Below are 144,179 nucleotides of genomic sequence, written 5' to 3'. Positions count from 1 at the left end.
CAGCTTTTAATTGGGAATTGTTCAAAATTTGATTGAAGAAATTCCCAAATACTCCTTTCCTTTAACGTACCTGAAGGTACAGGCTACGACCTGGTGCTAGGCAGGTCTCAAGACAGCTGAACCCTCAATGCTGAGCGAGGAGGAAAGGGTGATCCGGAAATATATAGCCCCACACAAAGACACACCAGAAGGACAAGCAAAGCACAGAGGGAACAGGACAGAGTAGGAGCAGGAAAAATTCTAGCAGTAGAGGGTGTGACAATAATGGGGCTTTAGTTTTGGACAGTGTGGCAAAAACCCCTTTAAGTCAAAGCAGCCTTTGCCTCCATGGCAACAGGTTTTACAGCCTGGGTGGAAATAAATAAAAAAAACTCACCAGTAGTTTTTAATGTGGCTAATGTGACGTGGCTAATGTGACGAAGTGTCATAGTTTAAATTGTACCTGTTAATTTTTAAAAGGGAGTAAAGATGTCCTAAATTATAACTAAAACATTGCAAATACTGTAGCTGTTTACTGTACAGTATACACTGTTCACCAACTAATTAAGGTTCAAACCTATTGTACATACAGTAGGGGTTTCCTCCACAGTATGTCGTGCTTCATTTCAAGCTTGCACAACTGATGATATACAGTACATATCCTCATACCATCAAATAGAAAGAAAAGTATGGATGTTTATTTGGTTTTCTCTGAAAATTCTAACATATTTGAAAAACGGCATTTTAAATATGCTGAGCAAGGGGTTTTTAATACTGCAGAAATATTCTGCAGGACTTGGGTTACGTCAGTAATACGTAGCACAGCTAAATGACAAGGCATGAATTGAAGTGTAATTAGGATTCCTCTTTAACAAAGCCTAGCAAAAGTAAATCCCAAAGGGATACATACTGTACATACTGGTGCATATTTTACCGCGTCACATAAATACAGACAAAAAGGCCGGAGTCATGTTATGGCATACAGCGTTTTCTCAAATGGAAAAAGCACTGTACAGCTGTGCACCAGTACAAAAATGTTGCACCTCCCACTTGGAGTTCTCAGTGATTTTGTAAACTATCCTGGAAAGTCATCTCATTGAAACTTTTTATGCTTAAATATTATTAACTGCATTCAAGAGAATAAAAAATAAATCGAGGTGCAATTTGACATAACTTTGCCTAAGAAAAAAAAATTGAAGCTCTAGATAAATCTCTTTCTCTTCCTTTCTTAACAAGCCTGAACTTAAAGGGAGATTCTGCTCCTCGCAGCTCCTCAAGGTAGAGCTATAATCACTTAAAAAGATCTTTCATTTTTCTTTTTTTGTAAAGCAGTGCATTCTCTCATTAATAAACCAAGGGGGGAAAAACATGCAGTTTTAATTAGAAAAGAAAATCTATTATCTGCTCTTCTGGATAATTTGTTCCTACTGCGCAAGCCATTAGGAGATCAGGGGTGTGGGGTTCGAACGTGGTTACCTACAAAGGGAGCCTGGATTTTAATTAGCTGTTGTCTTAACAATCAGGGAATCGGTGTGTTTTGTTATTTTTTTTTATCAAAATCATTTCTCTTTAATTTTGCTCCCCCCTGTAAGCATGAACAAAACTAACAGTGGAAGGGCTGTGTTAAAATAGAGCTGTTTCATTTGAATGAGATTACCAGGTAATTAAAGGATTTTCTTTTTAAAAAAAAGGTAGAGGGAATAAAAAGCAGCGTTATTGTGGAGTTGAGTGTAATGAAGACAATTTGTGAGGGAACAGATGGCTGGTGTTGATTTGCTTGTTGACAGGTAGCATGTTGTCAGCGATTCATGTTGTTATCATACAGAGAACAGCAGCTTTGAGTCTTAATTGGGACCCAGAAGGATTTACTTCAGAGCCAGAGAGAGGACAGACAGGGGAACAGCTAGCACTGGGAAGTATTAAAGGAAAACGCACTTCAAAACGGGCCAGTCTGCTGCCACTTTTCCTAAAAAGAGAAAAGCAGTGGAAGTGTATTCATTTCTTTTTTTTTTGCTTTGGTCAGATTGTGTGTACACAATCAAGAGCCAAATAAGCATTTGTCTGAATGCTTTTAAAAAATACTTTTGTTTCATACAGTACACAACTACTGGCATGTCAAAAGGCTTTCCAGCACATGCACAGCAGTTAATTAAAAAAAAACTACTCTTCTTCTTCCCGAATAAGGTTTTAGGTGACCTTAATAAGGCTGTAAACAAGTGAACTCTCTATTCTAAGGTTGTCAAAACCCAGGAGAAATTTGATATGATTTCAGTTTTAGTCAGACCTTGACTAGTGGAATTATTTTCCTTGATAGTGTTGTACGCAGTTAAGCATAGAATCTGCATGCTTCAAAGTCCTGTAACTGAAATCTGTTATTCTGAAACACCTAATGGTAATAATACATTTGCACATGGGTGGGGTGAGGGGAAGGGACAAGAGGAAGACTGACACTTCATTATGGAAATGGCATAGCAGGAATTCTGGGAAGAACTGAATAACTTCAGTGCTTTGGCTTGTTTCTACAAATCACTGCTTCCACTTGGCTCCTTTTTCTCTGCTGGCTGCAATAAATCTCAGAAACAAACATCCCTTCCCCTGTACAGTCAACTTTTATTATAGAGTTAAGGACACAGATAATGCTGGCTTCCTTTTCCAATCCAACCCCTGGCTGGATACAAGCCTGGCAGTGTGTCTGTTGTTTTAGACAGGCAAGCTAACTTTGCAGAGTTGAAGTTTAGGCTGCACGTTTTTGATGTCTATTCCTACAAATCCAGCTTACTTTTCAACGTCTCCTGAGCCAGCTCCTTAAAAAGAACAGAATAAATCAATGTATAATGACATGGTCTTTAGGGAGGGTTTCTTTTCATCCTTGCAAATGATACAAGGAAAAAATCATCTCGCTGACTAGTTTTCTGCTGTAATAGGTTCATTGCACCATTTTCCCCAATTGTACTCTTTATTAATGTACATAGAATTCATTGTTTTAGAATATGTTTTTTTTTACATTTTCTTTGTTAAGTGTAGATTTTTTGGGCGGTGGCATGGTGGTACAGTAATTAGCATCACTGCCTCATAGCCCTTGGTTCAATTCCTGACCTGGGGTGCTATCTGTGTGGAGTTTGTATGTTCTCCCCATGATTACATGACTTTTCACCAGGTGTTCTGGTTTCCTCCCATAGTCCAAAGACATACTGGTTGGTTCATTGACCTCTGTTAAAACTGTGCCTCATATGAGTGTGTGTGTCTGTGTCTGTGTGTGCCCTGTGATGGACTGGTTTGAGCCCATTACTTAACTGTGACCCTGCTACACTGAATTGGAAGAAGCATTAGAAAATGGATGGATGAATGGATGGAAGAGTCAGTTTTTTGCATACAAAGCAGTATGGTTTATATAGGACATATTTGGTTAAATAAAACAATTGATATTTATTACCATTGAATATTCTTCATTGAATTAGAAATGTTACAATGCGACTTTGGCTTCATAGAAAACTGAGACTAAAATCTATCAACTATGGTCATACTTCAAATGATGTGAGTAATGAGGACCACCTGACAATAAGTCAATCATTATAAATGCAAAAGGTTATTTACTACAATACTTTATATTAGTTGCTCATGTTTGTATCACCTTGAGTTGTCATCCATTCGTCTTCAATAACTGCTTAGTCCAATGCAGGGTCACAGTGAGATGAGGACTAACCCAGCAGAGAATGGGAATGATATACAGTACTGAACACTAGATGGGATGCCAGTTCATCAGAGTGAAAACACCTACAAGGGACAATATGGAGATGCCAAGTCATCTTGATGCCATGTCGTTGAACTTTGGGAGGAAACCCTAAGTGCCATAGGGTGAGCACACAAAATCCACACAAAAGTTGGACAATGCCAGAATTGAATCCACAGCTCAATCGAACCCACTGCCCAAGTGCCACACCGATGTTCCACCCTTAGTGGAATCAAGTTTTTGAACATTGTCATCAAAGTGAGTTACAGATTGTTAAATGACAAGCTTGGTCTCCTCTCACCCAAAGTAGTTGGGGTTTAAGTTTGCTGATACAGCAATGTTAACTCCTAATTGTCTTGGGCTTTTGTACAGCACTATACAAACATCCATTTGCTGAATGCTTTTTCCAATATAGGACCACGGGAGATCTTGAGCCCATCCTGCCAAGCAACATGCACAAGGAGGTGTACACCCTGGACAGGACACCAGACCAAGACAGGGCACACTCTCCATCACACCAGGATGGATTTACCCAGAAGCCAATTAACCTACAAGTATATCTTTAATACTGTCGGAGGAAACTGGAGCACCCAGAAGAAATCCATTGGAACTCAAGGAGAAACTACACAGAGACAGCAGGCCAGGTCTGGTCCTAGCCTTTGGTTGTCTAACCAAGCGGTTAGAAAATGGATGAATCAATGGAAGAGTACATTTTATGCGTGAAAAGCCATATGCTTCCTATAGCACATGTTTGACTTCATAGAACACTTGATACTTTTTGTCATTGAATGTCCTTTATTTAATTAGGAAATGACAATGCTAACTTTGGCTTTAAAGGGAAGTGAGTTAGACCAAAAACTATAATCATACTTCAGATACAGTTTTTTTGTATGAGTATTATTTTATTAACCATTGTGATTTTTTATTTTCCAACTCTGGAATATATATAGTATATGTATAATATATGTACTGTACATCCCTTTATTGAAACTTTTTATCCTTTGCTCTCCAGAACAGCTCCTCTAACCACTGCATCAGCATGCCACCCAGCAGTGTACAGACAGAACATACTGTATTATACCTAAATCTGTTTGCAAAATGGTATGGATGTCTTCTAATTTGTTAACACTGATACTGTATTGCTACAGGTTTTGTGTTCTGAAAATTCCTTGATTCATTAGATTAAATGAATCTGTGTTGTTGTTTTGCCTTTAGCAAAATGGCATCCTTAAGGGAAAACTCTTTCCTGTTGATTCACGCCTGCATTTTTCACAGTGAAATGTGATATTACACACAATATGTTTCATTTAATTTGATCTGTAAAGATATCCACTGATAATGTTGAAAATAGTTTTCTTCCACAGCAAACAATTACTATATATTGGCTATGGAGTTTCTTCATATCAAGCTTTTACAAAGTAGTATGGATGACAAAGAAATGAAGATCAATCAGATGCTTTGTCACTTTGTTGTGGGTTATCTTAATAATTAGGAGTCTGACTACGTTTTATTCTCATAGTTTGGTCATAGTGATTTAAAAGAAAGTCTTTAATGAGACCTACACCTCTTTTCACGGGAAGAAGTTTCTGTTTAGTGAAAATGGTTAATGAAACTATGTAAATCTAGATTTCAAATCTTTCAGTGAAAGCACAAGAGGAACCTTGAAGTGCTTTATGTTTCATTCTTCTTAGTGGATGATTATTTCGCTTTTGATTATAGAGCTGACATTTAAAAAATGGTTCCCATGTTACTGTATATCAGGAGCAAGAACAATTGTATTTTATGCACAGTTAACAAAATTCAAGTTGGATTTAGCTTGTGTGGAGAACTGGAAGAAGTCAATCAATATAGAATTTGATTACTTTTTTACATGTACCATCATTTGGTTATTTTTGAATATTTTTGATGAATCCAAGTACAATTGCCAGCTATTGTACATGGGAACAAATGCTGTCAACCTGTAGAATCTGACCTTCTGCAAAAGCTTTTAACCTGCAGGTTACATGCCAGTCAGGCTCTGATGTTGTTGTTTCTCAGACTGATGGTTTGGTATACTTTGTGTGCACTGATTTCCAGCTGGCTGTATTTCTTTTATTTCACCAGAACCAAGCTGATCTTTAAAACTGGCTTGTGCTTACCAGACGGAAGTCAACATTGGTACTGTATGATCCAGACTCATTTGAAGTCTGTGTCCCTTCTCTCCTCAGGACATCATTTCAGGACCAAGAGAGGCAATCGCACAATTGCTCTGAAGTCATGTTTCTGATTGTACAGATTTGCTGTGCATTATTAATGAAGTCTTAATTAGCACTTGTTTAATGAAATTAAATTGCTCTTCAATTACATTATGTCTGTTCCAAGAAATCTTTATTAGCTGCTTTGGCAATACATTTTTAGACTTGGGAGAACCCACTGGCTTCATTAGGGTCAACGTGAGAATTTTTTTTAAAATAGGGTTTCTTCTCACAAGAATGGAGGAAAAAAATAGCAAGTAGTTTTTGTAATCTTGGAATTGTATTGAGGCAACACTCTCTCACTTTCAGTAACTGGTTATCCAATTCAAGCTCTGGGTGGCCCGAACCCTATCCCAGTAAGCACTGGGTACACAATGGGATACCAGTCCATTGCATACACAGACACAAACATGCAAATACCCATACCGGGGCCAATTTCACAGAAGCCAATGAACCTGCCAGAATGTCTTTAAACTGTGGGAGCACCTGCAGAACATGCAAACTCCATACAGATAGCACCTCATGAATTGCGCTGTGGGCTCCAGCACTGCAAAACACCAATGGTAACCTCAGTGCCATTGTGCTGTCCATTGAACCAACATCTCAGTTTAAATATTAAATCGAAGGATGATGGAAGAGATTTATTACACATCAATGCTAGTTATGTAGTTATGCAGTTAGCCACCTCAATTTGAATGTGTCTGCCATAAACAGAACAAATGCTGCATATTACTATTAGTATCAACATTGTTAACCTGTAATGCAATAATAAACTGTGACGTGAGACAGCAATGTTAAGACACACCTTTGGACTAAATGTTTCTCTATTCAAAGAAGTGTGGAACAAGCTACAGAGCTATACTGCTGTAGATGCTCTTGAAAAGTTTCTATAAATGCCACTAATTTATAAATTATCACACCATTTTTTTCCCTCACTTTTAGAGGACCTATCAGCAGATCAGGCAGCCTCTGACAAATGTGAGCACTTGGTGATCATGTGGTTGTGTTTCCAATTCACCAATTGCTCAGTACAGCTTTATTCTTTATCATCTTCTTGTTGTGGTTTGGAAAGTGTGATACGCCTTGCAATAATTATAATAATTAATAATTGGTTACACTTATATAGCGCTTTTCTGAACACTCCCTTTCAGGACTCCCCTCCACCACCACCACCACCACCATATAGCATCCACCTGGATGATACGGCGGCAGCTATAGTGCGCCAGAACGCTCACCACACACCAGCTATCAGTGGGGAGGAGAACAGAGTAATGAAGCCAGTTCATACATGGGGATAATTAGGAGGCCAATGTGAAATATGGCCAGGACGCCGGGGTTACACTCCTACTTTTTTCGTGAAATGCCCTGGGATTTTTAATGACCACAAAGAGTCAGGACCTCGGTTTTACATCTCCTCCGAAAGACGACGCCTGTTTACAGTATAGTGTCCCCATCACTATACTGGGGCATTAGGACCCACATGGACTGCAGGGTGAGCACCCCCTGCTGGCCCCACTAACACCTCTTCCAACAGCAACCTTAGTTGTTCCCAGGAGGTCTCCCATCCAGGTACGGACCAGGCTCACACCTGCTGAGCTTCAGTGGGCTGCCAGTTGTGAGTTGCAGTGATATCGCTGCTGAACTCAGTAGTTCCTGAGTTGTGTTCCATAACCCACAAAGGCTGCAGTGAAGTGGGATTTGTGTGGGGTGTTTCTTGGCCTGCTTTCATGTGAGTTGATGGTCACACAAAATCAGACTTAAATCACACTAAAATATGGGAAATCTGAAATCTATCTACATGTACTATGACAGCTACTGATTCATTTCCAGTTGTTTTCCCAAGATGTCTCTGAAAATCATTGAGCTTTCCTGCACAGTTTTCTGATCTCTGTTTCATGTGAGAGTGTTTGTATCTTATATAAAAATTTATTGTTTTCATGTGTGACAGAATATAGGGTAAAGATATAGGGGGAATCTACTGTGGGCCTAGGGCACTAAGAGCATAGACTCAACCCCCTGTAGCTTTTCCTCATTTCGTGTTGAAAAAAATGCTGATCAGAGTTAATTAGAATTGTCCTGAGTTAATTAAGCACAGCTGTTGTCAATGGAAGTCCTGTGTTGAGGATTTATAATGATGTGGCTGAGGGACATGAGTGGTCTTTTGTAATATTGGGTATTGTGCTTGAAAGTGTTTTTTTTTTTTTAAGGTCAAACTAGAAATATTAAGAAATGAGCAGATTCTGGAAGAACCAGAGGTGTTTTCCTTCTTTGACAAATATGTAAACAAAAGAAGAACATTTTGTACTTCCATGTCAAGGAAAGGCCCAGCTGTTGTGACCAGCAAAACTGCAAGGTCTTCCACATGAATGAAAAGAATGTGTTCAAGTTCTGCAACAAAGTAGTGCTGAGGATTTTGGATATGAGTGCCAAGTGAAAATATGACCTTAATCTATGTTCTAGAAACATTTGCTGTTGATATTTCATGTCATGAGCTATGCAATCATTTAATCTTTTTTTTAACTGTTAATGAAAAAGGAATTCCAGATCTTTTTATTAAATCAATTTGGAAAGCTATTGTCTTCTTGTTAAAGCTTCTATAATTAGAAGGCAAATAAGAAAAGCTAATTTCTATTCTGGCTGTGTGGGGGCTGAAGGGTGGTGGTTCCTTGTGATTTCACAGTGAGTCAGGGAAGCCTACTGCATAATTACAATGAGTTGTTTTGTCAGCTAGGTAGAAACACTGTTTAATTAGAGCTGTATATATTTTATACTGTGTTAAATGTATTCTGATAACATTTTAGCTGCAGATTTCAGGAGTGAATATAGCTCTTGAGAACACTAAGGTTTGGTTTGGCACAGAAATTATAAAATGTTTTGTATGGAAGTTATACATCTATTACCATTCTGCCTGCATTCATGTGTCTATTTAATGAGGCCTCCATACTTGCAGCATTTAAGGAGGTGTATTCATTTTATTTTAGGGGACCATCACATATTTTGTTTCGGCATTAATCTTTCTGCTTGCAGTTTGACAGATTAAACAGGTGTTCCTGAGAGGGAGATCTCCTGAGAAGCTGTGTACAGTAGGAAAGGAAGAATTAAATAACCTGTGCACAGATATTAAAATATCATTAACTGTCTAAACCTGGATCATGCCCTGTAGACTGTGCCACCTGTACAACATTGATAGACAGCCATTACTGATGGTTTTTAGTTTTTAATGCGGTGTACCACTTAAAATCTCCTTTCATATTTCTCTTGATGCAACTTTGCACAGATATTAAGTCAGATATCAAGCTGAATTATACACTTAAATTGGTGATTTACAATAAACACTAGGAGAACATTGATGACATACAAACAGTATGAGTGTGTTTGATTGTTGTTGTGGTACTAGGTGGAAATCTTAACAGCATTTCATCCAGTTTAATGACTTGAGTGATGCAATAAGTTATGTGGGGGAGAATCCAGCACTATACACGAATTAGAAATGAAAACTTTGCCATATTGCACTAATATTTATCCCAGTCATTGAGACCCTACCCAAGCCATCATTCCAACAGTCACAGACAAGTTGTGCCGAAGTATTTTGTACTGGAAGTCCATTATCTGTGGAAAACACAGGCTGTTTCTTTTATCTAGGTGAGAAGGTTCAGCCTTGAAGGTTGTTAAGGACAGTCATCTACATCATGTGAAATGCTGGAGTTGCAAAAATAACAATAAGATACATAACATAAACGTTATTTCGTGCACACGAATTAAAACGAGGGAACGATTTAGTAATTTTAGTAATCGTTCCCTCGATATAACTTTTTTTTTCTTACTGATGTCCCCTCTCGGGCTCTGTAGTGTATAATTCTACTCTGAAAACCAAATAACAAAGCGCTTTTAAGAGAAAGGACTGAGAACAAAATAAAAACTACTTGTTAAATCAGTCTTTGGATTTTAGATGAAGGGACTGACACATTCACATTGCATTCTGGAAGCTAGATGTGTTTTTCTGGAGTGTCTTCCAGTAGAAGCAAAAATATTAATGCTGAGAATGAAATTAATTCCTGGTGCTTATATTATGTTGAAAGGATAGTGTATTACAGGCTTGAGAAACCTATTGAAAAGGTGCTCAAATAAATTGCAATGAGATATTTCATTTTCCTAATCAGGAAAATAACATCAGGACAAATATCTTGTTATAAGCGGAAACGTAGCTGACAGTCTTCTCTCCGAAATGGTGTTTTCGAGAGGCATAGTTATCTGTGACTAAAAGGATGAAACACCCATATGAGTACCTCCAGGAACATGCTGTAGCTGGAGTCAATGTAGTTTGTAGAGATGCTGTCAGTTTCAGTTTCTTTGAGCATTACTCAAAAGAGAATGAGAGAAGAGTACGTATACCTGAAAAATGGAACATTTAGTGACATGAAACATTTTCTTACTGACATCTACATGTCAAAGCCCGCACAACTTTTTTTTTAAAACTCCAACTCAGTTTTAAGGTTCTGAGATGCTAGTCTTCAACCAATTCACAGTACCTACTCAAAGAAGAAACGAAATGCAGGTGTCAGTCTGGACTCAGAGCAGGAATAACATAAGTAAAAAAAATATTAACTGATGTTATTAAAACGAAATCCAATGTTACCGTTCCTGTACTGTTTAATACACCAGACTTGCTTTTTTGTATTACTTATTACATAGAGTGCAATGACGTTCGTATTCCAATCTTTTAATTGTGCACAAAACAAATTTAAACGTAGTGGTTTGAAGACGTCTGATGCAAGGAAACTCAGAAAAAGATGTACTGTACTTATCGTTCTAGAATGTTTTTTTTGTGTTGCATTTTACATTAGAATAGCATATTGCATGTATGTAATACTGAGACCAGAAATTTGAAGTCCACTTTTCTATCCATCCATTTTCTGACCTCTTCATCCAATGCAGGGTCACAGGACAGCCGGAGCCTATCCCAGCAAGCAGTAGGTGAAAGGCAGTACACACCCTGGAGTTTTACAAATTCAGATTTTTTTCATAGCTGAACATTCTTCGGCACCTGACAGTTCCTAGAAATAAAATGTAGAAGAATAAATGATGAAGCTCAGTTCAACATACAGACAGTCCTGGGTCTTCACAGATAAAAGCACAGTGCGCTTTGGGAACTCCATCTCTGAGTACAGAAGCTCCTCTGCCCTGCATATTCGGTCCTCCCTTTCAATGAAGTGTGCCCGGCCGGCTGCTTTTCATGCTAGATTAGCCCTCCTGTGGTCAATTTGCTCTTCCTAATGTCAGGGCCCTCTGGTGCTGGATCATCTGTCGCCTAGCAACTGGCGCTGCAGCAGGCAAGACCAGCCATGCATGCAGAATTCCACCTGGTGGTGGACAGGGCACAAGTGTGAGCAATTTCCAAATTATCCAGGCTCCCCGCAGGTAGAGGAGGTGCCGAACCATTGCTGGCAAAGATTTCTTCAACACCCCTCACCCCCCCCAACGCGTGTACTAATCTGCATTCTCTAATGAGGTGCTTTTTTTTTTTAATTACACAGGCTTGTGTGCAGGAGCACAGCGCTGGCGTGTCCTCGTTTTGAGTTGCGGAAGTTCTGGCGAGGCCCCCGTGTTGGAAGTTGATGAATGAGAAGGGGGAAAACCCAGGCAGGTCCATCTGTGATGGAAGAAGGGGTGCCAAAGCCGATAGAGATGTCTATTTAATATTTGTTCATCAAAGAGACTGAACCTTTCCGTGTCCAAGGTTGTGGTGAAGAATGTGCTTGTTTGCCGGTGGACTGACTTACAGATATTCATTATTTTTCTAGGATTTTGATGTTTAATCTTAATTGAGTATATAGCTGATGATATAGAAAGTTTGATGAAGGAAGAATGCAATTCTATATTTAGGAAAACATACTGAAATATGATTATGTTTTTGCAGTTAACACTGCTGTCTAGGGTTTTGGATCTACTTCTGGGTTGTGGATGTCCAATAACTACAATGTCCGTCTTCATGTATCCTTAGCAGCATGACTGCCCTTACTCTGCATCTGAGCAATGCACTGTTCTAGGCAGGAAGCAGCATATATTAATCGGTGTTTTCTGTACTGTACTGTACAAGCAAAATGGGATGCCTAAAAAAATAAGGGAACTGGATTGTACAGTACATAATGATATACATTTCAGGGGGTAGTACAGGGAATTTCTGTGCTTTCAGTTACACATCTTTAAGCCTTCTGCGAATTGGCATGGTGTTGAAATATGATCCCAGCAGACTCTGGCATGTTTATTTCAGACTAACTCCCTACTTATTATGGGGAACTGCAGATTGTTTATGGCATGCATCATAACATACTACAGATCTGTCACATGGTTGTACTCAACAGAGTTGAAGTATTATATATAGCACATAATGCTATGTATCACCGTGCTATGTAATTTTCTCTCAAGCTAGTTATTTTCACACTTTTTTCCCTGTTTCAGATGGTAGGTTATGTGTTAAAGACACTACTTTACTTTCAACACTTGCCTCTTTCAAACTAAATGCATGCAAAGGGTAGAATATTTTAAATTCTATAACATTTGCAGTTTTAATTTTTGTTGAGTGGGTGTTTTTTTCTCTCTTTTCCTTCTTTGACTAAAACTTTAGCTTTTTTGTTAGTTTCTGGTGTTAAAAGGCTGTGTGACTTTGAAATCCTCTCACCTTTGGTCTACAGGGATATTTGTCTAGGCTTACAAAATATGATGCAATTGTGTGGCAAATCAAAAGCATTTTTAAAGATAAGCATAGATGCATTTTGATTCAAGAATATTTGCATCTCTTTTGTTTCCCTTAATCTTTTTTTGTAAACCAAACAGTTATAGAAGAAGCCTCTATGTTGGTAGTATACTGTACATCTGCGCCTCTGGCTGGAAGGTTGCCAGTTTGTATCCCGCGTACAGCAGAGGAATCCTGAGCACTTTTAATAACATCACTTTATTAACCCTTTGCAATTTCTTGCATTAGGAATTATCTTTTCACATACCCCAGCTTGCTCTCCACGAGACACATGGATAGGGAGAGAGCCTGGGGTCAGAGTGCAGGGTCTGCCATTGTACAGCACCCCTGGAGCAGGTGGAGTTAAGGGCCTTGCTCAGGGGCCCAATGGAGTAGGATTCCTGTGCCAGCTGCGGGATTTGAACCGGCAACCTTCTAGCCACAGGTCCAGTGGTGCCATATAAATGGCACGTCCTATGCCCTGATCCCAAGCTTCTCTCCCTGTCTGTGTGTCTCATGGAGAGCAAGCTGGGGTATGCGAAAAGACAAATTCCTAATACAAGAAATTGTTTATGGCCAATAAAGTGATCTTATCTTACATTCGTTCTTAATGTATCACAAACAATATGAAAGTGGTCCAGAATGTTTGAGGTTCATCCAAAATTTGTAAAAAAGTGCATTTATTTATGCATAGTTTGGCTTTGTATTTTTTCTTTAGACTCATTTGGGTTCTGTTCCTAGAACACAGATGTGATTCTTGCAGTGTAACAGGGCTCATTTGATGTGACCTTGTTATGGTGAAGTAACCCATGAGACTTGGCATTGTGGAATTCCCCGCTCCTTGGAGTAGCAGTGTTGACACTCAGGGTGTGCCAGAAATACAACAATTGAATCCCTGACAGGGATGAGCAAGGGAACACATAGGAAAGGAGGTCCTGAACACTGTTCCTTCCAGTACAAGTGAAAAGGACACTCAATCCCATCCAGTTACACCTTCAGCCAGGATGGCTTTCTTTTGGAAATTAGAAGAGGGCTTATTGAGCATTACCACTATATTGTACTTAACACGGCTTGATACAAATTAGGGCTCAAGCCAATGTGTGCCTCTGAGCTCTGGAGTAAACGCACGAATAAAAAATAATTCTTGAGAAATTGACAATTTGCAGTTCTTTTAACACTGAATGCAAAATTAGACGGAGGTGTTAGTTCATTTAAGCAAGCTCTTCTAGATAATGTCTTATCCTTTTCCTACATTATGCTATGTTGTCCAAATCTGCTCTTTTGAAAGAGTGGATTAAAAAAGGCTACTATATAATATCTCAGGTAGAGAGTAAATCATGAGTTTGTTTTGTAAAGGGCTTTTTTGTATTTTAATTCCAAGTAAGCCCTGCTATTTTGGTTAATTTGGAAAGTTTAAGAAGATCTACAGTATGTCTGGAGCATACAGAAGGCTGGTGATCAATGACATGAGACCAGCCATACACTAGTCTTGGTAACCACAGGAGATGATTTCCTTAAATGTTCTGAAATCATTCACTTACTCGCACTTCACCTTGAAGCAATATGGGGAGCACAAAAAGTCATTTGCTCATATTCAGTTCTTTTCAGCGGTCAATTTCATTGGTGTAGATTTGGAAGTGTCTTCGTTGAAATCCTCCATATTTTTGATAGTGCTGTGTAGACTGTTAGACATTGATAATTGCTAAGGCTATTTAGGCTCAAAGGTTTGAGTTGGCTTTACTGTGCATTAGCTCCAGTCTCTGATTTTAATTTTTCTAAACCAAGTAGCTAGACATTCTATTCCTGCCAATCCGTGGAGAAATTCCGCTCTCTGGTATTTCAAAAGAAAGTCCTCACTGGTTATTTTCTTGTCCGATGCCGATTGGGGCCCAGGAAACACTTGTCTGCTATAAGGTTCATTCACCTGTGACCAATAATTGACATGGATTTAAGGATTTCAACCACTGTAAGGAGGCTGAACAGAACATTGCAAATTGAAGTTTAACATATAAAAAGTGATATTTCATCTAAGCTACAGTACATTGAGACTAAGAACTGCATGCCAATACATCCTTTCAATAGTGTGGTAACCAGTTTAAACCTCTTACAAGCTGGTTGGACAGCACAATAAATTATAATTGCTTGCATTTGTATAAATCTCTTAATTCAAAAGTATCTCAATTTGGGATGCGAATCACTTCACATATAAGATAAGGCCAATATCCTACGCCATTGAATTGCCCCATTTTTTATATTTGGCAGTTATTATGTGCCAGGAACCCTGCCATCAAGTAGAGTAGAAATGACATTACCAATTAAATTAAGAAGAACATTAGAAAAGCCATATTGTGCAAGCCAAAAGTGGAATTCAGTCAAGAATTGGTTTAATGTTTCATCTAAAACATTATATACTACAGTATACAGTACACTCTTATAGCTCAGTGTCCCCCATTACCATTGTGAAAAATTGCTTTGGAAATTCTGGTTCAGAGGGAAGCAAACCACGTACTCGTCCACCAAACAGCAGCAGTCTGATTTCTCTGTCCCATCTCAGTACCGACCAGGCCCAGCATTGAAGACTAGATGGTGAAATTGCTGCTGCCACCATATCTCTGAGCCTGGGAAGCACTATTTTAGAAGGAAATTTTTTTAGTGCTATAATTATAACAAATTTGATGTAATGAGGAAGTTTTATTTTTAACTGAGCACAACATTGTGTGACATGCCTCCTGTCGGCCATTTTTATTTTTAACTGAGCACGACATTGTGTGACATGCCTCCTGTCGGCCATATAACCAGTTGTGCAACAGAACATCTGGTTTAGCTGTACTAAACAAGTGTTCATTTAAAGTAATGGTCACAGTGCTGACTTTCTTAACAGCTCTACAGTACATGAGAGCGTAACTTGTGATTTTATTTATTGTTTTATTTTACAAATATGTTGATGAAAAAGCAAATGTGAAAATGCTAGGCAAGACTTATCCATTGTTTTCTCACACAAAGAATGAAACACTGGAATCCGTGAAGAGAAGTAATATTCCTTGGAGACTCATTTAAAGTGATGCAATATAATCACAACAGATACAGCCACTTTCATGCTGATGTCAATACAGAGTCTTTTTGGAAATGTTCCTCTGTTTGCAAAGAACCAGAGCTAAGACAGGTGAGATCCAAACAATCTCACAGTCTTTAATAAGTTCTGTACTTCTCTGTGTGACAAAAGCAGTTTCTGTCATCTTCTAAAAGCTAAAAATATATGCTATTCATCCCAGGCAAAAACTGCCTATGCCTACTGGAGTTGCTATTCAATATTAGGGAAGTGGCATGTCTTCCCAGACCTAATTATATAATCTTATTATTGATTGTGATTTCCAGGAGGAGTTTGCTAATGTCCTGTTCGGGAACACTATCTTGCATTACCCCTGATGCATAACACAGAGGTTTAACAAAGCCCACTAACAGCGATTCAATCTTAACCCTTAACTCTAACATCTTTATCTTGTTGGGATGAGAATTTATCTATGGAATATCTATGTAATATAGAAATAAGGATTAGCATTGTACACGTGTCAATAACTTTTTAAATTTTCAAGCAGAAAGGAAAGAGGGATGTCAGGGATGTGAAGATGGTAGAGAATTCTTTTTTCTTCTGCGATGTTCTTGAACCTGATAGCTTATGACTTTTCTCAGACTTGTGTAATATTAGCAGATATTCAGATGAGATGAGATGGTAACTTGTCCAGTACAGTTGATTGAAATTCACATGTTATAAGAAGGTGAGTGCCTTGGTAAATGGAGATAATTATTGCTGATTGTAAAAACTTCACCCTGAAAGTAGTTCACATTTATTAATTCTTCGCCCAGTCTTGACTATTAGAGGATGTAAATCAGTGTACAGAGTAAGTGATCAATGGAAACACTACTCACAGAAGTGTGCTTCTCATAAAGAGAGTATCAGTGACACTGGGCAATGTTTCTGCTGTTTTAAGCCATTCAAGTATGCAATTCACTTTCCAGTTAGTATTATTCAAATGCTCTTTAAACAGAATGTTCTCCTCTCCTGGAGATTAAAAAATTAAATATGTTTGAACTAAGAGACTCTCACTTGATTTCAACATGCTCCTTGTGGTTCTTGTTTTTTATCGTTGGGTGGCTGAAGAAAAAAAAACTATTTTACTGCTAAAGCTTTAGTGGCCCAAATCTGAGAGAAGACAGTACAATAGTCCACGTTTGGTCCATGTTTTGCTCTGAAGTACTGTATGCCAAAGTTCTGGGAAATGTATTTAAGTCTTAATTAAAACTCCATCAATTGAACAGAGGTTGAAGTGGTTATAATCTAAAATGGAAGTGAAGCATTCAGTGCAGAAAGTCATGGCTTTGAGACAGCTTTCTATTAGCCAATAGTGTGGAAAGAGTTCTAGACTCTCCAGTGGTTTATAGTGATTTGAACAAAGTCAATGCTGCCCACTGTAAAATGCAGTTTAGTTTTATAGAGTCACCTGATTATTCAAATGCTCTGCTTAATCATAAGTAGCACTGTATTCTATTGTTTGGCTTCTTTGTGTATTCATTGTTAAGTGCTATTCCAACTTGCACGAAAACCATCGTAAATCCGAGTCTGAAGCAACGTAGAGCTTGTACAGCAGGCTCACGCAGAGGTCTGGCCCCTAACAGCTGCCTTCTTCTCTCGCTGGGTGAGTGCAGAAAGGACCCAGCTGGCACAGCTCCTGAACTCTGCCAAGGGGCGCTGCTTTCTCACCCAAACACCAGCCTGTCTGTCTGTGTTTCACACATGGATGCACTTGGGCATGTCTGAGCGGCCTCTCCTCCACTTCTCACAGTTATAACCATCTTTAACTTCAGCCCCGCATTATTCATGGGATCAGTGCTGCCCATCTTGGTTGTTTTTTTGTTATCAAAAACTAATGCCTTACATACAGTATAGTGGATAGTCTGATTTTTTCCCCTTTCTGTGGTTTGGATTTACAAGGTGCAAGGGTTAGTTTTGTGATTGCAAGTACTTGTTCGATCTTATATACTGTATATATATTTATAAAAGCTGGAATGAAGTATGTGACTCGCAATAATACTGTTGCAAACAGAAGCAGGGCATGAGCTTTCCAGTCATGGGAATATTGATTGACACCAGACCCTTCAACATTCACAACATTGTATAAAACTGTGTCCCTCAAATCTGGACCAACAGGGTTTTGTCTTTAAACTGTTCCCTGCTATGGACCTTTGTAATAAGTAAAATTTGTTCAATTAAGTAAATTAGCTTAATAACCAGTTTAAGAGGTCAGCTGGAAGGAAAGCTAAAATGCTCAGTGGTTCTAGAGGTCCACAGCTGAGTAACAGTGGGTTGAAGGATTCAGTGCTTATTGGTTTTATGTGCATTTTAAATTAAGGAGCCAAGAATTTAAACTAATTAATCAGTCACAATTGCCGTCTTCCCTAACTGATGAGGTAGAGACTCATAAAACCAAAGGCTCTGGCAGCCTGGTTTACAGCATTGCAGAGATTTCTAAACAGAGATCCACATAAAATTAGTCGTTAAATTCTCATATGATCTCTCGTAGGGGTCAAAAAGGCAAGTTATTCACCGAGTGGGGAACTAAGCTGTCAGAGGGGTAACTGCATTTATCTTGCATGTCTCATGTCTTGGATTTCTCTATTCTCCTCTGCTTCTAAGTATGGCGTATCAGTGACAGGCTCTACCTGTAGAACATCTGCATGCATTTTTAAATAACTGACATGTTCTGGCGTATGTGAGCTCCAGTTCACTGTGTTACAATTGCTATGCCCGCCCCTGCTGTACCTTAGCTGTACATTACAGTTGTAGAGGTTGGCGGCTGAGTCTGTGTTCTTTAATGGTCACCAAGGAGAGAGGAGAGAGCAACTGTCTGTAGTGAGTAGTCTCCTGGCAGCAGGCGCTCTGTGGCTTTTCAAACCCTGATTAGTCTCTCCTCAGTGATCCGGCATTGACTTTCACATCACTGCACTCCTGAGCCACCTTCCGGAGCCCGCGAGCACTGGCTGTGGCTGTGCTGTCCAGAGGCTGCCGGCTGCTGAGTGCAGAAGAGAGGCCGGGACCCTGCTCCGGGAACCAGACAGCACAAGCCTCTCTCGGCTTGGTCTCTGGTGTGCCTTAGACATCCTCCGACAGCACGTAATTTCATTCAGTCCTGCATTGGCGTTCCCCCTGGATGAACACCCCGACTGGGAGTACCCTGTCATGTCCACATGTGAGACCCCTCAGCCCTGCACTACTCTCTAGAGTGAAGCACAGCTCCGGACCCTGGTGACTGCAGATCCTGTACCTGCTTCCCCTGCACTCCTTCCCTGCATTCCAGTCACTTAGTGCGGACTGATCTTTTACCTGGATGACCAATTCCAGGAGCCTGGCCATGGTAATCTCTGGACTGTTTTGCTCTAGGCTGACTATGCGCCTAAGGTACAGCAAGCTGGCCACTCACCCTGGACTGTGACACGCTAGCTCTTGGGTCTGTTACATCATTGGGTGTCCTCTCCAGTTCCCTATGAGGAGACACCTGGTTGTAACACGATTTATACCTAAACACAACAACCACTTTGTGGTTCATTACCACTTTTCTGTGGTTCATTAAAAAATCTTCAACATCCATCCATTGAAACACTGAAAACTCCTTGTCGGTGGTATCAAATCTGTCTGTTTAATAAGAAAAGAAAACATCAGACCACAACATTGGAAATTCTGAAATCTGACAAAATTCTGATGCCACTTCTTGTGCATGCAATGTTCCAAAAATTCTTGGAAATAGGTGAAAGTTGAAGTGTCACTATCGCAACAAAAAATTGCAGGTTTTGCAAGAAATACCTTTATCATTTAAAAAGTTCAATTACTGTTTGATCTACCCCCACTGATGGAGGTTGAGTTCATTCATGTCTGTGATGATATTGGCTAGAAGCAACCCATTTTTCATTGAGCAGTTGGGGATAGTTTTGACTTTTTTCTGACAAAAAGATCTTGATTACATCAAGACAGTCTGCAAAGTTTGACAAAACCTTCCCACAGCTTTACAATGTTTGAATTAACATTTAAGTGTGGAAAATGTCCTCAATGGCATGGATTGCGAGCTTTCCTGTAAGAACAATTGGCTAGCCCCGCTGAAAATAATGTAGTAAATAAACCAATGAATCTTATTTTTTCCCTGCCACAGAGCTTTCACTGAGTAGCATGTTGTAAAGAATTACAGCGTTTTTTACTTTAATTTCTTTATGGCTTAGACTACTGTATTGTTGCAGATGCCATTAAAAATCCCTTTGCATGCCAATAATGACACTCTTGCTGTAGGTCACCGACCACTGTTGTTAATGGCTGAGAAGGCAGAAAAAAGTCATAGCATAAAGTCACTGGTTTGGAATTGGATAGTCCTGCATATCTAGATTCAGTACAGCCAAGTCCCTGTCCTGACTTGTTTTTAAGAGATGGTATCTTCTAAATCAATAGAGATGTTTAACATATTGGAGGTGACTTTTGTTCTGATCATTTTCCTGATCCTTAAAACAAGGTTTCTTCTTTATTGGACAGACCTTGTTAGATCAAGTTAGCCTTCGTTTTGATTTGCCTTGACTGTGCTACAGCTGTCCAGACAAAGTACAAGGTGTAAAGGCCAGGCTGAAGTGTTCTTCCTTCTTGGATAAGGACCTTCTGTAAGTACATGTAGCATCAGGTAATGAAAGGTTAAAAGTGGAACTGCAGCTAAAAGAACAGTTCATTCACAGTTAAAGGAGTTGGGCAATCCATTGTGGCAGTTTCTAAAGGTTAGTCAATTTTTTATACTCCATGTGTATACAGCAGAATTAAGAGTGTTTGCTTAGTCTTAGGTTAGATGGCTAGAGGCAGCAGAAAAACACTCCAGAGACAGAGCAAAATATTTTACATCCCTCAGAAGGTGAAGCTGATTTATCTTTTGTGTTTAATTTGTTTATTGGATTTTCAGGAAAAACAAAAGAATATTACATGGTACTATATATACTAAGGAACAAAGGTGAACAATCATTGTGGTATGGCAGACTTGGTAGCTTAGTATCTTTTTTAAGCAGCACACCAGATGACTAAAGATGTCATGTCCAGCTTGGGAATAGACCTATAATACATAATGCAACAAAAATATTACAGTATGAGCCTGAAGAAGACTGAAAGTCAACTAGGTTATACCAAATGTTACTGAAAACTATTATTGACTACTGCTGTGTCAGAAGCAGGAAAATATCATGAGTCCCTGACCAAACAGGATCAGCCAACTAATATAGGGTTTAACAACTGGTAAATTGGAACAGGCAGGCTTGAGGACCAAACCATAGAGGGAAGGGTTAAACACAGGATTAGTCTGACCTCAGACGATTAATTATATTATGGTTATTGGAAGTGGTTATTGAAGTGTTTTAAGAATTTAGAGACAATAATCAACACCTGGCTAGCGTCCACACTTACAGTTCTCAATGATTTTCAAAGCAAGCAACTGGGGTGTTTACAGAATTGTATTAGGTCTAAAGACACACTGAACAAAGGGATAGTCTGGTATACCATGGTTAATTCAGTTCTAGGTAAGTGAATAAGAAATCAACAGTTGCGGAACTGGGGATACAACAGACAGGTACAGAGAAAGGAACAGAGAGACGAGAAGGAGGAAAAGGAGAAGAAAGAAGAAGTAAGAAGGGGACACAGAGAGAAAGAGGCAGAGAGGAGAAAGGAGGGTGCAGAGAAAGAAGAAAGTGCTATGCAAAAGCACCTTGTCCAGATAATCCATAAAGAACAGATTTATTTGAAACCTTCTAAAAGAGTTTACCATTTGTTGTTTTTATGAAACTGATTTAAGTGAGAAATTTTTCTATTTGCCTGTGTAGGTTACATAGGTGTTACATAGGATTTGAATATTTCGTAGTTGTTTACTGTTTTTTGGTTAGGATATAGGCCTCTGGGACACCTTGTTTGTACATTTGTATATAGCATAACATGTATGTTGTATGTTTATGTTGTGAGTTGTTCAGTGTGTGCTATTGTCATTGTAAATATATTACTATTTTCTACAAAGCTATGCCAGAGAACAAAGAAATCAGGTGCCTCTAATTCTATAGTCCACTATAATACCCACTCGGATATATTCTTGGCAAAATCTTTACAATTTGGGGGTTATTATTAGTTATTTATTATTTGGAATCTCGATCATAGTTTTAAAACCCTATTTGGAACAATAATTTACCTGATTTCTAGGTAAAACACAGCTGTACAGTATGTGTATAGGTTTCTCAAACCACACTACTGAAATAGGACAATTGGCTATGTAGTGGTTTGATGGGTTTACTGAGACAATTATTAATTGTAGCAGTAATCACGAGGTTGTTCGTTGGGGCTTTTAGAAAATCAATCGTCAGAACAACTAACAACGCACACACACGGGTTCAATACACGGGATACATTTATTAATATAAACTGTGCACCAAACATATACTAGTCTGCCTGGATACGAGCAGCAGACCTTACTGTGAGGGTTATCAATATACAAGGTATATAATTTCGAAGAGATGCAAACACAAAGAGATACACAACAGAGAATATATGTCAATATATATCGTTCGGTTACCAAATCGCTAATCAGTGTTATTACCCACTGTTACTCTAAGCTCGGAAGTAAATACAATACTCATGAATTAAATTGATAACAACTTGTGTTGAGGTACAATTGAATTCTCGAGACGCAATGTAGAACATGGGGTTTACTTATCCACTGTGTATGGATTTGGAATTTCCCGGCACGAACACCAAACCAGCTGACAGGCTCTGTTGCAGCCTCTGTTCCAGCGGTTGTCCAATGGGCGTTGTGTCGGCATCCTCTGGCTACTGGCCAACCAGTCGAGGTGCAGCTCTGAGTAGGACGGGGGGAGGAATCTGACTGCGGATCGCAGGGCAGTAGTTGCTCCGAGGGCATCTACCAGCAGTCCGGCTGGCTAGTAGAAAGTCTCTATGCACAGAGTGTGACCGCGAGTCCTCACAAGTCACTCTTTTGCCTGGGAAGAAGCTGGTTCGTTCCCAGTCCAGCGCTGCTTCTGAATAAGCTATTCAGGTTGTCGACGAGGGTCCAACTGTAGGCTGCCGTTGATCAAGCGGAGCATTCACGTTGGTAGAATTCTGAGTACGTACGGGATCCTCGGCCTCGCGCTTAGAACAAAGTCCAAGTCCTTTTGCAGACAACAGCAGTTGTCACATGATTGTCTCTGAGGATCCGCGAAAGTGGCCAAGGAGAGCTCAGAACTGAGCTTGTGCTCCCTTTTTGATCAAGACCCAGATGTGTGCTGATTGGTTGAGAGTTTGGCGGGCATTGGAGACCAACGTGGTATTACCACGCCCTGCCAGTCCCTGATTGGTTGGTCAAGGTGAGATATAAGTCACTTACTCTTGACACTTAGGAATGCAGTCCAGATGTCCATTCGGCACTCCCTAGACTGATAGGCGCCAATGGATGACCATTGATCATGATAGCCAGGCTTAGCTAATTGCATCCCCGTCTGGGAGCTTGTTTCTTATCAAAAGAAAACATCTTAAATCAGCCTGCATGAATTCTTTCTCTGTGGCTGCACCACAGAGATGGAGGGTGAGATGGGGCCTCCTTTAGGAGCATACCAACGCTTAATTCCGTCTTATTAACAAGCATTGCCGCTACAGCTACAATTATAAAAATGTAAAGAGCAATTTCTTTAATCATCTGTTGCAGAGGAAAATTAAGATTGTTGTCATACAGTTAAAATCTCTTGCTTTCATTGTAATATTAGAACATTAATTTACATTAAATATTAAGTAGTTTAATTTTAAAAACTGCAAATCTTTTTTTTTTTAACAAAACCTCAATAGGCTTCAGTGATTTTCATATAAAGTTTAGTGCATCCTATATATTCCGTGTAGGCCCCCAACATCTGCTTTGCAATTTAAAGTAGGAACATTTGAACAAAACATGCAACACTGACACTATACTTTCATGAGCTTTTCAGAAAAATGGCAATAAAAAGAAGAAACTTGTTCCATTTTCTTAAATGCATTCTGTTTTTAGTGACTAGCTTGTAATTTAGCAAACAATGCCATATAATTTGCACTTTATCTCTTGTGGTTGAGGTTTCATGTAGGCTGCAATGAATCCTGGCTTTTCTCTTGTGCGTGTCTGAGCCTCATTTGGGCAGTGCGCAGTCACTTTATACTTCATACCCCACGAAGACAAGATAATCCAGGCTTTGAGGCAATTTCTGTATGAGTCTGAAAGGAACCATAAATCCAGGGTCTTGTTTGAGTTGGCGAGTGGCAGGCCGTGCTCTGGTGTGGCGCTGTGGCAGCAGCCAGGCCTGTGAGCGTTCCCTCTGCGAGCCCGCCTCTGCGCTCCATTGGCCAGATTGCTGCCATCTTGTTCGGAGTGCAGGCGAGGACCCTGGAGCTCTCAGAGCACTGCTTGCGCTTGGCACATTGCGAACCAGCGCGACAGATGGCAGCGAGTGGGCGTTGCGCTTCAGTATTCGTAACAGATTCGGGGATCCTGAAGAAGTTAATTAGCCAACATCATGTCTTGAATTAAGAAAAGGGCAAGAGGGGGAGGGTACGAAAAACAGACATTGTCAGGGCCACTCCACTGTGATAAATCAGCAAAGGAATGTTTGATTTTTAAATGAGCATGCGGGCTAAACCTGTCTAAGGGTTTCAAAGGAAAATGCATAAGAGCTTATGTTGCTCAAGCATGCTAAAGAATGGAGTTGGTTAACACATATTTATAAAGCATTTTTAAGATTTTGCACTGCAGAAAAATGATTAGTAGCTTCTCACAGCGGTCCTGTTGTCATTGAAGGCATGGATAAGCTGGTAAATCATTATGAAGAGATAACTAAACTCCCTGTATTTGCTTCATCAAACACATTTCTGGTCACTTCCTGATAATTTAATTGTATAATACTGTGGGGAATACATCCAATAAATAAAACAATAGGCAAACTTTTTACGGATGATAAAAAATAGGCAACAGCTGAAGGTTGTTTAGCCTTGGCTTATTGCTGAACACAAGTACACTCAGTCTTCCAAAAAGGAGACTTTGAAGTATTTTTTAATACCTTGTAGTGCTGAAAGCATTCTCTGCTGTCTTGGCTTATAAGACAATATGTTGTGCAAAACCCATTGCATCACTAGTTGTTTGAAAAAAAAAACAGTAGAAGAAGTCTTTAGTGCTCTGGCCTGTGATGTGCTGGGCTGATCGGTCTGTCTCTGTTTAAACATGGCACCTCAGATGGCTCTGCTCCCTGCCAGGCTCATTCAGCAAAAGCTGCCACAGCCAGGGCTGGGCTGTTGCTGGCATCTCTCTGTCATGGTGAAAGCAGATAATTATGTTTCTCATATTTCTTAGCACGAGAGCCACTGAGAGAGGGGAAAGTCTGCTGCCTTAGGAGGTGAGATAGAAGCTCTGTGGTAGGCAGATGAGGTCTCCATATGGTTGGGTAGCAAAACAGCAAACAGAGTATGACAAAGTCACATCCCTGTTAGGCAGGAAGCAAGACTCTTGCTGTATGTTTTGATGCTAGCATTGCTGTAGTGGTTAGGAATTTAATCCTAAGGGCGCTATTTCTTTAACCTCTCTGTGCTAAGTGTGCAACACATTTGTCTCCCTTCTTCTGAAATGGATTTGATCTGTTGCTGATGTTGCAAAATGAAAAAGAAAACGATGTTCAAGATGGTCGTGGGAGCTCCTAAAGAACCATTCTGTGCAGTTTTTCTTATCCTATCCTATAGAAAATTTTTCTGAGGTAAAACAAAGCTAAACATTTACAAATTAATGTTAAATGTTTGATGAATGTGGGTCAACCTATTTTCGTTTACATACCTGCCTTGTCTGCAAAAGTGAATGCCCCAGCATTTTTCCAGGCCAACTAGTGTTTTGTTTGCACGGCATACAATTTATTCTTATAACCAAGGCACTGCAGGCAGATTCTTCTATTCAACTTATTAATCTTTTCTACAATACAACCATTCATCACTGCTGAGCTTGATAGGACCCACTGGGTCCATAAACTGAGTATCACAAATTAAACCTCCGTGTTCGTGTTTTACAAAATGAAATGTGCTCTAATGTGATTTGGCTGTCACAGGACCTCACTGTGTTTCTAAAGAGACTTTGAGGGGAGAGAGAAAAAACATTTTCACTACAGAAGAAAATGCAGGAATGATATGAATAAGGGTGCAGTGAGAGCTTTTATCATTAGGAGGCTTCTGGATTGGAGGTGATGGAAGAGAATGTTTCCATTGTATGCTCAGATGCAGTGTGAGAATAAAACTATGGTAAGGTGACTACCTGTGTAACCTATGAAAAAGGAAAAGAGTGCTCTAAACATTACAGAACAGGGCAAGTGTGACGCTATTAGAAAGACTGGAGCTTCTTGTGGGTCCTGATTGCAGTCTACGCTCTAAAAAAATCAATTGTGCAGCTCAGTTACACAAACAAAATAAATACTACTTCAAATTAACAGACCTTTCAAACTTCTGTTTCAGGACTTTGTCACAGAAATCTCTTTATTGCACTGTGAAACAGTAATTTGTCGGTAGGACTCCCTTTGCTTTAAAGTAGTTAAGTTGAAACAATTACGACATTTCTCTTTCAATCTCATTGGGTTGATCTTTCCAGTGCCTTTAAGGATTTTGAATACTCAAATCAAATCCTCTATGACAGTCTCTGATTAGTCTTTTCTGGACTGATTCCTTAACAGCTATATCGTTTTGGCAACATGGTGAAAAAAAATTGTACATGTTATAAATGAGGTTTTACTTTCGGATTCTCCAATTTTAACGTGCCTTTATTTAAACTCTGCTGTTTTAACTATACTGTATATTCTCTAATTTATATTGCTTCTCCACATTGTCAAGAAAATTGAAATATGTCAACATAGACATCATTTTCTGAGGTCATTTCTTCAGGCTCAGCGTTTTTACATGTACAGTATTTTAATTGTATGTTTTTCTACCAATATTTAACACTTTTGAGTTGTCTTCTTTAAATGTCATCTTCCAGGCATTTGAACGGTCTTGGGTTTATTCCTAAATCTTTTTGATTCTACAGTGTTTACTTTTGTTATTATCTGTGAACTTGACTAATTTACTAACTATTCTAGAATCTAGATTATTCATTATAATTTATGGTACTTTGTGATAGTTAACTGATTGTCACCCTAAATTAAGCATTACAGTTTCTATCCAATAAGCAGGTATCAATCCAAAAACAAGCATTACCTTGAGTGCTTACTGCCTGCAGTCTGAGAATTAATTTTTTATGAGGAAAGTTATGAAAACCCTCCAACAAATACAAAAATACCATATCATATGTTCAATTTGCAACCCTTACTGCTGTTGCTTTCAGAAGGAAAAATTGGCCTACCTAGTGTTAAGATCTTTTTATTGAAGTTGGTAAGCACTGAGCATAGCTTAATCTTGAGGGGAGTGTTTAAAAATACAACAATCTCTAGAGGAAAAGAATGCTTTCAAAAAGAATGTTGAGAAAATAAACTAGATTTGAAAAAAATATTATTTCTATTTGCATGACAGTAACATGTTTAGAAATGAAAGTATAATAGTTTTATTGTTTTTAGATTATATTTTAAAGAATGTATCTTAAATTTTAAATTTAGGACCTATTTACTTTTGTAACTCCATTAAAGTGAGCCATTGGGTGCCTTTTTTTTTCGTTCAGAGCAGCTGGCAGCGGACTTCCTGATATCTTGTTTTCCACATATTTAAATACCTCAGAATAACAGACTGTCAAATTCTCGAAAGTGAGAACTGCAAGAGTGGAAACATTTTTCTTTTTTAAAAATTGCACTAGCCTCCCTTCACACCAGTCTGAACGGGAGGTGGGAGTAATTACATCACTGTGTGTTGAAGCAGCAAATTTCAAAATATGTGGAAATCGGATGATATTGGAGACATTGCTCATCTACAGTTTACCACCACTTAAAGAATGACCAAGCTTGCAAATGTTTTCCATTTGTCAAGATGACATTCAGAAATGTCATTTCAATGGCTGACAGAACAGCACTGAAGTTATTTTTTTCTTCATTTTTAGATAATGTCATATTCCCTGACTTCCCTGATGCAAAACATCTTTATATATAGCACCCAAATGAAATCTGACTTCAGAACTCTTACAGATGACATACAGTACTGACTGCCATGTCTAAGGTCCTGCAGTACCAATGTCAGGTCAGAAAACCAACCAATCACAGTGTGATATATTTTATTGCTACCTGAACTTTCTAAAAAACTTAAAATGGCACCACGAACAAGACAAGTCTCAGCTTACATGTTGGTTTGTTTTTAAATAGCAGCAGAGCATTTCTTTGTCAGTTTGAGACTTAAAGTGTTTTTTTTCAACAGTTCTGTTGTATTTTTATCCAACCCAACACAACATGGCCATGCTAAGTGGTCCCACTTTCCTGTGTGAATTCTAAAATAAGGCATTGCTAGTGACAGGACAATTCCGTCTTTTTTCCCAGACTTACTTTGCCCTGCTTATCTGTATAACAGACCTGTAAAAGTGATATGTATGCAGCAGTACTTTCTATGACATGCTTGTATGTTTAAGAAATATACAGAAGGATTTCTTGTCTCATTAAAAGTCCAATGAATCACATATATTAATCAAAAAGAGCAAAATTCGAAAAAAAACCTTATACCTATCTCTTGTTTAAATGACACCAAGTCGTCACAGAAAGAAAAAATATTGGGACTTAAAATCATAAGCAGGTTCAGAGGTTGCTACTTATGTCATGTCTGTGGTTGCTGTCGTATTGACGACTTGATTGCTGATGTGCAACACAGATGTGATCAGACTGATAGTCTCAATATGAGACAGATCTATAAGAATTTGTAGTTGGAGAATAAGTAAGTGCATAAGACTCGATATTTAACAATACATTCAAGTAAGTAAAGAATTCCTACATGTTGCTCTATATACTGTACAATTCAAACATACTCTATACTGTGTTTTTCTTAATGGGGAAATTAATTACACTGTGTACTTAGGTTAAATTGTGCTGGGGTTATCAAGGCAGGAAAATCTGCTCATTACAGCGATGGAACTTGGTATGTCACAGACCCGAAGACTCATTATTGCCTAGCTCGCTTTTGCATGTCCATCTGTGTTGTGATTCCATTATGCTTCTCGCAAGCTGACTCATTTTGCTTGTAAACAGTTCTGATTAATTTCATCTTCACTTTTATATAAACAGACCTTCCATGTGCAGCCTTTTAAACAATCTTCCCCAGTCTTCCTTGTTCAGGTGTGTGAGGTGGCATGGTGGTGGTTACTGTCTCACACCTTACAGCTCCAGAGGCCTGGGTTCAAATTCCAAGCCATGGTCTGTAGGTTTTGCAGGTTCTCATCCTGCTTATATGTTGTTGTTTTTTTGCAGGGTGCTTCAGTTTTCCCACAACAAGCAAGTTTCTTTTGATTGTTGATTTGATTTTGATATAAATTGTCACTTTTTGGGGTAGGGAATGAGCATTAAAAGACAATTTCTGGGTGGAGGTGGGGGTTACCACTACAACCACTACTGTGCAAGTAGAAAGAACTGTAGAATTAGCAGAATGCTATATGCATTTATATTATTTTTGGGTATGTTTGTTTTTAATTTTGGATCACTAAACTATTAGAAATTACTTTAAAGACTGTCTTCTGTTAAATCATATATACAGTGGCCTAAAATTTCAATAAGAAATGTCAACAGAAGACTTCAATAGGAATGTTGTAAAAGTGAGAATTCACTGGTACATCTTGTTGTTAATTCACTGTGAATATATACTGTACAGTACTTTTTAATTTTTTAAAGTAAATGTACTTTGAGGTCACTCTGATATAATAAGTCAACTCTTTGCTAATTTGCTTCCACAGTCATTTTTAATGTAGAGGATAATATTGTACATTTATGGATTTCTATTACTGGCACTTCCTCTGTAGATGGGCAAGTATCCTGTCCCGTGTAAATGCCACACCAGACTATGCCATCACATGCCTTGCACTGACAGGTACCAGACATCCTCATTTAATTACTTCTCATCTGGACTTTTTAAAACGTGTATCGTACTTAAACTCTGCCATAGTAAACTAAGCAAAAAAGAGCCATTTCACAGACAGTAATTGATCTAAGGCACCAAAACTGTGCTAGGAAAGGATTTAAGGAAAGAATTAAAGACCAAGCTGGGACCAGGACTGACCCTTTTTGTGCCAAGTGAAGCACTGAAAAGCAGCAGAAGAAAATTAACAAAAAATGTAACTTTCACCACTGTGTTTGGTATGCCATGATTTGATTTGAAAATGTCTCTCTTTGGCAGGAACTTCTAAAAACTGCAGTTGAGCTAACCTGAGACCTTGCTAAGGAACACTGTTGGAGATACAGGTGTCCCTTTAACAGCACTGTGCTCCCAAACAATGTTGAGTTGGCAGCTGGCCTGGCGTAGATCAGTGTTATTGATGGAATTTGACTGGGCTTACATTTCTCTGACAAAAGTTTCCCTCAGCGTGTGCTGCCAGCACTTGGGAGGGGGAGCGAGGGCAGTGAGGTTGATGGCGCTCCCTCAGCTGTTCATTTAATTTCCGTTGAACTTTCCAGATATTAAATTGTACTTTCGAAATCAAATCTAATATTGCTAGACAGGAAGGCGCAGTGCCGTAATTCCATTGTTGTGGGCAGCCCTATTACTGTTCCTGGTCTTCATGAACAGATAAAAACATTGGCACCAGCGTAAAATTGGTTGATGTGAGAGATTTACAGAACAATGGTTTGTCCTATGTTTTTTTATAAAGTCTACTTCAACAAATGAGGTTTTTACTCCAGACACTAAAGGGGGTATTCTACGTATGACTATATAATCACTTGTGAAGACTAAATGAACTGGGGTGTGGTTATTAGTGTCCATTTCAGTATGCATGCATTTATATTTCTATACACTTTATGGTTTCAGATTGAATCATTGCTGGGTGAGTGCATACTATACAAAAACAGCTATTAATTCAAGGAATAGAAAGACACTTAAGAAATAAGGAGTATTTTCATATAAGACTCTTTTGGTATCGGGTCTTTCCATCTACAATTAACTCATGTATGCAAGCAGCTTTATAGATAAATACACAGGGAAGGAACTGATTTCTAGTGAGAAGTAGAATACATATTCCTTTCCCCTTGTCACAATAACAATACCCACAATAACAGACTACAACAACTCTCAACACCTCATTTTATTGTCCCAACATTCAAAAGTACAAATAATTCAAACACAACAGTTTTATGAAAAAAACATTTACAGCAAGTTATTTTTTCACTTTTGTTTCCAGTTTCAGAAATGATCTAAACTAGCAAGGATAACATGAAGTCATTCATCGCAGTAATTAGATTAATAAGAGTAAATTAAGTTGGATGGACCGGCGTGGTCCAGTGAAAGTTTTTTTCTTTTTTTTTAAAAGTTATTTTACTTTATAGATTCTCAGATAAACAAACACATTTCAGAATAAAATGAAAATGACAAGAGCCTTTTTCCCCCCTCTACCTTCCCTCCCACACTACGGTGTAGGTGATAATTTGTTCTGTCAGCAGGTGGCACTGTTTGTCTCTGCAGTTTTAACTGGGAGGAAAGAGTGCGGAATGGGACTGGCTGAACTTTCAGAGCTCCCTTTCTGTGGCAAATCAGTATTTAATGCCCCACTTTACCGATTTAAAATCAGAGCCCACACATGCATGTCAGAGGATAAATTCCTCCACATATGCTGCTGAGCAAGCATGAAGTTGAAACACAACAACGTAAGAAAGGTGGAAAAACAGTGTAGGCCATTGGGCTCATCTTGTTTGCTTGGTTTCTTTGATTGTAATGAGGGTCTTATCTGCTCATTTCCTGTGGACTCCAGCTAATCTCTTTCAACAAGATGATTCTAGTTTTAATTCCCAACAAATATATGAAACGGGGCGATATTACATGTAATCATACATGGTAAACCTTACATTCAACGGTTCTTTGTGAGTCCAAAAAAATGAAACGTTCAAATTAAGTTGCGATGTCAATCATATAAGAGTCCTGCAGAAATTACCACAGCAGACTGTTACAGATCCTGTCCCCTAGGGAGAATCAGGGTCAATAGGAGGGATCGGGGGATTACTATACAAAGCAGACTTGAGGTTTCTTTAGGTTTTTAAATGTAATTGGCAAAGCACGAGAACATTGAAGATCTTTTACGACTGTATCAACACTGTTCTGAAAGATTAAGTGGTCTGCTTTGTAAAAAGAAGCCGATGTTTACAGCAGCTAATGTTGACACCCAGCACTGACACACATCCATCTCCGTGTGTGAAAATACACATATTGTGTATTTGTATGTGGGGTTGCAAAGACTTTGCCTCTGACAAACCCTGTATTCAGCTGCTGATTAATCATTAATCACAAATAACTGACAATTTCACATCAAATTGGACAAAGCAGTTGGATAAAGTCTTTGTAACTAGAACAATAAGTATTGCTTGAGTGACAAAAGTATTTTTTTTCACACATCTAATGTGATAGCAGTTTCTGAACTGTGTCCTGTATACTTCACAGCATCTATATTATGCGACAAAAAGGCTTAACTTGATCGCAGTACCCCACAAATAACTTTTTAAAGAAACTGGTTTTAAGCAGCATTGTGAGTTTGCAATTCATAATGGACTGCAGAGCCTTACAGGTAGCATAAATTGGATATCATTTTGAATGCCAAGAACATATTTTTGTGAACAATTATCTATTTGCATAAAAGTTTGTTTTCAAGCTCTCTGTAGTGTGGTAGGGAGGTGTGGAGTGGCTTGCAAAACTACACAAACTTATCACAGGTTATATTGAACCAGAACAACTGTTAACATTCTAGTAAGACTAAACTTTATTGAAAAAGATTTAAAGATTTTTTTAACAAGACAAGAAAAAAGCAATAGCAAATTTAACTATCAACTAGGTTATGCATAGCGAGTAACTGTTTCTAGTAATTAGGGAAGAGTGTCACCAACCCTTTTGACTTATTTTTTTGTTTTAATCTTTTTTTTACTTTTTAATTTTGATATATTGGTACAAAGCACAAATGTACTAAAAGTTTTCAGTGCACTGGACTATTGGAAGAGCCTCTCCCTTAGTCATTTTGTTCCCTTTAGCTCATAAACATCCCCCCATACCAGAATCACGCATAAACACCAACAACATAAAAATAAATAAATAGATAAATAAATAAATTCATGAAACAATCAATAAATAAATACAGTTATCTAAGCTTTGCTCGGTTTCTTTCCGCAGCGGTAAGGAAAATAAACCCAAAACATTTCCACAAGCGACGTGACAACATATTAAACAAGATTTTCTCACGAGTTTTCTAAGTAACTGAATAATCACTTTATAAAGTTGTCATATGATAAAGACGAGCTTGAACAGAAAAAACAGTGACAACTTATATATATAGGAGAACAAAAGTAGACTATATATTATTTATTAGCACACAACAAATAAAGACACAGTTGTACCTTTTCTAATAGCTCTTTTGAAGAAACAAATACCTAGACTAACAAAACTAGCTAATTTTTATTTGATTCTGACCAAATGCATCACACGCAGCAAGTAACCTAAAAAAGTCTGCAAGCCAAAGAAAACTCGTTAAGTGATTCTAACGAGCCCCCTATTTGGTCATCCGGCTTTCCCGAAATATTATGAAAAGCCGATACCGGAGGGGGGGGCGACAATTGAAATGAACCAAAACGGCAGCCCAATTCATTGCGAACATCAAAGATTTCTCTAAACAACACATAGAACAACAAACTTGGATATTTAAGATATGTAAATCATGTTATATAGCACCTACCGCTGATCACTAAAGGAAGTTTATTTCAAACTTTATTTTTAAGGAATTAAAACAAACCGTTTTTTTCTAAATTTATTTATTACTGATATCCCATAGACTGATGACTCAAAGAAAATGAGCTGACAATGCATCTCCTTGCTTCAGGGCTCTGGGCTGTGAGGGTCTGGTAGGTCTAGGAAGACCTCTATCCCTCCCTTTTTTCCTTTGTAGAACGTCTTTGTATAATTACGTGCTATGAAAAGTTATGAAGATCACCTGCCTACATCTGTTTCTCTTGATAAAACCTTCCGTTTACAAAACAATCGCCGATCCAGTTTTCCAAAAAACACACAACCTCGATCCTAAAAAGTACCACGGCAGAACGAACAAGACAAGGTGGCAATATTATTTTCCCCTAAATTAGCCAGTCAAAATATTTTTCTCTTTTTTCAAATCCAGATTCTTGTAAAAATTCTTCAATAATTATTTTTATTATTTATAAAAATAGATTTTTTTCTCTTTTCTTTTTTTCGAAACCCATTTTCAAGCAAAGAGATTTTCTCTTTGGCAACAGTGTTTTTTTTAATTGTTTACGTATGTCATCAGGAAAAGTGAAACCAACCCTCCCCCATCTTTTCCCAACCCCGTGTAAGGATAGACATGTAATTTTGCTTGCAATACAAAACAAAAATGTAAATTGTTTTCTTTCAATCAAAGCTAAAGAAAAACAAGACTTGTGTCATCCCTTTGACTTAAAGTGGGGTTTTCAATTTACACCGGACTTTTTTTTTAAATAAGGAAATTAATGAATGATAAACTGCATTATAAAGAGCCCCCTCCCTCCCCCTTTCAGAGAGGCAGTTATTCTAAAGACAGTGGATCCGGGTTAGAAAAATTCCCAAGTTCCCAACAAATCAGATCTTAAGAAAAGGACATTCTCATGGTTGAAATAAGGGGACCGACTTTGCTACTGTGTACACAGGGGGGAAAAAAAGACGACAAAAATCCTGCAACATCACAGGGTTTCCAAATTATGATTATTTTTTCTTTTTTATGGTAATACTTAGGCAACGTTGGCTTATAGGTCCAAGGTTATAATATAAGCCATTTCCAGTCCTGTTTTGCGTTTTTCCTGTTTTGGAGTTGCTGTGTGGCAGCTTTTGGGGTTCACGACTTGTGGGTCTTGTTGGTTTTGAAGGAGACTTGCAGGACACGGTCGCCCAACCGGTAGCCGTTGAGACTGGCGATGGCCATGGCCGCCTCGTCGTAGTTCGTCATGGTAACGAAGCCGAAACCTTTGCATTTGTTGGTGTTGAAGTCGCGGATCACCTTGACGTTGTTGACCGCTCCGAAGGGCCCGAAGAGCTGCCACAGCACACTCTCGTCTGAATCTGGAGACAAGTTGTACACAAAGATGCACCAGCCCGTGCCTGTGTGTCCAGGAATATTCATTCCCACTAGGCTGGTCATGCTGTCAATGGTGATGGGAGAGAACCTACACAGAGAAAAGGAAAAATGGTAATAAGGTAATGACTTCACCAGACAAAACCTCAGCTTTAAGAGGTCTTTGGTTTTATGGTCTTGTTGATCAGTACATTTGGGCCACATTAAGTCAGCTATCACATTTCCAATAGCTTTTATAAAATATTGCTATAATGGTAGCAGTACCTCTTGATTTAATGGAGACCTTAGTTAAGGCAACACTCTCATTTTACAGCCTGCAAAGCTACCAGGGAAACTAAATCATCCCTAAGCCTCAACACAAAGACAAGTCAAGGTTTTCAGGTCATAACTACTACCATTCTCAACAAGGGACAATTCTTGTAAGTACTGATCACATCTCAAGTTCAAAACCGACATGCTGATAAAACTAACCTCCTTGCTGCCTTGAAATGTTCAGAAGACCATTCTCTGTTATACTTTAATTTTTGGAAAGGAAAGTGCTAGCCTTGCAGCTACACCTACAGTGTACTGAGTAAAGTCACAATTCTTGATGGGTAAAAAGGAAAATGTATGCTTAGTTTTGTTGGTGTTGGTTAAAAACAAGGTTTTCGGTAATCATAGAAATAGAAATAATCTGTAATATAATAAAAAAATCTGTAATAATCGGTAATCTGAGAGAGCACTGGATTTCCGGAAGGTGAAGGAGAAACAAGGCAAATGTCAGAGCAGCTGGTTTTACTACAAACCCCCATGAGGGAGAAGATTCAATGGGGACTGGGGACAGACATTGCTATACACAATCAGGACTGATATAAGAAGTTGGATTCAAGAAGCAGTTTTACTGCCTGTAGATTGTATACTTTTGCCCACTCCTGTCAGACCAGCTAAAGTGTTATGTCTTGTGAGTAAAATATCAGTTTTTTAAAAAGAGGCCTGATGTTTACTGCCTGGATTCTCACTTTTTCCACTTCTTAGTTGTTAATGGTGGTGTCTTCTGTCAAAACATTTGCATGTGTTTTTGGGAAAGAAGCTACGATGTAACCCTCTGTCTGATTCGAGAGCTAGTAGCTTTAGTTTCTTTGCAGAACGTCGGTAGTGAATTCAGTTAGAAGTGAAAAGAAGACTCCAACAGGAATCTTGAAGTGTGCAAGACATCTTGTCACAGTAATGGGAAGTCTGTTTCCAATCTGTCAGAGGTTTATAAAAGGTGAAAGCACACCAAACGGATTGCTCTTTCAATGGGCTAAATTGACGCCTCTAATTCTGAACCTTTTTCTTTTTATCTCCAATCAAAAAGACATGACGATGAGGTTGTTACTGATTCTTTAACATCCTTAACATTCAATAAATAAGCAGATCAAGAGCAATGTACTTTTAATAAAGATGATACTTTAACTTTTGATAATGAATTCCATTATTAGTGGGGATTTGCAGAGATTTCTATTTAATACCAATTACACCTATTTTAGATTACAGAAGCTGTGAATGACACTGATTATTGTCAAAAAGTGACATGTGAAAATGCCTTCAAAATAGGATAACATGATCGAAAATCCTGTTGTGTTGTCTTGTGTAATGTCAAGTACATTAAACTGCTACACGGTGGGAGTCAAATTTCTTAACCTGGGGTTGTACCATCTCAAACACCTGCCTGCCATTATTTCAATACCTCTACTGTATTTTGTAGGTATACTGTGAGTATAGCAGCTCTTCATGACAGCTGCTACAGTAGTGATAAGGCTCTTCACAAGGGCTGACTCCAAAGTGCTTAGTGCAAAATACTGCCTGCAGCTTTGAGTCACACTAACGAAAGCTTGGGTTTTCTTCTAATATACAGTATGTTTATGGAACCGAAATTACAGGAACTCGCTGAAACAAGGCTTTCACTCCTTAAAAAATCCAATTCTTTGCAAACTGAGCATATGCCAGATATCTCCGAAAGCCCAGTTGACTCCAGTTAATTGCCTTCTGATGAAAGGAAATTTCCACTTTAAATAAAAAGGTAGATTGTGCCAGTGGTTCATTTCCTATGCCACCATGTTAAAATTACTGTAGGCATTACAGGGATTCCTTTAAACAAAATTTCCTCTTTATTGCAGATGTCTCTGAAGTACTCTTTCCTATTTATGTAAGGGTGTAAAAGTCAGGGTGATGTACACTTTACAATTCTGCAGTGTTGCCCATGGAGGATTCCACCCACTCCCTGCATTCATCCTTAATACAGCGTGTGCAGCTAATCAATAGCACAATTCTGTGGAATACTCTTGTGGTTATTGGTTTGATTACTCAAAACATCAGCGTTTGTGATAGAAATGCCCTCTGTAGAGTTCAGGGAGAAAACCTGGCACCAGCTCAACTCCAGACACAAGTGGAGTGTGGACAGGCCATTGCACAGCTGACTGACATCTTGGAGTTTTGACAGGAAATTAAGATAAAGCTTGCCATTCTTGGACTTATCGGCAAAAATCTGTTTCGCCATCATCATGGCTTGAACAGTTTCGTCTGTGCACTTAGTTTATATTAGACTTGATGTAAGGAATGACATGAAATGTCAACTACTGAATGGAAAAATTAACTACTGACACTTCTACAGTATGTGAAGTTCGTGGTTTGTCCTTCACAGTTTTTTATAAACTGTGAAAGATATGTAGGCTTTCTAAGTGTGTAAATACTGTAAATACACTTGAATCCAGAACTACTGTTCCGCACCAGTGGCTCTGTGGCTAAGGATCTGCACCTGTGGCTGGAAGGTTGCCCTTCGTATCCTGTGGCTGGCAGAGGAATCCTACTCTGTTGGGCACCTGAGCAAGGCCCTTAACCCCAACTGCTCCAGGGTTGCTATATAAATGACTGACCTGTGCTCTGATCCCAAACTTCTCTCCCTGTCTGTGTGTCTCATGGAGAGCAAGCTGGGGTATGTGAAAAGAGAAATTTCTAATACAAGAAATTGTATAGTGTATGGCCAATAAAGTGATCTATCTTATCTCTCTTTAAAGACATCACTACTGAGAGAAACAACAGTAAGGACACTGAAAATTAATATTGTATTTTTTTCATTTCTTTCTTTTTCACATGATGGTAATTTGTTTTTATGTTAATGTTTTTTTTTCTTGTAGTCTGTATTGTTTTCCAAATCTACAATCTAAAATAACCTGCATATGAAAGGAGTTTTAAAAACATTATGTAATTATTATAAATGGAAATACCACAGACACTTAACACAGACTGTAGCTTTCTGGTTTTTAATTTTATATTATGCTTACAATTGATCAAAGTACCCTAGAATTTAAAGGATTTTTTTTTAAGTTCAGCATTACTGTAGTGGCTTTTTCAGATTTCAAATGTAAGCTTTCATTACAACAGTGTATTGCATTCTCTGCCAGGCCAGAACCAGGCCTTTATTTTGATCTATTGACTTGAAAGGTAGGAAAAGTGTTGCATAGCAACCAGTGTGGTGACCTACAGCATAGCCATTCTCTTCCCCGCATACGTAAAGCATATATTTGTAACCTGTTTTTGTTAATTCATTTTGTCTTGACTGGATGTTCATCAAATGAAAATGAGATAGGTCTTCCTTTCTTGCCTTGTTCTTTCACTTTATGCTTACAGACTATGATGAGCAGAGTATTCGTGCATTATTCTCTGTTGTTTCAATACAACATTGTTTTTAATTATTTAGAAACGTTTGTGTATTTCTTATCTTATTATTTATTTGAAACAGCATTAACAAACTTATATGCATTAGCATTAACAAACTTATATGATGGAGAGATTTTTGCCATCATGCTAAATTAACACTTTGTGATTATGAGAAGAAATTCTTATAAGAAGAATACACAAACAATTCAGAAAAATATATTTTCACAGGTTAGTAGTTTTGTATTTGAAAAATCGCAATTACCTATATGGCCCTAAGAGTTTATAAAAATTGTCATCATTGTGTGAGAGCTCCACATTACAGTATTAACTGATTGTGGACAGTAGTGATCCTTGTTAATCATTATGAAAACTGATTTTCTCTATTTGTTATTTTATAAAACATAAAACCTGTTATTTTAAATGTAACATGTAATAAAGGAAAACGAAATACAGCTGTTTCTACAGCTTAATTAAAATACTACCATCCAATATGAAGTAGAGTGCTAAGGCAAAAAAATGCAAAAAGCAGTCATATTTAAAAACAGAGCAGTTTTTCTGAGCTTCAGTTAATAACATTAGCAACAGCAAAATATGAGGGAAACCAAGTGATCAGAGTACACAAAACTGCAGAGAAGCCAAAATTTCCTGCAGGGATCCAGGTACACTCAGGTGCCACTCTCAGTGCTCCCTACTATGAGTACTGTATATGTGAGCTGACCAAGACTGAGAAATGGGCAAAAAGCTTGTGCCAAGTCAATTAACAGTGCCCAACAATGACACATAACATTTCAGGCTATTTGATAAAAGTGCATTGGCACTCAGTAAGTACAAAATTAACTTCAGTTCTTGGAGTATAACATGCTGAAATGTGAAAGACTGTGTTAACTTTCACGATTAAAGTGGAACTCATTACAGTAGCAGACTAAAAGCAAAATGTAATAATTCAATTTAAATAGGTTGGAGTTTAGAGTACAGAAAATTATCTTTGCCAATTTTTTTTTGAAAACCCTAACAGAAATATCAGAGGAGGTCCTGTGGTTCAACTGCCTCCAGAATATCTGACTCCTGCCAGCCCAGACTACTGGACTTTATGGGAGTTCCTCCATTCTTTTCAGATCTTTCTGCCTACTGTTCAGAGCTGAGGTTATATCTTCTGTCTGTGAACACTTAGGCATGGTATGCTCTAAGCTGGAGAATTGAACTGCAAAAAGTGTGAGTTCACACTGTGGGACACTGACAGGGGGTATTTTTTTTCACTTGCAATCACACAGCAATTTAGGCTCCATATGAAAATTGAAATCCAACTTGAGCTGGGCCATAGCATGACAGTCAGATGCATTGTATTACAGAAGACACAGGATCAAACTTGGTGTTTCCTTTGTTCTTTGTTCTCCAGTAAGATATCTAAATTAAAGTAATCCGTACTCTTTCTTGCACTTTACTGAAATGCCTTCGATCAAGGCATTTAACTGTTTCGAAGAGGTCACTATCCAATGTATTAGGTTTGTACTTAAAGATATTAGTAATTTCCGCACAACTGAGTTTAAGAGGATTTCCTTATTTTTCTTTTAAATAGCTTCTTTTAAGTAGCTTTTCTCAGTACAGTGGTACTACCTCAGCACTGTAGAAATCTTAACTTTTTATCAAGTTTTTTTTTCTTCTCCTTTGCATCTGTAATACAATTATTATTGTTGTTAAAAGCGGAACATGGATTTGCTAAAAAGCTGTGTGACTTTATGGAAGACCTACATCAATGGCTTCCCTGGGGCACCTGAATCCATTGGGGGACACCTGAAAATAAGAGCTACACACAGGAAATAAATCATATATACAGAAAACAGAAACGAGGTGAATTAAAAAATAAAAATTCACTGTGTGACTAAATTAAGCAACTCAAAGACGGTAAAATTTGAAAACAAGTTTTTCTTTTGTTGTTGGTGGGGGTGTTTAAAAACAGGTTGGGGGGGTGAAAAACAGATATGAACTTAAACAAATGCAAGTGACTTTTAACATAAATGAAAAAAGGAGAAGAATAATTTTGGCGACATGGACATCTGGCAGTTGGTGAAGTTTTAATTACCTCTTTACGCCATAGGCCATATTAAGCAAATTGTCCAGCCTGCGAAGAGAAGGAGGGTTCTGGGGTTAATGTCTCGCAGATGGTAGACTCACTCAATGGAACTAATGCTACATCTTTGCCTCAGTCAAGAAGATAAAAAACATTTAAAAATGGGCCATTACACCGAGCACCACCAGCAGACCGAGATCGTTCAGGGGTTGAAGTCACACTTGCAAAAACAGCAAAGCAGCACTGAATACAGAAGTTCACTGCATGTCTTCATGGACACTGTACCAGCCTTAGTTTTAGTTTGCTGCATTTTGCAAGTGTATTACAAAGTTGGTTTCCAGCACATGTTTTACGAGATTAAGAGAGACGAACCACTTCATCTACAGACTTAACCCTCATGATCAGTTTTAACAGGGTTAAACATGTAGAAATGAGGAGTCATTTTCCTGAAAATGGGCAAGAGAATATGGACTATGGATTGTGAACATGCATGCATGTACACAGTGTCTTTAGGAGTCAGAAATAAACTGGGGATTTGAAAACAAAAAGAAAGCTGATATATTGTACAAAAGTAGAAGGCTTTGGGATTATCATAAATCCCATAATCATCAACCATATCATAATCATAAATCTGAAGTCTTTAATTTTTTGTCCATTGAGACCCACTGTATCTATGCAAGGGTTATCAGAAAGACTTAAAATACTGTAGATGATGGTGGCATGCCAGTTTTCAACTTTGGGGGAAAAAAGCAATTCTAGTGCAAATATAGTGCAGTATCAACCTGAATGTTTTTATCAATTTCCCTTCGGGATCAATAAAGTCTTATCTTATCTTATCTTAATGTCAACTGTACTATATCAATGCAGTTCTGTGTAAACAGACTTTTATTAATTCCTTATTTACTTGGCTGCCACTTTTATCCAAAGCAACTTACTTTTGTATCCATTTATACAGCTGGGTATTTTATTGGAACAATTCATGTGAAGCATCTTGCACAAGTGTACAAAAGCAGTGTCTTCCCTCGGATTTCAACCCACAACCTTGAAGTTACTATACACGTCCAGAAACCTACTTCAGATTTGCTGTTAAAGCTCCAACTGTGCAAAACCACCAGTGCTCAGCCTTTGTGTTTAATCTGGATTGTTTAGCCTCTAAATGGCCTTCATTTCTCAAGAAACCTCAGGCTGTCTTAAGTCATGTAATTTTGTTCGTCTGTGAATGGCATCGTGTGGAGCGGAAGAGTCCCTGTTTCCGCGCGCAAGGATCTCGGGTCAACAGTTGGGAAAAACACAACTGCGAAGTTGGAAACGGAGAATCATTAAGGTGGAAATGACCCCCTTTAAATTGGCAAATCTGCTTTCTGGGTAAAACAGATAATTGGAGTTCAGCTGAAGTGCTGCTCCAGGCAACTTTTTGCAGGAAGACATGTTTGCTGCACCAAAGCTAGCTCGGTCTCCAGCATTCGGTTTACTTTAATTCTCTCTAAATGGGTTTGCATCCTTTCATTTGATGCTTGATTTTTAAAGCAATTAGGTGGAAAAATGTGAAAACATTAAAAATATCAGATATGGCTTTGCAGAATGAAATAAAAAAAATATTTTAATCAAGAATATTTTGAGGCAATTCATGGCTAATCAAGATTGTTGTGTTTAATACAGTGATTAGATACGCTGTGAACTTTGGTCTTCATCTGACATATTCTTGGTCACTTATATTTACATTGTCCAGACAGATTAACCTTACTGACTACAGAATACACATCATTGATATTATTTCAACCAATATCCTGCTAAGAGTCATTCAAATGTAAAGAAAACAGGCAGCCCAGTGGGTGCAACTTTGCATTAAAAAGAATATACTCACTTTGCTAATTAGCTTTCATTATTTTAATCTTATGTAAAAACCCCACCACCTGAACCAAACTTGAGTTCACATAAAAGAGGTGTTTATTATCTAAAGATAAGTTGCATATACTACTGTATAGTATACGCAATCCTTTCCTTACTGTTCATACTGTACGTGGTGTAATTGCACTACTACTGTACAGTAGGTAAATATGGCATAGCAAACATAATCACTAGTTAACATTCTTATAGTTTCAGCAGTTACATTTTTAACTGCATAGGAAAGGTAAAGTATTGACTTTTTCGTAAAATCCATTTTACCAGGTAAATTAGACAAATATAGCACTCACAGATGGTATTATAAATTTCAGTTTCTGGGTGAGAACATACGGTTCTTGTTTCCAATTTCTTGTCCTTGTACTCTATAACGAAAGATACTGCAAAATGGGAGATTGCCTCAGAAACATGAAAACATGTATTTTTCTCTGAAGAAAACATACATCTGTAATTTGAAAAAATGTTTTTCCGATATCATATGACTTCATTTCTTTGGAAAAATGTATACAGATGACTGAAGGAAAAAAAAGGGTGATCAAAAGGATGTGTGGAAATGGGGTGAATTGGATGCCACAGAGATGCCACTGTAGGGATTGTGAACATCAGAACCCCGCTATCTCTCGAAAACAGCTCCTCACTGATCTCTGTGAGGGGTGTGTGCAGGGGGGGTGAAGTCAGCTTCTACTCTCACACACATTACAGGTGGTAAATGCTTGTTAAAACTACCATTTTGCACACCCTGAGATGTCAGTCATTATTACCTGGCTGGTGAACGATGCCGACACAGAGAGGGAAAGTACCTGTTTTTTAAGGTGTCCACAAATTTCGGTCACATAACACAATCCCATGCTATTTGCGGATAAGACATGCTGTGAGGTCAATTTGGTTGGAAAATGCTAGATTTTAAACAGACTTCGGAGAGATCATACTTTTATGATAGCCGTTAAGCCACCCCACTAATATAAAACACAGAATACCCCACCGTGAAGCATTCTCAGTCTCTCCACACACGTTTTCTTCTCACCCCAAAGATCTCTACCTGAATCTCTGGGCCTGGTGATGCAGAGGGCCAGGGTACCGCCGGTTGGGGGACTGGTAGAGCTGGGAGAGTAGGGCCTGGCTGGTTTTCTGGCTGGGGTTGTTGGCGAACTTCACGGTGATGGGTTCAGCAGCGCCGGAAGGCTTCTGGCCGTTGAGTCCCTTGATGGCCTCCTCTGCCTCTATCCTCTTATCAAAGCGGATGAACCCCACACCCCTTGAGGCACCTGAGGGGCCAGAAGGCCAAAAACAAAAGGGAGTCAAGTTTACTTCACCTCTTCCACATCTCCCTCCACCCTGCCTCAGTGCCCCTTTCATAAAACGGTTTATTACCATTCGTGCCCCAGTCTAAAATGGTCCAGATTGGATTAAACTAAAATTGTTTGTGTCCCCAATCTTTCAGCGACAGCAAAAAGAAATGGAAGATTTGACTTCTCTGACCTTTCAGTTGTTTGATCTCAAACATTTTGGTCAGGCATGAGTTTTCATCATTAAAATCAAAAAGCATCTGTCAAAAGCAGCATTGTAAGAAACAGCACTGACAATTCTCAGAGGGAAAGGATTAAATAAAACGTGTACAGAAGAGCAACGACTTCACAAATCAGTTTGTGAAAGAAATTGCAACATCATTATACCCTGATCCATTTAAAAGCAGAAAAGTCAGTCGAGAGTCTTTCCATATCTTTCTGTCATTGGACAGGCAGCAGGTTACTTTCTTGTATGGGCAAGCAGATATAAAACAGACGGGATTTAATAATTTTATCATACAGGCAACAAAAGAATGAATAAGTCCAGGATTGAATTTCACCAATCCAACAACTTTCTGTTAGACATGAAAAGAAAAGCTGCTTTGAGACCTAATGGATGTCGAAATGGAAAATGACCATGAAGCGAAGTGAGGGGTTGTATTAGTCATGGCGAATAAATACCCAGAATGCATGATGTGAGTCTGACTCCAGTACTGGCTGCAGTTTCAACAGTTGCTTGGGGTGGGGGTGACACGCATGTGTAAAAGCTAAATTGCGAGCAGCATGTGATTCCCAAGTCAGAAACACTTCACCACCTGAAAGTAACATTTAAGGTACTAACTGCCTAGGGGGTCTTTTCCTCATCTCCTAAATAAATGAAGGAGGCCTGTTTTTAAATGAGGCTGTTTCAGACGTGCACAGCATACCCAGGAGGCTCAGACGACAGCACAGGATGAGAAATATTTCCATAATAATGTAAATGGTCATCTCCTGAAGCCCCAAACCAGATTTATTTTGTGTTTTTCCTCTCTGGTGTATTATTGGATATTGTTTTATTGATCTGGCTGATTTCAGTAGATAGTCAAGACCATCACATCACCTGAGAGCATGACAGCAAAATTATTCAAATCACACAAATATTATTACAGTGGTTCTGTATGTATAATAATAATGTACATGTTAAAACTCTTCTTGCTGATTTTAAGGTTTCTTTATCTATGGGCTAGTACATCATATAATTATGAGATTATAAATTTCCAATATGTGATGATCAAGATTTATTTAATTATATAACGTTGATTGCAGGAAGTTCCGTTCTTTAAAAATTCTTACTTTTTTCCACATTCATATATTTTACTGTTTACAATAAATTAAGTAAATGAGCAACTTGTAGTTGATTACTCTTCCAAAGCATAAACGTCACTGGTATGAAGAGAGGCAGGTGGCACCGAAAGAGGAGGAGGGCTTTACAAACTATTGACCATGACACATAAATGTCCTACAGTGACCACTAAAAGGAACTTCAAAGAATTTATGGCCATCACAGAAACCATTGATCACCTAAATGTATAGATTCCACTTGAACCAGCTGCAGTCAGATAAGCTAGCTTGGTCTCTCATGAGACGTATCAGAGAGTCATTCAATACAGTAATTTAATCCATCACTTCACAGCAGAGTTACTGCAGTTCTGACTGTGTGGAGCCCAGTCATTTCAGACAGAATTGCCAAAAGAGAATAATTAGAACAATGTTACATGAAATCTGGAGTAGTAAAGAACTCAAATGGGCAAAATACCACATGTAAATAGGGAACATGCTGGGCATAACAAATCCACAATGCCCCTTCCTCTCAAGTAAACTTGTTTAAAGGTGCAGTGTTAGAAACAAACTCCATACACATGGAAAGAGTTAGGATAACAGAACTAATTAACAGTAGAATTTAAATTCAAGCAGATTTAGTATTTATGAAATGAAACATAGAGGGAAAAAGGCACTTTTTTTAGGAAGCCTAATTGGGGACTTTTTAAGGTTTATTTTTGTATTTGTGTTTTGAAAACAAATCCTAACTTTTGATGTCTTGTTCGGCTTTTTCTCAGTTAAGCTGGCTTTTTAAGTAAATTAGTCAACCACGTTCTCTTTTATCCACTCTTGAATTTGAATCCGCATGTTACGAAGCTTCAAAAAATAGGGCTTGAGGACTGGGAAATATTTTTAGATGAAAGATTCATGTTTATCAGCAGCTGTGCAGATCTTGGTTTTCTTAAACGTTTTTCTCCTGCCTTGAGGAGCTTGCTTGCCAGAGTGTCCTGTGGAGGAACGCGTACAGAGAGGCGTTGCTTCTGCTCCTCTGAGGAGGGGACTGCCGGTGCACAGAGCTATAACTACGAGCCTTTTGCCTCCACAGCTCCCAGCAGAACAGGCAACCCTGAGCGAAAACAGCACAGTGGAAGATGTGAAGATTTTACGCAATCAGTTAACTGTTGGAACAAAAGTGGATAAAACGAATCATGTCCTGAATGTGCATTCCTGGAGCACTTGACAGTTTTAAATCTCAGCGCATTCCTTTGTTCGCAGAGAGATGCTTTTCATTACAGTTTTCTCTGCTGCAAAAGCGGTGATTTAATGAATGCTTATAAGCATCACAGTCCACAGCACCAAATGCTCAGTTTAAATAATCTAGAATCTCATTTATATTCTTTCTGGTGACAGGCATCTACAGTGTTCGATCCAACATGCAGATCCAAACCCTTCTCTCCTACTTAGAAAAGCATTAAGATCTTTAATAGTTATGGGAGAAATGTAACTGTTGAAAGATTTTCCTTGACATTTAATTATCAGAGACTTTATATTAAAGCAAATAGTACTATTTGTAAGACACAAAAAGCACAGCTTGCTAGGCTTAAAGGTAGAGTTTTTTAAATTTTTAATTAAGAACCTGCAGAATCCTCATATATATTACATCAATATCTTTCCAGTTAAGGTGTTTGGCAGAATTCTGTGCTTATATAACTATACCTCTAGTAATCTCTAGCACAAATATATTAAAAATATATAGTTTATTAACAAACTGAAAAAAAAAACCAAATGGAAGATAGCAATGAAGAACTAATACAGCCCTAACAAAGCCATAATGTACCCACTAGGGAGCTACTCAACATTTTAAATGAAAATTAAAACATTCCTTGGGGAAATCCAGAAAGATCTGAGAGCTAAGACTGTTAATGAAAGCCTTCTTTCGACTCAAATGAGAACACTTTGCTGCTTTACCTCATTTTTGAGTCTTTTAAGTGACTGTGCCAACAGTACTGAAAATTTATAAGACTTGCACGTTAAATGCATTTTAAAACTACAGCTCGTCTTCTCTTAATCAGCCTTAAAAAGTCCTTCTTTTGTATAACGTGGATCTTCTTATTGCAGATGGTTCTTTGAGAAAGAGTGGGAAAGAACCCTTTGAAGTTTTGACATGCAAAAGGAGAAGGACTGTAAATGCTGGCAATTAAAACCATCTGGCTTTCTACCAATCTAGCAATGGGCTAAAGTGGTAATATCATGTACAGTATGTGGTGATATAAGTTACAATGCAATATTTTACGAGTTCTTCTTAAATCTGATTGGTTTTTAAACTTGTACCACATACATACTGCATGTACCGATATTTATCCCCAATACCTGCACTGATTTTTTTATAGACTTATATTTGCCAGAACTAGAGTTCCCACATTGTTTTCTGAAGCCCTGATTAAATTTTTGTCAATTGTGGGGAAATCTGCAGTCAGTTCAGTGGGTTCAGAAGGAAAAGCCTAGACATCTTTCAATAAAGATAAGACGTGTGTAAGAACAACATGCTGCTTCAATCTGTTTTGTTCTCTGTCAGGATGTGGTGTATCTCTCATAAACAAATCTGTAAAAACAAATTCAGTTATTCTATATTCTCATGAAATAAATATTCATCACTAAATATTCCTCTATTCCTCTCCTGACATAATACAAAAGCTTTAACCAGCGAAGTGCTCCCCACTGGTCATGCTGATGGCTATAACAACCTATCTATGTGGGTGTTTAGATAAGGAAAGACACTCTCACTAATTATTTTTTTATCTTTCTTTATGTTCAATTTCTTCTGCAAGAAGTGAAATTGCTACCTGGGCATTTTAAATCCTAAGTACATAAACAAACGCCCACACAGGGGGAATCAGTCTCTGGTTCAGCTATGGCAGCATCATTTTTCAAGCTGTGTGAACCACCACTGCAAACCAGCAAACATTCACAAAGCCACCATAAAGGATAAAGCTTGTGGACAGGACACAAAAATAATCTCAGAAGAGACCTTTGACACAATACTGAGGTGATCAATACTGGCATTCTTCACATGAATTGAACAATGTGAATGAAATGTGCATTAATGCAAAATCTCCATAGTAATCCTTGTTCATTGTACAAACATAAAGTAAATTAGGGCTATCTTCAGATTTGATCAGATTTTATCAGTGTACTGGAGAGATCCACCTTGATCATGATCTTGATATGCAGAAGCTGAGCATTTCAGTTACACTATTGTGCCTTTGTGCTAAAGTGTACCTGGTATAGTTGTATATGATAGGCTTAAATATCTGCTGTTTTATTTTTTAAAAAAAAAACTCCAGGTTTTAATTAATCTGCATCCAGCAAACAAAGGTACTGTACAAAGGTACAGTTCCATTGAAAAATATTTGCTCCCTTTTTACATTTTCTTGCATGTTTTTGCCACTGAACATTATCAGAGCTTCATATGGGTGAATAAATAACACCAAGGTTTATGGCATATTTCATTTTTTTCATAAACAAAGTCATCCAATATCTATTGAGCTTGTGTGAAAAAGTTAATTCCCTCTTAAATTCAGTAACTGGCTGCAGATATCCACAATAACTGTAACCAAACCCTTCCTGTAAATGACAACCAGTGTCTCACATTGCTGTGTAGGAATTTTGGCCCATTCCTCCATGATGAACTGCATGGACTGCTCATTTCAAGTCCTGCCACAATATTTCTATGGGGTCTAGGTCTGGAAGTTGACTTGGCCATTCCCAAATATTGAATTTCCTGTTCTTCATCCATTCGCTTGTAGACTTGCTTGTATATTTGGCATCAATGTCGTGCTGCATAACCCTTGGTCAGCTCCAAGACACATGGCCAGACATTCTCTTGGAGAATTCTCTAATGCAAAGCAGAATTTGTGCTCCCTTCAATGCTCAAGTCTTAATACTTTTTTTGCAGAGCTGTGTCAGCTTCAGCATGACTGGGGAACCTGTTCCAGCCACCCATGAACCTTTGTGTAAAGAAGTGCCAAAGCACTGTAACACTGTCAGGACAGAAAAAGAAAATATCACCTTTTTTATGTCCTGAAAAGGTAAAAAAATATAAATAGAATTAGCAAGAATTCACATCTCAGTTCTGCGTCAGAAAGATTTCCAAAATCATATAAAAGCCACATAAGGAGGTGGTCGAGGAGGACTGGGCATTTTCCTGCCATATGCTTCATTGACCTCCTATGCAATGCAAATAGACATGAGGCCATCATTATAAAATTATGAAAAGGATGTATTTTGTTTTTTCAGGTTTCAATATTACAGAAATGATTAATAATATTGAAAACTGCACGAAATAATAGCCTGATCAATACATAATGGAAAGACTGTAAGCAAAATAAATGTAAAATCCTGTATAAACATTGACAAAAGGCTTATCCCAGAAGGTAATCCCACGGATCTCTGTCACGATCCAGTAGCAGGTAAATATAGGGCAAGAACAGGTGCTGCACAATTCCACAAGGTTTTGTACTTTATTTCCTTGTCCAGCTCATGACAAAAATGTAAAGTTGTTCGGTCTTTTCTTATGCCTTATGCCTTTGTCTTATGTCATGATCTGATAAATCTCTTTAAAGGGCCAAGAAAATAATGGATTTTCAACAGACAAGAGCCTTAGTTTTCTCAGTCAAATCTACTTGTATCAGTAATCAGATACAAGAAATGGAAATCACAGTTTTTGCTGTAATACACCAGTGACAACAACACATACAATAATTTTACATTGACAAAAATGAAATTTCAGACAACAACACGACTGTCACACAAATATAAATAGAACTACACTGCTATAGCCACCAGTTCAGTCCATGGTATATTTCATACTGGTAAAAGATATTTACCATAATCTAATTTATTATTCATGAATCCATTTCAATGTATGCAAATATCAAAAAAGGATAACTACCATACCGATAAACAGTGTTTATGAATCAGAAAAAAAGCATAAAATAGTTTTTACCACCAAAGCAACTCTCAAAGGAGTACAAGTCAAGCAATAGGTATGAAAAGCCATATGGAGATTTTTTTCATTTCCAGGGAAAAGGAAGCTATGAAGAAACTCATGCCACTGATATTAACCTGAAGAACTGTTTGCTGCAGGAATACGAAAAGCAATACGGAACAAATGCATTGCAGTACAGGAGGATTAAAAGGTTGAAAAACAGGTGAAATTATGTGACCATGAAATACAAAGTGCTAGCACTGTGGGCCTTTACTTAAGTGAAACGCCCTCGTAGTTGTGATTTCAAAGCTTGATGCGTGAAACCAGATCAAGATGAAACTTTGCCAACAGCTAACTTTGTGGTTCAAAAGCATTACTCTGTTTGAATTGAAATGTGCCAGTCAAGAAAGACTTCCAGGAACCTATTTGGAAACATCTGTATTCAGCACAGACCTGTTTAAGCTCTGATTCATTTGTCCTCTAGGGCAGCTCTAGGACAATATAAATGCCTTTGTCTGGATGTACGTAGCAATTGCAGGGCAGTTTTCATGATTATTTAAATAGCAGAGGATAAAAGCTTCGACACGCTTGCAGTTCCCCAAGTAAATTCCTTAGAAAAATCTCATAATATGCCAAATAGCAGCAAACAGGCATATTATTTGATAAAGTTTTATTCTTTTCTTTTTTACTGTTTGCTTCCTTAGCTAAAAAAGAGAAAACTTCACACATCCCAGCTCTATAAAGAAATATAGATCTATAAAGACAGTGTCCCTGGTCATCAGTGCATGATGCACTTCGATCCTGGTAGTTTTACATACAGCTCTCATTGTTACTTAAGTTCTCCTAGGGTTTTTAAATGATTTGCATTAGGTAAATATTGAAACTGCTATTGAAACTCAAAAATGCTGAACTAGTTTATGGTATCATTAATTTATCACCCCCTACCCTATTATAAAAATCCCCTATATATATATCATTCTAATTGCTTTAAAAACATTATAATATACTGCATAAATGCCTATAATGTTTTGTATACTTGCATTGTACATATTTAAAATGTGGGAGCAGGAAAACTGCATGTAAAATATCCCTGTCCTGTGAAACTTGCCTCAGACTAAATGAGTCACTTGGGATCTTCCGCCCACTTAAAAATTTTAATAACATAGAATATTGCAGTCTTTTGTTCCCATGGTCCCTTGTGAGTTTAGCTGCAAAGGTGCTTATTCTGTGTATAAAATGCATTCCCATTTTCTTTAAATTGCTGAATGGTTGTAGAACAGAATTTAATTAAAAATCTTAAGGTTATTTCGTATCACCCACAGAGTGTTGTACATAGATGTTTTAGAAGCTGGAAAGTATTTTTCCTTCCCCCTGATAGCCTGAAGTAACTGAGCTAATTAATCAGTAAATGAAACATAAACTTGTGCTCCATGAGTTGAATGCACAGAAGTAGTTATTCTTCGAGAATTGAGGCTTAAGGACAACCATCGAGCAGCTCTTATCCGAAAGACAACATCCTAGAGTGTAAAACAAGCAAAATGCAGCACTGGAGTACTTTTCAGTAGAGATGCTGCCGTCTTCTCTTATGCAACACGAGAGAGGGCATTCTGAGAAACGGCTTACTCTCTTTCACGTTAGTAATTGCTCGTGAATTTTAATTTAAGCCCTGTTTTAGTTTATTACAGTGTGACTGGGTATGAAAATTCCAGAGATGTCTTCAACGGCTGAGCTCTCTCAGTCGTCTCAAATCCTCCTCACGTCTTAATCACCAGTAACTAAAATTTAATTAGTAATTAAAATTCCTCTTGTGGATCCACCTTTCTCTGGAGATGGGAAGGGTGTTTAACTGTAAGTGTAAAAGATCAGGAGCACAGGAACAACAGGAGCCTTTTGCCTTATGCTGGTCTATTGGATGCTGCAGAACAATGACAGAGCTTTCACTATGGAATGCAAGACCAAAAAGGACTTGAACTGTTTTAAATATTTCATTTGGCTGCCAAAAGCCATCCAGAAAATGAGATAGACATCCTTGATACAGAACCTACCTACTTTCAGTTCCAGTTTCAATACAATGCCCTGTGCTAGGAACGTGGATTTGAAAACGTCTCCTGTGTGATAGATGATAGATTTCAACTTGGATTAAAAGCAATTTCTTCTCCAAAAATGGGGTGCAATCACAAAATCAGTTCCTTAACCACTTGGAGCTGTTGTGAAGCTCATTTATTTATGATGTGTGCTTTACAGACATCTACAGGAAAACCCAGGAGTTGTTAATGTTTGTGTCACTTGTATTCATCCACCCCACCTCCAAAAAAATAAAATTGTCTTGGATCTCCCATGTGCAAAAGATAATAGTTGCCCCATGAATACCTGTGACCTGGTCCACCAGGATGCGGGAGGTGATGATTCGGCCGTACTGAGAGAACAGCTGCTCCAGCTCCTTCTGAGTCATGGTCTTGGGCAGCCCGCTGACGTACAGGTTAGCATCTCGGATTGAGGCCGAGCTGGGCCGTGCATACGACACCTGCAGAACAACACAGGCAGCTCAGCCAGTCTGGTAGAACACGTTGCTCGCTTCACAAAGTTTGTCACCGGCATTTAACAATGCACAACTTTTCACCTAGTTTATTTCATAAGAAAAGATAAATGAAATGAAAACAACTGAGTGAGATCTGCAATATGATTAAAATCAAGGTGTGCTTGAAAAATGAGCCATGTTTTTTTAAACGATAGACATAACTGTTTTAAATCTATCAGATAACACCGGGCACTTTTGTAGACTGGATAAGGGTTTCTGTGTAATGTGAAGTCAGGTGTCAGAAATCAAAGATGGAGGGAATCCTGGCTGGAAGCTCTCTGGAAATATCTGCAATTATAAATGTGTTGCACCATCAGATATCACCAGATTGCCAGCCAGGATTCCCTCCATATACACTGATGCACTAACTAGTACCTTGGACAGCGCCTGCAGCAGAGACCTCACAGATACACAGGATGATGAGAAAACTAAAACATTAACATCAGGTAATCGTCCAGTAATGATCACTTCAGCACTCATCCATACCAAATTCAAGTTTTTTCCCCCTAATGAATATAATGTTATAATTACAAGTAAAGAGCTTTCTAACCTTTCAATATACTTGAGATGTCTCTCCCAAAGGATACCATACTGTATTTTAAAAGTATGTCATTTGTTATGGCATCGTAGCTATATGTTGTTATTTTAATTTAATTATACACATTAGAAAATTGATATTTCCTTGCCCCACCACAACGACTGCCTTCTGGGATGAGTAATTCTTGTTTTCTGGACTGCATAAATATGAGATATTGATTTCGTTAGATACTAGAAGATCGTGTCTTGTAAGTAATGCTTTTTGTTGACTGACATGTTCAGAGTTGTCTTTAGCAGAGGTGAGAAAACGCTGGTCTTTTAGGACACGTGCCTTCCAAACAATAAGGTATGGCATTGATATTCTATGTGTTTAAAGGATGAATGTGATCCAGAAATTGCTGTGATAATATTACAAATTGTGCACATTACTGAAACATTTGCATCTATAAATAGTACTTATTTTATCAGGCTCAATTTGACAAACATTCCACATCTCTGTGGCCAATCGAGGATCAAAAAAGTAATCCTAGAAAGGCCAGGGCTCATCTAAGCTAAACTATAAAGCATAGAGCATATTTCATTAACATCACGGCCAGTTGTGGATCAAATGTCCGTGTTGGAAAGCTGTACACAAAGAGGAAGAAACTCCTTAATGGTTTCAGCAGAGGAAAGGAAAAGCACGGCACAGAACAATCATCTGCCGTTTCATCTCTAACTTCCAGATCCAGATGTCTCTATCAACACCTTGGCTGCTTCCGCTGACTTGGTGTTGCCTCCTTGCACTGGGCTGCGGTCTTCACACCTCAACCCGGGGCGCCTCTGAGAGGCACTTCACAGGAAGGCGGGCTGAAAATTGCACTGCTAACTCCGAGGTGCTGCGGAGGCGAAACCTGCCCCTCGAGCCACCTGTGAAGTTTGCGTTTCGAGAACACCAAAGGCTGGTGTGTTTCTTAAATAATAAAACAAAGGGGAACCGACTCTGTTTCGCAGGATAGCTCTGCTACCGATGGGAAAAAATGGGCTTTGAGCTTGAACAAGGGGAGTGAAATACTGCCTTCAGCTTTGAGTGACAATTTCCGCAGGTTAGCCCACTGTCAATCTGTCGATGACATAGACCCAGAAATGGGTTATAAAGCATTTTTTAAGCAATCCCAGCTGTTATCACAAAGGTAAAATGTTATTTTTGGATAGCATGGAAAACATAACCAATAAATGAGATGTAATAAAAAGTGCCTGTCAGTCTTTTCAGGGTATACATGCTGTATACCCACAAGATGATAACTGCTGATATACTTACAAAGTTGTAAGAGAATTCTCCTCCTAAGGATGATGTAGAGTTGAAAATGAGATCTACAACCATACACAAAAATTGCTCCTGCCTCATTTTTGCAAGAAACCCTCATAGACCAGTCATTTCCAAACCTCAACAAATGCTGTACACACTCTGTTTTGACAGTGCTGTTCAGGCATAAAGTGCAATCTTTAGTAGGACTGAAAGTCAGAAGCAGCTGTGCGAAATGATCTTTTTTTGCAAGTTTCGAAACCCATATGCTCTGCCTTCCTGAAGACACTGTCAAGGAAGCAACATGTGATAACTGTCAGGGATCCAGATGCTTTGGTGAATTTCTGGTGCTTACTTATGCAGAGGGACTTGGCAGTGGGAGCATGAGTGCATTCCCAAAAGAGCTGTTTATTGGAAATGTGTATTTCACATTTCATTCCAGGTATTTCTCCGTCTACGCAAAGTTAACTCGGGTTTTCAGATTAATGCATGATAAACAAAAATAGACAAACAAGTCTGGTTTTCATAACCATCTCGAGCACTCTGAGCATGGCTGACTTCAGAACAGATCCAGGTAGTTTCAAGTTCTCTAGTTAACCGCTTCTGATTTCTCCTGCTGGGAACTTTATCTGAGCGACCCTGTTCTGTTCAGAGACAGAGATACTGTACTACAGTACAGTACAGTATGTGGCCCCCACTGCATATGCTCCAAAATCTCGCTGATAATTCTTCATTCTGAAACAGGAACATGAACAGCTCAAGTGAGGCCTGTTCTGGCCTGTACAGAGACTATTCCTTTCCATTCTGTTCAAAAGAGAGCCACTAGCATTAACAGGAAGCTCTACCATACTGTTGGGACCAGGCAACACCCCTTCTCTTCTCACATCAATAATCACCTGCAGGCATAGAAAAGCCAAACTTTTGCTGAATTGCTTTATTTTTATCCCACCCAGTCAATCGCCATTTGGTTCTCAATTATAAGCAACATTTAATTAGCACTTCGAGATATCCGTCAGGCTCAAGTAAAGTTTATTATGTGCATGATTTCACCTTTATATTTTGACATTTAAAGCACATTTACATACTGGTTACACTCCGCGGCTTTTAGCGCCTTACTTTCTTTGATTTCCAAATCCTTATGAATGTAAATTAGCCTCATATGAGTAAACCCCCCCCCCCCCCCTCCAACTTCCGTTTCTTTCCATCTGAAGCCTCGAAGATTGACAGCCTCCTGGCTACGGGCATCTAAGACTGAACCCTCAGCTTCCACCTGGGTCTTGACTTCCGTCAAAGGCTCAATCAAGAGCTTTGCAAAAACAGGAATGTCAAAAGAGAGAAAAAAAAAAGGCTCGGATAAAAACTTGCACGCAGCCTTGCGCCGTCGAATTAATCCTTGAACTTGTTTGTTTTGAAATGCTGAAGATGTTCTCACTGCAGAACCAGACAATAGAGTGGCACAGATTAAAATTGATTCCCACCCAGCCCCCCTCCTTTCGCTGGCATTTACGTCTTTAAAAAAGCCTGTTTTTTTTTTTCCACAGATGAAAAAAAAAAAGATTTGTGTTTGTTCTCAAAAGGAAGAAGCATTATAATCAGCCATTTTTTCAGTCCATCTGTCTGAATTACCATTAAAAATGCCACTTATGATTTCCTGTTGGCAAATTGTATCTTCAAACAGACTTACAATGCTTTAACTCCTCTTGGACGTTTGTTCCCAAACAGCAGCTAAAAACAGTGAATTTTGGATATCCAGAAATAAGAAGGAGTAGGGGAAGGATACTCATTTTGTTTCCTGATTTATAACTATGATTTACTAGCATGCTACATTGCCACGATAGAAGGAATTAATGTCAAAATGCCCTTTTCCCTCATTATAAAATATTGCAAAATATTTGTTAGAAGAAATGATAATACTAAATGTTTTTTACTGGTATGGAAAATATCATGAACTGTTGGTGGTTGCACTGTAGGCTTTTCAATAGGGCAAATTTAATGTTGTTTCTTTCCCTTCTTCCATATATCATGTGTCTGACATGATAGTTTTGCTTAGCAATGCCAGTGTGAAGTATGCACTGTATATTTTGTTGTATCAGCAAAGTATTGTAGCAAAGTCTCAGAGCAATATTAATTTCTGACAGTAACACAGGTACAGATCATCTTGCCTGAGAAAGTTAAGGTTTTTGCAGAATCACTCAACTCCATTTTATTAGCCCATACAGTACATTAAAACTACTGAAATATTGTTTATCTGGTTCTGATCAAGTCATAGGTTACAGCTCAACGAACAAAATGGCTTAAATCTTTTTTGAGATTTAAGGTTGAACAGAGAAGTAAAGAGCAAAACCTTGTGGAATTATGCAGCTCCTGAGCTTGGAAAATTGCCATTGTACTTTCCAGCTATTAAACCATTATTGAGACCTGGGGTACGTCTATTGTAAATGCTTTTCATATTTTGGTCAATGATTGGACATTTCTGTTATTGTCAGTCTATCCTTGCTCTATGGATATAAAATTACCTATACTTGTAACCTGAGAATGCCACCTTAGATTATCTTTAATAGCATGTCTCAAGATTCCCTTAAGCACATTGTTTATTTTCTGCAACCCAGCACTTATTTCCTACCATAGTTTCTATTTCAGTTGCATTGGGGGTTCCTGGAGGCTGTCAAAGTCAGTCTTGTTCAATCTCAGATATGGCTCTAACATAGTGTATGCTAGTGTAACACTTATCAGTTTTTACACTTTCATGAAGCTTCATGATAATGATGGTATTTATAAATTATTCCGTTCTTACACCTTTAAGGCACGTTTTAACACAAAGGTTTGTGGGAGTTACTAGTATGACTTGTGTTTTTAACTGAAATATTGAATAATTGGAAAAAAGGTTCCCATGGCTTTTTATGACACAACAGGAATATAAGTCTATGGTTTAAAAAATATTCCATGTTTTTTGTCTGTTCCTCCAATATTTTAACAGAGTCCCTCTGCTTCTGTAATATGAGCTGATCATGAACATGGTGGAACACTGCATTATTGTAATTCTGATAAGTAAACAGGATCTATTTTTTCTCAAGCTGTTTTTATTTGTGAGAACTTGAAACAAAATACAAAATAATTTCTTTTTTCTATGGGACATAATTATGGAGCCATTAAATTAATACCTTTTTCCCTCACATGTTTTGAATCATGTGAAGATATGTGACAATCTCAACACTGCTTCTACACGTTTTCACTCTTTTATTGATGCTTCAGATAATTTGTGTTTTCTGCAAGCTTCCCACTTAGAATTAACGTTAGTAAGTGGAGAATTTCAGCTTCCTGTGCCTTCCTGTATCTTATTAATTGGAATTCCACAACCCATTATCACTTTAACATCAATCAGACCTGGCCAATTGCAAGTGATTCTCTGTCACTGTTAATGTGCCAGTAAAACATGACCTTTATATTATTTATTCTGAATGTGGTTTTATGAATGAGTAAAAAAGACATGCAATTTAATGGGCACATTTTATGAATAACCCCCACAGTAAGTTATTTTCTTTGTAGCATGCAGATAACTAGCTGGGCTGCAGCTCTTTGCCCTTTGTACAATATTTCAACCAGTGCTGCACACTTGAGGTGTTGTTTTATTCACTGCTGAAGTACAACTGGTGATGGGAAACATGAATCTCTGTTGTTCAAAATCAACATTTTGTTGCAGCCATTTTATTAAAATAAAATGACTGCAATCATTGAAAGGACACTAGAAGAAAATAAAAAAGTGACTTCATTTACTCACTTTAAATTTAAAATTGCCTTTGAATGTGCCTTCCCATCCTTAAATGAGAGCAGACTGCCTCTTAAGTGAATACAATGCTTCTGGCATAAGAGCAAGATCTGATTCAGGGTTTCTAAAAGCAAATGTGTAAGTAAAAAAATGTTCTGATCTGGCAAGAGATAATTCACATATGCAAAACAGAAAGGGAATTCATTTTCATTATTTAGGCGTTAGAAGGGGTTTACCACAAGGTAGAGAATGTGAGAAATATAGCATTGGAGCAACAATCTTTGAAAATACTAATGAAAACATACTGTAGCTGGAAGAGTCTGGTGGTTTATTATGTATGTTTTAGCTCATCCCATCAAGTACCGACTAATGACTTTGACATCAGCTTGGTAAGATGCAGAGTCTAGTGAACAGCCAATGAATAAAACAGGACAAATGTGATGACAAGTCCAGCAGCTAATGTTCAGCCTCTTACCTTGATAGTTTTGGTTTGAAGTCTCAGTCCATTTAACGTGTTGATGGCTTTCTCTGCGTCCTTTGGATCAATGTAGTTTACGAAGCCATAGCCCAAGCTCTGTCCTAGAATCAAACAAAGGGAACATTAGACACATCAGAAAACTCCCTGATAGTATCTCTCTGTTCCCTTGAAAGCAACATGGAGCATTAAGGTGTGTAAAAAAATGCTGCAAGACGTCCCAAGGGACCCCTGGAAAGAGATTTATGTGTATATGTGGAAAATCAGTCATAACTGAGCTTCAGTACAGAGAACATTGAATGGATAACGTGGGACACAGAAACAAACGAGGAAACTGAGATGTGAATATTGGGGCTTTTGAATTTCTTTTGGGAGGGAGGTAATAAGACATTGAACCATCACTCATAGAGGTTACTTTTACAGGTATAAGTAAGGTGCAGATGTCTGTTCTTGTCGCCTTTCAGAGAAAAAAGTAGAAAGAAAATCCAATATGAGGAAAGAACGAAGAGGCAAGAATGCTTGTTGCTGTGTAACTTGCTCTGTTCTCTGTTTGCGGCTCTCTGCAGGGCCAGGAATGACAGGCTCATCCTGCTATTCTCTGGCAGATCTCAGCTGAATGCCTGACTGCTGACTGTGGGATGGAGAGTGTCAGCACTCTGACGTCAGCCATCCTCACTCAGTGCAAGAAGGCGTCTCAGGGAATGCTGCGCAGCACCTGCCATTATTGGCACAAGAATGCGTAGAGTCATTCTCTACACAAGATCGCCATTTCTGTACGTGAAATCTGGAGACTGACCTAATGGTCATGCACAGGTTTTGCATTTCGTGGCTGTCTCTGTGGTTCAAAATTAGAAGGGGAAATGGGAGAGATAAACTCTCCGAGGCTGATTAATCTAGTAATTGTTCACTTCATTTATATTCATAGTCCTGTTTCTTCTGTGAAGGACTAAATGAGCTTCAGCTTTAATGGGAAAAATGCAGCTACAAAATCACTGGAACACCGAAATGGTTGATTGCTGTGTATTTACTGATGGACTTTTTCAAAAAAAAAAATCTAACAGATCAATCCAGTTTAGCAACCTTTCTTTCATTTCTTTCATATTTTTTCAGACATCAACTAACTCCCCTCGTGCAAAATTCAAGGAAAGCAAACGGCCATCAACAAGACAGACCTCACTTTGAGAGCCAAGATGCAAATAAAAGTATGCCAGTGTGATTGTTTTAAAAATCTAGCCACAGAGCTTTGTCACGAAGAACTCTGCGCGGAGCAGTGCAGAGCATACAGTGCAGTTATCCTCGCTAATTGAAACAGACAGTAGTAAGTCTACAGTGTAAAGACAAAGTGAATCACAAATGTAGAACAGCAGTACTCAACCAAATAAACACAATCCAAACAGCAGCTTTGGGCCAAAAGGGAGCTGTATTTCTCACATCAAACATCATGCTGCTCCCTCACTTTCAATGGATTACCAAGGATTACCATTTCCCAGTGTTAATTAAAAACCCCCTGTCCTAAACTGCGACGGCTCCAGCTCCTAACTATTTTTAGTTTTCCCCCTCTGACACTGATCTGACTGCTATTAGAAATTTCCATTTTTTTTTTCATCAGAGTGTCTTGCAGGGCAATTCAGTGACATAGCTAACCCCTCGATTCCCTGGGTATAAGGCAATTAGTTAATACACAGCAGACTGTCACGGCCCCCTCTTTCCACCCTTTCCCCTCTGTTACTTCACAAGACTTGACAAGTGTAGCCTTACAAAAGGTTAGCCGAAATGAGGCGCACTTCTGGACTGTATTCACACAACACACTCTATGTGAGTTATACAGCATTTAATGATGTAGTCGCAATTCCCAGTGAAATGCAATCAAACTGCGGGGCTCTCAAGCACTGTTCCAGCACATTCTATTTCTGAGTTAAAGGGGACTGAGCCTCACAGACGTCACACTCCTTAATACACTGCACTCCAAGCCAACCCTCAACAAAGAGGCTGTAACAGAAGCTGCAATCACTTGAGATGCAGAGAGCTATCTGTCCCTTCATTTGTCTTTTCTTGGATACATTATAATGATTACTGCTCAGTCATCTCAAAATATGTCATTATCAAAATCCATCCTGAATTACATACCCTGCAGCTAACACATACATATCCACAGGTCATTCCTTAGTGCTTATGTGCGAAAGCTAACCTTTAATTGTTCCAAAGCCTTTTTCAAAGCACAATAATTTACAGCCCTTAGTAATATCTTTTTCTCCCTATACAAACTGAACAGCAGGATCTTTTTTGGTGTTTTCCCTTTGTAGCTCTCCACCAGTCCTGGGCTGGCTTGTCTTTCTCTACCTAATTGCCCCCTTGGCATTGCTGGCAGTCTGAGCGTGATGTTTCTCTGCTCGGCTCCCCCGGGTAGATTGAGAAGTAGGACAAGCAGCAGCAGCTGTTTCCTGAAGCGGCGTTTCCAAGGGGGGATTCCACCCACCAGCAGCCAGCCCCCATACCGGATCTCCACTCTCACCAGGGAAAGCAGCCCGGCTCTCTCCCGTCATCACGCGCGCACTGACACACACACAAGCTGGCAGTGACTTTTGAGTTTGATACCATACCTTGTTAAGACAAAAATTTGAGTGAAAATACCCAAACAATAAAAAAGCATAGGTCTTCCTATAGCAAATGTAACAAAAAGGTTTATTCCGTGCTGAAACGAAAAGAAAAGAGACACAACGTTTTGGCTGTGGAGCCTTCTTCAGGTGTCACACAGCTGAAAAGTTAGTCTCTTTTCTTTTGCTTTGGAATAAACCTTCTCCTTTACAAGCTATCCATGCTAACACAGCTACCTATCTGAATATAATAAAAAGACAAATACTGTATGCCCCACTCCCTACCAATAAGACATTGTGCTCAATATTTACAAGTGAAAAACCAATTTCCAATTTATGTTCTCAAACACACACTCTTCAGTCGTTTATAATCCAGAAACTGTAATCTCATCTAGCTCCTCGCTAACGTCACAAACATCCTCACTGAGATCTTGTTCTTCCAGGTCTTATAGATGGTGGGTTTGGCATTGCCCAGCATGAAAGTTGTGAGGCAGGTTGTTTTCCTTTTTGTTTAACACATTCCACCCAACCACAACGATGGTAGTTCTGAGGACCAGGCTAAGGTCATTAAAGAGTTGGATCCGGACACTTAATGACACAGGCATCATCGGACTTGTCCAATGCCTGTTCTTTCTGTGCTCAGGGAAAGATGGAGTTCCATTCTTATAAATGCATAGTGGCAAAAGGTAACACATTAGGATACAAACACAGATGCCACATACTGTGATACACAGTGAACTGCAGGCACATGTGTACAGTGCAAGGAAAGATAGAAAAACACAGGGTTGAGCAGACGTGCAGATGTCAAGAATCCCAATAGCATGTTACAAAAAGACACAGTTGAAGGCTAGGAAAGCAGAAGTTTATACTCACACTTCAACAGATTCCTGAATAATGTAACATACACGCACGCCTGCTAACACAAGTGTGCTGAGGAAAAACTGAGACACACTCACTTGTGGTTTAATCACATGAGAGACATGAAACCAGAATCCAGGCACAAATACTATCTGCACTTCAAAATGCAACAACCCACAGAATCCAGCGGAGATACACAGTATTGCAGACAAATCTTGCATATCTAACCTTATGCAGTATCTCCACAAAATGCACTGCAATAAAAAGGCTGCACAGCTGCAGATATGTCTGCTGACAACCCAGGTCTTGTCTTATTTACTATCCAAAAAATAACCACTTATTGGAAGAATGAGTGCTCAAGAAACAAAATGGAAATAATTGTAAAGTAGGTAGTTTTACTTATTACTATTTATCACACCAAGTAAATTAGTGAATAACATTTTTGGGAATGGATGACTCTTACAGTATGTCTTCAACAGTACTTCTGAGACTTGGGTTCTGATTAGTGGAAGTTACATGGATGGTGCACCACTTTATACATCAATCTATTAATCCATTTTCTAAACTCTATATCTAAAACAGGGTCATGGGGAGCTGGAGCCTATCCTGACAAGCAACCAGCACAAAACAGGATACACGCTGGATGGGACACTAGTCCACTGCACACAAAAAAAAACAAACAGAGACACGCACACACTCATGCTAGAAGCCAATTAAACTACCAAGCAAAGATTGTGGGTATAGTATAAGAGCATCTGGATGAAACCCAAACAGACATTTGGAGAACATGCAAACTAAATTCACATCCGACCCTAGGTCCAGATTTGAACCCAGGGCCCCAGCACTGTGAGGCAACAATGTTAACTACTGCACTGCTGTGCTACCTATCACTTTATACAAAAAAAAATCTATATATTTTAATAACTTAATCACATGAGATGACATCTAACATACATGGTATACATAGTACATGGTAAATAAACCAAATAAAAAGTAAACTGAAGCTTGGCGATACAATTGCAGAACAGCCTCTAAAATAGTTCTTGGGAAATCTGTTTATACAGTACAACTTGTCTTAAGATTTTTTTTCCTGGCAACTGCAATGGCTCACTTGTTTAAATTAGGTTTCAGAACTTTTTCTGGGGAAAAACACCTTATCTTAATTTATTGCACCCTTCAACATTTTAAGATGAACTCCCTAAGAGCAACCCAATATTAGCTGGCATGTGCTCCATGCAAAGTCCAAATGGCCGCGAACTTTGACTTTATTTGCACAAAAGTCGTAATTAGAACTCTCTTCAGACAGGTCCACCCCCCTCAGCATTGTGAGACTGCAAGAGCTAATTAGTATTCATTATCATAATTTATAAGGATTATATACATACACACACACTGCAAGAGGGTTTTCAGGCACACATACAACACTAACAGTGCATAGTGCTGTGACTAAAACCCAGTCTTCTTGAATTAAATATGCCCCCTTTTTCTTTGCACTGGAAAAAAAAAGCTTTTGTAATAATGGCTATAAGAACAGAAATGTCAGCTATTACCTACCCCCCTCTGTTCCCCTTTAGCGCACTCTTGAGTGGGAAGGAAAGCAACGCAGCACAGATTGTGGGCAAACACAGGCAGGCAGGCTTGGCAAAGCGTGTCACAACAATTGGTAGATCTCCAGTTTAAACAACTCAGCGGCTCCAGCCCACTACGCAGTGTGCCTGAAATAGCCATCGCAGACAGGCCAGGTAGCAGCAGTAAGCCTATTCCTCATCCACAGCAACAGAGGAAAATAGGTGTTGGAAAAACTAAATAATATTCTCTGTGTGTCAGAAAACAACGGAACTCAGGGGGGGGAAAAGCATCCGTGGGTTTCAATTTTACCTGAAGTGGTTTCCAATTTTAGCTGTCAATTAGCAATAAATCTCACAATTGAATTAAATTGCAACTCTGTGGTTTGAGGATAGATTTAACCAGGATGGAGACACTTGAGAGCCATCTACCTGTTTTAGAAAACACAGACAGAAGCATGAGCTATGATTTTACACTATCTTGGGGGTGTTTACACACCTAATGAGAAAATACTCAAAAATATAACTGGCTGAGTTAGAAACAAAGTGAGGGATTGTTATGGGAACCAAAGAACCAACATTTAAACCCAACCTTGTACTAGATTAAATGTTCTTTTTAACCTTATTATGCAGTTCAGATATAAGTGGCTAACTTGCTAGCTCCTTGGCTCTTGTGTGTTGTACTGTATATCTAATGTTCTGCTGTACAGTGGGTGCAGGCCCACATACAGTATAGTGCTCTGTGAAAAACTTTTGGGAATTTGAACGGAAAACTTGGAGAACACTTCCATTTATATAATACAATGAAAATGCCCTAAAGGATGGGAATGCAAAAGAAATTACCATCATACAGTTTAATTATACTAATGGTTATATTTACTTATGGTTTTTAATTGTCAATTAAATTGCAATACTTAATTGATGCATCACTCTTTTAATGAGCTTTTAATGAGGATGAATCTTCTACCGACTTTCTAATTCAATTCCCAAACATGTTTGTATATGTCCAAAACATAAAGAAATGTTTAAAGCCTGTTTTCAAAAGAAATTAAAAGTCAGGGTTAAAGCTACTATATATTATACATTACAAAAAAATTAGTTTGGTGTATAAGATACAAACATTACAGTAACAGCTTCTTTTATTTATTGTACTCTTTCCCTCAAATGTTCCCATTAGCTACTGACCCTGATAAGCACAGCAGTATATATAGATCTCATTAAGCCTTAATGTTGTTATGGTTATGAAATGATGATCCATTATTATTTTCACACTTAAAAGTAAAAGAAAAATTAGATATCTGTGATGATCCATGCAGTAAATAAAGTCGTCTCTTTTTGAATATGCTGAATTTTGTTTTAGGCCCTTGAGACAAGAAAAGTGGGACATGTGATGTGCATGATAAACTATGCATTAATTCATTTTGAAAAGATATCGGTTATGCACTTCACTGTGGTCCAGTGGAAGAGCTGTATGTAAACTGCTTCTTCGTTTTCCTGAAACGTACTGCTGTCCCACTGTTTGACAATGGAGCAAGTCACCATATGGCCAAAAGCACATGCTGTGTTCCTCCATTCCTCTCTCTGTCTCTAAGATGGGACCTCTACACCTCCTGCCCGAGCACCTCATATTGAACTGAGCAAGCAACAAAAAACATATGTGATGGAGAGTGTATCTAAACTTTCCACAGACTCTGTCGTGAATTACATTTAAAGCAAAACGATTTTCAATCCTTAACTGAAATTGCAAAGAGTCAGTCAACATATTTCAGCTGCACAAGCCTTGTACCAATGCTTTCCTTTCAATACACCCTGCTAAGCCATTCATTTTACACAGTGCAAGCTCAGTAATGCCATAGAGGAGAGTTAGTATCCAGTGGTGGAATGATCAACAAACGACCATCTAACTCCCTAACATGCAAAAGGCCACATGCCTCTGGGAAATTCTAGTTACGATGCAAGCTGAAAACGGTGACAAAAAGCACATTTTCAGCTTCAAAACAATTATGTCCTTTATTTAAAAGAAAATGAGTATAAGCCCCATTTTGAAGACTTTTCTAAATATTGTGAGATGTTTCGTTTTCCCTCGTAACAATTAAAGATGAGGGCAAAGCACAATGAAATATCTTAAACTTGGACAAATCTTTTATCTTCCAGTTTTATTTTTGTAGTTTATTAATTAAATCAAAACTAAGTTCTAAGGAAAAATCTGTACCCCCCCCCAAAATCCACATACTGTAAATGTTTGAAAAGTCATGTCCTGATAATGCAGCTTGTAGAGTTTAAGAAAAATTGGTGTCATCTGTTTGTTTAAGTTTGTGTTACATTAACACTTTCTTCATAAATTGAGCTACTAGTCCCGAGTTTTAATACAAATGCATACTACTGTACCTGCAGTCGAAAAGTGACACAAAGAGTCATTTCTTTAAAGCCTAAAAAATGCAAAACTATTTTTATATTTCAGGGTTAGAAAGAATCAGCATTTATGAGTGGAATTCAAAGCACAATGAAACTAAAATATACATACTGTAAAATACAAATTTACATTTAAAATGTAGCGCCATATTCTGAGATTCAGCACGAGGCAACAAAACAGCTGGTAAGATGAAGCGGCCCTGTGACATTATAAACAAGAAGAATTGTGAATACTGTACATCTCTTTACATCTCATCTACTTCACAAGAAGACAAATACTTCTTGTTAACTGCATGCAGATCATGTGGAACGTTTCTGCAGTGAAATGTCCACTACACAACCAGTACTAGTATCACATTATACTAGTCATTATAGTGACTAGTGAGCAGGAAGGGGAGTTTCACATCGCAATTCGCGCAAACTCTAATTCTCGCCCATGTGTGAGACCAAGGGTTTGTGACAGTATGGCAACTATACAACTATATAGTTCACGATTATGTGCTTAATTTCGGAATTTATACAATTTTGCGATACCCTTAATACATTTATTTTTTAACTGAGATTTAATAACCGGTCTGAGAAATTGGGTCTGCAGCTTCTCTTTATGCTGCTAGTATTTTCACACTGCAGAGTCTTGCTGCCATTTGCCAAGCTTCAAGCTAATTTGGTTTCTTTTTTGAGGGGAACAAAAAACTTCCCACTAAACACTTTTGTTGGTAACATTGCACTCCTATTGACCCAAAATTAATGCAGACCAAATCAGCTATACTAAGCTCTCTACCTAATTTAGGTTGTACTACAAACAAATTCCTCTTCATGGCCATATATTCAATAACCCATTTGGAGGAAAAGCACCATACAAGTTGATCTGGATTTTAAAAGACTATTCTAAGGAAGCAAAGAGTAGAAAAATCACTCCAGTAGAAGACAAATGACAGTTATTTGAACAGTTGATGATAACATACCTTGACAGGATAAAGCCCCTTCAGTAAAAACCCAAGCAAATCTGTTTTGCCAGTTTTAAATTTCATCACATTTAAGCTGGGGAGGAGGGGAGAAAATAGTTCAAATTGTCACAACAAATGCACTCTCCTCCTGTCGGTTTCTAAAGTAGTGTTTCTGCTATGCAAGAAACGGGAAATGTCTAAGCTCTGAGGTGGAGTAAGAAAAATGACTCCTGACAGCAAATGATGGGCAAAAGAACAACACAAAACAAAGGGAGCCAGAGAGAAGACTGTGGTCATTGGTAACTGGAAAATGAAGAATATTTGATCTCCCAGTTTCTTGTGCGTTAATGTGATCCTGCTCCCAAAATACTCCTAATAATTCTGAAATTGTCCTCATTTTCCAAATGTAATTATTTGACTTTCAAAGAGGAAATATCAACTTAATGTACAGTATGACTGTCAGGTCCTGACTGACATACAGTACATGTGTACATGTGCAAGCAAATAAACAAGGACTTGTAAGTGTTTTGTCATAGATGTGCCATCTTCAGACATCAAAGTTCTGTAGAAGTACACACAATATTTTATATTTAATTTTTTCGATGAATTTATACGGATTTACAGTAGAAATCTGTAGATGAAAAGGAAAGCATAGTATTCACTATGTACCTGTATTGTTTTCTTATTGCAGAGCACAGGTACTACTGAACAACTCAAGATGACATACAGATACAGTGAAGCCTCTGCATCTTTATGCCTGCTTGCTGTTCCAACACACTACACAGCATTCTCACATCACAGGCTCGATTCTGCTACTGCCAGACCAGCTCTCTTCAGCAGGGATCAAAAAGGCTGTATCTTTAGACTCTAGTCAGGAGTATTGCAGAAAAATATTACAGCACCGCTGCTCTTTAAACCTAACTGTGTTGTTCCATCTCCATCCCTTTCCTACAACATTTATTTTGTGTTAGGGTAAACAGCTTTTGCCCCAGCCTGGCATGATTTTTACAGCTTTAGTATAAATAAGAAAAGACTGCTAACACATACTGGCAGAAGAGGTGCCACTCTCTTGACTGCGATCTAAAAATATCTCACTCCCCACACCACTGCACCAATGCTCTACCAAGTTAAAAAGAAAGAGAGCATATTTTAAGAGCTAAAGAGGCAAACCTTGGATTCCTGTTGGGAATTCAGCCTAGTCAAAGCAAACAGAATTTGAATTTGGACAAAGACATTACCATAATCTTTAAACACCTGATACTAGTTCAAATATATAGAAAATCAAAAAACGAGAACAATGACAGATTGTCCTGCCTAGAATGTGTATTGTAAAAAGATGCCAGAGAGGCACTGGTGTTCACCGTAGGATTTTCTATTGGATTGTAAGGTATTTGGTGGATGCTTGGTTCAATTATGAAAATAAACCACATATTGCAACAGTAAAGGATTACCCATAAGTTGATATATAATACTTGCCAGGCAACTATCACTCCAGGTGAGCTATTAATGCCAGATAATCTATTTAAAAGGCAAAAGCACAGTTTTGGTTTAAAGATTTGCTGTGGTGAAGTCACATAATGGCCCTGTTATGTGACTAGATCTGTTTTGTGAAAATTTTACTTTAGTGAAAAAAAATTTAGTTAGTGACTCGATCCTGGCAGGAGTTCACAGATCGAACCCTCATTGTTGTGTTTGTTTTTTGAAGAAATGCCTGTGTATGTGTATTCAGGAAAAAAAGAATATGATCAAGTTGGGAAAGCTACTTGGAAACTTGGAAGCTAAAATATCTTAAGCTGTTGAAACTTATATTCATAGGGGAAAAAAATCCAGACATTTTGGCTACTGAGATATGTGATACATTTTGGAGAGTCTGGATGCGATAGATAGCAGACATTTCTGTATAAATCTGAATTTTGTTCCATTGTTTTACCGGATAAGCTAATTAAAGACAAATTCTAATTCGAATGACAACTTGGAATCCCTTTTTTTGTACAGGGCATTCAGTGGAGCAATCTGAATTAAAGATTCTTGATCAGGGGCATAAGAACACAATTTCACCTCATCTTTTCTCTCTTTAGTCAAAACCTATCCATTCATTTTCTGACCTTTATATCCACTACAGAGGCATAAGGTACTGTAGCTGGAATATCCCAGTATGCAAAGAGCACAAGTCAGAATACACCCTGGAATGGCTGTCAGTCCATTGCAGGGCACACAAAGACACAAACACAGACACACACGCATGCACAAATTAGGGCCATTTCCCCCAGAAGCCTTTAACCCACCAGGATGTCTCTGGGACTGTGAATAAATATTAGAGCACCTGGAGGAAGCCCACATGAAAACAGGAAGAACTTGCAAACTCCATGCCGACAGCACCCCAAGAACAGAACAAACTCGAGGCCCCAGTACTGCAAGGCCACAATGCTAAGCGCTGTGCCACCATGCCACCCATTTGTAACATTTTAATTTTCTTAGTTTTTGCTGAAAACGAAGGCATTTCCAACACATTCAATTGAAAAAACACATTTATGACAATAATAATTCTTTAACTAGCCGAATATCTTAGAAACAAAATCTTATTCACAGTCTCAACCTGGAGCTGAACTGTGACCTTCCGCGACATTTATTGCGAACAATAAAATGGAAAGAGCCCAGCTATATTCTGTAAAATAGAAATAACCATTACTATAGCAATGTACAAGTAACTCTACAAGTTACAAACAACAATTGAGGCAGGGAAGTATCTGAGCAGTATCTGAGTAGCCTGGGTGTCTTGGAAGGTTGTGCAAGAAAAGACCTGTATATCTGTGATATCCCGTCGACATCAGGCTAAATATACCAGCCTGCTGAGAACCACTACTGGTTCCACAGTGCCCTAGGGGAGGCTGGGACAGTGGAGCAAGAGAGCAAGGGAAACAGTGAAGCAGGTAGAACAAGTAAAACTGAAAGGAGCGTCAAACAAAATGCTGATGGGCTTTGAAGCTTGTTTTGGCAAAAGATTTAACCTTGCTAAATATTTTTTTTTCATCATTGCATCTATACTTAAGTTGCCAGCCATGCAGTTTCCCATGTTACTGTTCCAAATCAATAAGAAACAAATAGGATTTCTTATCCTAGAAACCTCTACAGTATGTATGAATTCTAAAAGATCTGTGGGACCTCCCCCTCCTTCCAGGCCTTTGCCTTCTTGCATGTTGTGCAGATAATAACGAAATATGATGCGACATTAATGAAAATCAGCAGCCCGATTTTCAACACATGCAAAATGCATCCAGCACTAGAGTAGCACTCCATGCTCGTGCATTACGCAACACTTATTTCAAATATGATCATATTTCACAACACAAGTACAGCCAGTGCTTCAGGTTAATTTAGCTCGGATGTCGAATTCTCAATCAGCTGTTACAGCTATATCAAAATGACCTTCATGAGATGAAGTATGCAGCGAAGTTCCTTTATTTTAAATCAATGCACAGGTCTTGCACAGTAAATAGTTTGTGATAATAGAGAGCCATCTGACTTTATTAAATTTTCCCAGCCTTAGGTGACTGCACATACAGTATGCAATACCCTAGAACACAGAACACAGAACACAGACCTGTATCCTTTATCACATCTGCTGATTCAGACTTGTTAATTTACACATGTGATACACTCACTTTTCACATTCATGTCTTTCTTCAGAATTAATTACACAATTTTAAGATATTACTGTTCCTTAGTGGATAAGAATAGTTATACTGTAGCTGCAGGTACAGTATCTGTAGAATATTGAAACAATATAGATGACCCATTATTATTAAAAAATGTTCTACTGATATTTCAGGTGATTTAAAGTTTTGTAATAGCAAACTATAATCCGGTAAACTCTGATCCAATGGTTTTTATTTGTCTAGTTAGTAGAGTTGAGCAACCCACAACGTATTACTGTTACTATTATATCTACTTCATAATTTATTTTTTCTCCATTTGCTCATTTTCTTTTTTAATTAGTCTCAAGAATGTATACCAGTTCTTAATTTAGGACAGTTAATCAATTAAAATAAAGTATGATACTGAATGTAAAGCAATTTCTTTTAACAAACAACAAAATCAACAACCTTAACATTTAATATAGAATAGATTTGAAAAAATTAAATATAATTAATAATTGGGTAAAATAACAAATACTGGAAAAACGTTTGCAATGTCTTTCACATGATTTTAAAATAAATGGAATTTAAAAGGCTGGCTCGCTCAGATCCATCTACTCACTACCCAACTCTAACAACAGTCTTTCCTTCACATTTTGCATAAAAGTAACAAACATTAAAAACTATCCAGTTTTAATATAGCTTTTGCATGACTACATAAACATTTTACAAGAATGCTATTAGGGAGTTGAACCCTCAGGTCAGAAATGGACCCAGAATATATGCCCTGTTTACATGCATTTTTATTGGAAATTGGTGTGCTTATTTTTGATTTATGAGGCATTTTTCAGGATCACCTATGCTGTATCAAACTTAACCTTCCTGCCATATAATTATTAACAAACATAAGAAATGCAGAGTGGATTCCATTTCTTAAGAAATACTAATTTTCTAGCGATGAAAAATTAGGAATGTGAGGTCGAATCTTTCTCAGGGTGAAATTCCCCATGAATTTTCACTCTGTGCCTTTAATTTCGGGAAGCCTTCTTTGTCTTGCAACTTAATGATACGACCCGACGCACCCTGTAATAGCAGGTTTATGATGTGATGGCCTGGCTTAAAGATGTCACATGCAGCCACACAGAGTTTCAAGAGCTCACCGCGCAGTGCTTGTAAGATGATGCTTTCCAAGGTGCACACCCCCTCTCTAAGATCGAACCCGTCCCAGGTCACTCTGCCCTTCACAGGGAAAAAAGAGCTCCGCAGGAGGTCCTGCCAGCTGTCTCCCCTCCCCTCCTGCTCATCCAGCTCCTAGGACCCGCTGGCTCGTGTTCAACTGTGCACATGGAACACCTTTTCACTTTTTGGCCTTGAGTGGCCGTGTGAATATATTTGCTAATATTAATACTACAAGCTACCTATCTGCATTCACTCTGAGTAATCTAGGCTGTTACATGAATGATATTGTGCCTTTAAAACATTCAGAGCTTGTGTAGCAGATGTTTTTTCCCCCCATGCAGTTTGTCATGTATTAAGGAGTGCTGTATAAGGCGCATCGGTTTACAATATTGCAAATTGGACTGAAAATTATTCAAAGATTATGAGCTTTCTATGCTCAATTTTTCACTAAGGAAGCAATTTTATGCTCCTTTGCATTGTATTAATTGCCACAGAAAACAGCATGAAGCTTCTTCACTGGGAAGAGAAAATGTCCCCGTGCTTTTTATCAGTGCATGAGACACCGGTATTATTCATAAGTCCCAGCTCTGAAGGGAATGGAAACTGGGAGACTGATTATGCAATGGAATTAATCGTTATCACAAGAGACTGGCCTAAATGCATCCACTTTCCACACACAAACGCTGTAATAATTCCTTGACTTTAGTTTTGAAACTTGCATAGAATCAAATTAAAAATTCGAAACTCATTATTTGCATGAAAATGGAGCTTATTAATTTTGATATGAGGTTAATGACAGGAAATGGCATGTACACATAGAAATCCTGGTTTACAGGCTTGGGACTGCAATATGCTTACTGATAATGAAGATACTACTGTTACCTTGCAAAGGAATTTTAAGAAGATTCACCTTCCGTCAAACAAAGAGAACAACAAACCAAAAACTTCCTTTTTAAGAGGGTATAAACTTGAAAATGTGTGACCCATAACAAAAAATACTCTAAAACCTCTACTGTTTACTACACTACAGGCCCAGCAGTATAATTTTTTAAACCATATATAGTTATAAATGTCTTTTTACATGCACAATGTGTTCACTAACTAAATCAAAAAATGTGTTCAAAAATAAAAAAATACAATATAAAATAATTCAGACTGTATTTGTATTGTCCTCAATTACTATGTTTAAAGTCCAGGAAAAAAAAATAGTATTTTCCTTTCAATTTAAAAATAATTAAAACATTCTTTAAGATCATATGGGCATTTGTAGCAATTTTATTTTTGCAGCAATTATACTAAAACAGTTTTAGGCAAAGCATGATATTTTCACATCCTTATCAAGAGTCAGTGCTCTTGATAAATTATTGGAAACTGCCACATTCGCATTTGCAATAAAATCTGTCCTCATTTTTACAGTACAAAACAAATGCTGAAAGGAATATATTAACAACGAAGCTTTGATTAGAATGCTAAATTAATCCAAAGCCATTTTTAATAGATTTACATAAATTGTAACTAATCTTTTACTGTAGAATTTTTATTTTATAGGCACTCCTTATTAATCTAAATAAACAGCAATAAAACCCCAAATAATAATGTCTTCACTGCACGTCCAAGGCTTTAAATACAAAGCTGATTTTTAAAAACTGTGGTATTAGTGACAAGGGGTTTCTATGGGAAGCCACCATTTTGGCTCAGCGTGAACCTGAGCCAAGATGGCCCTTGAAAGTATTCAGAAGCAGGTGTTCAATTGGACATACCTGAGCTTTGAGTATTGGGAGCTGCCGTAGGAGGAGAAAGACAGTCTGTGTCTATGCTTATTAAGGCAAGGTACAAGTTATCAAACCTGTTGCTGTTTTATCTGAGTGTGTACCTTATCAAAACAAGACTGAAAGAGGGATCTTCGGAGCTAGGAGCTCTTCCGATAGCTGGTTGGGGTTGGCTAATTGGCCAGTGGAACTTGAGAAGATTAAGTTAAGTGCACAGCACTACACTACACTGAGGTATCACAGACAGAAGGATAGAAGCGTTAGGTGGCAGCTAGTTTTTCAAGGAAAAGGGTGAAAAAATAAGCTGATAAACAGAATAATAACTGTTAATCAGCATAACGCAGATGGATAGACTACTGAATAGCTTGAGGTCTGCCTTAACAGCGCATTATACAATTTTACAATAACACCGCTTTATTAATTCTACTCTTTTAACTTCACATCCTAGTATTTTGTTTGCATTTTTAATTTCTTCCCCACATTGTCTAGAAGATGTAATAATGTGTCGACATAAACAACTTAAGTCTTCTTCTGAAGTAGCTTCTTCTACCTCAGTGCTTCTCATTTAGTATTTAGAATTTGTTTTCATTACCCGCCCATAGTACCCTGCACTTGTCTACATTAAACGTTATGAACTAGGTGTTTGCTTAAGAAAACTGGACACAACAGATTAAGCCCAACTGGAAAACGTTTTGAGATTTATTCATGTTCCACATGGAAAAAAGTGGAAAGATGTGAGAACGTTCGTACATTTATTTAACTGCATTATAAAAAAAGCAGCTGGTGTCATTCTGCAGAACTGTTTTCCTACCCAGTAGTTAGGAAAATCAGAAAACGTCAGAATCCCATTGCTAACTAAAACAAAGCAACATATATAATGAAAGCTATAGCTATTATTGTTTCCATCAACCTAAATTAATGTGTTCCACCCATCCAGCCATTTTCTAACCCCTTTACCCAATACGGGGTCTTGGGGCCACAAGGCACGATACACCCGGGAGAGGATGCTAGTCCATCGCAGGGCACACATGGATACACACACGCACACCAGGACCAACTTTCCCAGAAGCCAATTAACTTACCAGTATGGTTTTGAGCTGTGGGAGGAAAAAACGTGTTTGCTTTAAGGCTATTCCTCGCTCTCTCCTTAAGATTGCCCACCATTTTCTTTTCTAAATAGTAAATTTAGCAGCTCAATGAAAGAGGTCCTTTGTTTTATCATGGGGTGGTTTTTTTTACTTTTACGTTTATGATAAAATGCCATATCCACGTATCTGTTAGAAGGAACTCTAGTAGTGGGTTGGACGTTAACTGGGTTTTACAATGACCGTTTTCGAGCTACTGTAGGTCTCTGATCTGTTCAGGACGGTAGCAGCCTGCAGGGCTGTGGGCCACCAGTGACTGGCAGATGCCCTTCTCCATGTGCCACACTGGTGTCACCAAGACATGGCTGCAGCAGCAGCACAGAGGGGAGCAGCACTGAGCCAGGCCAGATGGAGTATAAATAATGGGCAGCCGACACTTGAGAGGCACACCTGGACAACCTGCATCGCGATACAAGGGCCTCATAAATCTCTGATGCAGGAGAAAGAAAAAAAAGACGGAAATCAGCTCGGCTGAGCAGCAATCACTTAAAAGCAAAACTATTAGACCCCCAAACTAGCTCACCCCCTACCATTACACAGAGCTACTCAATGATTTGTAAAAATAACTCTTAAGCACATTTGTGTTTAATCAGTCTCTCTTTTCTAAGTGATATCTATTGTCCTGTTTTCAGAGACACCAGCAGGCAAATTCTGTTTAGGCTTGCTCTGCAGAAACGACTTTATTTTTTGTAAAATGTAATGAAATTGGATCACACTCCATATACACTTTTTTTTGCTGACTTTTGCATAGTTTGTTCTTGCAGTGCAATGAATATTAATTAGTCAGCTGCTGTTTTATTATGGTATTGTGCAGAACAGCACAACATGATACAGAAGATTATTGGCTTCAATGGTTAGCATGCAGTACTGTGAAGGTTTTCAGAATCAGTGACTTATTTTCCTGTTCCTAGAAGCCTAATACCATATTAGCCAAACTAACCTTCTTTTAACTGGTCAGACAGATGCAGTGACTGAAATTGTCTTTCTTTAGATTCACCATGCAGTGCATGCAAACAAGCCAATAGGTAAAAAAATTAGTCATGCACATTATGTCAGCCTGAAGACCTTGAATGGATAATCGGGGATATCCTTGCCTGATCCTGATCTTGGATAGCCCCAATCCAGAAGCTCTTAAAAGCTTCTTAAATCATGAGTTATAAAGACTGAACTGTGAGTTTTCGATCAATATAGCGAGCTTGAATAGTTTAATTACCGGAAACCAGGAGTGATCCTTAAAACCTACATGTTGTGAATTGTTTTTCTCTTTCAAATGATCTTGAATCACGTGACTGAACAAATCACCTACAAAGAAACTGCTCCAAATGCTCGCACATGTTTTATATGTAACACTACAATACTTTTTGGTTTCCCAGGTTCTATCCTTTATTGACTCATTCTTTTCAGTTGGGCTCCCAACAAAATGATGGTCAAAGCACCGCTGGATGTCATGGAGATAATGGAAGTCCCAGAGATCAGGATTATTTTTTTCAGCTTTTGCAGCTACTGTATGTACCAGCTATGTGCTTTTTGCCTAAAGCAATTCACTGAATCATAAGTTTATGGCCAATTATTAATTAAAGGTGGAACCTTTTCCAGCCAAACCAAAATCATTTTAATACCAACTAACCAGAAAGTCTATGATTTTAGAAGACAAAAAGTTGGCAATTCTTCTAAATTGAAACTCCCAAAACGCTAATACAAATGGCTCATTTTTTCTTGTTAACAGTTACTGCAAGCAAATATTAACTGCTGGTGCTACTGAAAACAATTTAATTCATGGAGAAATCCAAGATGTTTTGGAGGAGGCATTTTCATGAGAAAACGGAAAGAGTACATAAACACTAACAACCTCTCTGACATTGTGTTACATAAGCCAATTTGCTGCATGCAATAATTGCCAAGTATAAACTCATTCTGTGATTACAGCCTTCCTCCTCTACTAATTCCTTCAGAGAAAACAGGAACACATTTCCAATTTGTAGTTTGTCTAAACATTATTGTCAATTGTTAGTGTGCATATTTTTAACAAACGTACCATTTGTAGAATGCCTGCAAAATGACAAATGCAGTTTTCACACATTTCACTACATTTCACTAAAACAAGTATGCTAGAACATAAAATTGACTATATCATAGTAGGAAATAGACTGATATATACATTTCTGCATGCCTGATAGACCTTTGGGACCTATTTCATCAGATAACCAAGTGTTCAACAGTAGAGTATACTGAAATAACTTGTTTTATATGGGCTGTTTTTTATGGTAGTATAAAGGTGTTTATATCATTCAGACTTGGAAAAAAATAATGAGATGTCTCCAGGTGTTCAAATCACAGATATGTGACAAAAATAATCCTGTTTTCATGTCAAGCTTTTCCTTTGTTGGGTTCTTTTAAGCACAAACATACTATTTAGTCAGTGCCAAACTAGATGAACAGGTCACCAGTTAATGAGGATACTAACTGATTTTGTCTAACCAATGCTCCATTTGTGTGTGCTGAAGGCCATGGTTCCTACACTTCCTTAATATATTCCATTAAATATTTATTTTCAAAATGTGCGTCATCTGGAGCATATCAGGTGCTTCACCGGGACTGTGTTTACGTAGGAACTGACTATATGAAGGTACCTTTCAGAAACAGCTCATTTTAAATTCTGTATAACTTCTGGTCTTTAGTATTGGATCAACCTATTGAGATATACTCAACTGCTGTTACATTCTTGATTTGATTGTTGATTTAAGGGAGTTAACATCAGAAAAAATATTGAGTAATATTTTATAATGATTATAACTTCACTCTTGCTGTACAGGTGCCATTGTGCCAGTGTAATGAAATGCATCTATTACCTGGATTTCTTTGAACTGTTTATTGTATTTAAAAACATGAATAATGATCTTCAGTATATTTCAAGAGTTGAATTAAGAAGACATACTGTAAACTACAGTAACATAATCCTACACTCAATCATAACATACTGTATGTGAGGATACACTTGACTTTATTAGATAATTCCAACATCACACCAGCAAAAATGTAAAAAGGTAAAGCGAAATTGTGATTATTCAGCTGAATAACTAAACACATACTGTATATTATGGTAGCCTCTGATTTGGAAAGGATCAAGTGCAAGTAAGGGAGTCTACAATCTGCTAAACTTGATGGGAATTGGTGGAAATGCATGAATTTGAAAGCTCCTGACACCCTTGATGGGTTCAGATCCATCAACTCTGACAAGAGATTAAGCAAAAAATCGAAAACTCATCTTCACCAAGTTCAGCTGCTGAAGCTACACTGGGTGTGACAGAAACATCCAGAGTATCAAAAAAATGCATTTATGGAGTCTATTCAAAAGGCAGAACGGAGCAGTCTTGAAAAAACAGCGCTGACAAATTAAAGGCGATAACATTCGTCTTGGTGCTCAAAGCTTGGGCTTCAGCATTTCACTTGAACTTTGACCCCTAATCTCCACCTATGTCCTCTATTCAAGAGGTGATGCTGTCCAGACATACAGTGCATAAGCTCAGTGCTTTCCCTTTGTTGCTAAACTCTTTGTTGCATTAGCCTGGCCTTTTAAATAAGATTATCAAGCGCAGAAGTGTCGCTAAGTAGGATATAAAATGTAAGCCATTATCTGGTATTATCTCAGAATAGCCTCCCCATCTATCTGCTTGCCACCCACTCACTAGTCCTGGATCAGATGCATTATTAGCTGGAGAATACAGTTTACATACCTCTGCTCTCTGTCTAGCTAGGAAACTCTGGGCCAGCTGAATTCTGGCAGCCACATCACCGCCCGTGTAGGGCCAGAGAGAATGTGAGAGAACTGATTCCAATCAAACAGCTGCTTTCAACCAGGGTGCAGTAAACCACTCGGGCATTTTTTTGCTGTCTCCGTACTTGGCTGCCTCACAGCTCTTTATCACATGAAAAACTTTTCAAAGTAAGTTGATTGATTCCGCACAGTGATCTGAATGTGCTCACCAATCTCATGAATCTGGATTTAAGAAACGTGTCTCAAAAAAGCTGATATTTTTATACCTATACCATCTTGTAAAAGATCTGAGGCCTACGGTAGACCTTGTTTTTTATTCCTTTCATTGTCACAAAGCAAGAGCATTTAACTGTGGGTCACAATAGCCACAACCTGTCAAGTAAGTATGAGGCAGCATACTGTGTTTTTACTTTTCACAAAGAGTATAATGAAAAGATCACAGCAAAATCGAGAAAGTCATTTTGATTGATATCATCAGCAAACCCAAATCTAGGAAACTCACTCTGCATCGTCTTTCTTTTCCTTCAAGTCTAGCCTAACAAAAGTGACTACAACTACAGTTTGGAGCAGGTCATTAATCAAAAATCAAACCCTGAGGTCACTTCAGAGACAGACTCTTTTCCTTACTTTTGCTTCTTCTTTTGATTCGGAAATCCAGCATGGCTTTCCAACTGGTGAACCTGCATTATTTCAGCAAAATCAACTTCAAGGGAAAGACAAATAATATAATAATCAGAGAAAATATATTTAAATCTTATTACTGTCTCCCAGTAAAGCCTCTCTCACGTTGCCAGCACTAGCCAGTTCTGCCTCACAAAACTTATTTCACAGGGATTAGGCAAGAATAAATTAAGAAAAAAGTGAAAATGTAATACCTCTTTTGCTTTGCTTTTGATTGCTTTTCTGTAATTGCTTGAACAATAGGGCAATAACAAAACACTTATTACAGGGAACTGTATGAATGTTTAAAAAAATGGTGAATGGAAACACCTTTCCCCTCATTTCCTCATATGAGTGTTTCTTCTCAGTCCAGCAAAAATTGGAAGCCAATGTGCAAAGAACAGGCCAGGGCTCAGTCTCCATCCAGGTGTCTCAGTTTAGCCCCAGAGCCCCCCTCTGTCCTCACTGAGTTACCTGTGATCTTGTCCCGGACCAGCTTGCAGGACTCAATCTCTCCGATGCTGCCGAAGAGGCTGCGGAACTCTTCCTGGGTCATGTTCTGGGGCAGGTAGTTGACGATAAGGTTGGTCTTGCTGTCATCAGTGGAGCTGCCAGTCTGCATGGGGGACGGGCAGCTCCGGCTGTTGCTGGAGGGCCCATTGGCTGTGGTGGCCGTCGGGCCATTTGTGACCTGAGGCTCCATGTTGCTGATTATCTGGGAGGAGAACAAGAGAGGCCACTCAGTCCAGGAGGTTGAAGAACCAGGATTGTGGCCTATATTTGCACCCACTGACACGGAACTGCTGTCCCTAACAGCAAACAAGTACAGCTTACCCACAGTGCCCCCAGCCCTGAAGCAAAACTAATGAAACCCCCTAAAAAATACATCTTCTCTACTTTTGATATAGTCAAATCTGAATCCTCTGGGACACAGAGTTTTTCAGATATACGAAGTCGCCCTTTCTTGAAATATTCAGGGAAACAATGATAGCCCTTCAGCATGGCTTTGCTGTCATGTGGAACAATGTTTGCGGCTCGTTTAGCAATCTGGTTGAGGAGCAGGTGTTTGAAGTAGAGCTGATCACCCCTGGGGAAAGAAACTGAAGAAGTCAGAGTCTGGTGCGCTTATCTTCAAGCAAACACTTATTTTAAGATTCTGACTGCCACCAAATGTATTCAGCCATTAGCATAAAATGTGCGTTTAATTTTATAATTTGAATCATCGTTACAGAATGCTAATTTCTATCACCCAGTTATCGAAGCTGTGCAGCTAAAGCATTGCGTGTCGGATGTGCTGGTTTTGCTCACTGTTGTTTTAAACTCTTTAACTACATCATTGTTGTTCAGGTTCCTGTCTGCCTAACAGAACATACTGTAATAAAGGTTACAAATGAGAAGAGGCCATTCAGTCACTTCTGTCCTGTTTTGTAGATGGTATCTAATTGGGCCCAAGGCTGTGTGTGAGGGGATAACATCACAGCATGAAAGGTTTGAAAATTTCATGCAAAGCCCAGAAGAATATGAAAACATGAGGACTGTTTCTTCAATAATTTGATCAGGTCAATGAACCTTCCACAGTCTTTCAAATCTTCAGCAGAGATATAGAGATATATAAGGTTCCCTTATCCTCATCCCCTGCCAGTTTGATACCAACATATTTTGATTTGAGTTTTACTTAGATAACTGAGGTAACACATTTATGTGTATAAGTGTAGAACATAGGAGGTTAAACTGAAATTTAGATTACACCATTATGAAAAAACAGGATGGCAAATTCAAGGGATTTAAATACATTAGAAGTGATCATATTGGCAACCCTAACCTGTTATGTGATATTCAAGCCAGTTAACTCCTCATTAAGTCTTAATTAAAAGTTATAACTGCAAAGAATAATCTGAAAGCCTAAAATTAGAGCTCACAATAATATGTAAAGTAGTTGTAACATATTCAGTCAGCATGTTTAAAAAATCGTGTTTAAATAATTTGGCCAAAATAAATATTTTGCAAACTTTAGTATGGGAAATCTAATAAAGAGATTAATGATAAGTGAAACTAAAAAATATTTTTTCCCCTCCAAATTGTCACCATCTTTTCTACATTCATGGAAAGTGAAATATGTTAAGCACAAAAATCCCTAAATGTTTTTTGTTATCTAACTTTAAACCCTCTCGACAATTTACTAAAAATAAATTGCTTACGTTACATTATTCAATGATATGTTGTTTCCCATTTCATAGCAATAACTCTTATTAACAATTTTGATAATTGAATCTCCGAATACTGGAAAATATCATTTTGTGAAATCTGTTTTGTCATTGTGTCAGCTTTATCGCAAGGTTTATACCTCTAATAAAGAGAAAAACAATTGGATAAAAAAGATTCAACCATATAAATCTATATCAATAATTCTCTCTGAATCTGTTTTTACACAGGTACAGTAGTTGATTTAAAACCGAGGTATAAAAATAAACCTGTGTCATATATACAATATATTCTTTGTATGCCTATAATCAACACTGGACACCTATAACATATGGGCCGTTGTTGCAAATGTATTGTGTCCATCCATTCATGCTGTAACTGCTTCATTCAATTTAGGGTCATGGGGGAGCTGGAGCCTATCCCAGCAAGTAACAGTTAAAAGACAAGGATGTAATACATCTTGGTGATCAAATAAATCATTTGAGAGAGGACTGTCTTTCAGAATATACCCAGATATTTAATTAGCAAAGTGTATCAACTAATGACTAAACTACAGCAGGTGATAAAGAAATGCCTACACCCCCTTTCATCTGTCAGATGTTCCGTTCTTCAACTTAAAAATAGTGTTACAGGGACTCACATTATAGACTGTGCAATATGTTGAATTGTACAACTGATGCTAGGATTACTGGATAATAGCTTCTAAATTCTACAGTATTTTCAAAAATTGCCAATAAAATCTGTGGAAAGCCAGTCACAGAAGATTACAGAAATATGAGAACTGACAGATTTAACATGGGTTTTGGCATTCTGTCACATAATTTAGAATACAGACAACATCATTTTGCTTAATGTGCTTTTTAAAAATATATAACCCAAAAGACTCTAAGCAAAATATTCAAATCAGCTTTGTGAAAATGATAAAAAAATGCTTCAAGAAAACATCAATGCACATACTGTAGTGGCACAAAAAAAAAACATTTGTAGACAATACTCCATTAGCAAACAGCTGGTCCAGGTAGAAATGCAGGTGGAAGTGTAGAGCAGTGGTTAGGCTTCTTGACATATACCTGAAAGATTGTGGGCTCAAATCCTTCATGAGACACGGCTCCTGTGCTTTTGAGTGAGGTTCTTCACCTGAATTGCTCCACTAAAATACCCAGCTGTATTAATGGGTGTGACTGTACGTTGCTCTGGATAAAAGCACTAGCTAAATAAGTAGTTAAGAATGTTCCTCAATATTATATCATGTTTATTTGTGAGTAGGGCACTGCAAATACTTAAGTATAGATACTCAAATATCAATTGCTAAATTTGAAGTTCAGTCTACTTTTAATGTGTTTTATTTAATATTTTCAAAATGCGTCAAAATCTGAAATTACTTTCAATCTATGAAAGGACAAGACACCTGAAGAGAAACTCATCAAGTTTTTTTTTAAATTTTATTAAGAGTTTTTTTTTTTCATTTATGAAATGTGTTTATGATACCTGCAGAGCTTTTCAATCAAAAAGCACTCAAAACTCAACAGGACACCAGCCTTAAGGTTTCAATGAAAGATCACATCTTTCACCATTAGTTCAAGCAGACTGCCGTGTCTTTTTCCAAATTAATCAAACCCTGGTAACCATTCCTTTTCCTTTTTAAGTCCTCTATTCACCCCTAAAAGTAATGGAAACTACAAGTATTTCAATTATATATATAACACTATCTGAGTGATGAAGACAAAACCTTGCCATTGATAAACCATTTGTTTCTGTCTTTGCTATATTTATTGCTTAAATACAGTGCCAACATTCACATGACTAAGCTTCAGTGTCAATTTGAGGTCAAACACAGCCTTCAATAGAAGGCTCTCGACTCCCTATCCTGACTTGATTCTTTTTTGCTAGGCTCAGGTAATGATATGTTGAACCCTGATCCATTTGGACTCCTGGTCAGTTTGTAGCACTGACATCACAAGCAACCTTATTGCTTTTCTAATCTGTCTGAAGTACTTTAAAATGTGAACAGCTTAAACTGTTAACTTTGATCATGGGCTGCTTGACATAAGCCTAAATACTACTTCAAACATCAGAGTAGCACCATATGACTACACCTAGTCTGTGAGGTGTCTAACTTTGTTACAGTTCCTGAGATATACAATGTTAAGAGTCTAGGCTCTATGTGCCGGATCCATCTTGCTTGGGAAACATATTAGCTGAAGCGGTTCAAAGATTAATCCTACCCACTGCAGGTTAATTTTATATTTTCTTTAAATAAAGATTTTAAGTAAAATTACCATTTGCTCCAGACGAAAGAGAGCTTACTACTTGTGTGAAAATAACAGGGAAAGGTTAATGATGTAAATCTAGTAAGAAACAACGTAGGTGTTAAAAAGAGGATTTATGTTTCACTCACTTGAGTCTACTTGGGAATTAAAAAATTGTGCAAAAGTTGTGTAACAGACAAAGTCAAATATTACCTGCATCAACATACTGTATATGTAGATACACGGACACATCTTAAGTAAAACAAAACTGGCTGATATAGCCTAATTAATGACAAATAACTAATTAATTTTGGCAACATGACAGTTTTGGTATTAAAACGTACTGTATTTTTATGTATAGAGAACTAAAACTACAAATGGTATGCTCATTAAGGCTTTGAGAGTAAAGGCCTGGAGCCTCAGGAAATAATTGCCCAAACCATTAAAAATAAAAATCATTGAGTAAATGTGTTGAAGCCGTATCAGTGTAAAAACACTGCCTTCAAGAATGTCTGAAGGTGGGAGTCTGAAGAGAAGCAGTTCGCCTGCAGTTCTCCAATTTGGGTAGGGGTTAGCCATGCAGAGATGTTGAGAATCCATAGGGAGTGGGTGTAATTCAGGTGTGATTCATAGTGTATTTATGTCCACAGAACTTTCCATTTCTAAGGGTTTCCCGAATGCTGATAAATTTTTGGATACATAAAATATGTGTAAAAAGAAGCCTTCTAAAGTTATTCAATTCGGTCTCAGGTTTTGTTCTGCTATCTTCATTTAAGAGTCTTCACAGGCCCAACACACTTTAGAAAGAAACATCTTTACAAGCAGGTAATAATTAGGCAGAACAACTGTACATAGCAGGTGCAAATTATGCAACTGGATTCCAAGATAGCTGGCCATTACTTAAGCGTGCAAAATAGCATCTAAACAATTTAATCCAAAACATCTCATTTATGTAGCAAATTGTATGTTTTCACACGATAGAGATCTCACAGTTCTACCCAGCATTAGTCTTCACTTCCAGCATCAATGCACGATCTAGCACCGCAACAGGCTACATCAGAGGGAAGCTTAGCACCGCGTTTGAAAAGGCGATTTGTGACTGTCTCCTTACCATCTTTGGCTGTGTCAGCATTCCCTTCTCTGCCCAGCCCTGCAGCTGTGGGAGCTCTGCCTGACGCCACTGTGTCTCTGTCGATCCCTAGGAGGTTTCAGGTCAAGATTTAACATGCCGTTCTAAAGGGCTAGCCATTATTTCAAGCAAAACCCCACGGTCACCAATAACGCCAAGACCCACCGATGACCCTCTTCTCACACTGCGTCACTCCGGTTCCACTCAGCACGGCAGCCCTGTGATTTGAGCCAGTCCTAATTCGGTTTGGATCTTCTAGTTGTTTTGTTTGTTTGTTTGTTTGTTTGCTTTTTTGCCGTTCCAGTTTCCCTCACGTTGCCGAAATGTCAATTAGCCACCGGAGCGAACCGTGTGAGAACAGACCCTCCGGGTTAGGTAAACAAGGTTTTCGACAAACCTCCGAGGTGAAAAGGAGCATGCCGAATGAATTGCAGATGTGGTACTGGTAGCTAAATCAGCCAATTTAGGAGAAAGGTGAGACCATTAGGGTGACCTTTTGTTCTGGAGACAAATGAAATTGGAGAAATGCACTGAAGAGCATCCGGGAAAACAAGAGCAAAAGAGGGAAGAATCATTTGAGCAACTGGAAAGAGGAGGGGGGGGGGTCATTCAGATTCTTTTTAACTGTTAGTTGAGATGTGCAAAAGCTGCACAATCAATTGTATCAATTGGCAAACCAATATTCCAGTTTTGCGGTATACCGTTTGGATGGCATAAGGAGTTTGTATTATTGAAACACATCCTTTCCTTTCCAGACACCACCCTTGTTTTAGCATTAGTGAAGACCGAGGGCTGTTATACTGTATATCACAGTTTTCTTTGTGAAGAACATTGTACACATACATTTTAAAGAGGATGGTTTGTTATGTACTGTAGATCTACATTTTACCAGGCTATGACTAATCCAACACCTTGCTATTCTTCGACATTATGAACATCTCTGTACTTTGGGGTCAAATAGATATGTGAGATCATTAAGCTCTCTGCCAAGCCCGGCCTGGCCTCCTATCCATGGTGGCTGATAGCTGGTATGACACAGTCTACAACCTCCGTCTGATAGCTGACCCTGCTGTTCTCCATCTCCTGCTCACAGTACAACATGCCTGGGGGCTTTCAGTTATATTACATACAGAGTTCACCTCAGATACTGCTTAATAACCTGTTCCAAACAATGTTGCCAGTTGCTTTTTTATTTTCCCTCTAGAGATAAAATGATTCGTAATGGGTTTCAGTGAGTGAGATAAGTTTTAAGTGACCTCTGTAGATGAAACCCACTGTTTTATTTTTGAACTCAAGCTCCAACTATAATTTCAGGGGGGACAACTAGGCAAGTGCATAGTCTTCCCGCTTGGAAAATCCCAGTTTGGGAGGCATTATGTATATCAAGGAATTAAGACAGAACTAAGCCAGAAGTGTCAAAATTAGAGTATCAAACGGAAGTCATTCTTAGCCCCTATACAGTAAATAATTCTTAGATGAGACAAGACATTAAATAATTTCCAGTCACATGTCTCTGTAATGGCCCGACTTTCAATAAGAAATGTTTGTAATTCACTGGTGCAAAATTCACCCCCAGCTCAGTGTCAGCAGGGATGTGATACCAGCAGTTCAGGGCTTCCTTTTATGTTCAAGGCCATTTTAAGCCTCAGGAGTATTGTTTTACTGAATGCTTGAGGTTACAAAATTAAAAGAAAAAAAATGACTGGAAAGCAAACACAGAAAAAAACAGAAATGTGCAAACATTGACAAATCATTCTTCATTTTCACTGGCTTGCTTCAATCTACTTTGTACTACCACCAGGGGGTTAAAGCATGTGTGATCCAATATAAATGAAATCAATAAAAAAAAGGCCATGTTTGACTAGATCTCCTTTGATTTTAGTGAGTGGGGTCCAAAATGGGTCAAATATTGAAGGACTAGTGCAGCTGAACAGGAGCCCTTATACCAAGTATTTACACTTTGACCATGGGAAATTTCATCAAAATCAAAGCAGGTTGAGAATTCTGGTGACGAACTTCACATGAAATGAGCCTTCTTATTTGGCCTGTTTTCTTGCCATTTGAAATTTTAAGATGCATTTTCATCATTTAGCCCAGTATATCTTATCAATCGTCCTGTGTTAGTTGCTTCATAACCCATTACAAGCTCTTTACATCTGTAACTGGGCCAGAGCCTGATTCAATTCATTGCTCAATATACAGTATGTAAGGAACTTGCTGCCTTGGGAGGGTGTGTGGTGGGAAAGCAGGAGAGCTCATGCTCTTTGGCAAATTGTCTCCCCTGTAAGTAACTCGCTCTTATCAGACATAGCTGGAAAGGGTAAAATATGCTGGTTAATTGAGGATGAATTGTGGTCACTGAAGCAGAAGTAGTTTGCAGCAAGGAGTATGAACTCTGTTTAAAGGGTCTGAATAAGTGAAAAATCAAGCATGCTCATTAACATAGAATTTCCTTTAAAGTATATTAACAAGCTTAGAATAAAATGGATGCAGAGATGATAGGATGGTAGAGACAGGGAAAAGATACTGCATTTAAAAAAAGAATTTATGTGTGTATATATACTAGTAGTATATATACTAGTATTGTTCAAACACTTGGGTTATTTCAATGACAAATCAGCTTTTAATTCTTGCGTATATATATATTTCATATATATACATATATTTTTAAATGTTTTAGATAATAATATAATTCAGATTCAAGATAAATAAACTAGCAAATTCTTTACATGTTACATAATGCAATAAAAGTGTTTATGATTTTCTAGAACTATTGAAGAAATGTCATAAAAACGTCATGCAAAGCATTCTAGGACATCGTTTCCAACTTTGCATAATAACTACCTTATTAGTAATATATCAATAACATGTTAGAAAAAAATCCCTTTAAATTCATAACACTGAAAATAACCCAAGCAGTTGCAAAGTACTACGTATAGACATATACATGCAAAGGTTAGGCATTTTTATTAAATGAGCTATGAAGCTCAAACTACTAGGTGTCAATTAGGGTTTGAAAACACGTACACACATCATTCACACAAGAATCTCAGATCACAAGTACTGTATGTGGAAACGTTACATAATTGCAGTAGACAGTGGTTTTAATCTCGCGGCTTTGTATGGACAATACACTGATATACAGATATGTGTTAATTACCTGTACAAGCAGATTACTTAAGGAAGTGAATTTGATCATAAACTGTTATACTTTTCCTGACATATTTAAAACTTGCAAAGTAGTGTAGTTAATGCAACAAATTATGCATAAATTACTTTTATTTCTAAAAAGCCCCTAGCAGTGCTGAACCTGCTATCGATGAGAACGTCAACAAGATCATATTAACCAACTCTGCAGAATCTTTGCCTCCCTACACTGCATCACATCTTCACTACAAACAGCTGCTGAAAAATGTCCTGTGTCGGACTTCGTGTGTAAAGACAGCAGAATATCTGCTTATTTCCCAATATCAGACCAAAAAAATACACCGTTAAAACTTTAGGTACTTTCCAATGGAAAATTATAACTCCTACATTTTTTCCCAGATTCACCTGTCCTATTAATTTTGCTTAGTTTTCCTAAAATATGCATTTCTCTATAGCAGCTGCTAAGGAAGTATAGAAGCTACCTTTATAGTTGTGTCTGCAGCCCCTCAGAGATAAACAATTTTATTTACCTCTATTTAACCAGGAAGTCTCACAAAGATAATCACTTTCTCAAGAAAGACACGGGGGTGGAGGGTGGCTCAGGAAATTGAGTTTAATGCCAACCAAGAAAGAATTTACGTAGGCCAGATTTTCTGCCATCGTCATGCTGGCTAGAGGCTTCACTGCTGCAGTATATAATCTCATCTCCATAGAATGTTCCAGAACCAAGAGCTCATTTCTGCTGAATACTCTAAATGTTAATTAAAAAAATTAAGCTTGAGCTTTCTACTCATCCAGATGTCACTTTCTATAATATGACAGGTCTCAAGGAAAAGAAAAATAAGAAAAATAAAAACTCTTGTGAGTTCACAAGACCCTCGTGTCCACAAAGGCAGAAGACAGTAACATGAAATGAGGTCTTACAATGTGCTCTTAGATATTTGTGAAACATGAACGTGTTCCATTATGTAGGAAAAAATGCATTGCAAACAATGTACTGTTGAAACAGAGAGCAATGTTACTTAGATAAAGAAGAGAAAAATAGGAATTTAACAGTATTGCCTATCACATAACTACATTTAAATTACCATACATGTGGCTGTGTAGTACAAGTGAGTTTAATATTTATACACAATGTTGCACAGGATGGTTCATAAACTGTTTAATATTGTGAAAGCATCTTGATGACTGGTCGCACATCAGCCAGCACTGCCGAGGTTCCGGCACTTTCTGTCACTCTGGCAACCGCAGCTGTAAGTCTAAGATGATAACGGGTGAAGCCACTCAGCTGACCAGTATTAGTTGTGTGTATGGAGGATTCTTGTAGCAGGTACAGCAATGTCAAAGTGAGCCTGATACAAGTAAAACAGAACATCTGTGTGTCAAATCAAATACTCTCACATGAGATCCAGTATTCTCAGGGACTGACTGAAGAAGAGTCTGAATATACAATACTTTCTAAGGAAAAATTCCAAAGGCATGGTCTGCTTTCTCAACCGCATTTACAATTGTGCTAAATGTTTTCCAGACAGGAAGCCCTATTCATATTTACACTGATAATTGAAAGTCAAGAACAATGGAAAATTTACCTAAATTGTTGTGACAGTACGAAACACCCTTCCGTGCCATGTTGTTGAAACCAATACCTTTCAAGAAACGGCTGGATGCGATTCTTGGATCAATTAACTGCTCACTACCAAAAAGATTAGATGGGCCCAATAGCCTCTTCTCATTTGTTACCTTCTTTATGTTCTTAGTTAACACCTTCTCTTCCGTATCTGGCCACGGGTTGTGATGAATTGCAGCACTACAGCACTGCTAAACTTTCACAATTCCCCTCTTGTCTGATCTAGGCTAGAAAGCAGATCACCAGAACCACGACTAGGCTGACTACTGCCATTACAGCTATCAGGTTTACATCCTTAAACAGCCCTATCTCTCTCTAGAGGTGTTCTTAAGTCACAGGTGTACTGCTACAAAGCCCGCAGTCAAAACAAGCGAAGGCGATCAATTTCCACTGACAGCGCTCCAGCTCGCGCTGTGACATTGCAGTGCAGCAGGACACCACAGCATCAGAACTAACTGCCAACGCCTGACACACGACGGAGGTCACGGAGAACATTTATTCAAACACCACGACAGAATTTCATTGTTTTGCTTCGCTTTTGGTTCTCATTAACTGCACACCCTAGTGGACGAGAAACATCAATATGTGATGCTTTAATACCCATCTTCCCTCATCACCTGCAGGGACTCATCCACAGAGTTTTAGGAGTTAATCTACTTAAGCCTTGCTTTGGTGCCATGAGCGCCTAGTGTAATACCATGCAGGTAGCCTGTCACTTCTATTATCCTCTGTCTAGAAGTCTTCCTAAATAAATCATCTTAGAAGTATAGCATTGTAAATACTTTGAATATTCTCTTATTCTTATAATTATAATACGTTGACAGAGTACATTTTAGAGGCTTACCAAATTATTGCCGTAGATAACGAATCTGTTTTTGGTAACTGCTAAAATCCCAGCAGCATATTTTATTTTAAATTCAGCAAACTTAAACAGACAAACCAAAAAACACATCCAAGGTCACTAGCTTTTAATACGTCTTGCCATAGTAATTTAATTGCAACAAAAACACTATAGTCTTTTTTGTCTTTTTACCTTTTTGAGTAAAATGAATCTCTACTAGTTCCTTTTACATTGAGATTGAAATAAATATAAAACACTAAAACTGTCATTCTGTTGACCAAGGTGACCAAAGTGATTAAAGTAGTAGTCAGTTTGGCTATATATTGTTTGGTATGAAAAACAACATGACAAATCTCCTAAAGGAATATAATTTCTTCCCATCCTTGTTGTAAAAGACAAAATGGGAGCTTTTATATCACAGGAAAAGAATCAGCAGTCCATGCTGTATAATTGATTTATTTTTACCTTGTAAGAGACCTGAGCTTGGCATTTGCATTGAGCCTTTCAGTATGAGACAGAACTCCTGTGGATTTAAAAGATGTAAAAACATTTCTAGTTATGTAGCTATTTTGATAGTTAACAGTCCTTTTGGGAAATTCCTTTGGTTTTACAAGATGAGAAATTTGACCAATTCTCCTTTTCCACGAATCAATGCATGGGCAAAATCACAATCATCTGCCACTCAAAAAGCATCTTGTCTTTGCCTAGTCACATGTTAAAATCGGTTATGAAAAACCAACGGGAATTGAGAATTTTTTTTTCTCCAATTCATTTTTATTTTCCTTTCCCTGCATCAGAACATCCCAGTTTTATCCATATCATGCAAGCCCGATAGGAGTCTTAGCAAATCAATCATTAACGTAATCTCAGCCCATCGCAATCTCGGTCATTTCCAGGACGATCGATAAAGGTGCCTGCTTCACAAACGGACTGCGACACTGCATAATAAATATTTTGGTATGTAAGCAATTTTTCATTTAACTTTGCTCACTTTTCTACACAGAGCCACATTTTGCAGGATCAATATTTTGTTTTTTCTCATGGCGCTTTTGTTCTAATCTTCATACGCTCTCTGAGGTCAAAGGGCACTTAGTGGAATTGTGCTGCCGGGGTCAGTCTGCAGTGAACGGACCTTGGAGAAATGATATCCGCCTGAGGTGACCCTGGACCTCCTCTGCCTTTTCACATCCGAGTCTTTCATGTCCTGCATTACTAAATGAATGACTGGAGCCCTCTTTATCCTACATCGAATTTACTTCTCCTGGCTGAATTTTTTTCTCCAACACAGTTGTACCTTCTTCAAATTCCACAGGTAACTGGGGTGCATAGAACTACATGAGGATACCTGAAATATGCTCTGAGGAAAAGAAACAAAGGGAGTGATTTGAAAAGCGGACTTGTTTAACCATTTTGAAAAGGTACTCATAACTGCATTGTTATTCGGTTAGCACACCATTCGGTTTTTAATATCAACAGCTAACGAGAACCAGGACTTTTTAGAGGATATAAGGTATAAGGTGACAATGCTATCTTCTACAGTATACCAACTGAACTTTATTAAAAAAACTGTGAACATGGCCATTCGCTTTCTGCTAGGTAACACAGACAGCTCTCCTTGGTCTCATGGTGAAGCATTCTTTAAGCCATAAACATTTAAAGATCCAACTCTGACCAGAAACATGTCCTACTGCATGACATGGAGAACTAAAAACATGAGAAAAATACCCAAATGACTGCCGGTGGATGTTCCCATAATGCAGACCAATATTCAACCATGGGTTGTGGACAAACACAAAGTAAACAAATAAACTTCCACTGAAACAGTGTGTAACACAGTATGCCACACCGTCTCAGAAAAGCGCATGTTCCGCCAGTGAAACAAACAGCAGCTGCTTTAGGTTGTCAAGTGACTCAGAAATAAATGGTATCAGGGCTACGTTTCAAGAGCTAGTCATGGAGGGATTTTGTATGCAGCAGAAATTCTATTGTACCTAGTGAATGATTTCTAATTGTTCCAGGTGTTCTCTTCAGTATGTTTTTTTCCCATTCATTTCTAGAACAAAACTAATTTAAGGAAGTGCTAGCGCACACATCAAGAAAGCAGTGGAATGTAACAGCAGCTTCAGTAGAATCTTGTTTTGAATGGGCACAGAAACCTCATTACAGTGATTTTGCTGCAAAGAACAAAGCACACTATAGGAGGCTGAAGGGGACTACGAATCACACAGCACTTTCAATTACTGCACAATGTGCTAAATTGTGTAGGGAATCTTGTGCTGGCCTTAAGGTAGGCATGATATCCAATGTAATGGAATTCTGTTTCTTCAAAGTGACAAATAGGGGGATAATGTGGCAGAGCAGGCAGAAGGCCATTTGCTATGCATCATAAAAAAAAGATCTGCGATGTTTCAAAGGGGAACAGAATACAGTACCTTAGAATAAGTTAGAATGTGCTCTTCACTTGTGCCTCTGTGACTGCTGTTTGAGATACAAGGCCCTTGCAGAAAGACAAGTTTTTCTTTAATTGCAGTTCTCATCTGGTGGTGTAGTAATGTTGCCGGATTTAAATAAGTGTTTAAAAAAATGGTCTGGAATGAGCAAGTTTCTTGCTCATTTCATGTCAGAAAAGACTGGCCAAGGGCCATTAAGACTCTTCTGTTACTTAAAAGCAAAATGGAAAAGACCCTCCTGTATGAGATAATATGAGACAATAAAATGGTTAACTGCAATGTGTACCAGAGTCACCACAGGCCTGCCCTTGCACATTGGGTAACGCCCTGCTATACTTCTGCACCAACAGAGGCTTGAAAACCTACAAGCATCTTGACTGTCAAATGTCAGTATGATTCACGTAGCAAAAAATATAGTGAAAGGTTTTCTTCATTCTTCCAATAAACATCAGACAATTGCTCAATGGCTCTTGTATAAATGTATGCAATGTTTTGCATGTACCAGCTCTGTTACATGCAACCCTTAAGTCTGTGTACTGGATTTATACCATGGCCTTATCCTCAGTACACGTTCAACAGAACGTTGACCATTCCTTCCTACATCTTGTTTGACTCCAGAACTGCATGGGAGATTCTGAAAATGTAATTAAAGTTTACAGTGAAAATTCTCCGGTTTCATATTTGCAAAGTCACACTGTTAACTGGTACTTGTTTGCTCTTTTGAAGAGTATTGCAGTGAACTCTTCTAATGTATTTTCCTTCAATTACACTGCAGGAGAAAAAAAAAGGCCAAGTGTAGCTTCATCCACTTCAGAATGTAATTACATTATAATATATCCATCCACCCAACCATTTTCTAACTGCTTTATCGAATACGGGGGGAGCCAGAGCCTATCCTCTGGAAGTCAGTCCATCACAGGGCACACACAGACACAAATACGCACACACTAGCATTGCCATATATATATATCCAACTCAAGTAAAACATAGTTTTCCCCCTTATGAATCTGAACTGATATGCCATAATTCTCCAAAATAAAATTAAACCTAGTCAATAATACATGATGTCCTGTATATTGCAAAGCTAAACAAATATTTGGAACAGAAAGTCACTTTTGTCATATTAAATATACATTATTCATAACGGAGGTCTCTCTTTTAAAAAATAGAATTACTGCCTTTAAATATTACTCTCTGCACTAATTGGTATTTTGTTTTGCTCAATGTAGTATAACTATTTTTCCATACAGCCAATTGCCAATTCTGTTAAAACTGGGTAATGTCTTTGGTGCCCACTCTGATGAGAATGTGGACATCTGGCGTGTTACAGGCTCCACAGCCCCTGACAGGAGAGTTAGTGCCAATTAGAGGAAGAGCGTACTCTCAATGAAAGTCACTTGCCCAACTGCAGCTTCCCACAAAATCACAAGAATGGCTGTTTGGGGGAAAACCAAGAGAACTCCCTGATAAAGGATACATCAATGCCAAAAGCTTCATATTTCGAGTGATACTTAAATGGACTTTACTGCTATGACCCGTATCCTTCCTATGAAACACACTGTCCTGACCATCATCTATGTTCAGACCCACAATACTTGCAGGTCAAGCAGAGACTAATGTACCAACGACACTACAAGCTCACAGGCCTTTCTATAGCTCATGTACTTCTAAATATCTTCACTTTGGTGTGTTAATGGGGCATTTGGAAAACTAATCTGTGGATTTATATTCTGTTGTACTCCTTGTTCTGAAACCATCTTGAATGGCTTTGCATGAAACGTATTTACATTTTTCCACAAAACAAAATCTTAAAATTAATTTTCAACTTCAAGGGAAGGATTGAATTTCTTAATACCTTTGTAACATGTGATGTGCTATTTTGTATTTTCTTTGAATCTATATGTGGTTGCTATATTTAGTGTATCATTAGTAAAGGTTTTTTAAGCAATTACACTAGCCTGGGTTGAAAGAATGCATTTTCGTTCTAAGTACAGAGTAGGAAATTGCCTATTTAAAATATTCTAATAGCAATCATAATGACTTAACCGAAAAAAAGACATATTTAATGAAATTACTGCTTTTACACTCTTTCAGGGATGCTTCCAGTCATTAGAAAGTACTGCAAGTTTAACTTATTGTTCAATTCCCTGTGTCCTGCCTCAGTTCAGGCAAATGCCTTGATAGATTAATAGTGTATCTTTGGCCAGAGTTTCCAATCAGTTCTGGAGTTTTTTCTTCTTTAAAGTCTGCATTAAGGATTTCAGATTGAGCATGTTATATAATTTCTTTCAGACTTCTTTTGTCCACTAGATATGATCTAAAGACCTCGTTTTGCAGTGTGATGTATTGGTTGTGAAATCCCCCCAGCTGAAATAATCAATCACATATCTAATGAACTAGAAAGACAAAAGAAAAGTTTGAGAAGTCTGATGTACTTTTCATATAATTTATGCCTTACAAACCCATCAACAGTCAAGTACTGTACGCATTACAAATTCTATCGCCCTTATGAGGTCCACCATGCTGCAGATTTTCTAGATCTTTTGAAATCAGCAACAGCTTCTGAGTGATGGAGAAGAGTGAATTAATCCAATTTACTGTACCGGTAGTTGTACCTATTGAGCTCTCGCTTGGGCCTTAGACTGTGACACCTAGAAAATCTTCAGGATTTTCTCAAGGACTGATGTTGGGAACACTGATCTGATAAAACTCATGGGTTAGTTCATCCTGCTTAAAACAACCAATATCCTTAGCCTACTTCATGTTGCAATGGCCTTAACATGGAGCATGTCATGGCTTGCAGATTATAATGCAAGCTGTCCTGCTGTACAGGAGCATTAGTTGGTCTTCAAGAATCATTTCAGCAAGAAGATGGTAGTACCAGCGCTGTGTACTGGAATGTATTGTAAAGGTGTCCTTAGCTTGCAACTCTTGCCCTAGAAACAATCACACTGGTAACTTATGAAATACAGAGTCAATGATCACTGAATTGACAGATCGAAGCAGTATACTGTAAATACAATTGGCTCCACCACCTGTTCCCCTGCAGAACACTTTTAACAATCTCGTTCAATGGGAAACCTGCACATCCACCAGTGAAAATATTCAGTCAAATATAGCGTGAAAGTAATTTTAATTAGTAAATGTATAAGGAAAAAAAGGTATTCTATTTGGATTTTTTTGTAAATACAGTAAATGTAAAACAATGCAACCATAGTACTTTATAACATAATTGACAAATCTAAATTATCCACAACAAATATATTGCTTGATTTCCTCTAGAAGGGCTTTTCTACAACTATGCAAGATGATGGCTGAGAGAGTGTATTTTGTGCATGAGTTGGTTCTATGAAACAAAAGAATTTGGAATCTACATAAATGACTAAACCCTTTGTGTTCTGCTACCAATTTTAAATTTAAATCAATCATTTATTTTCCATTTCGTTAGGTGAAAATAGATTCCAAACAATACATAAAACTTGGAAAAATTATTGAAAGTCTCTTTAATAGGAGTGATGAGCAACGCTAGCTATTCTTATATTCAGGTTAAAGTCTCTAAAGTGTCTGTAGCCTAGCAGTGTGAATCCCATCTCCCTCAAGAGGTTTTGAAATAAACTGTGCTTTTAATTAAAAAACGGAATACTGTATGTGCACTTGTAAGAGTCCTGTCTTTGAAAGCTGGTAAGCCATGGAGCCCGTGTGGGTTTTTAGCTCATGCTGCAGGTCACAATGAGTTGAACTGGAAGTGCTTGTGATGGTTACCTACTGCTCTGGTCCCTCGGCACCTGCTGTCAGGCTAGGTCTGCACATGCACAAACACACAAGTGTCAGAGAGTCTATTAAGATAGCCTGAATGATTTGCATCAAAAGCTAAGAGGTGCGTGGAGCAGGTAACGGTCCTGTGTCTGTTCCAGACAACAAAAAATAGCCTGGAGAATTAGCTCACCTACCCCAGGAGTGCAATTCTGCAGAGCCCCTGCCGCTCGATCTACCAGCCTTCTGCCTACTGATCCCTCACCAGCTCACGAATCACCATCAATCCATCTGCAGTCAGAAACAGGAGCTTGACTGCCCTCTTTTGCAGCTGAGCTGGGAAATTTCTAGTTTAAAAAAGGTGGCTTTGTTTCATGACGAGGTTTATTCCTTTCCACTGTGATGGGAAAAGGCCTGCTTTCAAGCTGATTCCAGAGGCCTGCAATGTGAGTGTTTTTTAAGTAATCGATGCATGCCTAGCAAACTGATGGGCACCTAAAAGGTAGTTATTCCCAGTTCAAAGCTGCATTTTACTTTGTCAACACAAGGTGTAGTGAGAACAGTCTTGTGGCCAGTCGGGTAGCTCCCCCTGATGCGAAAGATTGTATTCTAACTGTAACATGAGCAACTAATTTGGATTCATGGCCTCCACCTCCAAAACACTATTCATGCATACACGCTGTCTAACTTCTAATGCATTTCAAGACAGCAGGAAAATAATTGCTTCATGTGGACAACAGCTACAGTACATACGGATATATTAATGAATAAGAGCTGTAAATTAGATTAACTCTATCTCTGACCCTGCTCCAGAGTGCTGGAGACTCCCAGAAAACAAATGCATCTTCCTGCAGGAACAGTTCCCTGCACTTACCAACCCAATTGCTGAATGTTTCTCTGTTTCAAAGCATAAAGTCACCCATGCATGGTTAGCTAGTAAGTGTCAAATGATTTTTAAGTGAAAACCAATTGCTGTCCTTCGAGTATGCAAAAGGAAATCAAACAGCACATCATGCATGTTGTAAGATACACAGGCTAAGCACTAGCATAATTTGTAATGCAGACACAAAATCCAAAGCAGAAACTGAAACTGAGTTAATGGTATATTTGTCAGGTTTTTGATATATGAATACAAATCCTTTCGTAACTGTACAAAGCAGACTAGAAATGTGTAAAGAAATTGGAAGACAATTTCCACTCATCCGGACAAGAGATTTCAAACGCACAGGAGCTAAAATGCATACGGACATATGCACTAATGAAGGCTGTACAGCGAAGCACAGCACCATAAAATGCAATCATAGTTTCAGAAGTACACCTTTCAGTACAAGACTTGCTTAGAATGTAAATGTTTCTACATTTTTTTCTCCACAACCGCTACTGGATACTGTGCCACATGTATTCACACTGCCATGAAATGCTTGCTATTGCAGGTTTCATTGCGGTTGCTCGCCTTGTCACACATTGCAGAATGTGGGTGCTTTTAAATTTAATTTTATATTTGACTCTATAAAATGCACAGGATAAAGACCGCAACATCACCAATGTTATTTGTGGATTTTACAGTGTTGTTTTACTGTGCTCAATAGATGTCTTCATTACAGTGAGACCACATCCATTACTGAAGTGTTCTAATGGACAATATATAATAAAAAAAGCACATCCATACGTGGATACTTACAGTATCTAAAGAAATGTAATACCCATTTTCATTGTTTTCTCACAATGAACCACATAAATATCAGCTACTTGCACCATTATTTCCCAGTTCTAAACTGGGTCATAGGATGCAAATTATTCGTACTATTCTTAATACATATTTCCAGACTGCTATACATACAGTATATAACAAAACCACCATAACAATGGACTGTGTTTATTTGGGCTTTCATTTGCAATGGTTTAGCCACCAACTGTAATATTGTCATTTTAGTGCCTTTAAAAACTTTTTAAACACAACCAATCTCAGCTGTGTTTCCAATTTTGGACACCAGGAGAACCCCAAAGATGCTTAGAAAAAGCACAAAATAAAAATCTAGAAAAGAACTATAGGTGCCCATTTACATCAAGGGAGACTTCTTTAGACAACTTCAGATTAAAATGGTTATGTAATTTGTTTATGGGAGAGTAACAGCTCTTTAAAAAGGGCACGCTAATATTTCCAGATAGTCCGAATCCCAGCAATACAGAAAATGTCTCATTAATACGCAAAGAAGCCAAGTCCACTAGGTACACACTCTGCCCAAGAGTTGTGTAAGAAAATAAAAGGTTGCCAACATGGAACCTGGCAGATGTGCATAGTATATACAACAAACAACAGTAATCTGAAAGAACTGTTTTTCAGTTTTGTATTCAATAGAAAAGTGCTGAATTTTCGTTTTTTATGCACCGGGTAACATTAGAAAGGTCAGTCCCTTATTAAATTGCCAAATACAATTTGTCATTCTGCATTGTTTGGTGAGGAGAAATGTCTACCAGGAAGGTAGAGCTCTTCTTTCTCCCTGAAATCTATACAGCTGTACAGTCTGTGCTTTTGGCTGGGCAGCCCACTGTCACAGACCCGCAAAGGAAAGGAATACGAAGATGTATGCAGTTTCATTTATGTTTTGGTTGGGAAATAGCTGCACGATCGCTCAACTATTTCTCCATTATGCCAGAATTCCCACCTCATTACTCGACACATCTTTATGAGCAGCCTGTTTCTTGACATCAAATAATACCAAAGAATTAAAACCTGTCTAGCTCTGACTGAAAACAGAGGCTTCTTGTGGCTTTGAAAAACAATGCATGTACAGTATAAGGATGAAAACTTGAAAGCATGCATAGGTTGGCTTTCCGAATGGAAACACCATTAAAAAACTGCTTTTTGTTTCAAAAACAGAAATCAAAAGCAAAATGTCTCTCTCAGCCGCAGCTGGACCTACAGTATACTGTAGGTAATGACACCATGTAGTCATAAACTGTGATTTTACTTTATGGCACATATCTTGACATTGACACAATGATTCCGAAGTAAAAATTGAGACCGCTTTTCTTGGTATTGACCTTAAAAACATTATATTCTGCATTAACACCTGGCCAATTAAATTGTGTAGAATTTCCCCACTGAAGAATGACGTGTGTGCTTTGTATTGTCTTTCAGATCCAACTGGGCGCAAAGGGTGATACTGAAATAAACTGTGTGTTTGTATTCTGCTTGTCTAGCATTTCTGTGTTAGCAATAAGACTGACCAGTGTCTGAGGCAGTTACCGTTACAAGGTCAGTCTATCTGTTTCCCGATCGTAGCATTTCTTAATGTAATGAATACCATTCTTTAGTTTTAAATTGTGCACCATGGTGACAATCAATTTTAAAAGATTGACTGCTTTGTTTTAAACCATATGTATATCTTATTACAAAGCAATTCACAAAGTTAGGTTCCAAACAGGGCTTGGCAAGTGTAAAATGTAATAAGCTGTCGAATTTCAGATGAATGAAAAAGCCAATGTTTGGCTGCTTTCATTTTCAACAAATGTCTTTTGTTGCAGTCACAAATGTCTAAATTATATACTACTACAGCCCTTTAAAGTGAATAAAGGGCCAAACACTTGCATCACCTGCATCACTTAGTCAAAAGTGAGCATTCTTCTACTGGTAGTTTACTTTATCCTGCAAACTGAAAAAGCCAGATTGTTTGCAAAGACAGCACTGCCTTTTCACAATACTAAAGCTGACATTCAAGCCGTTTTAGAGGGAAAAAACTGCCTTTAAAATTGTTCTATTTGTATTGCTTGGGAAATTGTCATTTCTGATGCATTTGAATCTAAATAAATCAGCATGAGATGAGCAACTGATTAAAATGGAGTTTAACCTAAAATTAATTTACCTGCATTACAAATCGTAGAATGTTTAAAGCGTCTGAAATTGTGAAAACAAAGAATGAAACCCTCTTACATGAATGACCTTGAAATGTCCTTCAACATGATTCGCGTTAGACGACTTTCCTCTTACTTTAACACAATACTGTGTAGCTGTGCTCACAACACGACAGCTTTTTTTTTTCCTTGGGATGCAAAACGCAGATCAGAGGAGCACGCGAATATGCACAGTCTCAGGAGAAACTGTCACTCAAACCAAAAATGTCTGTATGAATATTAAAACAAAGGAGGGAGGTAAAAAAAAGAGGAGGAAAAAGGAAAAAAAGACGGACTACTTTCACAATCTCACTGGCAAAGAGAAGAATTCATCCCTCACCCAATTTTTACTCCACGGATCTCTTTTCATTTTGAAAAAACACAAATGAAAAGCACCGTGGAAAGACAAGAACTTGTCTGTATATAAGCTTGTTCTCAATTCTAACCATTTATAGCTGATTATCTTCTGTTTGTGACTCTTTGAATTTCTGCCCAAAGAATTAGACCTTCATTTTTGGAAGCTGGTTACACTTCTCTGTATTTCCCCCACAGCAGAATCTGTTCAGTTCAGCTTTCTGAAAAGATAAAAGAAAAATCACTCTGGAAGCCTATTAAATGTTGGCTAAAACGTTCAGCGATAGTTCTTTATATTTAGCCCCCTCTCTCCCCCCAAAAATGAAATAAAAATACACATTACTAGACACAAAAGAGTAAGAATGGCTTATCTAAATATCATTAGCTCGTAAACACTAATTTAGCCAAATGCCTTTTACTGTATTTAGGTATAATACAGAGGAAAGCCATTAAAAACCTACAGTATACAAAGGATTTTGCAGGTTATTCAACCAGGCATCCTCAGTTAAGGTAGGAAAGTGGTTGTTTCAGGACCGGTAACATGATAGAATATAATATTCCAACTGACTAATTATAAACTAATGAATTACTGGAACTGCATGGCAACTAAGCTTCATATAAACAATGTTAGGAAGTTGTCGCCTTGCTGTTTTTCCACAAGGGAAACACAACCATGTTTAATTTTTATATTAAACATATATTAAAACACGTTTTGCCAGCAAGCCCTTTTCAGACAGTTCTTCAAATCTTCAGAACAATGAGTCATCCTAGGTGGCAGATAAATTAAAAGATACTTCTAAATATTATAATATCACTAATGTGATATTGTAGCACATACTCTGTTTCCTACTTCAGACACTAGCATCACGCTGATGTTTTACCTTCCCGATTAAACCTTTACAAGCAGATTATGTTCTATGTTGCTAAGAGGTTTGGAGTTAAATCAATAAATTCATAGTCATTCTATGTACTATTAACAACTGCATTGAGTCTCACACTAACACCAAGGCAGCATTTACTGTATATAGTATACAATGGATTGACATGATTGATCATCTTTGCACCAAAAAGGATTAAAAAAATGTTAACCTCTTCAGGAAAACAAACTCTCAAACCTACAATCCAGAAAAAATAAGGTTTACTAACTAAAGGTAAAACCACTAGATGGTTTTCCAACAGAGCCTGGGCACTCAATACAGTAAATTTGTGTATTACATGTTTCAGTAGGTTTTTAACTGATGGGTTTAATGTGATTGCCTATAGCAGTCTACTGGAATATTTTTTCCCCGACTTCTTAATTAAAAAAGACAATTAAACAACAAACACCTCTGGCAGCTATCAGTCAGTCACCAGGCGCAGAATACACAGCACTGGTCTGTGGTGCCACGTCAGTGACATTTGGCTCTGAAAATGCATCCAGTCTGCGAGGATACTGTGCTGCGACACAGGTACCGAATGGGCACGCAGGAACCCGGTGAGAAATGCCTGTGTAACCCCAGCCACCATCTTTAGGTGAGGCAATGGAGAGACGATCTGAAATCCATCATTTTAATCAGCAGGAGTACGTTAACATGGCTTGAGTTACTGTTTAATAACACCTGAAGAAGGAATTCAGTACCGCCAAGGAATCAGGCGGTATTAACCACGATGCATGATAATATGTTTTAATTTCGCAACAATTGCTTAAAGTCTTAATATAAGTCAAAACCTACAAGGGACCCTCACACATAAACCCTGCCATGCGCTGGGAGGCTGGAGATTATTTTAACACCTATGTGCTCTTCAACCCTGCTGCCCCTCTGTCTCCTTTGGTCAGTCTTACTCCTCTGTTGATCTTCAGCTATCTCCTCTTTTGGGCGTGTTTGTGCATATATCCACTTGTCACTAATTGTCCCCTTACTCAACACAAGCGGATCTCTGGTTGAATGCAAAGCTAAACGAGTGAATAACAAAAACAGCAGATAAACTCTGATTAATGTGGTAATAAACTCCTTTGAATTTGAGTTTCATCCTCCAGCGTTGTGTCTGCAGTTTTTTATATTATTAAACGAAAACCAGTAGAGTGGAGTCTAAGATGACAATAAAACAGAACGTTTTATCTCCAGTCATCTCCTTTCAATGTGTCATCTCCAGTCATTACGAAACACGCTATTTTTTTTATCTCCGGGCGAGTTGGTTATTATACAGCAACATTATGTCTGGAATATCACCTCTGCAACAAGGGTGATTACAAAACTGGACTCAGCTAATGTTTTATGCCGTGCTACATCCAATTACTCACATGATTGTCTACCAGATGGCATCAGGCTACATGTACTGAAAACAATAACAGTGAACCAATAAAATAAATATTGGAAATAAAAATGTGTCCACATACTGTATAAAAATGAATTGAAAGAAAGATAACTGAATTATTTTGGCCAGTCTCAAAATTTAGAAACAAAAGCCACAATACACCATGGCTGCACATTTTGGGCAAATGATTCTACAATGGGGTTGTAAGGCTTCTTATAGAAGGCTGGTTTGAAGCTGCAGCGAGATTCGATCATCTCTTTTATATCCAGTATAGTCACCTCCCCCCCATCCTAAAAAAAGCGAAAACCAAAAATATATATTTTTTACAGCACACTGCCACATTCCTATGCTGTATTTTGTGGCTGTCCTAATACATCCATCTACTTGTCAGCTGTACTGAGAGACATGCTATGGGCTTGGGCTCTTTATACCAGCTGATTTTTTTCTTTTGAAGACGCTCAGGGAGGGTTCCTGGAAGATCATGCTTTTTCAGTTCCTGGCACAGAGACAAGACAGTGCTGACCCTCGCATCTGTCTACTGTAGATCAGTCTCCCACCTTCTCTTTTTCTCTCTGTCCCCGTCAGTGACTTAAGCACACGCTGGCCCCCCATATCCCCATCCCTCCTGCATGAACCCAGCTCCTTCCCTTTCTCACACTGCAGAGACAAGTGCAAAACTAGCACAGAGCCTGTATCACTCTCTCCTGTTCTAAGCCCTCCGAGCGACATAACCACGGCCAGCCCTGTTTAACAGTGCCGAGAGCCTTCCTCGCCTTTCTCAGAAAACCGAAACACGCCTGTGAACTGCAGTTCATCTCGAGCACTCCCCCCCCCCCATTATTAGCATTAAAATACCACTGCCCAGGAGGTCAACATGAACCGCTTTCTGTATCCCACACGCTGTCACAGCTGCAGATGTGGCTGGAGAGCCATGTGTGAGGAGAGACCTTCTGACAGCGAACAGAGCAGACTTCTGATGACTCCGCAGATGGGAGAGAGAGAGAGAGAGGGGTGGCTTGTGAGGAGAGTCTGCAGTTCCGCACTGTAAACACTGCGTGTCATCTGTCGTCTGCCTGCCAGGGCCCTGTCCCGTGATGCAGCACTATGGGACACCGCTAAGCGTGGACTCCCGTCCACAGCCCTTTTATTAGTCTGACTTGTACTGCGCCGCTATCATTCCGCAGTTTCAGACGGAAACAGAAAGGGGAAGACCAATGGGTTGGCCAGCGCAATGGAGATCTGATCAGATCTTCGAAGAAAAAAAGACACAGAGTCCTTTGAGAGAGCTGAGATGTGCCAAGAAACATTTTAAAATCTGATACGCAGATTACTTCAAAACGCCTGCAATTTTGAATCGACATCCAAGACCAGGTCCAGGTTTATGGTGGAATTAACCACAGTGATGCTACGGTTAAAGGAAAGTTCAAACCTTTAGAAGCTGAGAAAACATCACAGTGGGGAAAGACTTATTTTCGATTTAAGATTTAAAAAAACAACGTTCTTGCTGTGAAGTTCCTCAGACCTGTCTTGGGCTCTTTCCCTTAAGCCTGATGAGTTAAACTCAAGTCTCTACTTCGCAATACCTCCCTACCAGCACTGACAGTCGTGGGAAGCTACAATTCTAAGCCCATTGCTAACAATAAGCAGTAATCTCCAGAAAAAAAGGAACATTAGGGAAAAACGCATCTCGCATGCTGAACAGAAGCGTCCATCACCCTTGGTATCAGAGGCTGTAGACGCTGTGCTGAGATTCCTCAAAACCAGCTTACAGAGGGGAGACACGCGTGCACACACACAAGCACTCACAAGCACACACAGCTACCGTTCTGAGCAGCATCACACCTTTATGCACCTGCCTATGTGCTTCTGCAATGGCCATGCACTGTGTACTTACATCTGTGCGTGCGCGTATCTAAAAAAAAATGGAAAATTAATGTAAAGACATGCATGACTTGCAAGAAGGTATACATACATGCAACTAATATCCTATACAAGACAATCTGTCTTTACACATTTACAGCATATGCGAATCTGAGGCAAGAATTTTAACAAAGACAAGTACAATCCAGACAGAGAGCAGGCTTTTGCAACACCAGCTCCTCAGTGTTATATTTCAAAAGACTGTCCGTCCTAGACTTCTCCATCACCTGCCCCCGAGCCCCCTCACACCACACTCCACTGCACTAGAGAAAAAAAAAAAGAAGTATTCAGCCAATTCTCGGAATCCCAATAAATCACACAGCGGCTAAACAGAAGAGGAGGAGAGTGCGGCTGCAGGCAATCGGATGAAAGGGCAGAACAACGGCTGCACTTCCTTACCATTTTAAACCCATTCCACTCCATTTGTGAACTGGCGGTAGGTAGATTTCTTCCCTCAAGCGAATTTCCCCCCTGGTGCCCTCTCACTGACTGGGAGACAGAGGGCGGTTTGTAAAAGCAGACATTCCTCCTTCCAGAGAGGCTCGGCGACAATGCAAAGGCATCGGCATGAGCACTGCGCTGCAACCCACTCCAGTCTCCTCCTTTTTTTTTCTGTGAGGTCAGAGCTGCCTACTCTTTGGAAAGGCAGTGCGCAGCGATTTCACTGGTTCCCTCGCCCATCCGTCCCTCTCTTTTAAATTAACACCTTCACTCTGTCAGCCTGGCACGCGGCGCCCGCAAAAAGCTCCTGGGCAGCGCGCAATCCCTTTCTGCCGCTGTTTGCCTTAACATGTGCGCGTAGCATAGACCGATAATTACAGTAAGGCACAGGAACCCACGGGCTCCTAATAACAGGCTGACTCTATGTGTAAATTTCTAGACAAACCCCTGTATACGCACACACTATGGAAATATTGCCATTGCAACCTGATACTTAATTGAAGGAGGAAATAATGTTTAAGGTACACTAGTTTCCGTTTTTTTTCTTGACGTTATTCCCGGGTTAGTTTACAGTGCACAGAGCGGGAACTAAGAGATCGTTATGCAGAGGTCCACTTCTTAATTTCAGCTCTAAAGAATAGAAACGTGGCTCGTGTATTTTAGCATTTACACCTGATTTGAAAATCCGTCTTACAAAGCAACCTGTTACCCAGCTTTTTTCCAGGACTTTTCCAGAAACATGAGTGTTAAAACTAATAAAGAAATAATGGTAACACCTACACTGTGTAGCCTACACAAAATAATATGACAAGACGGTGTTAAAAGATGAAATCATTCCTAATGGGTAAAAACAAAATCGTTATATTTATCATGATTGACACAACGACATTAAAATAATAGTATTCAGTATTCTTTCTTTCAGTCTTTAGAATTCAACGTGTTTCATGCACACACTAGTCAACACCACCAAGACGCCTTTTAGAGAGAAACCCCAGTTTAGAAGTCGAGTTGTACGGCTGTATGCAACATCTTCCCTGTTCGGTCAATCAAGTCTTTACACACCTACACCTCAGCATCCTTTATTGTCGTGCAGTCTGAGAAACACGGACACCTGTGCACGCGGACTCCTGTCACTAGCACCGCAGCGACAAGCTCTCTTACAACTGAACGAGCCGAAACACCACAGATTCAAGTCAATTTATCTGGCACGTTTAAACACCTCTGTTTGCGTAACGGTTAAAAACAAAGATAAATAGGTAAATTCACATGCACAAACCCTGCCCAAGTTTTACCGGAACGTTCCTACACACAGGCGATATCCGCCCAGCACGCTTAATTTGTAGGTATCTAACCCAAATCGTGATATATATAGATATCGGGTTGTTGTTTTTTTTTATCAATGAACACTTTTTGAAGGTTAAAGAAAGGCAAGACTTTGTAAACGAGGTATCCGTACTCACCATGACCATTCTTGTTGTACAAGGTTGAAAACGAAATTCTAAAGGTAACAGGAGGTACTGCGAGAAGGCTGCTTTTTCGAGAACGGAAGAAAGGAAAAGACAGGGGGGAAAGTCAGTCCTCCGACCGTGAGATTTCCAAGGACAAGCGGGTGGAGGAGAGTGAGTGACTGAACGAATATGAGCCGGAGCGTGCCTCTCGTCGGAGGCTGAGCAGTGGGTGGGAGCAAAAGCTCTCCTCTCTTTATTCAAGGGCTGCTGGAAAGAAAGGGTAGAGGGGAAATTAAAAAAAACAAAAGGGAAGAACCTTCACTGAAACTGCTTAGCTTGTGCTAGCACCTCGGGTTTTTTTTTTTACTCCCATTTATGTGACCATCTGTCAGCCTGGTGTAGAATCTGATTGGCTGGTATGGAGAGGGTACGGGGGAGGTGTGTGTGTGTGAAGGGAGGAAGGTGGGGAGGCATGGCGAAAGGGAGGGGAGGCATGCATATGGGGCATCTAAACATCAGGTACCGTTGGTATTAGCCGAGGCAATGTTGACAGCATTAAGACGAGCCTTTTCTCCGCGCGGAGAGAGATGGAGCTGCTCGTGTTAAAACGTTAAGCGCTCTATGGCAAAGAGTAACCGACTACACAGAGCTGGCATTGTCTCTCAACAACACTGGCTTCTACACGGCAAGCGCATAGCTGCCTTCTGAAAGGGAGCTGCGACGCTGACGAAAGTCGGTTTCACTTTTATGCATTGACCTTATAAGAAAGCGAAACCGGTTATCCATTTTAAGATGCAACAGTGTAATTCATGTAGTGTGCACTAACTAAAGGTGGTTCATATTAAGAAAGCAACTGGCGCAACTTGGTTTGTATGAACACCTTAGTAAATTGGCATCGTTTCACGTCTCCTTCTGTGGGATGTAAGCGTTTTGTTGTTTCCGATTATTTTTCTTCATATGAGATGCTACGGTTACAAGTATTGGAATATTTCAGTTTTTTCTTTCTTTTTGCGTTTTATTCTTTATCAACGTGTTGTTTTCGCCCGTCATTCATGTTGAAATTCCATGAAGACTTAAAAAAAATACGAACTGTATTATCGATATATTGTACAGTACAACATTAAGTTAACCAGATCACAAAAATTCCACTATTCGGGGGATCCAGTTATAACCCATTTGTCTTAATCAGGTCAAAAAGTGACTAATTTACGGGTCTTACTGCTCCCACCAAATTGCGTCCCCTCACTTAACCAACTACAGTACTTTGCTCGGCTTCTTTTTTAAGTCTAATTTTGCATTCACAACACACAGCGTCATGAAAGGCAGTTTTAAATTATTGACAAACACGTAAATGTTTCTCTATTAAAATGATAAATCCAGCTTTTAAAATATGTCGGCACTAGCTCCTGGAGGTCTCTCCTACATTATTCTGCATTCTAAATTGTTTCCCAGTACAAGAGATGTTATAAAATTAACATGTAATAATAAAAGACAATGACGTTGATTTTTTTGCAGGTGAGGTGGGTGGGGTGTGAGGTTGCAGCAATAAATTTAAAACTCACTAGGCGTGCAAGGTATATTTTTTTCAGACATGCTCCCAATTTTAATAATTACCCAAAAAATAAATACAGATAAAACTACAAAATGTTTTTTTAAGAAAGGCGAAGCCAAAGCGCATTGATACTGCATACAGTATGGCATTTCTGTGTGGGACATTATGTCACGTTTCAACTGAAGGCTTCAGAGACCCTTAAAAAGACATTTTGAATAATATCTAGCTAACGTCTTTCAAAAGGACAGGCTACTGTAAGTGATCACATTTAGGTAAGCAGTTGGGTTTGATTGAGGTCAGAATCTGGAAGATGAATACATTTAATTCTCATTGCTCCTATCGTTTTTCCTTTCACCACTTAACTGAAAGTCCAACTGAACTAATGAATCTAGTCTGAATTCTCTTCTAATATGTAGCAATTATGTAACATATGAAGACTACCGTTCCCCTTTTTAATTGACTACCATGTTTGCAACATACTTTATACCCTACAACATGTACTGTAATACTCAAACATCCTCTTCTGTTTCATACTGGAGTCTGAAACATCAACCACATCTTTTTAAACATGATGCGATACACTATGTTGTGGAGCGATGGAAATTTCATTGGAGAAGGCCCACTGCAGGCTGGAGGTGTTTGGGTGGGGTCTTGAGGGCTAAGTTATGAGGAAAGTACCAGCCAGTTCTGAACTGAAAAATAATACAGTAGGTGTTGAAACGCAACTCTGAAGTGCTGCTCAGACAGCAATTAAGGTTGCGGCTGCCATGTCAGGCTTCGTTTAGTTTACCAGGAAACCCTTGCAGCTCATTAAAACGATGATACGAAACGACAGCTCCTTCCCCTTTTTATCTGCTGTGACTATTAGGAGGCATTATGCCACTAGCTACTTTGATAACTCTTTGTTGTTCAGGAACCATGAAAAATCCTGACAACATCACAAAGATGGCGACATTGCGGAGTTGTTTCACATCAATTCCTAGTTCTGGCCAGTGAAAATACTGTACCTCAGTTAATCTCCACTCCATACTGGTAGCACTCAGCCACTCGCACACCATTGACTTCACTCTTTTGTACTTCCTTGGCACACATTGGTTCTTCCTTGCCAACGTCTGACCTACAGGACAACATCACTTACTGGGATTTCAGGAACCTGTACACTATTTTATTCTGAATGCTTAAATTCCAATTCATAACACAGGAAGCTGAAATGTTACAGCCAGGTTACCAGAACCTCCCTGAATTTTGTAAGGACATGTAAATCAAGCTCTGTGGAAGCTGCCTACATGAAAAGAATGGAATGGCAAGAATTTTCTATCGGTGCATGGCTCTCTTGGCATTATTAGCTGAGAAAGGGAGTATATACAGTAAGAGCTAATGACAGAAGATGGCTTTTTAAATGAACCAGTTTAGCTTCATTTATATCTTCAAAGAATAATTCAACATCTCAGTTGCACATTTAAAGAACGGCAGAAATCAATAGTACTACACAGCAGGTTTCATACCACACTAAAGTAATTAATAAACTCTTAATTTATATGGAGGAATATAATTTGGCAAGCAGCTCATTTACTGGGATAGTAATACAAACGGGGTGCATGTAAACACAATTTAGCCAGAGCTTCACTTGCAGTTAAAAATATTGGCTTTTTTTATTGCACAGTACAATTATGCATTAGCATTGCATTGATCATATTCCCAGGTTTCTTCATGTTCATGTAAAAGTCAAATACAATAAAACAGTGTATGAAAGCCATCGCTATTCCAGTTTTTCATTAGAATTGATTTGAAAAAGCTTTGGTGTTTTACAATTAGCCCGAGTTCCAATTTGGTTTTTAGTGCACATTTTGAAATCCTGGGGAGAAATGTTGGGAAACCTAAAAGGTATATAGACAATGCTTTGCTCATAGTAGCACAAACTACCGTACTTATTTCATTTTGAACATACAAAGCTCACCATCCGTTCAAATTAGATTATGATTCATGATTCATCATGCCACCGGGAAACTTCAGTTTTGTAATTTTTTAATGACTAAATAATTAAATAATTACTAATTATAATATATTATATATTATACATTTACAATTACTACTTTTACAGTACAGCTATAAAAAATGAAATTGCCGTTTGTCTGCTGTATATTAAGTACAACCGTATTTAAAATGAGGTTCTGTACAAAATCAGGGGAAGACAGAATGCAGGGTTAATGAAGGATCTTAAAATTAAAAAAGTAATTAAGGTGAAATGCAGACTAAAGTGCAACTTCAAATTATCTTATACAACGAGAGCTTTATATTCTTTCCTGTGAGTTATGTCTTTCAGACATCAGTTTTCCTGAGCTTTTAAGCATTGGTTTTCCTGGGCTTCTAATTCAAAGCACCAGAGAAGAAGTTTGGTTGCAATGTGTTGATCTCCAGAAGACATATGGTATCTGGGATTCTCAGTTCTCAGGGTCAATGTAATTAAACTGCTTTAAAATACATTCTGATCAGTTAGCTCTCAATAATGCTAAACTATACCCTTGAGCCTAGATGACGTATTTCTAATCCATACAAAAAAGCAGTAATAGAGCATGTATAACACATGCCCATAAAACAACCCATTATCAAGGCATTCCAACTCACTTTCCCTGCTTTTATATTATGCACAGTAGTGATAAATAAGCAATGCTCTTGTTAATGCACAACTTTACAACCTGCACATAAATCAGGAACATGTGTTTCCGGGGTTTTTTTTGTTGCCACAATTGTCATCAAAAGCACTTAGGACACCCAGTGCAGTTCAGTTTGATCCATCTTGGATTTTTCAAGCTGCAAGCTCTTGTACAAGATAACATCAGACAGTCCCAGAGGCAGAGATAAAGTACCACGGGTATTGTTGCTCTCTTTGCGTTAACCGACTTTTGCGCAAGAGCACAGATTGTAAAACCTGGAACAGACTACAGTGCTGCGCAACTTGCTTCTCTTCCGTTAGCTGCTGCTGGCATGAAGGTGTCTCTGCTGAGAGCGTCACACTTCCTCCTTCTGCTGCCTGACCTCTCGGACCGCCTGCTGTGCCTGTCTGTCTGGTCCTTGTGTTTTAACCACCTTATTGCTTCTGATAGCTGCACAAGAGAAGCATTAATAATTAAAACAGAGCCTCTCAGCTCCCACCACTGACAAAAACCTAATTCAGATCTTTTCCGGAGGAGGAGGGAAGGGAATTGCAAATATCCCCCACCTTCAGTGTGGATTTATCATCAGCTCCAACATGCACAGTCTTGGTTTTCCAATTTGCTTTCACAACGATATTGCTAGGGAGCCACTTTTTTTTTTTAAACCTGCTATTATGTCTGCTTTGGGCCTACTCGTGTAATGGGGAGAACCGCGCTGCTGGTGTCTTGCTTTCTTCTTTAAAAAAAAAGATGGATTTCAAAAGAAAATGGTCCAGAAATATCATGGCATTTATCACTGGGGTTCCCCAGAGGATTATCCTGTAGGAATCAATGCCAAAAGATGTTTGTGTTATTTAATTTTAATTCAACTTTCCTGTGACATGCTTTATTTCTTCAATAAAACACACATATATATATATATGAACGTCTTGTAAGCGAGCTACCCCAAAGTGTTGGATCAATACTAGCAACCCAGGATATAAAACAGGGACGTGCAGCTGAATTGAGCTGTGCTTTTTTTAATTCACTTTCGATCCTGAAAGAAATTTAAAAGGGGAGAAAAAATCCTGGAGCCCCCCCCCCACCTCCACCACCTGCCTCTTTGCTGATCTCACTGTTTTTTTAGATGTCATTGACATTGCGCACTTTCGAGTTTCCACTGATCAGACAAATGTGGGTTTTGGCACAAGGAGCTGCAGCAACCAAGAAAGTCTTAAGACTTGAATTTAATTCACTGTGGCTGGTCCCTGAGAGGCCTGCCAGGAGACTGCATGAAACCGCCCTCCAGTGGGGTATAATTAACCACATTATTCGCACCAGAATGGAAATCAAAAGTTTTTTTATTCTTTTGACCGTCCTGTTTCTGGTCTTGGGCTTAGTGGGGGATACTGCGACATTAACTAGGCATTACCTAGACCTGAGTTGACACAGAGACCACACAGCAGTTTGGAGATAAACATTTTGACATTTGTGTAGAAATGACACTAGCTTTTTATTTCCCTGAGAACATCTTAGGTGACCATGTCCAGAAACCTCATATCAAGCATTTGCAGAGCAATAGGTAATACACAGCCCTATTCTGAGTACATGGTACTGAGTGGTGTGGTATTTTTTATAATTGAATGCAAAGCAGTCGTAACAAGAATGATTTGTGTGTTGCGTTGTTCGCGTTGTTGAAGTGAATTATTTTCCTGTGTACAGTAGCTGACTGACGAAAGCTGGTGATCCACTTTTGTAAATCACAGTTTGGGGTAAAAACAGGGTTTTCACACAGGGAACAACCTCATGAGTCAGGCAGCAAGCTGCTTTTCTTTGAACATGAGCCAAGCAGTGCACAGGTCGTAGTCACCATACCTTGGTTTGAGAAAATTATTTTACGTCTTTCCATTTTCAGTGCTGACATTTTGTCTTCTTAGTTATGGCCAGAGCTTCACCGCAGTGTCAGTCTGTGCTGTGCAAACAACAGAGGAGGTTGACAGTGCTGGTGAACAACTATGTTGCGGCTTTAATTTCAAAAGCACTTCCTGGGGATAAATTGATGGCCCCATAAAAAAGACTATTGGAATGAAATTCAAACCGTTTTATTTGAAATTGAAATTTGGAAAACACTGCAATTGTGTAATTCCAAAACTGAATTCCACTTTTTTGTTCATCTTCACTCTATCAAAACTGCCCTATGTATGAGGCTGGAATGTCAATTAGCAGTACGGCTGATCCACCTTAGAGACATTTTAGAGGTACATTTTAACTTCTTTGCATGACAGGAAATTTTTCGCTAACATAAGGTTGGGTCTCCGTTCACTAAAAGCCTTTTAAACCCCAAATCGCACTCCTACTAATTTGTTTATTCTACACTTCCGATTAGACTCTGACCCTAACATCTGCTCTCCTAAAAATAGGGGGCTCTTTGAGTAGTAGCCTGAGGCTTTCTGCTGTGTTTTTAGTCCTACGTGTTACCCTTCTCCGACAGAATATGTGACAGGAAACCAAGCAGAGACTTCCAAGCATTTTTCTTTTTTTTTCAATTACGGGGAAACACTTGTCGCTGCTGAAACTCGAGTTAGTCCATTAACCTTAGCTGGAGTTCAACAAACTCCAGTTTAACAAGCGCTTGTGGAAAATATTATAGCACACTCCATATTCTCCATCACTCCAGTACTGTTAACCCGGGCCTTAATGAGCCCGAATATTCTCTGCAGTATAGCACTCTGAAGCAAACTCTAATGAACACCGAAATCTAGAAATGTATATATGGTCACTAGGCCAGGCAAACCACCCCTTTCTGGAGACAAAGTCCTCCACACCTCTGGAAAAAAAAACTATCCTAAACATTAGCCAGCTTTGAAGTACTCCACTCTCTGCACTCCAACTCATTCCCTTTGCACCTTATTGAGTACTAAAGCTTTTCAAACAATGTGCTTGAAATATTAATGAGCACTAAAACCTCTCAGATCTCATTTGCCACAAGCCTTGGCACTCTCAATTAAAAACAAACAAAGCTCCGATATTTCAACAGGAAATAAAATGAGCTTGGCGACTTTTAATTAAGAAAAAAATAATACAATATTTAATCTGTTTTTTTTTTCTCCAGGAGACAAAGCGTAGGAATTTTTAGTGTCATCTAGGTTAATGAACGCTGGCTGGTTCTGTTATACTGGTGCACCATATATTGTAATGGAAAGGAAAGATGATTGCACTGGAGTGCCTAAAAATTAAATTCTGCTGTGACAGTGTTGTTCTGCTGCAGCTTAATTTCACAAGCCATTTTTCTCTGATGAAGAAACTGATTTCAGGCAATAGTTAAAGATAGAGCTGAGAGTTAAAGGGGAGAAAATGCACTGTACATTTGTGACTTTCTGGTTGAATGAACTTAATATTCTTTCTTGCTCCTGTTTTTATTAGCACATTTTACAGCACTATTGAGTGTGGCAGAAAATAACATCAGGCCACAGGAATGATGTGTGAATAATAAAAATCCAGGGTGCTTTAATTCTGATAGATTTGACCTTTTGAAATTTTAATAGGTAAGCTGCAGGTAAAACAATCTGGGTGCTTCAAATCGCCTTTCTGTAAAATACCACATAACCTAGTTTCTGAAATGCGTAATTTAGAAAATCTTTAACACTGGAGGATTTTAAAGGTTGTGCTTCAAAAAAATAAACATTTTTTCGGTCGTAACATTTTTTAAATACAGTATGCACAAATAGGGATCAAACCTAAATATATTTCTATATTATTTTAGAAGGGAGACATTTTAGAAATATGACATAAAATACACTAAATACTGAAGAATTATCCATGATTTTATTCATAGTAAACATGGTTTCCAATGTATAAGAGACACAGTAAATAATTACTCAATAAAAAACATGGAAAAAGAACAATCAAGGAAAATATGGAATACTCTAGCAATCAACATATGTAAATGAACTATACGTACAGAGACTGATTGGAATGATTCAGGGTTTGAGTATTTTTTACAGTGAGCTTTGAAATGTAACAGTGCACCAATTACAGCCTTTGGACAGTCAGTCTACTGATTATAATGACTGTTAAACCTACTGTAGGTTGTACTGATCTGTGTATCCAGAAGAAGTCTTATCAAAGAATCACTGCATAGGACTATGAAGAACTTTTAGACAAGCTCTTTGAGGTTTTCAAAACCTCCAGTTTGGTATACTGTTATAAATTAAAATAACAAGTAGACTTTTATAAAGTAGTTTTTTTGTGGGATCACCTGAATTTGACCATATTTGGAAGAGTTTTATTGAGTAGCTTCTTCCAATGCAAAAGACCCCAAAATGTCTTTTGCTGTTTTTCTAGGAGGAGAAATTAACTCTGGACTTCTGGCTATGACCTCTGATTCCTTCTTACCCCATTATTTAGCCTTGATCTCTTTATGAACAATCCTTTCGGTGATGCATTGCATTGATAAACATCCAAGTTGGCAGATGATGCTGAATTTATGATATCCTTTTACTGTCAATTCAGAGTGACAGGATTTTTCCAATGGGTGTCACATGGACCCATGAGCAGTTGTCCTCTTTTGACTTTTAGAGCCACATTTGCAACAGCTGAAGGTGAGACAAAATGAAAACAGACATGAAATGTAATGCAAATCTGACGATCATGCATATGCAAAATTTGGTTGTCACACACAGCTTGAAGCCAGGTAATGTCATATATACAAATCCCTGCCATATTAACACAGGCACCCTTGATGCAGGGACAATACAATCAGAACACCACCAGCCACAAGCTAGTGCAGACATCTGGAGCTGGGAATCAGCCCTTGCAAGCCATGATGCACACTACTGTGCAGGAGGGTGACATTTATTGTACTTGCACAGGGAAACTAGGCAATTCTAATACTTCTGTGATGATCGTGTTAATATGACAGGGTACTTTATTCAAATACTTGTGCTTAAAAAAACTGCTCTCTCCATGCAAAACCCTCTTATGGAGTCCATGGCAGATCATTACAACGTATACAGTACATACAGAGGGAATACAAAGTGCATCATAACAAAGAGAACGGAATGGCTCAGAGCACTCCTTGCATGTGAAATTGCTGCAAATAATTAAATTGCAGGGTTAAAAAAAACTGGACCAAACAAAGAGCAATTTAAAAACTGAGATCAAGAAAAAACTCAACCGCACGCTGCACACATTGAGAGTAGTTTTCACAGAGATGCTGATCAACCCAAACGAAAATTTCAAAGGCTCACCAAGCATGTGGCAATGGCTTCAACTCACTTTTGCTGTCTCTATGCAGATGCTGAGCTTGTAGATTTTGCCGTTTTGCTTCCCGTGAGGTTCTTGTACAGAAAACGCTTTCAATCAGCTCTATTTAAGCTTGCGCTAAAGTGAAATTTTAAAAAAAAAACTCAAACAAGCAGCAAGTTTGGGCAGCCTGCTGTTTGTCTGAAGAAGTCTGCAGAAGGAGATGAGACCACCTCCTTTGAACTACATCGAAGGGATTGTAGAGAAACATTTTCTCTGGAGGACATTTATTTATTTATTTATTTTTGTTTGCTGCAAGTTGGTGAAAAGATGCTTCCTGATTCACTGCCGTAAACTGTTCTCAAGCAGCGAGGAAGAAGTGAACAAATGCACAACAGAGGAAAAAAAGCGATCTCAGCCTGCAAGACGAATTTTCTACTTAAGATGCAAAGATGGACTAAAAACACAAGAAGGATCTTAACTTAACATGAAAGAGGGGTCAGCTTCTGTAGCTGAGCTGGTTTAAATCTTCAGATTTTCCTTTTCTTTTTTGCTCTACTTACAGGATGTCTCGGCACCCAGCTGTAAAGACGTATAATGCTCAGTTTAAATCCTCCTCTGTTTTGTCAAGGGATATTCTGCATTAATATTCAACAGATAAATATCCCCATTAGCATTTTTCGCAGGACATTATTTATAAATGGAACAAAACTGATCATGCGTTTTATTTTCCCAAGACCATACAATCTCTCTCCTGTTCTTTAGTCATCCCCTATCTACAACCCAGTCCTTCCATTAAGTCCTGTAACAACACTCACACAAGATCTACCAGTACTTCTGTTTCCATTTTCCCCTGTATGCTTTGAGGTACTGTACAGCGTGGGATGGAAATGTGCCTGAAAGGAAGAAAAGTAACTCAGCTCCACTGACGTTCTGAAGGGAGTATCTTTGTACAAAACGCAAAATACTAGGAGATGATGCGAATCACAGAACAATTTTCAAGTATGCGGCCTTGCCAAATTTAAATGAACAACCCCAAAGACAGTGGATTTGTTAAGCTTTTCCTCAACACCCCTGTGATCGTGAAATTAATACCAGAATTCTGAATAGAGAGTAGATTTATTCAAATATTATGTAATGGTTATTATTATTATTTATTTTTAATCCAGTCTATATAAAAAAAAAACAGAAGCCTGACACTTTAAAAATAGTACAACTGCCCAGCTTTCCTACATTATTTCTTTAGCCATGGTACAAACAAGTGGAATCATATGCATGACTTAAAAAGACACGCCGCCACATGTTTTCTGTGCTTGTTCTAGTGCAGTTGCACTTTCCTTACCACAAAAACAACACTAGAAATCTTAGTGTTGTACCTGCTCCTCACATGCTTGAAGTTGTATTGCTTATATTCAATGTATACAGTATGGTATTGACATGCTGGCACAATAGATAGCATTGCTGCCTTGCAGCACTGGGGCTCTAGGTTCAATTCTGGAACTGGGATGCTATCTGTGTGGAGTTTGTATGTTCCCCCTGTGTTTGTGTGAGTTTCTTCAGACATACTGTTACTTTAACTGACTTCTGGGAAAATTGACCCTGTTATACTGTATGTGTGTGTCTGTGTTTGTGTCTGTGTGTGCCCTGTGATGGACTGGCGTCTCATCCAGGCTGTGTCTTGCCTTGTGCCCGTTGCTTGCCAAAATAAGCTCCCCCGAGATCATGAATTGGAGGAAGCAGTTAGAAATTGAATGGAAGGATCAAGTCAGACTCCTCATATAACCCGTGCTCGATTTCACACTTGAAGAAAACCTACAGTAAAGGCTGGAGCACAAGCCAGGTTCATTTCTGAATTATATTATGATTCAAGTTTAAATTGATGGCTTTCATACAAGTTCAGTAAACAAGGGAAAACAGCCCACAAGCATAAATAATGCAGACTCATTTCTGTCTTGTTCTGTAAAGCAATGAATACTGGAACTTCATCCAATCCAAAACATGTCTCCAGGGTGTGAACCCTATCTGGGTTAGACAATATGGTCAACATTAAAAAGAAAAGATGCAAATCTTTCCCATGTGTGGATGGCCAGCTCTTCCTCGTGGGACACACCTAGCAGGAGAGAGGGATGCATACAGTATGTGTTCTTGCCGCTGTTAAGACTCATGAGGACACTGCTGATTTAACTGTACTGTGGCACAGCCTCCCTTGTCCCTGTTGTTTGCGTTCCTGTGAAGATGGTGACAGACAGCGGCTGGGCGCTCTCCCTCTCTCTCTCTCGCTGCCACCCTTTGTTAGTTGAGTGCTGCTGATCCAACACAGTTTATCCCTAATTAAAGCAGCCCGGCGGCACAGCGTTTTTCTGCCGCTTACATCCACAAAAGCCTGGCAATTTGAAGGAGAAAATCTGGCTAATTATTCTGACCTCTAGACTGTTTAGTCAACAGGCTGATTCTGAAACCCCCCAGATTAGTGAAGTAGGAATTTGCAATTGTATCCCTTTGCTCTCATTCCCTTTAGTCGGCTGGATGCTGCGTTGAGCATTAGAGCAGTGCGGGTGGATTCTTTTTGCAGGATTTGTGGCTTTCCTAACTTATGAAACATAAGAACATAAAAAGGACTACAAATGAGAGGAGGCGAATTTAGCCTCTCCAGCCTTATTTGGGAGTTAGTAGTCAATTGGTGTGAGGATCTCATCCAGCTCCCACAACCCTTTGCGTAAAGAGTGGCCTCTTGGTTTTTGGGTTTAAATGCACTTCCATGTGGCTCCCACATGCTGCAGATAAATGGACTTGCTCAAGGAAACCGAAATAAAAAGGACAGTGGTGTTTTCCTATGCCCATTGAAACCACTGTGTGGATGTTCTCCAGATCTCTACTGGATTGCTACCGACCTCCTAGAGAATGAACTCTAAAGAGCTCTCCATTACTTGCAACCCCTTCCATTTTCAAAAGTACCAGTTACACAGACAGCCCTCACTCTTAACCATAAGTCTTCAAACTTAAGTCTTACTTACACGCAGCAGTGAGTGAAAGGTGAAGGTGGGCTAAAATTGATTGATAGAAGCAATCTTTATGAGATAACATATTGTTTAATATGCTCCTGGCACCCAAGATTTCAGATTCCAAAGTGTTTACCACATATATAAAACTCTAAAATGTTGCCATTACCTATATCTGTATTTGCCATGAGGCAGTGTGATACTTTATGATGGATTGCTTGACACTATTTTACGCAAACACTATTCCTGTAGTAGTTAATAAGTATTCATTTTAAGTAACTACTACTACCTTATACTTATATAGTGCTTTTCTGGACACTCCACTCAAAGCACTTTACAGGTATTGGGGACTCCCCTCCACCACCACCAATGAATAGCTTCCATCTGGTGATGCGATTGAAGCCAAAGTGCACCAGGACGCTCACCACACATCAGGTAAGTGAAGAGGAGAACAGGGTGAGAAAGACAATTCCTAGATGGTTATTATTAGGAGGCCCTGATTGGTAAAGGCCAGGGGGAAATTTGGCCATGGCATCAGGGTTGCACCCCAACCCTTTCTGAAAAATGCCCTCGGATTTTTAATGACATTGATTTTACATCTCATCCAAACAATGGCAGCTTTTATTACAGTATAGTGTCCCCATCACTTCATCCCTATCATTATCCATCACACTTTCAAAATGATATGTTTGAATGAGCGTGCGATATTTAGTGTTAATGATTTTAGGTATCCAATCAGCGAAGGGTCAGTCTGAAGTGCTGGTTGTTTGCAACTGTTCTATCCTGCTCTGTAAAAAAAGTGCAGAATGAAAACAATAACTTTCTATAATTTATAAAGCATACAGAGTTTCAAATGCATTATTAAGTTACAGAATATCAAAACCGCATTGACAAAAAAAAACGTTGTTTACATGATCAACAGTATTCAATTTGATCTTAGCAGCGTAGAAACAAACTTTTTAACACTGGATTGTTGTGTAAGATGAAATCAAAACTCCTTCAAAAATAATATGGAGGTAAATCATCTTCCATATTCGCCTATGACAGGTTTGTTAAACATGCATACAGTAAGGCTGTTACATCTGTCTATTGAAAAGTCTTTTTCATATCATTGGACTACTGACCATATCTACAGGATATCCCGGACTTATTTAGCCCTCATGCAGTTGAACAAAGTAGAGCTTGGGAAATCACAAAAGTATGATTCTCAGTCACCCCCAGTTAATACTCCCTATCAGCTTCATATTTTACTCCCTGGTAAAGTACAGGTTTTCCAAGTGGATTTATTATTGAAGTTGTTCAACTACAACTACAGCGTGATATTCAGGAGGGGAAAAATCTAATCATGATTAAAAGAAGAGAAGAAAATATAATTTAAGATCCTGCAGAGCAATTTCAAACCCCCGCTTGACCACAGCTACTGGATGACATATGAACAAATGCAGTGCACAGCTAAAAAGGCACAGTAAAGGGAAAGCCAAGATAATATGTATCAGGTAAGTTGGAGACAAAACACATCAAGTATTAAGTGCTGCCTTGATAGAGCAAGCCATACTTGAGCTGTGTTGAAAATCAAAGAGAGCTTCTCTGCATGTTCGAAGTAGATGCTGTATAACTATTATGAGCACTGACCATGTTGGGGTCTGGGGTCCCCTGCTATCGGGGGAGTTCAAGCCTGTTCTCACAGTGCAGCAAAAGGTTTCCTTAGTGACGTATTTCCCCTTCGTTTTCCTCCAGGTTGATAAATGCACAACAAAACCCGAACACATTCCATACCTTAGGATAAGGTTAATTAAAGGTTCTTGTCTTAATAACTATTGTAAAGTTTCTGGACCCTTTTTGTTTGACTTTTAGTACTTAACTATTTCACATGTAGCTAATTGTTTTCACAATTTAAAGTGAAATAATCCCATGAGCCCTTAACGTTGAACTTCTTTGAACTTCAGATTGAAGTTTTTGGAGAGTCTGTAGAAAACTATCGGGGAGACAAATTGTGTTTGGTGTAAACTGAAGTTGGAAGCCCAAATCCGTGGAGACAGTTGAATCTAATTTGCTGTAGCATTATGACATGAAACAGTAGGCATGGTAGTGCAGAGGTTAGAATTGCTGCTTTTTAGTATTGGAGCCCTGGGTTCAGTTCCTGGGATGCTGTGTGTGTGGAGCTTGTATGTTTTCCCCATGTTCACGAGTGTTTCCTCCAGATGTTCTGGTTCACTCCCATAGTCCAAAGTCATACTGGTAGGTGAATTGGCTTCTGGGAAAACTGGCCCTGTATGAGTGTGTGCGTGTCTGTCTATATGTGCCCTGCGATAGACTGGCATCCTGTCCAGAGGATCTCCTGCCTTGCGCCCATTTCTTGCCTGGTTAGGATCTGATTTCTCCCACAGTCCTGCTCTGGATACGCGGATTAGAAAATGGATGGATGAAGTGTTATGTGAATGTCTTTCTCTTTCTTCGATTCATATAGAAAAATGTGTGACAATGACATTTTCGGGTGGGAGGGGGGATACAAGCAAAAGATAAAGAGGCCAGTCACTGAATGCCTTTGATTCATATCACAACCTCTGGATCAACCCTTTCATTACTTTGTGTGCTTAAGAGGGCATGCTGCAGTACATGGGTTTTTTGAGTGGAATTTTTCTTTTATTTTTAGCAGATTCAAAGCCATTTGAATTCATGTCCCTGTCGCCATTTTAAAATACCTCCTCTGCAAATCATGAATACTTCATGATGCCTTCGGAATGAGGGAGTATTACATTAATCAAATACGTATGTCAGCTTTACTAACCCATGCCTTCTTCACACAGACATAATTATTTGGATTTGAGATCTGACACGCTTGCAAGTAACCCAGGAAATCCACACTCTTCAACATAAGATCTATCTGCAGAGCAAAGTGGACAGTTTTCTCTCTTCTGAGAGAAAAAGAAAGCTTCACTGTCCAAATACAATAAAATTAACAGAGTGCCTTTCTGATTTGATGTTCACACTAAAGTGAGTCTTAGTAAACTACTACTAACTACATTAGAAATGTCAGGTATTGACATGCAGGATGACCCTTCTGTATGAAAACCTGGATTACTTTAAATGCTGTTTAAGAAGTTTAAGAAATCTAAGTCTGTTCTTGAGAAGGCGGCAAAACTTCATGCAACCCACATAAAAGTTTACGATACATATATATTTTTCAAGCACAGTAACGTGCAATAAAGCAGTTTTAAGTTAGTAAAAGCATGAGAAATAATGTAGCTGTAAGCACATCCATTACAGAAGTGGTACAGAAAAGCAAACTATAGACATCCACAAAATTACTCTGCGTCTTCACCATTGCAACTTTTTTATAAAGGCCAAAAAAATGGAAAAGGGTATGAGAGAAGGCCTTATTCCAGAAAATTTTCTGTCATTATAAAACAACTTAGTTCTAAGTGGCCCAGTTTATTTTTACCGTTCCTCCTTAATCAGTGCATTTCCATGGTGAAGGGCTGTTGTAAAAGAGAAACCAAAACCTCCATTGTCTGATTCTTTTCTTCTGGGATTTGTTGCATGTGTCACAAGTCTGTGTGCTGACATGCACTGCTTTCTCCTTTCCCAAATAATAAACTTGCAAAATTAAGGTAATTACAAAATACATTTGTTTCATGAAAGCATTGCACGTGACAATAGGTTTTAAATTAAAATCTCATTGGTTGTTAGTAACTATCATTCTTATTTTATAGTAAGAAAAGTGACAAGTTAGAAAAAAACAAACTGAAAGTTGACAGTTTAAATGTGTAGACTTTTAATTTCAAACCTGATTATGCATTAGAATACAGAGAACAGAAAACAAAAAAAACTCCAGAACCAATCTGACCAGCTCTGTGAAAGCACTTCATTTGTTTGTTTGTTTGTTTGTTTTTTTGCTCCAGCAGAAAGCTTTCACATGATTTCAAATTCATTGTGAAAATCAAAACTATCCCAAAAGAACTAAAAACAATCGTCGCTTAGGATAGAAACAATTCTATCCAAATCAGCACATTCAAGAGCACAAGTAACAGGGTAGCAGTTCAGGTTTGTTGTCTACAACCAAAGTGTTTTGTCACAAGTTAACAAACTTTGTGCAGTCAATCATCAATGAAGACTAGAAACAACAGGCTGGATAAAATCACCTCTGGGGTATAATGCGGACAATAAAAAAATGGACACAAATGAGCAAAGCAGTGATGACTCATTAAAGAATATTTTCTTGCATTGGTCTGATAGTATTGTATTTGTCTGAGTAATTATGTGGGAATAATAGGAGGAAGCATCCTGGGTAAGACACTGTATCAGCCCTTGTAGATACAATTACTCTCTGATGCCTAATATCATATCATACTCACCACTCATTGGCATTGCTGATGTCACACAGGCAGACTGTCTTTGTGCTGTAAAAAAGCAGGTCCTTGTTAAATACATTATAATCATCCTGTTAGGCTAGCTCAGGGTTATGTGTATGAGTGGCACCTACAGTCATAACTGCAGACTCAGATTTGAACCAGTAATCCAGTGTGATTTTTTTTGCAACTTCATTAAAAGAATGGCAAAACGCCTAACTGTGTCCCCGGCTTTGATCAGATACAAGTGTGAAGTGCTAGTGTGTGAGGAATGGATGTTCCATCTTCTGAATTTGGGCCTGACATCGATGTGCTTAAAAAGTCAGGCTCCATGAGGGGAGGCACATACTGTAAGATTAGATCCCTGATTACAGTGCATTCCTCTGCCACTTATACTCTCCTTCAGCTTGCTAAATCTTAAGCATACCAGTTTATGGGTACCTGGCTATTTAGGCATAATTTACATAATAAGAACTCTCTCCTTTAGAAGAGGAAACTTGTTCTGAGCCAGGTTGAGTCCTGTGGTCTAAACACTGCGGGTCTGAGTCTAGATCGTGAATTGGTGACTGTGACTGGGGATTTCCCAAGCAACATCACATCATTGACTGAGAGGCACCAATTTATGTGTTTGAGATGGATCTCAGTGATTCACCTTCAAACCTGAATGCATGTGCCTCAGAATTATGCAGTAATCGAAGTTGCGAGTTTAGTGCACACACACGAGACAAAGGCCACACTTCATCCTGTAAGAATGGGGTGTAGTGCAAGTTAAAGTTCTCAGGTTTGATGGACATAAAAAAGTAAATCGGTGTCTGAGAGTGTTTCACTTCTAGAAACATTTACACATGAAAGGTTGCCATCTTCTAGCATTAAACTCTATTACTTCTTCAGAGCATGTTGGTGCAGCAGAGCTCTCCTCTGTTGGAGGAAGAACTGTGTGACCCCCACACTGGAGTGTGATTGTGACAGGGTTCAGATGGAGATGAGATGAGTTCGCAACTCATACATATAAAAAAGCAAGCAAAGATCAACAAGAAAACTTAAAGTTTTATTAAGGAACGTCTCTAACAACTGTCACGTGACAAATCAATGCCTGGTGTATGCAAGTAAATTCGATTTTCAAAGCTCATTTAAGAAAATAACATGAAGGAGTGGCAAAGGAACCATACTGTAGCTGGATGCATTTGTCTAAGTCCCTTTGCTAGGCTCACTTAACTAGCCAGTGACAGCTGGGATAAAGGCAGGAGATGAGAGGGGGGGGAGTGCTGAATCAAATCTAGGAAGTGGCACATCTACAGGTCTCTTCACCATTGTATTGTAGTTGAAGCTTCATGGGGGGAGTCTTTTTTTTTTTGGCCAAATGCCTTTCACTGCAGCTGTTCTATTTTGCTTTTGTTCCGTTTCATTAATATTTCTGAAATTATCTAAGAACACTCTGTAAATGGGAAATGTCTAGTCAACAAACCCTGCCAAGATCCAGGCTCTTTTACTGATATCAGAACATATACTGCTTACAGCAACAGTTTCTCTTTTTCTTCGAATTTTCTGTAGAGTGGATTTTAAATAGAAAAAAAACAACTAAGTACCTGCACCAAGTCAATATTCAAGTAATTAAAAATACATATCCTGCACTTTCTATCTCAGAACATAAATTTTAAAACAAAGATTTTATGCCAAATGTGCATTAAAAACATAATTTGATATGTTTAAGAACACATTCTTGCCGGAACAGCAGTGTTGTGGTCTTCCAAGATTATTTCTACGGACTCCTGTCTCTTGTCATATGCATTTGTACCTCAACATTGGTCTGTTCGCTCAAGTTCACCCACTCTTCAGATACAATGCCTTCAAAAGGTTTAGCATCGTCACTTCCAGATTTCCTATGTTTTTCTCTAGACCATCATTCTCCTATTTGAGACATAAAATTAGATTTCTCTCATCCAAATGACTCTCTTGGAAAACAGTTTCACGGTTTCGGGAGGCAATTTTGGTTAAAAGCTAATCTATGCTTCCAGTCGAATGAGCTAGTAAAGTGCTTCTTTCCAGTCACTTGACCATCAAATATGTTCCCTTAACATCACGTTCTTAAGCCTGCTTTGCACAAAATATGAAACACCCACTGATTTTTTATTTACCCTGTGTGTAATTGCTCTATCAAATCACTTTTCCTGAAGGTGTGCAAAAGAAACCTCATATGTACATTTTTGTTCAAGAATTATATCCCTCATGGCGTTGCTGAAGCACTGAGTATAAACGACATATTGGTTGAAAACCAGATTAAGTCAGAATTTAAAATAATACAAATGTTCTCATCCAACACGTCAGTGGCACAACCCATCAAAGGCTCATATATAACGGGTATGAAGACAGTATATACAATAATCTGCAAAAGGACCTGCTCCACCAAAGAAGAACTGGGACATGCATTCTGATTAAGTCACTAGAACTGTTAGGACCGTGTTGCTTAAGGTTTCAATTCTTTCAGGTTAATCGGTTACATTTGAAGCAAAGCTATGCTTGAGCACTGCAATATGTTTTAATAGAGGTCTAGGCTCTAGGTTAACCCCATTACAGTTTCTAAAAGGCATAAGAAACATACCCATAAAAGCCAATTTAAATTAAACATAAAGTTTTATATGAAAAAAAAAACTTTTAACTGAATGTGCCTGTCATTGAAGTTTTGCAGTAGCTGCAGCTCCCTCAAAAATATTGTATTTTTATAAAAAAAGTGTTTGTGAATTGGACCCAACAGCAGTGTTTGCCTATTCCACTGACTCTATTTTCAGTAAAAAATGCTATACTGTGAAAATCCAGCAGAGTGATGTAATCTTATTTCATTTTAAAGCCCAGTTCATTAACAAAATACGCCATTAGCTCTTCAGTAATGGCACATTTTTCCATATACTGTACGTGTACAATTATTACAGTAACACTTATACAGATTTAGCATCCTCTCACACTTTCCTGTACAGAGTTGTGTTAATGATTTACATCTAGCAGGAGGCTGCATAGTTATGGAAAAGGGCAAAAGTATTTTTTTTTCGGTTAAACAGAAGAATGTAAGAAAGACAACAAATAAAAAGCAGCCATTTGACAGATAGTGCCTACTAGATTAATTATATCTAATTGATCACAGGATCTCATCCAACTAAAGTGGCTTCAGACACCCACAGTTCTTTGTGTAAAGAAGTGCTCCATATTGTTCCTATACACATTACCTCTTAATTTACATCTGTGAGCCAAAGTCCTACTTTCACTGCTGATGCTTAAATAGTCCATTGGATTAAATTTGAATAACTTTCAGGATTTTTGAATACATCTATCAAGTCTCCTCAATCTCCTCAGATTTGAATAGATGAGATTAAGTTCCTTTAAACTGTGCCATATGCAGTGCCTTTTAAACAAGGAGTTGGTCCAGTGGCTCTTTCTTGATCTCTTAGGGAGAGAAATATTTTCTGTAATGTGGTGATAAGAATTGTAAACAACATTCTAATCTCAATATAGCAGACTCTGTTCAGAGAAACATTGCAATACAGAAAAAAAAATCCTTACTGTATATATAGGTCAACTCATCCTTATTTAGCAAAGCTGTACTGTTGCAAAGATAAATTTCCTCAAACAGCTTGCTGTTCAGAAGTATACATGCTGTTCTTAAGGATGCTAAACAACCGACTTTCATGTGTATTAATTTGGAGAGATTTCCATTTGCTACACCTCCTGTTTCAGACCTCTGTGGTATTTCCTACAAAGTGTGCCTTACTGTGAGCATTGACTGCGGGCAGGTGTGATCTCAGGGAAAACGTCAAAGATCATAGCATGGGTTCAGACTCCCAGCCGAGAGGGCTACCGGAACACATCCAAACCAAACAACTTTGCATAGTCCCTTGCAGCTGGGCTGGAAAGGGTTTCCCTGCCTGCGGAGGTCTGTGTCATGTGTATTCCAAAGCCCGGTATGAAGGCTCCTCTAGGAAACAATTCGTCCCATAGTGGCTTCAGTGTTGCCTGTGTACTTTGTACAGAGACAAGCCTGAATGCCTAAAGGAATAATTATCATACACAAATACATTTTTTTTAAAAAAAAGGGGACTGTTTCAGTAGCTGCTATTGATGTTCCTGGCAGACTGTGTGGTGAGGCATTTAAACCTTAATGTTGCTGTTAGAGCAGATGAATCATTAATGCCGTGAAATCACAGGAACTGGGATTCTTGCAGTTGGGAAGTGAGGAGCTGGGCATGCCTCTGTGGTCTTCTTCAGATGCATATACCTGCTATATCTATCAAGCAATTATCATTTATTTATGGTAACAGTTTTCACTGCAATCGGAAACCATATGCTCAGCCTTCACTTTACAATTTAACATTCTTTACTTTGCAGACAGCAGGCTAAAGAAAATAAGTCTCTAGTCTGCAGGATTCTCCTAACACCAGGAGATGCTGACAGGTCTTTTACTTGCAACTGAACAAAAAGCGTCCCTCAAGCGGCCCTCAAAAGATACAGTAATGCCACTTCCTCCTGTTGTCCAAATTCTTACGTCTTGTTACATAAACACCTAGTTTTGGAAACACTGGTTTTATCTCAGCTCAGGGTGACTCCCGCACTCAACTGGGAGAATGAAGAAAGGCCGATGGCCCTCTCAATAACTTTTTCAACACATTGCAAGCTCAGGATGCATTACAGGATGCTAAGAGCTGTTTGGAGGTGTGAACCATATATCAGTGACACCACAGTAAGCCACAGGCAACCAGACGCTGTGGTAGCTCAGCTGTTGTTTTGCCAAGAGCCAAGACAGTTCTGGCTGACTAATCCTAACTCCCTTTTCCAAGGCATTGAGCTATGCAGGGATGCTGGGGTATGGAACACACTACCCTGCCACATTGTTGAAGCCAATACCCTGGCTTCCTCCAAGAAACAGCTGGATGAGATCTTTGGTTCACTTAGCAAATCAACAACCAAACGGTTGACAGGCCCATTGGACTCCTCTCGCTTGTAACCTTCCTCATGGTTTTCATCGTGTATCACCATTTCGAGAATCCTAGTCTCTGTTGGCTGGTGAAATGAGTGCACAGCCTACAGACAGCAGCTGTAGCGGGCTTTATAATCTTTAAAATAAAGTATGTTGAAGAAGAAAAACATCCTTACTTCACCACATTAACTTGCTTACAGCATTCTCCGGGTTTTACAGTAGCTGCTGCTGTAGAGGGATGGCAAACACCCTGATAAAGACAGGGCTGGAAGAGCTGTCAATTCCTGTGCATTTAGCATTTCGATGACGAGTTCGTACAGCAGGACCACAGTCATGAGGGAACGATGAAAAAAGTCTGTAATAAGCTAATGGTACACCCCTCAGTACCCTTGCGCATTTCTGTGCTAATTAACAAAGACACTAATTACAATAGTTACATAGAGCAGAGAAAATCTTGCTCTTAGGCATTCATAAAATCAACAGAATTCTTTCAATTTTTAATTGAAATGTTAACAGCCATAAAAAATCCCAAATTGAAATTATACAATAACAAAAACTAGGCAAACAATGGCTTCAGTCTCCACTTCAAAACGAATGTGTCTTTATTGTTGATGGGAAACAGGCGTAAACGAAAACAACAAAAACTGATTTAGGGGATGTACCCTCCTTTTTTAATTAGCTGTTTGAAACTAAAACAGTTAACTCCTGATGCTCCCAGATGTGTTTCCCTTGTTTAGCAATAATTATATAATTTATTTGAGCATGTCAGTGAATTGCGATGCCAATCAGCAAATTGTAGTCTGACAAAGTCAACATTAATTAGCTATGCAACAATGTTTCTTAGAACAAACGATTCTAAAAGAGAGCTAGTGATTGCAGATCACACCAAAAGTATAAATACTGTACCCTACACAGTGAATGTAGAATACTACCTCTTTTTCATGTACAGTATACTCACAGCATGACAGATACTCCTGTTTTAGCTAAGGTTTTAGAACACAGTTGCCCATATTTCACATTATACCTTTTGTTAAAAAAACTACAGCTGAAGTATTTACAACATTTATTTTATTTTTAATATGAATGTGGGAAGAATTCGAAAAGATGTTTTGCAGTCTATATAGCTTGCTAGTGTTAAGCCCAGATATTTAAAAGGAAATATCATGCCACGGTCACAGCTTGACTGTCCTGTTACAGAGACATGCATGGTTTGTGATAGAGATGACTGCTTTTGTCGTTCACTCAGGATTCATTATGTTTCATTTCTCTGCAGGCGAAATGCTGATATTTCTGGATAAGGTGCAAGAAACCATCAACAGCTACTGTAACTCCTTGACTTGAACCACAGTATTTCATTATTATTTGAGGAAAGCTACCACAGTGGTTAGCATTCTGCCTCACATGGCTGGGGCCCTGTGTCCAGTTCTGCGTGAAGTTTGGACTGTATGATTTCCCCATGTTTGGATGGGTTTCCTCCGGGTGCTCCGGTTTCCACCCACAGTCCAAAGACATGCTGCAGGGCTTCTTAATAAACCAGCCCTGATGTGAGTGTGTGTGTGTCTGTGTGTCCCCTTTTAATGGACTGGGTGTATCATCCATGGTGTCCCCTGCCTTGCACCCCCTGCTCACTGGGATAGGCTCTGGCTCCCCCGCCACCCTGAATTGGATAAAGCAGTTAGAAAATGGGTGGATGGATAGTGCAATCTAGAACTGCCTTAAAGAAACCTCTGACAGCTACCCAGTCATACAGGCTCACACCTGAAGAAGGCTCCACAGCCGAAACGTTGTGTTTTCTTTCTTCTCTTTTCAGCATGGAATAAACCTATTACTTGTTCCCAGGCTTATGCATTCACAAAGCAGAGATAGTCTGGCAGAAGATTTCAATCAAGCACAGTAAAAGGAATTAAACACACACTACACTAGAGTGCTGCATGGCTTATTCAATTATTTCTGAATGCTACAATCAGTGTTAAATACACACTTATGATTGATTAATCCAAAAAAGAAAACACAGCAACAAAGGCCCCTAAGGCCCTTTGTAAGTGTGTCTAAAGAAAAGGCCACCTGCACAGGTCCTCTGCATAAAGAGCTGGCAATGGCAATGGCTCACAGTCTAGGACTCTTTTAGGCATGAAACACCTGCGCTTCTCAAGCTCTGACCCCAGTGGGATGCTAGCTCAGCTGTTTCCAAAGCATCCTTCTGCACCAGGCACTCGGCCTGCGCTGGGCCACTGACCTCAAGCCTATTCTCAATGCCAGATGATCCCAACTCTAATCGGTGAAACACAACAACAAAAGATCACAGGTCACTCAGAGCTCCACTGTGCCCTGCTTACAAAATAATGCAGAATGCAGAAATAAGGAACCTGAGATCCACAGAACACCACACATCTCTCCCGTAAAGAAGGTAAATGTTACAGTACAATGCATGACCATTTGGATCATTTGTTTGATCCAAATCATTAGTTTGATCGTCTATGAACGCCCGAAAAACGATGACTATAGCTTTCAGCATACAGCATTCAGATTTCAGCTTACTCTCTTACTAGCAGAGCTGTTCAATGCCAATTGCATGTCATCCAGCCTAAGGCATTTTTAGGATCCCCTTGTATTACTCTCCACAGTTAGTGGTGAGCAGAATTTAATAATTTAATAATAAGGTTAATAATCACACACAAGTGCATTAATAATGGGGGTGTTTATAAATTTAGTACAAGGTCAGTACAGATTTTTAATTTGTAAACTGAACTGGAAGGGTGTCAGTTCATTTTGTTTTGAATCCTAGTCTATTTTATCATGTATTGTGAAAAACGCGGACAATATTTATGAACATAATTGCCTGTTATTGTAACACACTGAACACATTCAGGAAAAATGTTTATTTTGAGTCCTTTTTATTCTAGTTCATTTTATTACTTTTATTTTAAAAACATGTTAGGGGGGACAATATTTATAAATACAACTGCCTGTTGTTGTGATACACATGGAACACTCATACAGGAAGAGTGTTAGTTCATTCTATTCATATATTGTGAAAACCTGGGACAATATTTATAAACAGAACTGCCTGGGGTGTCTGGGAGGAGAGAATGTGTATGAAAACAACTTGTGTCAATGCTGAAAATAAATGTAAAAAACAGGTTGCCTGTCAACAAATTGTGAACTCAACAAATAGTGCAAGGATCTGAGCTGAAGGAAATTTCTGAACCCCTGTTGAAAGTGCTCTGTACTGTCAGAAATTTGATAATGGAGCAATGTTTGACTTCCGATTTTCAACACCTATTACAGCCTACCTGTCAAAACTACTGAAATAGCAGGAATCTCTAGGTGTGTGGTTTTGTATTATATCATACAGTATTTACAGGAGGCTCAAAACATTTTAAACTACCTTCCTGTATACAGTATGTATATGCCTATTGCTGCTTATTTAAACATGTTAACATTCTTAACATTTGCTCAGCTAGAATCTGAATCCACAAATGCAGTCATTACAAATGCAAACAGAACCAAAACAATTTCTGTAACTGTGAAGTTAAAGACACACACCATGGCTTAATATCTCATGCACACTCTATTATGACCATACTTTTGATTAGATTGTGTGTTTCTTTTTACAGACATAACAAAGTTGAACAATGTTATTCTCCAATTATTAAAACACAGGTCTGTCTTACCTGTACTGGAATGTGGTGTAAATTGGCAGATGGTATTAAAAAGATAAGAAGCCTATCAGAACTTTCGGACAGGAATGATTTTTAACTGATACTGAAGTTACATTGACACATATTTACAAAAATCTAATTTGTGGTGGTGAATTCAATGTGAGAAAGGGGTGGCAAATGAATAAAAAATAATACATTTTTGTGTGTTCATGATGAATCAAAATCACAAAAAAAGAGAATCAAATTAAATAGACACACAGAAATACATAATAGTTCAGCAAATGCATGACTAACTTAAATACTGTGAAGCTAAAGGAAAATGAACTTCATTGTTTTGCACTTTGATTAGGGTATTCATTTGAAAATGTTTTCAATGTTTTAAGTTATAGGCACTTGTAAATCAAGTAGATACCACCTACCCCACTCTTAAAATTTTATTAATGAGGATCCCAGGCTGACCTTCAAGATTGATAGCATTTTTGTGTCCTTTTATCCTCAAAAAAGACATCAATCCTTCAGAACATTACAGATGTCAAAAGTATTCAAGGTTTCAAAACTACAATAGGAAAATGAGTTTATTTTCAATTTGAAAGATAGAACATAATTACAGCACTTCATTCAGGATGAATGTTAGGTTAGTATGATGTGCATGTCCAAGGTTAATCTGGTTGGCGTTTAAATAATGCTTTATGGAGGCATAGTGTCACTGTAGGGTAACTGTAGGGTAACTTTATTTTGGGAGCTGTAATATTGACTTTTCTTATACAAAACAGTATGATAGCTTAGGCAAAGATGGACATCTTTATGCTACACACATCATCACATCACTTTCAATAACTGTTTATCCATGTCAGGGTTACAGTGGCCCAGAACCTATCCCATTACAGCCTGGATGAGACACCAGTCCATCCCAGGGCAAACACAGACACAAACATGCACACAATCACCGCAGGGCCATTTTTCCCAGAAGCCATTTTACCTTTGGACTGTGGGAAGAATCCAGAGTACCTGGATGAAACCCATTCAAAACCAGGGAGAACATGCAAACTCCCTGCAAATAGTACCCTAGTAATTGAACCCAGGGCTGCAAAGCAGCAGTGCTAACCACTGGACCGCTGAGCCTCCTTCTTTTTGCTAGTATTGGGCAATAATAGTATCCAACTGAAAAATTGAAAATTGAAATCCCATTGGCACTGCTATTACATTTCACCAGCAACTCAATGTAACAAAGCTGCCACAAATCTGTCACAAAGCTGTAACAAATCTGCATGAAGATGCAGATGCTAGCCACTTCAGACATAATGATTATGTGTTGTTGATTGTAACATCAGTCATCATGTAATTGCCTGCTGGGTAAATAATAGCCCTAAAGGTTGCCCAAATCGGACTCTTCTTATAACAATTGTTTCCCATTGGGACTTGTTTTCTGCAAGATTCTATTGGGCATTGACAGCCCACACAAATAGATGAACACGCTTCAGGACAACTGAAAAACATGTTGGCCTTTTTGGAATCAAAGTCAAAAAAGAATTATGGCCATTTGAGATGGAACCGATACTGCAGCCAGGGCCAAATCAAAATGTCAGATGAGCTACCAATCGCGGACTGTAAACCTATTACATTATGGTGGCTTTCTGTAGGCGTTTGGACTCATGGTAGCTGGGTCAAAATTCTGTTTGGACCAGTCAATAGCGAGGATTTGGAAAAGGTAAAAAAACATACATTGCCAAACACTGCTGGGGACACACTATTGACATTATTGGCACAGACAAACATGGGGACGAGAATGACAAAGGCACAGGGTTGAGAAATGTGCTTATCCCAAGGGAATGTGGTCTCTAGAGGCAAATCAATTGACAGCAAAAGGAAACTCAGGTCCTGCTAGTGCCTAATGACAGCCGGCTTCAGATTTGTGTGCAAAGCACGAGTTGTCGTTTTTATTAATAGTACTTCAAATAAAACCAAGGTACATTCTCATACACTGAAAAATACTGTCACACAGCACTGCAGAAAATACCCAACAAAAGCTATTTCTGAGCACATTTTCTTTCGTTTAGGGAATACTAACCAACACCTGTCTACTGCACAATACTCCATGAATATTTAAAAGATTAACTGTTGCTATAACTCTTTCTTCTGCTCTAAATCACTATTACACCATAGCTGCTCTTCCCACACCTGTTCGATAAGTAGTTAGGCAGGGCTGGGGGAGTGTAATTGGAATCATTTCCTGGGTAAGTTAACAACAGAAACATTGCAATCAAGGATGGAGGAAACTAGAGAGAAGCCAGATGGATGGAGCTAATCAATGTTCAGAAACAGAACTGACCCCTGCAATATGTGTGGCGCCCATAGCAATATGCAAATCGGAAGACGTTTTCCACTCCACACGACTGCTTCAGTTTGTTTTCATCACTGGTACAGCAGATTAGTTGCTCCGTTCAAACATTGCAAGGAAAAACTCTCAATCACTTGCCTATGGAGGAAAAAAAAAGCTGAACAAAAACAGCAGCTGTTTATATTTGTGTGGAAAAGGAAAACAGCAGCCTTCCTACAATGGGGTTCATTGATCTATAATTGAAAATGTCAAAAAATCCTGATTGAGTCTCCTTGATGAGGCAATAGCAGAAATGAGCAGACCACGAACAGCTGTATTATTATTTTCTAATGTAAATCTGCCATGAACTGAATCACAACCTAAATAAAAAGCATGATTTCTCTGTTATAGAAAGATTTCTGTAATAGCTGACGCTGATTTTTTTTCTTTTAAAATATAGAGGTAAGATTAACGCCATACAGTATATTACACGCCAGCTAGCATTGTTTAAATGCACTTGTATAAAAAATTAAACATTGTTTTCATAGTGATTCATTCGGGTTCCGTAAAAGCAGAATCTCGTTTGCAATGGCAATTTTTAAGTGGTGTAAAAAGGCAGGATCCACTCTTACTGTTAAAAACATCTTTCCTTCACACTTCTGCACTACAGACCAGAGACCGAAAACGTTGTGCTTCCTTATGCCCACTATCTTCCTAGCTGTACAGCTCGCGACATAAATCATTATACCATAGCAGTTTTATCTTATACGGTGATGGTGTGAGGGAGCTTATTAAATTCCTTTTGGTGTGATTGGGCACCATTTCAAACACAATGTTCTCTGGCAGACTCACCTGAAAAAAGAACAGGCTGCCGCTATACAGCATGCCCTACAATCTGAAGCCTCTTCAGATAATCCATAGAAGATGGCACGTCTTTCGCCACAAATACATACATTTCCGTTCAATTAACAAAGGTAAAATGCCACCTATCGATGTTTTTTAAAGCAGAAATATAAAGGATTTTATTTATATCCCCTATCTATTACGGACTACATTTTTGACAAAAGTTATTGAATTTGAAAATAGTGTCCTCCTCTCATCAACACACAGCAGGAGTGTAACCAAAGACATTGCCCCTCACATGGCTTTTAAGGAAGGGGAAAGGACAGGAAACAGAGCTGTAGAAATACTGTACCACTTCATTTTAAAAACTGTAAGCTAGTATTATAACAATGTCCGGCCTGGAACCAAACCTTTTGATTTATTATCAGATTCATAAAAAGAGAGGCAGGTAAGTTTAAAAAAAAACTGAGCTTGAATCAATTAAATAAATTGGAATTTTAAAAATATTCTCACACTGAAACCTTTTGTCTTCCTCCCTGTCACCACAGGGCCAACCTTTTTAATATTCATTTTATCTGATCTCCCTGGACAGTCAAACTCCCTGTAACCTGTATCAAATATGAATGAAAGAATGAATCCATTCATTAGCTAATTACCTAATTAGAATATCTCAGCTCCTTTTCAAAGTCCTGTTTAGGGTCTCTTGCTGCTGAAGGTAAAGAAATGAGAATAGATTTCCTCCATCTTAAATTTAGGAATGAAAAAAAAAGACTAAAACCCTGTCTATTATTAAATATATTTCTTAGATCTAAAGAGCAGAGTATAATCAGACCCAGTGTATCCCTGCATCTGGTAATGTTGTAAAATTCCATATAGTTTTAGGCTGCCTGATCCTGCTATGTGTCTTTATATGCCATTAAAACAAATATATGAACCATTGCTGACTTAATGCTCGAATCTCTCAGATATGAAATCAAATTCTAATGACCAACCTGTTCTCATTTTCACTATAAAATAAGAATAGTGCCATCTTTTCTGCTACTGTTAGAACATCAAGTGCATTACCTTTAGTCCTAGTACTGAACAAATTGCCTTAGTGAAGCCTGTTACAAGTTTTCCAACAGTTTCTTTTGAAAAGAGGAAACACAATCCAATCTGTGATACCAGAGACAAAATCACAAGAACCATTTATTTATCCGCTTCTGTTTCTTTGAGTGTTTTTCTCCTTTGTGCGTAAACACTGCAGATTGAAGGAAAAAGAAAAGGACATTTGTGCTGATACAGGCAGCAAAATCTCGGCGACTGCTGCTCAGTAAATCACAACCCTGCGAAGGCAGCTATCATTTAAAGTGTTGTATGTTGTGGACTTCCTTAAGGGAATTAAAGAGCAGCTCACATTTTAAGCAACATTTTAACTGAAATGTCTTGACACACAACTGTATGCATCCTCTCCAGTAAAACACATTTCTGGAAGAAACACAAACAAAAACACGTTGAATGTGTACTAAGAAATTTTTGATAAGAAGAGGGAACACTTACAGTATCTTAAAGCCGTATGAGCACCAAGGGGTGACAATTTTTTGTCAGGTGCAAATATTCTTATATTTTTGACTGTAAAGAATCTGGTGTTTAACTGTGCTCTTCCTATGAGTGGAGATTTAGCTCCAGCTGTGAAAGGGGAAGAGACAGCAACAGCTGGCTGTCACTGTTGACAGACTGAACCACCAGGGTGGACGCTACTAGCCCCTGCTCTGCAGCCCTCTGCTTCAGCCCCGGACTTCCCCGCCTCAGTGCCATGCAGCAGTGCGCTCCAAGTTTGGATGCTCAGTCTGCTTTAAGGAGAAGCTGCCACCAGGATGAGTAACCATGACAGATCAAACGCCCCCTGTCTTGTGTAGATTTTATGCGGCAGGCAGGGGAATTTTCTCTGACTGTTTCCAGAACGGGTTTCCCAGTGTCTCCTGTTTTTTTTTTTAGACATCACTAGCAGATACAACCAGGCAGTAAGAAAACACACACCAAAAAAGAAAGAAACTCAGATCGAATAATTCCAAGCCACCACTCTTTTCCTCAGCTCCTCCTGGTCTTTAATCTTTTCTTCCCTTCAACCTGCTATGAGTGCGGAGAACGAAATTTCACCGGGACAAAATAATTACCCAGAGTTTATTTTAATTTTTCACGTCTGAGGATTCTTTCATTTGGTTTTTGGAAGGCTGTAAAACTTTTCTGTTCTGTCTCTGCTTGAAAATCCCTGACCAAAATCATTAGTTCCCTTATCCTTGCCAGCTTGTTTGATCTCAAACAGCTCTGACAGTACGCAAAACATCTGGGCCCTTAAAAATGATACAGATCAATCCTGACTGTTACAGGGCCTCTTCCTCTCGGTCATCCATGCCATCCCCCCGACCCCAGGCCCTCTATGCAATACACTGAAGAGCTGCTCTTCCCAGATGGACCACTACGAGTCTTGTAAGAGATCCTCCGCCTCCTCCCAAACACGCTGTACTAACCACTATTGGACTGACAGATACGGAAGTGCTAGGACTTGCCCAAGGTCATACAGCAGAGAAGCAAACCCCAATGGGATTGAAACTGCACAAATCCCCCTCCCCCGGCTCTTTCTCTTTTTTTATGGACAGTTTAACCCATTGACAGGTGCGCCGACAAAGTATGCAAGCAAAGCATCGTAGACCTTCATTCCTAACAAACTGCTCACTCCTTTCACTCCAATTGAACTGACTGATTCTACCCAACTTCACCTGTGTCTCCCTCCCCCACCTCCAAGTCCCCCACCTCTCGTCTTACCAATAGTGACCTGCCCCCAGGCTGGCTGCTTGGGATTTCCCTGGGATAAAGCAGCGATCTCATCTCAGGTAAGGTGCTTTCAGTAGGGGCTAGTCCCAAGTGCTGTGGGTACCTCATCATCATCTTGTGGGATTGTGAAAGAGGCTCCTCGTTCACACACAGACAGAGACAGAGAAGGATGGATGGAATGGTAAAGCACAGGGAGAGAGAAAAGAAGGAGAGATCGAGACAGGGAGAGAGAGCGAACACACACATCCAGGCACGCAACCCTTGGAACGCATGCACACACACACACATGCGCGCGCGCGCGCTTGTTCACACACTCTGAGCCCCAGATGGACTATTCCTCATGCATCCTTGGCATTAACAGCCGCCTGCTCAGAAAGAATCACGAAAACCAGTCATCATACCAAAAACAGCCAACCCTTGCCTCTCCACTCACTTCACCACGAGCAAGCAGGGGCAGAAAACGAAGTACCCCATTCCCAACTTATTAACCTCCATCCACCAGCTGAGCAGCCCTGCCAGGATGTCTCTTTACAGCCTCTACCCCCCCCCAATATTTCCATAAATTTACCTCCCCCTCTGCACTTCCTGCTCCTGCCTTCCAAAAATCACACATACACACACACACCAAAAAGAAAGGACAGGCAGCCAATATTCCCCAAATCCTGGAATTAGAGAGCCTGAGAAAGAAAAATCAAATCCATTGCTTTACCTCATTGCTCAACAAGGCGGCATTCAGTGTTCGGCTGATCTCAAACATCTTGTTGCCAAGGCTTTTGTTTTCCTTTCTTTTTGCTGTCCCCCCCCCCTCTCTTTGTCTCTCTTGCAGAAATGGGAGGCAGTCCCACGGAACAAAAAAAAAGGACCAAAAAACTGAAATTAAAAAGAAAGATCCTTTATTGTTTTCTTGTGTTGTTTTTTTTTCCCCCCCTTTCGCCTTTGCACACCTCTGTCAGTTCTGGAGCTTGTGCCCGGGGTCTCGGCACACAACTGGAGAGTCAATATTTTTTCTTTATCTCCCCGGAGTCAGCACATTAAAACAAGCAGCCGGGCTCGTAGGACTGCTCCCTTATCTTTCCCCCGCACACTCTCACACACAATGTGCTCCGATCCTTACACAGCTCTCTGGCAGATTAGCTTGTCCCAAAACATAGCTCTTAGTTTAAACTCCCTCCCTCTCTCTCTCCTCTCTCTCTCTCCCTTTCTCATTCCTTCTCTCTCACTCTCTTTACCCGGCAGTTACAGTTCACTGTGTTACCACAAGGTGGGTAGTCTCTGCTAACTAATGACAGCCACGGCACATCTGTCTTGCTCTTCCTTCGTTTTGACTCTCCTTGCGCTTTACAGCAGGGCATGTGGCAAATCACACACATACGCATGCACACATGTTTCCAGGCTGAAATCAACTTGCTTTTATTAACCCAGCAAGCTTCTTATTTGTTACTGATACATGCATATTGGTCCTAGTGAGGAGTCTGCTGTGTCTGACTTAACTACCTACTGCTAGATAGACCCTCGAGTCACATGCGGGAGGGGTGTAATGCACATGGAGGGGTCTCAGTTGTCCTTTCCCGGCATTCATCTCTGGTTTCCACCACCAAGGACTGATGTCTGTGTGTGTAGGGGGGGTGAGGTGATTCATGAGATTACAGATTTTTTTAATGCAGTCTCACTGGTGGGGAGAAAGTGGAAACCTATTTGAATTTTGGTGGCTCCACTGAGTCACTAGGGGCTCACACATTGCCTTCTCATTTCACAGCGACCCTAGCCATCAAGGTCATCAAGGTCACACAGAAGCTGAAAAAATGACCTCAGAGTGTCAAAGCCCAGTGAATTACGATGGAGTACCTAGAGTAAGTATAACTTATGAGCTATGGAGGAAGAAGGCAAACAGAGAGGCTAGAAATGGAGAATAAACTGCAGTCCTCTTGGATGTAATATGAATGCAAGCTGCAATGATGCCTTTAGTGCTGACACTCCCAGACTGGAAAAGCTGGGAGGCAGGAGGAGGGGGGTGAAAACCAGCACCAAGTCCATTAATGAAAAGGAACACTGAAACATGAAACACCAAATTTCGATCCTTTCTTTTAAGAGAAACCCTTGTTTATCTGCAGGACATGGACACACGTTAGTTTATGTCACCCAGTCTTTATTTATTATTAAATTTGTTGTTACATTTAAAAATGTAAGACTGCAAAGTTGCCATTGAGATGTGTAAGATCTTGGGGTGAGCAGTGGCTCTGTGGCTAAGGATTTGAGCCTGTGGCTGGAAGGTTATTGGTTCAAATCCCGCAGCCGACAGAGGAATCCTACTCTGTTGGGCTCCTGAGCAAGGCCCTTAACCCCAACTGCTCCAGGGGCGCTGTACAATGGCTGACCCTGTGCTCTGACCTCAAGTTTCTCTCCCTGTCTGTGTCATGTGTCTCATGGAGAGCAAGCTGGGATATGTGAAAAGATGCATTCCTAATGCAAGAAATTGTATATGGCTAATAACGTTATGTGATGTGATCAACCCTCCAGTAAAAAAAAATAGCTAAGGAAGCCCTTCTGGCTACATGGAGCCCAGGTAAAAGGTGAAGCAGAATTGTGATTCAATATAGGGAAATTGAGCTTTGCCGGAAGAATAGGATAGGCATCAGGGCAATGCTAGTTTCCTCCTGGTTTTGAACCTGTTAGACAATGCCACAACCCCTCTCTCAGCTCCATCTCACATCTACATTTTAGCTGCTGAACTGGGGGCTGTGAAGGGGTGGGGACGTTATAAATCATGACCCTATGAAGCCATAAGCAGCTTATTAATTTATTACATAAATAATCTCATTACAATATGGACTGTTTAAATAGGATATGTGACGCCATGCCATTAATTTTAAGCGTCTGAATCCCAATCATTCCATTAAAACTGCATAATCAAGCGTTTTATATGGTTACATTCATCCGCCCCGGTGACAAGCATCTAACATTAATAGATTAAAAAAAGGACCCTGTTATGGAATAAAGATAATGAACATATGCAATTATGAGGTCTCTTTGCTCATTAATTAAAAACTCCAACTGGCTCAAAGGGTTTCAGTTGCCTCTTAAATTTAATCTCATACTGCCCATAGTAGCTCTGGAAGCACCAAGATATAATGAAAGACTGCACAGGTTACACAAATAGGAGAAACCCATTTGTCTTTTATGAACGAATCTGAAAAGGTTAAACTTGTTACAGTGTCTATGGTGATGTCTTAAGTATTGACATCTTTTACTTTAGGCTGTCCGTTCATGGCTTTGTTATCAGAACATGACTGATGTTTCATTCTCCTCATCTGTTTGAAATGGTGCACAGCAACAATTAGCCTAAACTGCAAAGGCCACCTAAGAGCTTGACAATTCATCTCAGGCTTTGAGAAGTGACTGAAGGGAAACAAAACACTCTTTTCAGATTGTGAAAACCACATGGCTTTACTCCTAGTTTACAAAAGAATATAATCTATTATGGTTGCTGGGCTTTTCGACAACTTCTTAAACTACCTTGTGCCATGCTCTACCAGTTTCATAATAGAGAGCAAGATGAGTGGAGCAGCAAAAGTAGTACTTAGTAGTCTCTCAGTGATTCCACTACCATTAAGGTGGGTTGGTGCACTTCTAGTGTAGAAGCTGTTTTTTTTTTAAATCATGAGATACTGTATAATTTACGCTTGAGCTCTGGGTTCAATTCCTGGGGTGCCTCCATATGGAGTTTATGTGTTTTGTCTGGCTGCTCTCATTTCCTTTCAGAATCCAACGGCATTGGAAAATTGGTTCTGGTGTGAGTATGTGCGTGTTTCTGTCTGACTGTGCTTTGCAGTGAACTGGTGTCCCTTCCAGGGTGTACCCTGTCTGGCACCCATTGTTTTCCAGGATAGACTAAGGCTTCCCCGTGACCCTGTCTTATATAAAGTAGTTAGAAAATGGATAGATGGATGTGCTCTCCAGTTAGCTCATTTAAGATGAGAGATTAAAGAGGGTCTATCGTAAGGCAGACACCTGATTCAAAGGAAACATAAGGGCTTGTATGCTGTATTCAAGTCATGGGAGTCCCTTTGTAACTTTATTGTTACAATCCTGGTGGAAATACACTGCTCTTGATGGTAGCGACAGCTCCTTTTGAGGTGGGTTTGGTGTCCCAGTTTAATGTGCATGACTGGCAAGCCTGTGCACAAAGGATCTCCCCACATTCCAAACTTTTCTAATTGTACCGACAGTTTGGATTCTTTAACAGCTCAAGGGCTGATTCAGTGTAATTTACTGCAGAGCCAGACTCGGAAAAACAGAATGACAACGAATAAAGGAATAGCCTCTTATTTTTACTGTATATCTCTCTCTCCTGCTTTTATGTGGGAGGTAAATAAAATTAATTCAGGCAGAAATGGCATTCCTTAAATTTACTGAACCCACTGTGTATATAGTGGAGATGACCTCAAGCAAATGCCAAAAAATCAATTTACATTTGGGGTTTGGGTTTTTTAAAACTAATGTGGAATTATTTTTAAATGCTTTTTATCACTTTTTCTTATTTTAAAAGTATTGTTACAGAATTTCTGATAGGAATTTAGAAATAGAGTACATAGATGCTTGTTGAGGCCACTTGTGTATACATTCAGCATTTCCATCAGCATCTATGAGTAGGTGTATAAATGACACTTTAAAGCCACTTTTTCACTCTGTCTTCCAGTATATAATTATATATAAATAGAATAAGCAGAAGTTTTATTTTTAAAACATAAGTACCAAATTGTAGAGAAGTGGAGAGTAGTGGTTACAGTCATGGACTCCTAACTGGAAGGCTGGGGGTTCAAATCCATTCTCAAGACATAGCCATTGTACGTTTGGGTAAGTTATTCTACCCCAATTTCTCCAGTGTACCCCGCTTAATTGGTAGTGGCACTGCTGGGGATAGCCATGCAAGGAACTGGTGGTCCTTTCAGAGGGGAGTCATGTACTCTTAGACCGCTTAATGCTCTGGAAACAGCAATAAGCTCAGAGTCAGATCTCAACAAATACAACAGGATGTGTGCAAGATGTGTGCAAGAGGACAACTGGATTTGGATCTGCCCAGGTAAGACACTCCACATACACTGAAGAATGCGTTAAGGTCACATAGGCATGAGGTTACTAGGGAACTAGTGTCACCTGTGTGAAGCCCATCTTCCTACAGTATATGTAGGGAGCTCTGATATTTACTGACATACAGTACCTGTCATACTATTGGAAAAAATGTTTTCCTCAGGGAAAACTAAAAACACATATTAAAACATGGTATTTCTCATGATCTCTAAGACAGAGAGATGACCCATATTAGAATAGTGTCTAAGTGATGAGTTTTTAACAATGTTTTTCTTTTCAAACACAACAAAATACCATGAATCATACATTTAAAAATGGAGAAAGAAAAAATCATGCAAGCACAGAAAAGGGCGAAAGGGGACTAATCAAACCAGTTCTGAAGATGAGAAAAGGTATCTGACCATTCTAAAACAGTTTTGCATTAGCAATATATTTTTACCAAAAACAAATCTGTAATTGAGTGCAACTAAGCAGGAAGTAAAGTCATTTCAGTCTAGCCTTGTAAAATGGACTTTGGTTTTAGTTAGACCTGCACACGAAATTGTGTCTTGGAATTAGTAACTTAGGAGTTATCACGGAGAAGGTATAATCAAG

The 144,179-nt window shown here is 38.8% G+C and overlaps 1 protein-coding gene across 17 annotated transcripts; it reads right to left on the bottom strand.

Annotated features, from left to right (window-relative positions):
* Window positions 1–30,948: 30,948 nt before the first annotated feature.
* Window positions 30,949–139,653, bottom strand: elavl4 (ELAV like neuron-specific RNA binding protein 4). 17 transcript variants are annotated; one of them, XM_069194319.1, is made up of 9 exons: window positions 139,207–139,651; window positions 123,905–123,949; window positions 84,934–85,020; window positions 79,846–80,086; window positions 58,833–58,936; window positions 52,566–52,718; window positions 43,662–43,897; window positions 40,733–40,771; window positions 30,949–35,065 (listed from the first exon to the last, which is right to left on the bottom strand). In XM_069194319.1, exons 3-9 carry the CDS (start codon window positions 84,952–84,954, stop codon window positions 34,738–34,740), a joined length of 1,122 nt encoding a protein of 373 aa, XP_069050420.1. In that variant the 5' UTR covers window positions 84,955–85,020; window positions 123,905–123,949; window positions 139,207–139,651; the 3' UTR covers window positions 30,949–34,737. The 17 variants fall into 17 exon arrangements, with proteins under 17 accessions (XP_069050420.1, XP_069050411.1, XP_069050415.1 ...); XM_069194310.1 differs by lacking the exons at window positions 123,905–123,949; window positions 139,207–139,651 and adding exons at window positions 105,165–105,224; window positions 107,134–107,478; XM_069194314.1 differs by lacking the exons at window positions 123,905–123,949; window positions 139,207–139,651 and adding exons at window positions 105,207–105,224; window positions 107,134–107,478.
* Window positions 139,654–144,179: the final 4,526 nt, after the last annotated feature.

Source organism: Lepisosteus oculatus, chromosome 9 (genome assembly GCF_040954835.1).
Source record: "Lepisosteus oculatus isolate fLepOcu1 chromosome 9, fLepOcu1.hap2, whole genome shotgun sequence".
Classification (NCBI taxonomy): Eukaryota; Metazoa; Chordata; class Actinopteri; order Semionotiformes; family Lepisosteidae; genus Lepisosteus; species Lepisosteus oculatus.
This window is presented reverse-complemented; position numbering and strand designations above follow the sequence as displayed.

Excerpts from the sequence above, each read along its gene's own strand:
- elavl4 (XM_069194307.1), bottom strand. The coding sequence starts at position 138,611 with ATGATGATGAGGTACCCACAGCACTTGGGACTAGCCCCTACTGAAAGC. Across the intron at positions 85,021-138,488 it reads CTGGGGGCAGGTCACTATTG|GGATCGACAGAGACACAGTG; the intron begins GTAAGACGAGAG and ends GAAACCTCCTAG. Across the intron at positions 43,898-52,565 it reads TCCTGGTGGACCAGGTCACA|GGCCCCTCAGGTGCCTCAAG; the intron begins GGTATTCATGGG and ends TTTTGGCCTTCT.